The sequence below is a fragment of the Gadus chalcogrammus genome, chromosome 16, assembly GCF_026213295.1.
Source record: "Gadus chalcogrammus isolate NIFS_2021 chromosome 16, NIFS_Gcha_1.0, whole genome shotgun sequence".
Taxonomy (NCBI): domain Eukaryota; kingdom Metazoa; phylum Chordata; class Actinopteri; order Gadiformes; family Gadidae; genus Gadus; species Gadus chalcogrammus.
Genome location: NC_079427.1, coordinates 28,771,016 through 28,915,194, shown reverse-complemented (window position 1 = coordinate 28,915,194; position 144,179 = coordinate 28,771,016). Strand labels below are relative to the sequence as shown.

At 41.9% G+C, this 144,179-nt stretch overlaps 3 protein-coding genes and 2 long non-coding RNA genes across 16 annotated transcripts; 2 read left to right on the top strand and 3 right to left on the bottom strand.

The window, feature by feature from the left end:
- Positions 1 to 41,469: 41,469 nt before the first annotated feature.
- On the bottom strand, positions 41,470 to 46,876 carry LOC130406522 (uncharacterized). The gene is made up of 5 exons (XM_056612151.1): positions 43,127 to 46,876; positions 42,750 to 42,972; positions 42,524 to 42,650; positions 41,932 to 42,228; positions 41,470 to 41,775 (listed from the first exon to the last, which is right to left on the bottom strand). Exons 1-4 carry the CDS (start codon positions 43,266 to 43,268, stop codon positions 41,938 to 41,940), a joined length of 783 nt encoding a protein of 260 aa, XP_056468126.1. The 5' UTR covers positions 43,269 to 46,876; the 3' UTR covers positions 41,470 to 41,775; positions 41,932 to 41,937.
- Positions 46,877 to 60,675: 13,799 nt separating this feature from the next.
- On the bottom strand, positions 60,676 to 129,160 carry LOC130406517 (adapter molecule crk-like). 6 transcript variants are annotated; one of them, XM_056612143.1, is made up of 4 exons: positions 127,495 to 129,160; positions 125,781 to 127,379; positions 108,453 to 109,036; positions 92,503 to 98,768 (listed from the first exon to the last, which is right to left on the bottom strand). In XM_056612143.1, exons 2-4 carry the CDS (start codon positions 126,004 to 126,006, stop codon positions 98,619 to 98,621), a joined length of 960 nt encoding a protein of 319 aa, XP_056468118.1. In that variant the 5' UTR covers positions 126,007 to 127,379; positions 127,495 to 129,160; the 3' UTR covers positions 92,503 to 98,618. The 6 variants fall into 6 exon arrangements, with proteins under 6 accessions (XP_056468122.1, XP_056468118.1, XP_056468119.1 ...); XM_056612144.1 differs by having other exon boundaries at positions 125,781 to 127,241; XM_056612142.1 differs by having other exon boundaries at positions 125,781 to 127,595; positions 127,976 to 129,160.
- A 472-nt stretch (positions 129,161 to 129,632) lies between these two features.
- On the top strand, positions 129,633 to 131,032 carry LOC130406534 (uncharacterized). The gene is made up of 3 exons (XR_008904465.1): positions 129,633 to 129,877; positions 130,665 to 130,788; positions 130,885 to 131,032. It is a non-coding gene; the product is annotated as an uncharacterized LOC130406534 (long non-coding RNA).
- On the bottom strand, positions 130,383 to 135,364 carry LOC130406533 (uncharacterized). Of its 6 annotated transcripts, none has more exons than XR_008904464.1 (10): positions 134,473 to 135,364; positions 134,177 to 134,350; positions 133,874 to 134,004; positions 133,325 to 133,456; positions 132,496 to 132,681; positions 132,284 to 132,397; positions 131,983 to 132,083; positions 131,639 to 131,723; positions 130,908 to 130,968; positions 130,386 to 130,531 (listed from the first exon to the last, which is right to left on the bottom strand). It is a non-coding gene; the product is annotated as an uncharacterized LOC130406533 (long non-coding RNA). The 6 variants fall into 6 exon arrangements; XR_008904463.1 differs by having other exon boundaries at positions 134,177 to 134,557; positions 134,680 to 135,364; XR_008904462.1 differs by having other exon boundaries at positions 130,383 to 130,531; positions 132,496 to 132,702; positions 134,177 to 135,364.
- Positions 131,173 to 133,247, top strand: LOC130406525 (uncharacterized). Of its 2 annotated transcripts, none has more exons than XM_056612154.1 (5): positions 131,173 to 131,373; positions 131,464 to 132,403; positions 132,532 to 132,723; positions 132,821 to 132,992; positions 133,095 to 133,247. In XM_056612154.1, the coding sequence occupies exons 2-5, from the start codon at positions 132,212 to 132,214 to the stop codon at positions 133,199 to 133,201; spliced, it is 663 nt and encodes a 220-aa protein (XP_056468129.1). In that variant the 5' UTR covers positions 131,173 to 131,373; positions 131,464 to 132,211; the 3' UTR covers positions 133,202 to 133,247. The 2 variants fall into 2 exon arrangements, with proteins under 2 accessions (XP_056468129.1, XP_056468130.1); XM_056612155.1 differs by having other exon boundaries at positions 131,173 to 131,900; positions 132,000 to 132,403.
- Positions 135,365 to 144,179: the final 8,815 nt, after the last annotated feature.

The following is a 144,179-nucleotide window of genomic DNA, read 5'->3' as shown; positions in this document are numbered from 1 at the left end:
GGTCATTATTTGTTGATATTTTGCATAATAGTGAAACAGGATGAAATTAATAGCTAAAATATTCACTAAAAATTTATAAAACTACATTTTATCATTCTGATTGCTGCAGTACTTGCCAATGGTGGGCTTTTACCTACTACGGGTCATTATTTGTTGACATTTTGCATTATAGCAAATGAGGATGGAATTAATAGTTTTAAATATTCACAAAAAATCAATAAAACTACATTTTTTCATTCTGATTGCTGTAGTACTTGCCAATGGTGGGCTTTTACTTACAACGTGTCATTAATTGTTGACATTTTGCATTATAGCGAATGAGGATGCAATTAATAGTTTCAAATATTCACCAAAAATACATTTTCGCATTCTGATTGCTGTAGTACTTGCCGATGGTGGGCTTTTACTTACTACGGGTCATTATTTGTTCATATTTTACATAATAGTGAAACAGGATGCAATTAATAGTTTAAAATATTAATCAAAAATCAATACAACTAAATTTTCTCATTCTGATTGCTGTAGTACTTGCCAATGGTGGGCTTTTACTTACTACGGGTCATTATTTGTTCATATTTTACATAATAGTGAAACAGGATGCAATTAATAGTTTAAAATATTCATCAAAAATCAATACAACTAAATTTTCTCATTCTGATTGCTGTAGTACTTGCCAATGGTGGGCTTTTACTTACTACGGGTCATTATTTGTTCATATTTTACATAATAGTGAAACAGGATGCAATTAATAGTTTAAAATATTCACCAAAAATCAATACAACTACATTTTCTCATTCTGATTGCTTTAGTAATTGCAGATGGTGGGCTTTTATTTACTATGGGTCATTATTTGTTGACATCTTGCAAAATAGTGAAACACAATGCAATTAATAGTTTAAAATATTCACCAAAAATTAATAAAAGTACATTTTCTCATTCTGATTGCTGTAGTACTTGCCAATGGTTGGCTTTTACTTACTACGTGTCATTAATTGTTGACATTTTGCATTATAGCGAATGAGGATGCAATTAATAGTTTCAAATATTCACCAAAAATCTATGGAAATACATTTTCGCATTCTGATTGCTGTAGTACTTGCCGATGGTGGGCTTTTACTTACTACGGGTCATTATTTGTTGATATTTTACATAATAGTGAAACAGGATGCAATTAATAGTTTAAAATATTCACCAAAAATCAATAAAAGTAAATTTTCTCATTCTGATTGCTGTAGTACTTGCCAATGGTTGGCTTTTACTTACAACGTGTCATTAATTGTTGACATTTTGCATTATAGCGAATGAGGATGCAATTAATAGTTTCAAATATTCACCAAAAATACATTTTCGCATTCTGATTGCTGTAGTACTTGCCGATGGTGGGCTTTTACTTACTACGGGTCATTATTTGTTGATATTTTACATAATAGTGAAACAGGATGCAATTAATAGTTTAAAATATTCACCAAAAATCAATAAAACTACATTGTCTCATTCTGATTGCTGTAGTACTTGCCAATGGTGGGCTTTTACTTACTACGGGTCATTATTTGTTAATATTTTACATAATAGTGAAACAGGATGCAATTAATAGTTTAAAATATTAATCAAAAATCAATACAACTAAATTTTCTCATTCTGATTGCTGTAGTACTTGCCAATGGTGGGCTTTTACTTACTACGGGTCATTATTTGTTCATATTTTACATAATAGTGAAACAGGATGCAATTAATAGTTAAAAATATTCACCAAAAATCAATACAACTACATTTTCTCATTCTGATTGCTGTAGTACTTGCCAATGGTTGGCTTTTACTTACTACGTGTCATTAATTGTTGACATTTTGCATTATAGCGAATGAGGATGCAATTAATAGTTTCAAATATTCACCAAAAATCGATGGAAATACATTTTCGCATTCTGATTGCTGTAGTACTTGCCGATGGTGGGCTTTTACTTACTACGGGTCATTATTTGTTGATATTTTACATAATAGTGAAACAGGATGCAATTAATAGTTTAAAATATTCACCAAAAATCAATAAAAGTAAATTTTCTCATTCTGATTGCTGTATTACTTGCCAATGGTTGGCTTTTACTTACTACGTGTCATTAATTGTTGACATTTTGCATTATAGCGAATGAGGATGCAATTAATAGTTTCAAATATTCACCAAAAATACATTTTCGCATTCTGATTGCTGTAGTACTTGCCGAGGGTGGGCTTTTACTTACTACTGGTCATTATTTGTTGATATTTTACATAATAGTGAAACAGGATGCAATTAATAGTTTAAAATATTCACCAAAAATCAATAAAACTACATTGTCTCATTCTGATTGCTGCAGTACTTGCCAATGGTGGGCTTTTACCTACTACGGGTCATTATTTGTTCAAATTTTAGATAATAGTGAAACAGGATGCAATTTATAGTTTAAAATATTCATCAAAAATCAATAAAACTCAATTTTCTCATTCTGATTGCTGTAGTACTTGCCAATGGTGGGCTTTTACTTACTACGGGTCATTATTTGTTCATATATTATACATAATAGTGAAACAGGATGCAATTAATAGTTTAAAATATTCATCAAAAATCAATAAAACTAAATTCTCTCATTCTGATTGCTGTAGTACTTGCCAATGGTGGGCTTTTACTTACTACGGGTCATTATTTGTTAATATTTTACATAATAGTGAAACAGGATGCAATTAATAGTTTAAAATATTCATCAAAAAAATCAATAAAACGAAATTCTCTCATTCTGATTGCTGTAGTACTTGCCAATGGTGGGCTTTTACTTACTACGGGTCATTATTTGTTCATATTTTACGTAATAGTGAAACAGGATGCAATTAATAGTTTAAAATATTCACCAAAAATCAATAAAATTACATTTTCTCATTCTGATTGCTTTAGTAATTGCCAATGGTCGGCTTTTATTTACTACGGGTCATTATTTGTTGACATCTTGCATAATAGGAAACACAATGCAATTAATAGTTTAAAATATTCACCAAAAATCAATAAAAGTACATTTTCTCATTCTGATTGCTGTAGTACTTGCCAATGGTTGGCTTTTACTTACTACGGGTCATTATTTGTTGATATTTTGCATAATAGTGAAACAGGATGAAATTAATAGCTAAAATATTCACTAGAAATTTATAAAACTACATTTTATCATTCTGATTGCTGCAGTACTTGCCAATGCTGGGCTTTTACCTACTACGGGTCATTATTTGTTGACATTTTGCATTATAGCAAATGAGGATGGAATTAATAGTTTTAAATATTCACCAAAAATCAATAAAACTACATTTTTTCATTCTGATTGCTGTAGTACTTGCCAATGGTGGGCTTTTACTTACTACGGGTCATTATTTGTTAATATTTTACATAATAGTGAAACAGGATGCAATTAATAGTTTAAAATATTCATCAAAAATCAATACAACTAAATTTTTTCATTCTGATTGCTGTAGTACTTGCCAATGGTGGGCTTTTACTTACTACGGGTCATTATTTGTTCATATTTTACATAATAGTGAAACAGGATGCAATTAATAGTTTAAAATATTCACCAAAAATCAATACAACTACATTTTCTCATTCTGATTGCTTTAGTAATTGCAGATGGTGGGCTTTTATTTACTATGGGTCATTATTTGTTGACATCTTGCAAAATAGTGAAACACAATGCAATTAATAGTTTAAAATATTCACCAAAAATTAATAAAAGTACATTTTCTCATTCTGATTGCTGTAGTACTTGCCAATGGTTGGCTTTTACTTACTACGTGTCATTAATTGTTGACATTTTGCATTATAGCGAATGAGGATGCAATTAATAGTTTCAAATATTCACCAAAAATCTATGGAAATACATTTTCGCATTCTGATTGTTGTAGTACTTGCCGATGGTGGGCTTTTATTTACTATGGGTCATTATTTGTTGACATCTTGCAAAATAGTGAAACAGGATGCAATTAATAGTTTAAAATATTCATCAAAAATCAATAAAACTAAATTTTCTCATTCTGATTGCTGTAGTACTTGCAAATGGTGGGCTTTTACTTACTACGGGTCATTATTTGTTCATATTTTACATAATAGTGAAACAGGATGCAATTAATAGTTTAAAATATTCACCAAAAATCAATAAAACGACATTGTCTCATTCTGATTGCTGCAGTACTTGCCAATGGTGGGCTTTTACCTACTACGGGTCATTATTTGTTCAAATTTTAGATAATAGTGAAACAGGATGCAATTTATAGTTTAAAATATTCATCAAAAATCAATAAAACTACATTGTTTCATTCTGATTGCTGCAGTACTTGCCAGTGGTGGGCTTTTACCTACTACGGGTCATTATTTGTTCAAATTTTAGATAATAGTGAAACAGGATGCAAATTATAGTTTAAAATATTCATCAAAAATCAATAAAACTCAATTTTCTCATTCTGATTGCTGTAGTAATTGCCAATGGTGGGCTTTTACTTACTACGGGTCATTATTTGTTAATATTTTACATAATAGTGAAACAGGATGCAATTAATAGTTTCAAATATTCACCAAAAATCAATACAACTACATTTTCTCATTCTGATTGCTTTAGTAATTGCCAATGGTGGGCTTTTATTTACTATGGGTCATTACTTGCCTAGTAACGGGGACGCTGGCGAGTCTAACGCCGCTCTGTATGGCTTGTTTTTATTCAGTATTTCCAATATTTCTCACGATTGCATTGAACATTTTGCCGTTTTTTTTTTGGTCTTTAGTAGTTTAGCTAAGTTTACTTGTTATATATAGTCACTTTTCGCTATTGTCAGTGCGCCTTTTTTCTTTATTTTTACGTGTTTTATACGTGAGGTCGTACGTTGGTGGACGCTGTTGCCTTTTGAACGCTGTTGCTGCTGCTGCTCACCGGAACGTCATTCTGAACATTATTTTTTCGCGATTTTCTTTTTCTTTCTAGTCTTTTAACTTTTTAATCAGTTTTCTTTTGCTTACTTTCAACACCTTCTGTCTGAAACCTTTCTGGACCTCGGATCGGACTACAAAGTCAAGTTAAGTAACTGCGTCAGTTTTCTTGATTTATTTATTTATTTCTGAACGTTAAACGTCTGCGTGTTTTGTTTTGTGTTTTGTGCGTGGAGTCGTGCAGCTGTTGGTGGATGACACCTGCTGGCCGGCTAGACTGCTGTTAACCCCCGGCGCCGTCCAACTGGCTTCCCCGTCTCCAGCGTAGCTACAACCGGCTTGCTCCACTCCTCTGCCTCCGCCGTGCTCGCTCTGTGGCTTCACCATAATCGCCTGGATCTACCGCTGGCTTCTTCCGACTTCACAACCTGTGGATTTTAACCTGTTCCTCTGGATTGCGCTATGTTTGACTCTCACGTAACGAGCGCATCTCTGCCGCTCCGTTACTCGGTAACGGAGATGTTACGTCTACGGATCTTCTCAAGGACCCAACCACCTCAGCTTGCATCCCACCAGGACATTCTCAAACGACCAAAATACATCCACCGAGGCTCTGGACGGAATTTTCAGTACACTCACACCAGCAACAAAAACATCCGCTCCTTCTGGTCCACTGGGCCCTGCCCCCCTCCTCGCACAGCCCATACGGTCAGTCCCGTCAATCACAGTGTACTGTTCCCTCTGCTCAAAGCAACCTGCTACACTCCACTCACCTGTCTGAAACTCTGTCTGCTGAACACCAGATCCCTCAGTAATAAGGCCCTTTTGATAAATGACTTTATTGTTGACCAGAGCCTAGACATTCTCTGCCTCACTGAGACCTGGCAACAACCAAATGACTTCTCCCATCTAAATGAAGCTGTCCCACCAGGTTTTTCTTTTATTAGTAAACCCCGGGTTAATGGGAGGGGGGGTGGCCTCGCTCTCCTCCATCGTGATAACATCAAAGTCACCACTGTCACAGTCCCCCTTCATTCCTCCTTTGAATGTCTAGCTGTAAAACTCTCAGGCCCCAAACCCACTATCATTGTCACCATTTACAGACCGCCAAAACCCTCCGCCGTTTTCCTCAATGAATTCTCATCACTACTTACATCTGTATGTGCAATGTCCCCCACTGTTATCCTCCTTGGTGATTTCAACATCCACATTGACAACCCATCCTGTACTTTTGCTAATGACTTCACATCACTTCTGGACTGTCTTGGCATCACACAACATGTCAACCTCCCAACCCATAACAAAGGTCACATTCTGGATTTAATCTGCTGCACTGACATCACTCCCACTAACCTTGATGTCATTGATTTCCCCATCTCCGACCACAAAGCTGTACTTTTTGACATTCATACCCAACTACACAAAACCAAGGAACAACGGACCATCTCCTTCAGAAACATCAAACTTATCAACACCACAGACCTCTCCACCATGATCAGCTCCTACCCCAACCCTCCCCCAGCTTCCTCCCTGACTGACCTGGTGACTCACTACAATAACTGCCTCTCCTCCTCCCTCACCACCCTGGCCCCCCTGAAAACCCGTTCAGTCTCATTCACCCACACTGCTCCCTGGTTCACTCCTCATCTGCGCCAGCTCAAAGCCACTGGTCGTCGACTGGAGCGACTCTACAAAAAGACTCAACTCACTGTACACCGCCAAATGTATTCGGACCACCTCCATCACTACAAGAATGCCCTCACTACTGCCAAAACCTCATACTACTCCAACCTCATCAACACTGGTACAGGCAACAGCAGAGTCCTCTTCTCAACAGTCAGCCACTTACTTCAGCCTCCTAAATCTCTCCCTCCAGACATTTCCACCACCCAATGCACTGCGTTCCTTGACTTCTTCAGCTCTAAAATCAACACCATTCACCAACAACTGGCCTCATCTCGCACCCCCTCTGATGACCCACCCTGGATGATAACCTCTGGCCAACCTCTCATCAGCTCCCTCTCTGACTTCACCCTAGTAACAGAACAGACCGTTTCAGAACTCATCCGCAAAGCCAAAACCACCACCTGTCAGCTCGATCCTCTTCCCACCTCCCTTGTCAAAGCATGTCTTCCGTCCATCTCCCCCATGATCACCAACATAATTAACTCCTCCCTCACTACTGGTACTGTACCCCCCACTCTCAAGCTGGATGCCATCACTCCCATCCTGAAAAAACCTGGTGCTGACCCAACTGACCTTAACCATTACCGGCCCATCTCCAATCTCCCTTTCATCTCCAAAACACTTGAAAGGGTGGTTGCCGCACAACTACAGTCCCACCTCGACACTAACAATCTCCACGAACCGTTCCAATCTGGCTTCCGTCCAAAACACAGCACTGAAACAGCCCTAGTCAAAATCACCAACGACCTCCTCCTTGCAGCCGACTCTGGATTACTCACCATTCTCATCCTCCTCGATCTCAGCGCAGCATTCGACACCATCTCCCACCCTCTGCTCCTGGACCGCCTAGCTGGTATTGGGATCACTGGTGCTGCACTCTCCTGGTTTACATCCTACCTCACCGGCCGTCAACAATTTGTTCAACTAAGCAACCACAAGTCTGGGTGTTCAGGTGTCTCACTGGGTGTCCCCCAGGGGTCAGTCTTGGGTCCACTCCTCTTCACCACTTACCTCCTCCCGCTGGGCACACTCCTCCGTCACCATGGGGTTCATTTTCACTGCTACGCTGACGACACACAGGTCTACATCTCCACCAAACCCACCGCTGCCATCCCCCCCACTTCCCTCATCACGTGCCTGGAAGAGATCCGGAGCTGGTTGAGCAGGAACTTCCTGAAACTCAATGGAAACAAGACCGAGGCCCTGCTCATCGGATCCAAATCCACCCTCACTAAATCACAACACACCCCAGCTCCACTCATAATTATCGATGGATTCCCAGTACCCTTCTCCTCCAAAGTCAAGAGCCTCGGCGTCATCCTGGACAACACCCTCTCATTCGCACCCCATATTCACAACATCACCCGGACTGCATTCTTCCACCTCCGCAACATCGCCAGACTCCGCCCATCACTGACCCAATCCAGCACTGAAATCCTAGTTCACTCATTTGTCACATCACGCATAGACTACTGCAACGCCCTCCTCACCGGACTCCCCACCAAACTCATCAACAGACTGCAGATCATTCAGAACTCAGCCGCCCGGATCATCACCCGCACCAAATCATCTGACCACATCACCCCTGTCCTCATTCAACTTCACTGGCTCCCAGTACACTACCGCATCCAATACAAAACCCTACTCCTCACCTACAAAGCTCTCCACAACCTAGCCCCCAGTTATCTCTGCGACCTCCTCCAAGAATACACTCCCTCCCGCTCCCTCCGCTCAACCTCTGCTGGACTACTATGTATCCCCACATCACGACTCACTTCAATGGGTGCCCGGTCATTCAGCTGTTCAGCACCCAGGCTCTGGAACTCCCTCCCCCCACACATAAAACAGTCAGACACCATTACAACCTTCAAGTCACAACTCAAAACTCACCTGTTCAAACTCGCACACAACGTCTAACTGATCACTGTTTTGTTTGTTTTTTTGTTTTGTTTTGTCTTGTTTTTGTTTTATTTATTTATTATTGCTTATGTTTATTTATTTATTTATTTATTTATTTTTTCCACAATGTCTTGTTTTTTTAAAAATGTATGATGACTATATGCTCTGTAAGGTGACCTTGGGTGTTTTGAAAGGCGCCTCTAAATTAAATGTATTATTATTATTATTATTATTTGTTGACATCTTGCAAAATAGTGAAACACAATGCAATTAATAGTTTAAAATATTCACCAAAAATTAATAAAAGTACATTTTCTCATTCTGATTGCTGTAGTACTTGCCAATGGTTGGCTTTTACTTACTACGTGTCATTAATTGTTGACATTTTGCATTATAGCGAATGAGGATGGAATTAATAGTTTTAAATATTCACCAAAAATCAATAAAACTACATTTTCTCATTCTGATTGCTGCAGTACTTGCCAATGGTGGGCTTTTACTTACTACGGGTCTTTATTTGTTAATATTTTACATAATAGTGAAACAGGATGCAATTAATAGTTTAAAATATTCACCAAAAATTAATAAAAGTACATTTTCTCATTCTGATTGCTGTAGTACTTGCCAATGGTTGGCTTTTACTTACTACGTGTCATTAATTGTTGACATTTTGCATTATAGCGAATGAGGATGGAATTAATAGTTTTAAATATTCACCAAAAATCAATAAAACTACATTTTTTCATTCTGATTGCTGTAGTACTTGCCAATGGTGGGCTTTTACTTACTACGGGTCTTTATTTGTTAATATTTTACATAATAGTGAAACAGGATGCAATTAATAGTTTAAAATATTCATCAAAAATCAATAAAACTAAATTCTCTCATTCTGATTGCTGTAGTACTTGCCAATGGTGGGCTTTTACTTACTACGGGTCATTATTTGTTCATATTTTACGTAATAGTGAAACAGGATGCAATTAATAGTTTTAAATATTCACCAAAAATCAATAAAACTACATTTTCTCATTCTGATTGCTTTAGTAATTGCCAATGGTCGGCTTTTATTTACTACGGGTCATTATTTGTTGATATCTTGCATAATAGTGAAACACAATGCAATTAATAGTTTAAAATATTCACCAAAAATCAATAAAAGTACATTTTCTCATTCTGATTGCTGTAGTACTTGCCAATTGTTGGCTTTTACTTACTACCGGTCATTATTTGTTGATATTTTGCATAATAGTGAAACAGGATGAAATTAATAGCTAAAATATTCACTAAAAAATTATAAAACTACATTTTCTCATTCTGATTGCTGCAGTACTTGCCAATGGTGGGCTTTTACCTACTACGGGTCATTATTTGTTGACATTTTGCATTATAGCAAATGAGGATGGAATTAATAGTTTTAAATATTCACCAAAAATCAATAAAACTACATTTTTTCATTCTGATTGCTGTAGTACTTGCCAATGGTGGGCTTTTACTTACTACGGGTCATTATTTGTTAATATTTTACATAATAGTGAAACAGGATGCAATTAATAGTTTAAAATATTCATCAAAAATCAATAAAACTAAATTTTCTCATTCTGATTGCTGTAGTACTTGCCAATGGTGGGCTTTTACTTACTACGGGTCATTATTTGTTCATATTTTACATAATAGTGAAACAGGATGCAATTAATAGTTTAAAATATTCACCAAAAATCAATACAACTAAATTTTCTCATTCTGATTGCTTTAGTAATTGCCAATGGTGGGCTTTTATTTACTATGGGTCATTATTTGTTGACATCTTGCAAAATAGTGAAACACAATGCAATTAATAGTTTAAAATAATCACCAAAAATTAATAAAAGTACATTTTCTCATTCTGATTGATGTAGTACTTGCCAATGGTTGGCTTTTACTTACTACGTGTCATTAATTGTTGACATTTTACATTATAGCGAATGAGGATGCAATTAATAGTTTCAAATATTCACCAAAAATCTATGGAAATACATTTTCGCATTCTGATTGCTGTAGTACTTGCCGATGGTGGGCTTTTACTTACTACGGGTCATTATTTGTTGATATTTTACATAATAGTGAAACAGGATGCAATTAATAGTTTAAAATATTCACCAAAAATCAATAAAAGTACATTTTCTCATTCTGATTGCTGTAGTACTTGCCAATGGTTGGCTTTTACTTACTACGTGTCATTAATTGTTGACATTTTGCATTATAGCGAATGAGGATGCAATTAATAGTTTCAAATATTCACCAAAAATCTATGGAAATACATTTTCGCATACTGATTGCTTTAGTACTTGCCAATGGTGGGCTTTTACTTACTACGGGTCATTATTTGTTCATATTTTACGTAATAGTGAAACAGGATGCAATTAATAGTTTTAAATATTCACCAAAAATCAATAAAACTACATTTTCTCATTCTGATTGCTTTAGTAATTGCCAATGGTCGGCTTTTATTTACTACGGGTCATTATTTGTTGACATCTTGCATAATAGTGAAACACAATGCAATTAATAGTTTAAAATATTCACCAAAAATCAATAAAAGTACATTTTCTCATTCTGATTGCTGTAGTACTTGCCAATTGTTGGCTTTTACTTACTACCGGTCATTATTTGTTGATATTTTGCATAATAGTGAAACAGGATGAAATTAATAGCTAAAATATTCACTAAAAAATTATAAAACTACATTTTCTCATTCTGATTGCTGCAGTACTTGCCAATGGTGGGCTTTTACCTACTACGGGTCATTATTTGTTGACATTTTGCATTATAGCAAATGAGGATGGAATTAATAGTTTTAAATATTCACCAAAAATCAATAAAACTACATTTTTTCATTCTGATTGCTGTAGTACTTGCCAATGGTGGGCTTTTACTTACTACGGGTCATTATTTGTTAATATTTTACATAATAGTGAAACAGGATGCAATTAATAGTTTAAAATATTCATCAAAAATCAATAAAACTAAATTTTCTCATTCTGATTGCTGTAGTACTTGCCAATGGTGGGCTTTTACTTACTACGGGTCATTATTTGTTCATATTTTACATAATAGTGAAACAGGATGCAATTAATAGTTTAAAATATTCACCAAAAATCAATACAACTACATTTTCTCATTCTGATTGCTTTAGTAATTGCCAATGGTGGGCTTTTATTTACTATGGGTCATTATATGTTGCCATCTTGCAAAATAGTGAAACACAATGCAATTAATAGTTTAAAATATTCACCAAAAATTAATAAAAGTACATTTTCTCATTCTGATTGCTGTAGTACTTGCCAATGGTTGGCTTTTACTTACTACGTGTCATTAATTGTTGACATTTTGCATTATAGCGAATGAGGATGGAATTAATAGTTTCAAATATTCACCAAAAATCAATAAAACTACATTTTTTCATTCTGATTGCTGTAGTACTTGCCAATGGTGGGCTTTTACTTACAACGGGTCATTATTTGTTGATATTTTGCATAATAGTGAAACAGGATGAAATTAATAGCTAAAATATTCACTAAAAAATTATAAAACTACATTTTCTCATTCTGATTGCTGCAGTACTTGCCAATGGTGGGCTTTTACCTACTACGGGTCATTATTTGTTGACATTTTGCATTATAGCAAATGAGGATGGAATTAATAGTTTTAAATATTCACCAAAAATCAATAAAACTACATTTTTTCATTCTGATTGCTGTAGTACTTGCCAATGGTGGGCTTTTACTTACTACGGGTCATTATTTGTTAATATTTTACATAATAGTGAAACAGGATGCAATTAATAGTTTAAAATATTCATCAAAAATCAATAAAACTAAATTTTCTCATTCTGATTGCTGTAGTACTTGCCAATGGTGGGCTTTTACTTACTACGGGTCATTATTTGTTCATATTTTACATAATAGTGAAACAGGATGCAATTAATAGTTTAAAATATTCACCAAAAATCAATACAACTACATTTTCTCATTCTGATTGCTTTAGTAATTGCCAATGGTGGGCTTTTATTTACTATGGGTCATTATTTGTTGACATCTTGCAAAATAGTGAAACACAATGCAATTAATAGTTTAAAATAATCACCAAAAATTAATAAAAGTACATTTTCTCATTCTGATTGATGTAGTACTTGCCAATGGTTGGCTTTTACTTACTACGTGTCATTAATTGTTGACATTTTACATTATAGCGAATGAGGATGCAATTAATAGTTTCAAATATTCACCAAAAATCTATGGAAATACATTTTCGCATTCTGATTGCTGTAGTACTTGCCGATGGTGGGCTTTTACTTACTACGGGTCATTATTTGTTGATATTTTACATAATAGTGAAACAGGATGCAATTAATAGTTTAAAATATTCACCAAAAATCAATAAAAGTACATTTTCTCATTCTGATTGCTGTAGTACTTGCCAATGGTTGGCTTTTACTTACTACGTGTCATTAATTGTTGACATTTTGCATTATAGCGAATGAGGATGCAATTAATAGTTTCAAATATTCACCAAAAATCTATGGAAATACATTTTCGCATTCTGATTGCTGTAGTACTTGCCAATGGTGGGCTTTTACTTACTACGGGTCATTATTTGTTAAAATCTTACGTAATAGTGAAACAGGATGCAATTAATAGTTTAAAATATTCACCAAAAATCAATAAAACTACATTTTCTCATTCTGATTGCTTTAGTAATTGCCAATGGTCGGCTTTTATTTACTACGGGTCATTATTTGTTGACATCTTGCATAATAGTGAAACACAATGCAATTAATAGTTTAAAATATTCACCAAAAATCAATAAAAGTACATTTTCTCATTCTGATTGCTGTAGTACTTGCCAATGGTTGGCTTTTACTTACTATGGGTCATTATTTGTTGATATTTTGCATAATAGTGAAACAGGATGAAATTAATAGCTAAAATATTCACTAAAAATTTATAAAACTACATTTTCTCATTCTGATTGCTGCAGTACTTGCCAATGGTGGGCTTTTACCTACTACGGGTCATTATTTGTTGACATTTTGCATTATAGCAAATGAGGATGGAATTAATAGTTTTAAATATTCACCAAAAATCAATAAAACTACATTTTTTCATTCTGATTGCTGTAGTACTTGCCAATGGTGGGCTTTTACTTACTACGGGTCATTATTTGTTAATATTTTACATAATAGTGAAACAGGATGCAATTAATAGTTTAAAATATTCATCAAAAATCAATAAAACTAAATTTTCTCATTCTGATTGCTGTAGTACTTGCCAATGGTGGGCTTTTACTTACTACGGGTCATTATTTGTTCATATTTTACATAATAGTGAAACAGGATGCAATTAATAGTTTAAAATATTCACCAAAAATCAATACAACTACATTTTCTCATTCTGATTGCTTTAGTAATTGCCAATGGTGGGCTTTTATTTACTATGGGTCATTATTTGTTGACATCTTGCAAAATAGTGAAACACAATGCAATTAATAGTTTAAAATAATCACCAAAAATTAATAAAAGTACATTTTCTCATTCTGATTGATGTAGTACTTGCCAATGGTTGGCTTTTACTTACTACGTGTCATTAATTGTTGACATTTTACATTATAGCGAATGAGGATGCAATTAATAGTTTCAAATATTCACCAAAAATCTATGGAAATACATTTTCGCATTCTGATTGCTGTAGTACTTGCCGATGGTGGGCTTTTACTTACTACGGGTCATTATTTGTTGATATTTTACATAATAGTGAAACAGGATGCAATTAATAGTTTAAAATATTCACCAAAAATCAATAAAAGTACATTTTCTCATTCTGATTGCTGTAGTACTTGCCAATGGTTGGCTTTTACTTACTACGTGTCATTAATTGTTGACATTTTGCATTATAGCGAATGAGGATGCAATTAATAGTTTCAAATATTCACCAAAAATCTATGGAAATACATTTTCGCATTCTGATTGCTGTAGTACTTGCCAATGGTGGGCTTTTACTTACTACGGGTCATTATTTGTTAAAATCTTACGTAATAGTGAAACAGGATGCAATTAATACTTTAAAATATTCACCAAAAATCAATAAAAGTACATTTTCTCATTCTGATTGCTGCAGTACTTGCCAATGGTGGGCTTTTACTTACTACGTGTCATTAATTGTTGACATTTTGCATTATAGCAAATGAGGATGGAATTAATAGTTTTAAATATTCACCAAAAATCAATAAAACTACATTTTTTCATTCTGATTGCTGTAGTACTTGCCAATGGTTGGCTTTTTCTTACTACGGGTCATTATTTGTTAATATTTTACATAATAGTGAAACAGGATGCAATTAATAGTTTAAAATATTCATCAAAAATCAATACAAATAAATTTTCTCATTCTGATTGCTGTAGTACTTGCCAATGGTGGGCTTTTACTCACTACGCATGATTATTTGTTCATATTTTAAATAATAGTAAAACAGGATGCAATTAATAGTTTAAAATATTCACCAAAAATCAATACAACTACATTTTCTCATTCTGATTGCTTTAGTAATTACCAATGGTGGGGTTTTATTTACTATGGGTCATTATTTGTTGAAATCTTGCAAAATAGTGAAACACAATGCAATTAATAGTTTAAAATATTCACCAAAAATCAATAAAAGTACATTTTTTCATTCTGATTGCTGTAGTACTTGCCAATGGTTGGCTTTTACTTACTACATGTCATTAATTGTTGACATTTTGCATTATAGCGAATGAGGATGCAATTAATAGTTTCAAATATTCACCAAAAATCTATGGAAATACATTTTCGCATTCTGATTGCTGCAGTACTTGCCGATGGTGGGCTTTTACTTACTACGGGTCATTATTTGTTGATATTTTACATAATAGTGAAACAGGATGCAATTAATAGTTTAAAATATTCACCAAAAATCAATAAAACTAAATTCTCTCATTCTGATTGCTGTAGTACTTGCCAATGGTGGGCTTTTACTTACTACGGGTCATTATTTGTTCATATTTTACGTAATAGTAAAACAGGATGCAATTAATAGTTTAAAATATTCACCAAAAATCAATAAAACTACATTTTCTCATTCTGATTGCTTTAGTAATTGCCAATGGTCGGCTTTTATTTACTACGGGTCATTATTTGTTGACATCTTGCATAATAGTGAAACACAATGCAATTAATAGTTTTAAATATTCACCAAAAATCAATAAAACTACATTTTTTCATTCTGATTGCTGTAGTACTTGCCAATGGTGGGCTTTTACTTACTACGGGTCATTATTTGTTAATATTTTACATAATAGTGAAACAGGATGCAATTAATAGTTTAAAATATTCATCAAAAATCAATACAAATAAATTTTCTCATTCTGATTGCTGTAGTACTTGCCAATGGTGGGCTTTTACTTACTACGCATGATTATTTGTTCATATTTTACATAATAGTAAAACAGGATGCAATTAATAGTTTAAAATTTTCACCAAAAATCAATACAACTACATTTTCTCATTCTGATTGCTTTAGTAATTGCCAATGGTGGGGTTTTATTTACTATGGGTCATTATTTGTTGACATCTTGCAAAATAGTGAAACACAATGCAATTAATAGTTTAAAATATTCACCAAAAATCAATAAAAGTACATTTTCTCATTCTGATTGCTGTAGTACTTGCCAATGGTTGGCTTTTACTTACTACATGTCATTAATTGTTGACATTTTGCATTATAGCGAATGAGGATGCAATTAATAGTTTCAAATATTCACCAAAAATCTATGGAAATACATTTTCGCATTCTGATTGCTGTAGTACTTGCCGATGGTGGGCTTTTACTTACTACGGGTCATTATTTGTTGATATTTTACATAATAGTGAAACAGGTTGCAATTAATAGTTTAAAATATTCACCAAAAATCTATGGAAATACATTTTCTCATTCTGATTGCTGTAGTACTTGCCAATGGTTGGCTTTTACTTACTACGTGTCATTAATTGTTGACATTTTGCATTATAGCGAATGAGGATGCAATTAATAGTTTCAAATATTCACCAAAAATCGATGGAAATACATTTTCGCATTCTGATTGCTGTAGTACTTGCAGATGGTGGGCTTTTACTTACTACGGGTCATTATTTGTTGATATTTTACATAATAGTGAAACAGGATGCAATTAATACTTTAAAATATTCACCAAAAATCAATAAAAGTACATTTTCTCATTCTGATTGCTGTAGTACTTGCCAATGGTTGGCTTTTACTTACTACGTGTCATTAATTGTTGACATTTTGCATTATAGCGAATGAGGATGCAATTAATAGTTTCAAATATTCACCAAAAATCTATGGAAATACATTTTCGCATTCTGATTGCTGTAGTACTTGCCGATGGTGGGCTTTTACTTACTACGGGTCATTATTTGTTGATATTTTACATAATAGTGAAACAGGATGCAATTAATAGTTTAAAATATTCACCAAAAATCAATAAAACTACATATTCTCATTCTGATTGCTGTAGTACTTGCCAATGGTGGGCTTTTACTTACTACGGGTCATTATTTGTTCATATATTATACATAATAGTGAAACAGGATGCAATTAATAGTTTAAAATATCCACCAAAAAATCAATAAAACTACATTTTCTCATTCTGATTGCTGTAGTACTTGCCAAAGGTGGGCTTTTACTTACTACGGGTCAGTATTTGTTCATATTTTACGTAATAGTAAAACAGGATGCAATTAATAGTTTAAAATATTCACCAAAAATCAATAAAACTACATTTTCTCATTCTGATTGCTTTAGTAATTGCCAATGGTCGGCTTTTATTTACTACGGGTCATTATTTGTTGACATCTTGCATAATAGTGAAACACAATGCAATTAATAGTTTTAAATATTCACCAAAAATCAATAAAACTACATTTTTTCATTCTGATTGCTGTAGTACTTGCCAATGGTGGGCTTTTACTTACTACGGGTCATTATTTGTTAATATTTTACATAATAGTGAAACAGGATGCAATTAATAGTTTAAAATATTCATCAAAAATCAATACAAATACATTTTCTCATTCTGATTGCTGTAGTACTTGCCAATGGTGGGCTTTTACTTACTACGCATGATTATTTGTTCATATTTTACATAATAGTAAAACAGGATGCAATTAATAGTTTAAAATTTTCACCAAAAATCAATACAACTACATTTTCTCATTCTGATTGCTTTAGTAATTGCCAATGATGGGGTTTTATTTACTATGGGTCATTATTTGTTGACATCTTGCAAAATAGTGAAACACAATGCAATTAATAGTTTAAAATATTCACCAAAAATCAATAAAAGTACATTTTCTCATTCTGATTGCTGTAGTACTTGCCAATGGTTGGCTTTTACTTACTACATGTCATTAATTGTTGACATTTTGCATTATAGCGAATGAGGATGCAATTAATAGTTTCAAATATTCACCAAAAATCTATGGAAATACATTTTCGCATTCTGATTGCTGTAGTACTTGCCGATGGTGGGCTTTTACTTACTACGGGTCATTATTTGTTGATATTTTACATAATAGTGAAACAGGATGCAATTAATAGTTTAAAATATTCACCAAAAATCAATAAAAGTACATTTTCTCATTCTGATTGCTGTAGTACTTGCCGATGGTGGGCTTTTACTTACTACGGGTCATTATTTGTTGATATTTTACATAATAGTGAAACAGGATGCAATTAATAGTTTAAAATATTCACCAAAAATCAATAAAAGTACATTTTCTCATTCTGATTGCTGTAGTACTTGCCAATGGTTGGCTTTTACTTACTACGTGTCATTAATTGTTGACATTTTGCATTATAGCGAATGAGGATGCAATTAATAGTTTCAAATATTCACCAAAAATCTATGGAAATACATTTTCGCATTCTGATTGCTGTAGTACTTGCCAATGGTGGGCTTTTACTTACTACGGGTCATTATTTGTTAAAATCTTACGTAATAGTGAAACAGGATGCAATTAATAGTTTAAAATATTCACCAAAAATCAATAAAACTACATTTTCTCATTCTGATTGCTTTAGTAATTGCCAATGGTCGGCTTTTATTTACTACGGGTCATTATTTGTTGACATCTTGCATAATAGTGAAACACAATGCAATTAATAGTTTAAAATATTCACCAAAAATCAATAAAAGTACATTTTCTCATTCTGATTGCTGTAGTACTTGCCAATGGTTGGCTTTTACTTACTATGGGTCATTATTTGTTGATATTTTGCATAATAGTGAAACAGGATGAAATTAATAGCTAAAATATTCACTAAAAATTTATAAAACTACATTTTCTCATTCTGATTGCTGCAGTACTTGCCAATGGGGGGCTTTTACCTACTACGGGTCATTATTTGTTGACATTTTGCATTATAGCAAATGAGGATGGAATTAATAGTTTTAAATATTCACCAAAAATCAATAAAACTACATTTTTTCATTCTGATTGCTGTAGTACTTGCCAATGGTGGGCTTTTACTTACTACGGGTCATTATTTGTTAATATTTTACATAATAGTGAAACAGGATGCAATTAATAGTTTAAAATATTCATCAAAAATCAATAAAACTAAATTTTCTCATTCTGATTGCTGTAGTACTTGCCAATGGTGGGCTTTTACTTACTACGGGTCATTATTTGTTCATATTTTACATAATAGTGAAACAGGATGCAATTAATAGTTTAAAATATTCACCAAAAATCAATACAACTACATTTTCTCATTCTGATTGCTTTAGTAATTGCCAATGGTGGGCTTTTATTTACTATGGGTCATTATTTGTTGACATCTTGCAAAATAGTGAAACACAATGCAATTAATAGTTTAAAATAATCACCAAAAATTAATAAAAGTACATTTTCTCATTCTGATTGATGTAGTACTTGCCAATGGTTGGCTTTTACTTACTACGTGTCATTAATTGTTGACATTTTACATTATAGCGAATGAGGATGCAATTAATAGTTTCAAATATTCACCAAAAATCTATGGAAATACATTTTCGCATTCTGATTGCTGTAGTACTTGCCGATGGTGGGCTTTTACTTACTACGGGTCATTATTTGTTGATATTTTACATAATAGTGAAACAGGATGCAATTAATAGTTTAAAATATTCACCAAAAATCAATAAAAGTACATTTTCTCATTCTGATTGCTGTAGTACTTGCCAATGGTTGGCTTTTACTTACTACGTGTCATTAATTGTTGACATTTTGCATTATAGCGAATGAGGATGCAATTAATAGTTTCAAATATTCACCAAAAATCTATGGAAATACATTTTCGCATTCTGATTGCTGTAGTACTTGCCAATGGTGGGCTTTTACTTACTACGGGTCATTATTTGTTAAAATCTTACGTAATAGTGAAACAGGATGCAATTAATACTTTAAAATATTCACCAAAAATCAATAAAAGTACATTTTCTCATTCTGATTGCTGCAGTACTTGCCAATGGTGGGCTTTTACTTACTACGTGTCATTAATTGTTGACATTTTGCATTATAGCAAATGAGGATGGAATTAATAGTTTTAAATATTCACCAAAAATCAATAAAACTACATTTTTTCATTCTGATTGCTGTAGTACTTGCCAATGGTTGGCTTTTTCTTACTACGGGTCATTATTTGTTAATATTTTACATAATAGTGAAACAGGATGCAATTAATAGTTTAAAATATTCATCAAAAATCAATACAAATAAATTTTCTCATTCTGATTGCTGTAGTACTTGCCAATGGTGGGCTTTTACTCACTACGCATGATTATTTGTTCATATTTTAAATAATAGTAAAACAGGATGCAATTAATAGTTTAAAATATTCACCAAAAATCAATACAACTACATTTTCTCATTCTGATTGCTTTAGTAATTACCAATGGTGGGGTTTTATTTACTATGGGTCATTATTTGTTGAAATCTTGCAAAATAGTGAAACACAATGCAATTAATAGTTTAAAATATTCACCAAAAATCAATAAAAGTACATTTTTTCATTCTGATTGCTGTAGTACTTGCCAATGGTTGGCTTTTACTTACTACATGTCATTAATTGTTGACATTTTGCATTATAGCGAATGAGGATGCAATTAATAGTTTCAAATATTCACCAAAAATCTATGGAAATACATTTTCGCATTCTGATTGCTGCAGTACTTGCCGATGGTGGGCTTTTACTTACTACGGGTCATTATTTGTTGATATTTTACATAATAGTGAAACAGGATGCAATTAATAGTTTAAAATATTCACCAAAAATCAATAAAACTAAATTCTCTCATTCTGATTGCTGTAGTACTTGCCAATGGTGGGCTTTTACTTACTACGGGTCATTATTTGTTCATATTTTACGTAATAGTAAAACAGGATGCAATTAATAGTTTAAAATATTCACCAAAAATCAATAAAACTACATTTTCTCATTCTGATTGCTTTAGTAATTGCCAATGGTCGGCTTTTATTTACTACGGGTCATTATTTGTTGACATCTTGCATAATAGTGAAACACAATGCAATTAATAGTTTTAAATATTCACCAAAAATCAATAAAACTACATTTTTTCATTCTGATTGCTGTAGTACTTGCCAATGGTGGGCTTTTACTTACTACGGGTCATTATTTGTTAATATTTTACATAATAGTGAAACAGGATGCAATTAATAGTTTAAAATATTCATCAAAAATCAATACAAATAAATTTTCTCATTCTGATTGCTGTAGTACTTGCCAATGGTGGGCTTTTACTTACTACGCATGATTATTTGTTCATATTTTACATAATAGTAAAACAGGATGCAATTAATAGTTTAAAATTTTCACCAAAAATCAATACAACTACATTTTCTCATTCTGATTGCTTTAGTAATTGCCAATGGTGGGGTTTTATTTACTATGGGTCATTATTTGTTGACATCTTGCAAAATAGTGAAACACAATGCAATTAATAGTTTAAAATATTCACCAAAAATCAATAAAAGTACATTTTCTCATTCTGATTGCTGTAGTACTTGCCAATGGTTGGCTTTTACTTACTACATGTCATTAATTGTTGACATTTTGCATTATAGCGAATGAGGATGCAATTAATAGTTTCAAATATTCACCAAAAATCTATGGAAATACATTTTCGCATTCTGATTGCTGTAGTACTTGCCGATGGTGGGCTTTTACTTACTACGGGTCATTATTTGTTGATATTTTACATAATAGTGAAACAGGTTGCAATTAATAGTTTAAAATATTCACCAAAAATCTATGGAAATACATTTTCTCATTCTGATTGCTGTAGTACTTGCCAATGGTTGGCTTTTACTTACTACGTGTCATTAATTGTTGACATTTTGCATTATAGCGAATGAGGATGCAATTAATAGTTTCAAATATTCACCAAAAATCGATGGAAATACATTTTCGCATTCTGATTGCTGTAGTACTTGCAGATGGTGGGCTTTTACTTACTACGGGTCATTATTTGTTGATATTTTACATAATAGTGAAACAGGATGCAATTAATACTTTAAAATATTCACCAAAAATCAATAAAAGTACATTTTCTCATTCTGATTGCTGTAGTACTTGCCAATGGTTGGCTTTTACTTACTACGTGTCATTAATTGTTGACATTTTGCATTATAGCGAATGAGGATGCAATTAATAGTTTCAAATATTCACCAAAAATCTATGGAAATACATTTTCGCATTCTGATTGCTGTAGTACTTGCCGATGGTGGGCTTTTACTTACTACGGGTCATTATTTGTTGATATTTTACATAATAGTGAAACAGGATGCAATTAATAGTTTAAAATATTCACCAAAAATCAATAAAACTACATATTCTCATTCTGATTGCTGTAGTACTTGCCAATGGTGGGCTTTTACTTACTACGGGTCATTATTTGTTCATATATTATACATAATAGTGAAACAGGATGCAATTAATAGTTTAAAATATCCACCAAAAAATCAATAAAACTACATTTTCTCATTCTGATTGCTGTAGTACTTGCCAAAGGTGGGCTTTTACTTACTACGGGTCAGTATTTGTTCATATTTTACGTAATAGTAAAACAGGATGCAATTAATAGTTTAAAATATTCACCAAAAATCAATAAAACTACATTTTCTCATTCTGATTGCTTTAGTAATTGCCAATGGTCGGCTTTTATTTACTACGGGTCATTATTTGTTGACATCTTGCATAATAGTGAAACACAATGCAATTAATAGTTTTAAATATTCACCAAAAATCAATAAAACTACATTTTTTCATTCTGATTGCTGTAGTACTTGCCAATGGTGGGCTTTTACTTACTACGGGTCATTATTTGTTAATATTTTACATAATAGTGAAACAGGATGCAATTAATAGTTTAAAATATTCATCAAAAATCAATACAAATACATTTTCTCATTCTGATTGCTGTAGTACTTGCCAATGGTGGGCTTTTACTTACTACGCATGATTATTTGTTCATATTTTACATAATAGTAAAACAGGATGCAATTAATAGTTTAAAATTTTCACCAAAAATCAATACAACTACATTTTCTCATTCTGATTGCTTTAGTAATTGCCAATGATGGGGTTTTATTTACTATGGGTCATTATTTGTTGACATCTTGCAAAATAGTGAAACACAATGCAATTAATAGTTTAAAATATTCACCAAAAATCAATAAAAGTACATTTTCTCATTCTGATTGCTGTAGTACTTGCCAATGGTTGGCTTTTACTTACTACATGTCATTAATTGTTGACATTTTGCATTATAGCGAATGAGGATGCAATTAATAGTTTCAAATATTCACCAAAAATCTATGGAAATACATTTTCGCATTCTGATTGCTGTAGTACTTGCCGATGGTGGGCTTTTACTTACTACGGGTCATTATTTGTTGATATTTTACATAATAGTGAAACAGGATGCAATTAATAGTTTAAAATATTCACCAAAAATCAATAAAAGTACATTTTCTCATTCTGATTGCTGTAGTACTTGCCAATGGTTGGCTTTTACTTACTACGTGTCATTAATTGTTGACATTTTGCATTATAGCGAATGAGGATGCAATTAATAGTTTCAAATATTCACCAAAAATCTATGGAAATACATTTTCGCATTCTGATTGCTGTAGTACTTGCAGATGGTGGGCTTTTACTTACTACGGGTCATTATTTGTTGATATTTTACATAATAGTGAAACAGGATGCAATTAATACTTTAAAATATTCACCAAAAATCAATAAAAGTACATTTTCTCATTCTGATTGCTGTAGTACTTGCCAATGGTTGGCTTTTACTTACTACGTGTCATTATTTGTTCATATATTATACATAATAGTGAAACAGGATGCAATTAATAGTTTAAAATATCCACCAAAAAATCAATAAAACTACATTTTCTCATTCTGATTGCTGTAGTACTTGCCAAAGGTGGGCTTTTACTTACTACGGGTCAGTATTTGTTCATATTTTACGTAATAGTAAAACAGGATGCAATTAATAGTTTAAAATATTCACCAAAAATCAATAAAACTACATTTTCTCATTCTGATTGCTTTAGTAATTGCCAATGGTCGGCTTTTATTTACTACGGGTCATTATTTGTTGACATCTTGCATAATAGTGAAACACAATTATGCGTGCTTCGAATTGGAACAGTGCTCGGGCAACGACTGATGACGTTTCACGAGTCCACGAGCACACGAGCACGCACAAGTACACGAATTGAGAAACGGCCAAACTGCTCAGTGGCGCAGGGTAACACAGGAGCGATTTGCTTCCGTGTTATGGGGCCAAGACCATAGACATCTTATAGGCCATTTCTCAATTCCTAGCACGCGTACTACGGACTCGATGACTTGCAAGCACGTACTTGGCAAGTCTGTACTTCGGCCCAATCCCGTTTCTTTGCTCACTGTCTCAACCCCTCATTGCTACCCCTCATTGCTACCCCTCATTGCTACCCCTAACCGATCCCCTACCAAATGGGACAACCCTACCCTGTGACGTCATCATGGCCTCCCCGTGCCCCCTAGCAGATAACCAGACCCCTGGTAATGTTACAAGAGACAGACTGGCTGCCATTGTCTCGGGCAACGAGCAAGACCCATTGTAAAGATGTTTAACCTGAAATGGTATTTATATTTTGTAATTGGCATGTTTAAATAAAGTATTAAAAAAAAGTAATACTATTTGTCCCTCGTAATATACCTTTATTTTGAATGTCACTTAGCTACATGTTAAAGGTGGTATTAGGGTGCACTCACACTAGGCCATCTGGCCGTGGCCGTTGGCCGTTTTCACACCTAACCGTGCTCAAATGGCCCCATTGTTCTCTGGCCTGCACTCACACTAGGCCATCTGGCCGTGGCCGTTGGCCGTCGCAGCTGTGGCCTGGCCACAGTCTGGGGTGGTGGAAGAGGTGCCTGGGGTGGAGGAGCATGAGGGAGAGGTGGGGGGGGCTGGTGGCAGTGGACTCAAGTCCTGAAAGAAAACGAATAAGAAGGAATTAGGAATTATATGCCAGAACTGGGTGATATGGCCATATGTTATGTACAATATATAATAGCTATGTACACAATATAGTACTGCCAAAAAATAAATTAATTCACCATGTAATATTACTAATATAATATAATATATTAGTATATATAATAATACTTATATAATATTACTAATATAATATAATATATTAGTATATATAATATTACTTAAAGAATATTACTAATATAATATAATATATTAGTATAAAGCTTATTTTTAACCTGGAGTCACTAGAACATGGAAGATCTGGATATCATACGACATGATATCCAGCCCGGTCGTATGCAGCCCGGTCTGCAGAGCCCGATCACGGGCTCTGCAGCCCGGCCGAGAACGGGCGGCCCGCGAAAATCGGCCCCGGACTTTCGTGAAAGTCGGCCGCGGACTTTCGTGAAAGTCGGCCGCGATCTTCCGAGAGTCCGCGGCCGGGCTTCGAAGCCCGCGGCCGGGCTGCAGAGTATAATTAATAAAATAATTACTAGTTAATTACAGAGAAAACACTTACATTTGTGTTTTTCCAATCCTGTCGCATCTTTTCGCCCTCCATCTTGTCTAGGATATTTCTTGATTTTCCGTTTTCTCGCAAGGTATTGTGGGAACAAGTCAGAACTGAAGTGCTTTGAGTGTGCCCATCGAAAATCTAAATTTTGAGGGGATGTTAGCCCTCCCCCTACCCCTTAAGCTACTTTTAAACTGGTATTGGGACATGGCTCCACGGTGCGTGAACGCGCAACAGCGAGGGTTAGGGCTGAGATTTTGAAGCGAGCCAAGTAATGGGATTCAACCTAAGTTTCCTACTGGAGTCATCAAAACTTTGAACTTTGTTATTGTAAGAAATATTGTGTTGCAAAAACACTTTGTGTCTTACCCTTACCGTTACCCTAACCTTAACCCCAGTAACATTTCTTCATCATAAACTACAAGTTACGCAGAATGGCATACAAACATCCAGTCCAATATGAAAGAAAAAAGCTAGCTTCATTAAGGAATCAAACCCCTTATCCCCGCGTTAATGAGTTGTTCTCTGACCACTAACCCATCAGGTCTTAGTACATGCGATTCAAGAGTTAACCACTTGACAATCTTTAAACTTCGGTTGCCTAGAAATTGTAAAGACAGTGATATGTGTGTACATTGTGCGAGTATCCGTCACTCGCGTTGTGGGTGCAGTCCAAAATGAAAGAAAAAAACTTCACTAGGAAATCGAACCCCCAATCATCTTTAAACGTTGGTCGTTGGTAACTGTAAACAAAGAGATCGCATTTTGTTTAACTGCTAACTAACAAACGGGTTTATGCGTTCACTGAACAAAGATTATGGAAATAAAAGACCACTTTTCCATCAGAAAAATCATCAGAACCGTTATTACCAACCCATAGACACTAAAAGCCAAAACCTTTCTCACATGCACACCCATCGCGAGTGACGGCTACGCGCACACATGCACACCCATAGCGAGTGACGTAGGACGTAAAGTCCCGCCCAGGTCGAAGTGGCGTCGATTTAGAGAGTCCCATGCACAAGCATCTTTTGTGTAAACGTATCTCCGTGATACGTTGACTAGTTTAGACTTCTGCCCTCGTTTTTTTGCATCGTTTGTATATTGCTGTACAGCATAGGAACATTTTCTAATTACAGTAGGTCAGCATATCAAGTATTTGTAGCCTACTCCTTTTCTCCCCAGTTTAAATATGTGTTTCTTATACAGTAGGCCTACTTTAGTATAACAGCACTTGGACTAGTAAACAAATCACAACAACCAACATGAATTTGAGGTTTTATTCATGAAAATGTGTGAACTATTTACAAAAATAAAACGTGTAGGGAGCGGTTGCTAGAGTCTAAATAGTCCCAGCTCATCTTGAGCATCTTGTCTCCTGGAAGCCACGGTACTGCCCATCTTGTGCTGGGTAAATTGTTCTGATGGCCTGGGCCTCGTTTCCGAGTAGGGTCCAGCTGCAGCCCCGGAGAACAACACCCTGGCGTGACAGAACACCCAGGCATGACGGAAGTACTGTGGCTGGACGGAAGTTACCTTCGATTATTTTCTATAGACAAATAAACGTATTTATAGCTTGAAATAACGTAACAAAGAAATAAAAATATATTTCGACACGTTAGTAACCATTTTTATAGCTTAGAAAATGTATTTTAACGTTATTTAGACAAATACCTCAGGATTCTTTTTTGAATTTATTAGACCAAAAAATGTACATAATAAAACAATATTATGACATGTCAGTGACCATTTTTATAGCTTAGCTTATAGCTTATTTTTTAACGTTATTTAGACTAGTTCAGTGTGTAGACAATTATTGAATGGAATTGAGTGTATTATACACTTTACTCATTAAGTAATTTACAATTAGAATTAAGTAATTGTTTTAATATGTCTAATAGAATCAAATTAATTTTTTTGTCAAGTATATCATCATAATTTGATATAAAGATACATTGAAGAATAACCACACCAAAGTTTCCCCACAATTTATTCAACAAATAATATAGAATCTTAAAGATATAGGTTCTTCATGCTGCCATCAGCTCCAACTCACTGTCAAAAGAATCAAACAGTCAAATCAATATTAAGCCTATACAATATATTATTTGTATTCTGTCACTGGAAACGATATACACTTCTCTTTTTCGCTTCAGTCTGAAGACTGGTGGAAGTAGTCCAACCGCCATTTGTTTGGCCTCCTCAGTGAAGTGTGCAAACCTTCTGCCGTGCCTGAATAAATAAGGAGAAATGATTGTAAGAATTATACATATTTAGTTCATATTGGGGTTGAGGTGTATATTCATATCTGAAATAAAAAAAAAACACACCCATCCAGGTGGAAGTTCTCAAGCAGTACTGTGCACCACCATTTTCTGAGGACTGGCATGTCTTTCTAAAGTAAGGGGATAGTCCAAGAATTGACAATGATAACATATGTATACAAGTATGAATTTCTCGATGTTGTAAGTTTCAAAGTTCAAAGGTTTTTATTCGCCATTTGTGCATAAACCAGACAGTTCAAACACATTGGAATTCTTGTGCAGGGCTTCCCAAGTCAAGTACAGTATTAATACAAAGAGAGAGATCGAGAGAGAGAGAGAGAGAGAGAGAGAGAGAGAGAGAGCGAGAGAGAGAGAGAGAGAGAGAGAGAGAGAGAGAGAGAGAGAGAGAGAGAGAGAGAGAGAGAGAGAGAGAGAGAGAGGGCGCAGCACAATAAATAGTAATAATAAAAAATATAAAAAGTTTTAAAAATTGAGATAAGGACAAATTGCATGTTGTGCATTGCATTTCAGAGAGCACCACAGCAGATAGTGATTTAAAATTAAAAAATATAAATACATATTAAATTAAATTGAATTCAGCAGTGCAACCATACTGTATAACCACATGTAGCAGCGTTATTGCACGTAGGAAGTGGGGGTAGGGTGGTGAGTATACATTTAAATAAATAAATAAAATACAATATTGCACATTGTATTTTTTCAGATGTTCTCTGTTAATGCCATCAGTCGCACTGTTGCAGGGAAGAAGCTATTGAAGAATCTTGTTGTGTGTGTGATGACACTGTCCGCTCTACTGTGGCTGAGTCTGTATTTGCAATATTTGTTATTGAGTAGAGGGTGAGCTGGGTGGAGGGAGTCTCTAATGATTCTCACTGCCCTTTTCCGACAGCGCTGACTGTAAATAAAGTCCATGGAGGGAAGTGTGGTCCCAGTAATCCTTTCAGCAGTCTTTATGACCCTTTGGAGTGCCCTCCTCTCTGCCTGTGTGGTATTCCCGTACCAGACAGTGATACCTGAAGTGAGCATGCTCTCTACTAGTCCGCTGTAGGCCAGGGTGAGAGGATGCTGGTTTAGTCCCGATTTCCTGAGCAGTCTGATGAAATATAGCCGCTGCTGGGCTTTTTTCACTGTGGCAGCAGTGTTTAGAGACCAGCTCAGGTCAGACATCACCTGCAGTCCCAGGAATCTGTGGTTGGCCGCCCTCTCCACCTCAGTCCCTTGGATGGTAAGGGGCTGTAGGGGGGCAGGACGCCTCCTGAAATCTGCTATCACTCTCTTGTTTTGGCTACGTTGAGGATGAGGTCATTCTCCTCTCCATAGATGAGAATATCCTCTATCACACTCCTGTAGCCTGACTCGTCACCCCCCTTGATGAGGCCCAGGATGGTGGTGTCATCAGCGTATTTGATGACAATGGTGTTATCATGAGTGGAGGCACAATCATGCGTGTACAGGGTGAAGAGTTTGGGACTGAGGCAGCAGCCCTGTGGTGAACCTGTGCTGACTATAAGCTCAGCAGACACCCGCCTCCCAACTCTCACCACCTGTGGTCTTTCAATCAGGAAATCTAGGATCCAGTTACAGGTGGGAGTCGGGACACCGAGGTCTGTCAGTTTACCAATCAGCTTGCCCGGGCGGATGGTGTTGAAGGCAGAGCTATAGTCCAGGAAAAGCATTCTGACATATGTTTTGCTGTTGTCCAGGTGTTGCAAAGTGTGATGTAGGGCTATGGCCACCGCATCATCCACTGATCGGTTGGGGCGATAGGCAAACTGGGATGGGTCGACAGTGTCCGATACTGTGTCGTTTATGTGGGTAAGAACCAGCTTTTCTAGGCACTTCATGGGGGCTGAAGTTAGCGCCACCGGCCTTAAGTCATTCAGCGTGGATGAATCAGGCTTTTTTGGAACCGGTATGATTATGGATGATTTAAATACTCGGGGGACTACTGCCTGTGATAGGGACAGATTGAAAATGTCAGCATACTCACCCACTAGTTGTTCCCCACAGGCCTTCAAGACTCTTGGATGAACGCCATCTGGTCCCATAGCCTTATGGGGGTTCACCTGCTTCAGAGCCCTCAGAACCTGTGCGTGTGTAACCTGGAAGGCAGTGTCCATGGAGTCACAGGGGGCTTTTGAGGGAGTGTCTGTGTTCAGCCTGTCGAGGCGGTCTGGAAGGGTGGTATCTCGGGTGTCTGGGGTCGTCATGGTAGTCCTGTAATTCGTAGCTGCCTGGATTCCCTCATACATGCTGCGCGTGTTGTTGTTCAGGTAGAGGCTTTCAAGTTTTTTGGAGTGGGCCCTTTTTGCAGCTGTGATAGATCTCTCAAGGTCATACCGGGCTCTCTTATATTCCTCTTGATCTCCTGACTTGAAGGCCTCCCGTCTAATTCTGATGTTTTGTTTTATATCCCCATTAAACCAAGGTTACATATGTATACATATATATATATATCATATATAACATATGTCAAAAATCCAATCGTTATTTTAAACGTATCTTTTTTCTATTGTCAGCTCTTTTTTCATTTAATTTAATGTCTACTTACAACAGTGAAGTCAAATGGTGCATCCATGGCAAGGTACCAAGCGTACTGTGATGGAACAATGTAATTGGTGACACCATTCACACGCGTTGTTATATCTGTTCAGTACATTTTAAGTTTGCGACTGAGTATACCATAATCATGAAGATCCCACAGTTGTTCCCATATTCCTGTGGTGGAAGTCCCTGAACCATGAAGGTAAAACATAATATTAGAAACACATATAAAAACGATTTATTCCTTAAAAGTTAGACGAGAAAAAAGGCATGTACCTCGATATCATGTCCAGTTTTCTCCAACCAAGTTCCTGGAACAAGCTGCTCTGCGAGATCTCTGTAATGTAGTGGTTTACAAAGTACCTATTAAATTACTGCAGCCTTTACAAAGGGATTAGCTTTATGTGATTTTCAGCTATCTCACGTCACCATGTAAAATATTGATGTGGCCATTGTGTGTCATAAATGAACACATTTCACTGGCGTCCAATGGTATCTTAAGAGTGAATGATAACTTACGAGAACACTTTCCATATATTTCAGATCTGATGACATGTGATGAGCGCATGACTACTTGACTAAAAGTCAGGGAAATGTGACTCCCTTTAGAAATGTCTTAAACATAGGCTCGTCAGGGGAACATGACTGCCTTTTGAAATGTCTTAAACATAGGCTCGTCAGGGGAACGTGACTGCCTTTTGAAATGTCTTAAACATAGGCTCGTCAGGGGAACGTGACTGCCTTTTGAAATGTCTTAAACATAGGCTGAATCCAAATACTTAGTACATACTATTTCTGTTCAGTGTCTACTACTTGACGGTACTACACTTGACAGTGTAGTAGGGGCTGTTTCCCAATGTCAAGGAAGCATGCTCAACGGCCGCCCTTTTAAGGACGCTACGTCATAGAACGCCGACAAGCACTGTTCCAATGTTGAGGACACTCGAAAGCCGCGCCATTTTTGCGGCCTTTGTTTTTGAGAATTCCGCGATTTTTCAAGGATACATCGCTGCATCCTAGACGAGCCAAAACTACCCACAATCCTCTGCGTTCACTGGGCGGGTTCTTGAAAATGGCAGAGCAGTACACGTTCAAATGAAGTGAAGTTATATTAGTTTTTCAGAAAGATTTTGTGCCGTATTGCTTTTTATAGATTCATCATGTTAATGCAAATAATCAAGCCTAAAGACCTGTGCCACTTTTCAAACGTTTTTGCAACTTAATGATACGTTGCTATATTTTGCATGGACGTAGCTGGTGTTAAACACCACTGTCACCAATGTCAATTTACTCGCTCACAAGATTACATTATTTATGTATACCTATTTATGTTTGTGTTGAATCGTTTTTTTTAGGGTCAGCCCAGCAAACGGAGGCTTTTGTGCACCCTAGGGTGGCGCACAAACATTTGTTTACTGGTGGAAGGGATAGTGCCACTATCCAATGTTGTAAAATGAATGCACAACCGATCATTTGCAATGTTTGTAATTTTGAATGAACGTATATAATTATAATTTTATATGATATACTTATGTGTTCAAACCACTGGTAGATTGTAGGCATATATGAATGAATGAATCAGATCAGTTAAATAATATATCCAAATAAATACATGTTTATCATCTCTTTCTTTGTCTTTTCCCCCCTGCACAATATTAATCAAAACGTACTGTAAATGTGATGGATGAATTAAGTTCTCAGACAATTTCACTTAGTTTTATAAAAATTGAATGGATTTTCCTTTTAATAAAGACGATTCTATCAACCGCAACAAAGCTTTTGTGACTTCCCCAAAGAGGCTCCATGCGAAGGAGACATGACCGCATTCATAACAGACAAAAGTCAAATAAATATCGATCAGCTTGATTGCTGCCATGTTTTACTCATAAGCGCACATGTGTTTACAAGCGGACACGCAGTATTAAAAAGCGGAAGCGGAAGCGCTTCCACACTACCAAGTGGTTCCAAAGTCTAAACGTTACAAACGCTAGGAAGCACTCGAGCTAGCACTCTAGTCTCATCTCCATAGGACGCGACTAGCAAGGACGCGTCCTAGCAAGGCTGCAGCCTTCACTTTGGGAAACAGCCACGGTCTACAGCTACGCGTAGAACGCCTCCGAACGCTTCCGAACATCGCCAAAACTCCACCGGATGTTTGGAGATGACGTATCTCCCCTCAGATGCCGGCAAAATTACCTTGATAAGTTACCTGTTTTCCGTCTTGTCATCGTTGCTATTAAATTAAAAATGTCTCTTTTTTACTTACTTTACTATTTTACTCTTTGTAATGTCTATTTTTTTTGCCGCTTTCTACGACGTCTTTCTGGTGGTGTCGGGTCAGCCATCTCTTCTTCATTCGTTACCAGACTCCGGTTGCATTGTGGGTGGGATAGCGTAGCGAACTCCTCAGCCGTTTCTCAATTCGCGTACTTGTGCGCGCGTAAAATACGCGCGTTTTGAACATCAAAACGCGCGTAAAATACGGCGTTCCTCTAGTATGCTAATAATCTTCGCCCTTCTTTTCTCTCAGCCAATGCATTTGAAGTGTTTGCGCCCAATCGCTGACCAAGGCAAGCAGACCAAATCAGTTCAGCAAAGATCTGCTTTGAGAATTTCTCCTCTCATTTGGCGTTAGTTGTAGCGTCATTTAGATATATATATTAGTAAATGCAATTGCAACTGTGCGGTTCCTGTGGCCCATTTGATAGAGACGTTTGACCTGTAGGCAGGAGGATGTCGGATCGAATCCATTTATTACCATATTTCTGCTTTTGTCAGATGGTCACGCTTTTATGATCGCAATGCTTTTTCGTCGGCAAGCCAGACCTCCTGTGTTATAAGTTCCAAAGACAGTGCCTTTTTAGTCAGCCAGCCAGATCATCTTGGTGTCTTGTAACACGCTTTATAAGTTAATTATATTGAAATTATTATCGCCATCGAGCCTTTATTTTCGTGGAGTTATCGTTACATCCTCTCGTTCAATCGATATAAATACACAGTGGAAAGGAGTGAGAGGGAGCCACAGTTACAAAAGTGTCAAACAAGCTGTCCTCTAAATCACCATTTCCCTAGGCCTATATGTTATTTCATGCCGACAAATGGTTGAAATAAAGTAACGTTGTGACCCGGCGTATATTAGACTTGTTAAATGCAGAAATGCTTGCTGGCAGTGTCTATTCAGTTTCAACACTCCAATTCCAAAATTATGTTTTCATGTCGTCAAATGCTCGAAATAAAGTCAGGTTGTGACTCGACATCTACTTGACTTATACACCTCGACGCAGGTCGAGGAAATGTTTGCTGGTTGGCGTGCCACTGCTTGGATAGGGAAAAACCTACCTTTGCCATACGACTACTACATTGCTGTTACAACTGACTCGTTAGCCCCTAATCCCTAAGAAGTTAGAAAGCATTTATATTAAGATTGAATTATTAACTATAGTGATATGTCAATTAAATATGATTTGTGTTAAAACTCGGTACATTAATGAAGTGAAATAGCACCATAGACCACCATCTAGAGTTCTAAATTAAAGCACATTACTTTAACTTCTGCCACATTGCACTCTCTCCCTACAAGCTTTAAACTTGGTGTGACTCATTCCCATAGATAGGGGTACTGATTGATAGAGGTTTTGGTATAGGCCTACTATGTTATGTTTCCAAGCTGATATTCACTTTGAAAACTGGTTCTCTTTAGGTAGAGATTTATTTTTTTATGTTCTAGTTGGCAAGACCAGCAGCATGAGGAGGGGCAAGGCCAGCAGCATGACACCCTCACTCAATCCACTCTGAACTTCACCCTTAACATTGACGGCTCCACCATCACCCCCTCCACCAAAATCCGTAACCTTGGAGTTATCCTGGACCCCACTCTCTCCTTCCTCCCCTGTGTTAACCATATTACCAAAACTGCCTTTTTCCACCTCCGAAACATCGCCCGCCTCCGCCCCAACCTGTCAACTACCGCTGCTGTGACACTCATCCACGCTTTCATTTCATCCAGGCTTGACTACTGTAATGGTCTTCTCTACGGCACCACCAACAAAGTCCTCAAAAAACTTCAATATGTCCAGAACTCAGCTGTACGCCTCCTCACTGGTACCCGCTCCAGAGAACACATCACACCTGTCCTCCGTGAACTCCATTGGCTTCCAATTAAACACAGAATCAACTACAAAATCTTACTCATCACCTACAAGGCCCTCAACAGCCTAGCCCCCCCCTACCTTGCCGACCTCCTCCATCACCACGCCCCCTCCCGATTCCTCAGGTCCATCTCTGCCAACCTGCTACAAGTTCCACGGACTGAGCGACGGACTTGGGGTGATCGGGCCTTCTCAGTTGCTGCCCCCACCCTTTGGAATTCACTCCCCTCCCACATCAAAGTCTCTCCAACCCTCTCTTCTTTCAAATCTGCCCTCAAAACACACCTTTTCACACTAGCCTTCCCCACCTAACTACCACCTTATTCTTCATGTTTAACCTCTGTTTTTCTTTTATTCCTAGTCTGTCTTACATAGTTTTGATAGGGCAATATGTAAAGTGTCTTAGAGTACCATATTAAGCGCTATATCAATTTAATTTATTATTATTTATTATTAACATTTAAGTAAGATGTACCTTGGGGTCTCTTATCCATCAAAGGGGCTCGCAAAGGACGCATACGCTTCCACCTGTGGCTCCAGCCCTACAGGAAATGACTCAGCAAGTGCTCCATCTCGTTGCACCTGCACCCAGCGGCTCGCTTGCAAGATTTTGGCCTGAAGTTCTTCCCAGACCTACACCCTAGCCATCCAACATGCATATCTGAGAATCAGGCTTCTCTTTAATAATGACAAAAAGTTATTAGAGAAATACACATTAACTTTTTGTTATCTCATAAGCGGCGTGGTGCCGGCTCCTTTTGACCTTTTGACCCCAGACTTCAAAAACGTGGCCACAGGCCAGCTGTGTCTACACACCTTAAGCCACAAATGTACACCTCCATCCCACAAAAAATGGGGACTAGAAACTAACCTCTGTCATATGTACATTTACTGTACTGTTGGAGGTCATGCCCCTTTTCCGGCCTTTTCGAGATAGCTAGGGATGCTAAAATGTTTACACACATTTCCCGGGGCCCCGAGAACGACATATCCGAGATTTGGAGTTCTAGCCCTTAGAGAAAAAAAGTTTTCCCAAATGGACTGTAATTTGGACTAAGCCCCTCAGAAGTGTTACCTGCAAGACCTAATGGTTCAGAATGTGGTGGAAAAACAGTTTTTGAGATAGGAAGGTCCTACCGCCCTGAAATTTGAATACCTTATTCTAAGGCCTAACTGGGACCCCCGCACCGAAACTTGGCCCGGTCGGACCCCGAGTGCAGGAAGGGGGGGCCTGGACTTTCATAATCCTCGCTCGGTGACTGTAAAGGATGTTTGGTCGGATGTTATGACGAAGAATCATAATGTGAATGGGAATATTCTATAAATGTCTTGATATCATCTTTCGTCTCAACACTTCTGCTGCAGCCGCTTAAAGTCTCACTCCGGGAACCTTAAAATATGAATCAATCCATTAGAAGTATGAAAATATCTTCCCGGTTGCGTAACGGGGCAAACAAGGTGTCCTTTGACATCTACGTTTCGAGGCGATTGCAACAGTGCCACACATGATCATATTTGAATATGTTTCGGGGTAGTAATTAGCTGTCGATTTTGGAGGCCTTTATCAATAATGACCAGCTATAGATTTGCTTCCCGATGGAGATTTCTGACAAATTACATGTTATTTAGCATCTACACGTTAAGCTGAGTCCAATGAGATCAAGCTCGCCCTCTTGCTACGCCGAGATCATGTCCTAGACCTAGGTGTACCATGTAAAATACATGTTACCATTTTCTAGAGTGTCATGCTTGGTGTCATTGGACTCAGCTCAACATGTAGATGCAAAATAACATGTCATTTGTCACAAATTTCTATCGGGAAGCAAATCAATAGCTGCTCATTATTGATTAAGGCCTCCAATTTCGACAGCTAATTACTACCATTAAACATGTTCGAATATGCTCATGTGTGGCACCGTTGCAATCGCCTGGAAGCGTAGATGTTGAAGGACACCTTGTTCGCTCTCTTACACCACCGGGAAGATATTTACATGCTTCTGATTGACTAATGAATTGATTCAGCTATTCCCCCAGAAGTCTGGGGTCAAAAGGTCAAAAGGTCAAAAGGAGCCGGCACCACGCCGCTTATGAGACAAAAGTTAATGTGTATTTCTCTCATACATTTTTGTCATTATTAAAGAGAGGCCTGATTCTCAGATATGCAGGTTGGATGGCTACGGTGTAGGTCTGGGAAATCTTCAGGCCAAAATCTTGCAAGCGAGCCGCTGGGTGCAGGTGCAACGAGATGGAGCACTTGCTGAGTCATTTCCTGTAGGGCTGGAGCCACAGGTTGAAACGTATGCGTCCTTTGAGACCCCCTTTGATATATAAGAGACCTCAAAGTAAAGCTTACTTAAATGTTGTCGACCCAGTCACCTATTGCATCACTTCCTTTAGGTCTTCGGCCTCCTAATTGATCAGACATTATAGTATAATTGAATGCCCTCTTTCATATATATGATACCTCCGCCACTGGGACGTGGCAACAATTCTCCAAATCCATATGGGGAGGGGGGGGTGATGCTTGTGGACAGTAGGGTTGTACACTAGACATAAATAGGAAGAAAACTCAGGAGAAGGAATGACCTCTCATAAATATTTATTTGATCAATTGTTTCAAATAACCCTGCCTCGTTAAATCAATGAGCTTGGTGTTTTGCTTTCAAAAATAGGTTATAGAAGAAGTCTAAACTGCAGAAAATAAAAACATCCAAGCTGCCTTTTAAGGATACCTTGGAATATCTGTCTATTTTTTAACCATCGGACCCTAGTTTACGACAAAAACAACACAATTTACGGCAGCTCATTTTCCGCGTGGTTTTTAGAGCCATGTAAGGATTAGAGGGGCTGGTCGATAGCAACCACCATAGCCACCATGACGGTCAAGTGACTGGATGCAGCCCCGTTGAAAAAAATAGAATACCACCCTCAGGAGATTAATGATATTTAAATGATTATGACCATGAAGTCTTTATTTGCATGGGTTTACATTTCGTTCTGTGTAGCATGGAAAAATCAGAGAAACACTCCCATTCGGACTGCATTGGTTTACATTTCTTTCTTTGGAGCACAGTTATTTTTATTTATTTTCAGTTTTTGAGGAGGTGCTTCAAAGATGCTAATTTTTCTGCAATAATCCAAAATCAAATGGAAAAACCCGTTGGCTCTTTGTCAAGGGAACCCAGGGCGACGCTCACTTCCGGGTTGGCCAACCTACGTCATCCCTCCACCACTATACTGTAATAACACATGTTGAAGTTGAATGATAATGAATGAATTTATTCTTTATTCTGCCTTAGTATTTATTTATTTATTTAGCAGCAAAATGCAGTGTGTGTGTGTGTGTGTGTGTGTGTGTGCGTGCGCGTGTGCGTGTGCGCGCGTGCGCGTGCGTGTGCGTGTGCGTGTGTGTGTGTATAACACGCTTTTTTATGTTGAAATGTGACGTAATCCAGTGTTCACGAAAACGTACAGTCTACGTATGCTTTTGGCGACTGGGTTGGCTCTCAGATATACGTGTTTCTAACAAGATGATATCATTAAAAGTTACATAGGAAGTAACGGTTTAATAACACAAATGCAGGAAACACGTGAGCTGCTAGTTTAGCGAAAGCAGCGTCCCTAACAACCTGACGTCGTTGAAACCGGTTGAAACATGTGAGCGAGCCGAATCCGATACAATCTTCCTAATAACTATAAAACTAAAGATCAGACACAATCACTGACTGAAGATTATCCAAGTAAAAAGTATATTTCTCGCTAGAAATGTTATTAGAAACACGTTTAACGGTGAATCGGTCCTAAAATATAGCATTTCCCATTCAGATAATAAAGATTAATAAAGATCATACACATTCACTGACTGAAGATTATTCAAGGAAAAAGTACATTTCTCGCTAGAAATGTCATTAGAAACCAGTGTTGTATAGTAGCGAAGTAGAAATACTTCGTTACTGTACTTAAGTAGTTTTTTTGGATATTTGTACTTTACTTTACTACTTATATTTCTCTGTACTTTTACTTTTACTTCGCTACATTTTGCGAAGAAAACTGATACTTTCACTCCGCTACATTTCCCTTGAAACCTTCGTTACTCGTTACAAAATCAACTCGGCTTTAGAAAAAAAAAAAAGAATCATGAGAGATATGAGAATAACGTCGGGGACTGTGGTAGAACACAGACTGCGAGCCTGTTTGGCGAATCAGCTGTCCCAGCGCACGTTCGCAAAGCCCCCTTGCTTAGTTACTGTTGCTACGTCGATCAAAACTCCTATGACTGTCAACACACAAATGCATGGCTAGGACGAGGGCAAGGGCTATTCAAATTCTACTATTTGCATCAGGCTGGTTTGTACACGCAGCATTACAACACTATCTTATACACTTCAATACGCTGTATATGTGCCATTTTTGCTACAAAGTTAATTTAAATACCCTTTTTGGGCAGGGACTTAAGTTTTCCGAAAATCCGCGATCCTGGATGACACCAAAATCAATATTAAGTAACGTGTACCAGCGCTTTCGGGATAATAGGCCGGGCTACGATATCTGTCAGTGTCAGTGTTTTTTTTTTGGAGTCACTCCGCGACAGCATCCAGATCATGGCAAAATGGACTGCAATATGCAGTGGAAGGATGTTTTCAAAAAAGATCAACAACGAAGGGGAAACAACAATAATCGAAGCAAAATCATACAGGTCTCAATCAAAAAATTAGAAACTTCACGACCTCAAAATAAATACCACCAGCACAACATTTTAAACTAGTAAGGTTCTTTCACCGCTTTTTTATTAACAGCAGTTACTTGTACTTTTACTTTCAGTACTTAAGTACATTTAATATCAGAAAAGTACTTTTGATACTTAAGTACAGTAAAGATCAGATACTTTAATACTTTTACTTAAAGCCCATGGTGCAGGTTAACCGGAAGTTTTGATTAATGGGTACATAAAGCACTCAAAATATGTATATAAAGTTAGAAATGTCTCCAAAATGGTGTTAAAGTCCAGTTTTTGGTTAGTAACGGTTATTTTTTACGCAATTTGGCGATGACGTCACGTAAGGTAGACGCATACTAGAACTAGCATTGTGGCGGACGAGGAAGAGGTAGCAAGACCCACTCTCAACATTTATGATGGCCCACAGCCATATAATTTCGAACCGGTTAGGCGTATGAGGGGAAATGAGGAAATACCGAGAGCCGATGGCCGTCAAAGACAAATAAATGCATGGTCAGAGGAGAATGAGTGGAGAGTTGGTGAAGTGTCCTGGTGAGTTGCTACCATTTAGAAACGTAGCAAGGAGCGCTGGAGCTAGTAGTCTATGAACAGCAGTGCATACAATAACTTATTTTTTCAGTGAATAGCATTGAATGAAAGTCAACGTTTTCTTTATATCTAGTGACAGTGATTATGTCATTGGCTCAGATAAGTACCCTAAACTTAGTCAGAAGATCCAGAAATAGAAGGCATAATAGCTTGACAGTCCCACCTGTGAACCCCTAGTGTTTATTCTAAGCTTTTACCTTTCTCCGGTGAAAATGTTGTTTGCAAACGTAGCCGACGCCGAGTAGGCTGGTTATGTCTTCAGTGTGTCACTTCTCCGTGCTGTCTCGCGATTGGCATTGTGATTATAATGCAGCGCCGCTAAGAGAAGCCTACAAAATAACACATTTGAGAAAACCTTTGAAACTTGGTGTATGACAAAATACTACAATAGGCACGTTAAAGGTACTATTATTACTATAAAAGGCATAATAATTGGCAGTGTTATTCCATTGGATAGCACTGACCTGCTATACATCCCAAGGTATGAAAACCCTGTGTGCTTGGGCGCGAAGTGCAAGATGAGGGAGTGGTAAGCCTCAAGGGAGAAGGTCTGGTGCTGTGGAGACAGCTGACGAACATCTTTCAGCAAGGCAGCCCTCATCATTATGTTCTCCAACTTGACTGCTGCCAATGAGCCTGAAAAGACCAAGACAGGTAGGCAGGGAGGCAGACAGACACACAGACAGACGGAAAACGTACAAATAGACAGGAAGATGGATACAGACAGAATTCCTTTTTGAAATGGAAACACATGAAATTGTCCTGCATATGAATTATAGCAAACATAAACAGTAAACAGAATGTTATGAGATTGCCAGGGAATGAAAAAATAATTTCATCACGAAGGTCACATGTCAAAGCATCCAGACAATTACTCAAAGACAGCAAATAAAACAAAACTATGTAGAGCTTGCATAATACCAGTACTGTACCTGGGTGATCTTCGTCTAGAGAGCCATGGGCACAACTGGAGAAGGCAGGGGTGTCATGGTCATGGATGTCCTGGATGTGGTTCACTAAACTTCTCCATTTGGCCTCCATGACCGCTGGGTTGCCATCTGGGGTTGAGGCTGCAGTCCAATAGAGGTGATTCACTATAGCTGGCCTCCACAACTGTAGTTGGTCACACTCTTTGGATGCTGCATCCAATGCCTTCCCCAGACCTGTTTTAGAACAAATGGTATTAATTGATATGCACTAACAAAAACTGCTTCAAGGTTCCAACAATGGATACATATTTTTTGGAAAAGAGCCACACGTCAAAATAATGCTGTGTCCCTTCAGGGATCAGCTCCTCTCTCACCCATTTGGCAACCTAAGGAGAAAAAAACCACAAACATCCAGCTTCAGTGCAATTCAGATATTTACCTGGCGATGTCGGTCCGTGATCAGCGTTGCCAAATGCAGGTCGTTTCCCCTCAGCAGGCCAACACTGCGCTTGAGCCCTTCAAGCTCACACCATGAGCTGTTGGGGACCTCTGAGCTCTGCAACATGACATAACAGTGTAAGTGTAGAATGCTGGTGGTGTTGAAGGAGGCGTTAATGAACCGAAGCTTTGCTGGTCCAGGCATTATGATACACTACTCTAGTTAGGCAATACACAATAAAGCTCTATGCATGGTTGTACTAGTGGAAAGATGTTATATTAAGATACAATCCTTTTACCAAATTGCAGAGTTCATTTCTTTGTCTAATAACATCAGGTTTACCTGAACAAGCTGAACATCCACCACCTTGTTCACTCTGTCCTCTATCAGAGAGTATGACCCATACTTTGCGCAGTGCCCAGGATAATCTGACCTGGAATTAATTACAATTTATGTTTCAAGTTTTTAAAACCATGGTCTGTAAAGACAATCCACCATGTCAACTGCAAATGCCAACTAAAGCCACCCTACATGATAACAAATAACAAAATCAAAACGTGGAACTGGTCTAGCTCTCACACTGGTTTACCTGCAGTCACCAGCAAGAACTTCCGCCATCCATTGCCCGTAGGTCACTAAAATTCTTGGCTTGATCATTCTGCCAGGCCTGAACGATTACTGGGATGGTGTAGCGGCGCTGATGGCGAAAGAAACTGCTCGCACTGATGCACTGCAGGCCAAACAGGGTCAACATTCTTAGTGTCTGTGTGGCCAAACATCCAGTAAAATGAATGGCCCCACTTAACAGGAGGTTGCAGGTTGGCATGTTCCTGTGGAGCATTGGCTGGTTTTGCCAGAAACGGTGGTAGCCACATGATGCACAGACCTAGATATGTAATAAAATAAAATAAAACATTGTAATCAACAGTATATCAGGATTCAATATAGAGTAAGTACTGTACATTACTGGTCAAAGGTTTCATATTTTCAATGAAACACACATGACCAATACAGTATAACACTCAAATATGATGGCATCACAAACCAGCAGACTTAAGCCAGCCTGGTACATACATTGTAAATTAACTGGCAAGACAGTCAGAGCTATCAGATTGTAATTAGATATTCAGATTTTCTAATCAGATGGCCACGTAAACAAAACTGCATAAACAAAACTGTACCTGCTTGATCTTAACAAAAGTTCCTTCCTGCTGCACGATGCTCCTATCCGACCTCTCACAACAGGCCGGACAGATGGCAAAAAGGCCCATCAGCTCCTCTTGGCAAACAATGAATTTGTCAATGCAACTACAACAACAAAAAATGAGGGGGAGGGGGGCGGTGTCATTCAAACTAACAAAGCATTGAGCATTCAATATGGTCTATGTTGGTTTTAGATTATCTCACTTGTGGTGGGGGTCACACGTGTAAGGTGGCTCCTCATCAAACAATTCCTCCTCATCCATCGGCTCTTCGGGCACCCACGACAAGTCACTGATGACAGTGGCATTATCATCATCATCGTCGTCAACTGTCTGTTCAGGACTAGCGAGGGGAGTGGAGGTTTGTGGGCTGATTGAAGTCTGTGTGCCCACGCTAACCATCTTGGGCTTCAGGTTAACCTGCACAGCTGTGGCAGAGGCAGTAAACATACCCAAACATATGACAATCATGGCAAATCTAAGCGGCTATGTTTTGGTGTAGGCTATGTATTCATTTCATCAATGTGTATGGAAATGTCCTACTTGCAATGTTTTAGACCCCTTAAAATACCAAAGATTTACCGTGAGACCATCGGGGGGGCTTCAAATAACATTGTGTCCCAGCGTCAGAAGTGGAGGAGGGCAAGGGCTGATCCCCAGTATCGACACTCTCCACAGTGTCTACACTGTGCACGGTCTCCTGCTGTGAGGCGTCTGTCAACATCTTGCGAAAACAAATATAAAAAAGTATATTAGTATAAAGTATAGTATATATAAGTATATAAAAAAGAAATGCAAGGGTGTAGTGGTGAAATAAGAGGTAGGTAAACTATGAATACTTAGATCAGTGATTCGCAACCAATGGTAGTACATTTACTGTATTGGGAGGTAGCTAAACTCTGAAGTGAGAAGTGGATAAACTCTGTTTCTCAAATTTCAGAGGTGGGTAAACTGCGTTTACTTGCGTTTAGCGTCCACTACAGCCCTGACGACACGGTCACGGTCAAATACAGTATATGTGAAAGAGAACCGTAGCAGTCTAGCACTAACACAAAACGCAAACACACTGTTGTGAAAGCCGCTTGATGATGACGATCACTGATCAAAACACTAGCCATGAAGCTTTCATGACGATATGGACATTTACTTCAGGGCAATTTTGTTTTGGCTCATATTCGTGAATCAAGAAATATGCTATTCTAATGTCAGACTGATCATGCTTGTAGAGGAGGCTGTGTCAAAGGGAACACGGTATGCAAAATACACAGAGCTAGCTAACGCGCAGCTTGTAATTAGCAGCTATAGCATGATGCTTATCGTGGCAATCTCTCGCTTGCGGCAGACGGTGTCTCTCGACCTCGGGACAGGGCAGGCAGAGTGGTTTGCATGCACAGACGGCACGGCGGTAGGAATTAACTTCGCCCTCCTCTTACTCCTTAAACCAAGTGAGACCATCTTGGCATCCCCTGAGTGGTAATCCTCCTCCTTGAAATGCGCGCTGCATATTCTGGTAATTCGCGGTAACAGAGCTAGCTGAAAAATCTGCCCGCCTAAACTTGACAAATTGCACCCAGCTTCGGAGAATCCCTTTGTCCTTGGGGAAGCAATGTACCCTATGTCCACTTTTGCTGGAGTTGTTGCACCCGCCACAAAAACAGTAGAAAACCATGTTATCTACTTATATATCTACTCTCTCTCTATCTATCAGCTATCTATGTTATGCTATGCTATGCTATCCCTCACTATCTATCTATGTTATGTTATGCTATGCTATCCCTCACTATCTATCGATGTTATGCTATCCCTCACTATCTATCGATGTTATGCTATTCTATCTATCTATCTATCTATCTATCTATCTATCTATATATCTATCTATCTATATCTAGGCTATCTCTATTTATGTATTTACTTATATAATCTGACACTGTCACTCTCTCACTAGCGGCTTCGGCTGTCGTCCAAAAGCGCGGAGTACCTTATGTGACGTCATGCAATGCATTGTGGGAGAAATAAGAATCATCGCTAACCTGTGGCTAATAACCACTAATATATCACCTACTTTTCCTAATATTTATATTTTGTGATACCCTACAACATCAAATACAATGGATAATTGTTTAAATGTTTATTACCAACTAGAAAATTGCCAGAATAGAAGAAAATAGAAACCTGCACCATGCCCTTTAAGTACTATTCTAAAAGGTGACTTTTACTTAAGTAATTTTCCAGTAAGGTATCTGTACTTTTACTTAAGTATGGCTTTTGAGTACTTTATACACCACTGTTAGAAACACGTTTAATGGTGAATCTGTCCTAAAATATTGCATTTCCCATTCAGTTAATGCTGGGTTTTGCGTATCATATGCACGCGAAATGGACGTATCCGCCCTCCACAGTAGTTAATGCTGGGTTTTGCGTATCATATGCACGCGAAATGGTCATTTGGCGTATGTACTGCACGCATTTTGAAAGTGTCAAACCGTGCGATCTGTACGCATATTGGTGAGACTGGGTTGCTATGGGAATGAGTCACACCAAGTTTAAAGCTTGTAGGGAGAGAGTGCAATGTGGCAGAAGTTAAAGTAATGTGCTTTAATTTAGAACTCTAGATGGTGGTCTATGGTGCTATTTCACTTCATTAATGTACCGAGTTTTAACACAAATCATATTTAATTGACATATCACTATAGTTAATAATTAAATCTTAGTATAAATGCTTTCTAACTTCTTAGGGGTTAGGGGCTAACGAGTCAGTTGTAACAGCAATTTAGTAGTCGTATGGCAAAGGTAGGTTTTTCCCTATCCAAGCAGTGGCACGCCAACCAGCAACAGTTTCCTCGACCTGCGTCGAGGTGTATAAGTCAAGTAGATGTCGAGTCACAACCTGACTTTATTTCGAGCATTTGACGACATGAAAACATAATTTTGGAATTGGAGTGTTGAAACTGAATAGACACTGCCAGCAAGCATTTCTGCATTTAACAAGTCTAATATACGCCGGGTCACAAAGTTACTTTATTTCAACCATTTGTCGGCATGAAAACATATAGGCCTAGGGAAATGGTGATTTAGAGGACAGCTTGTTTGACACTTTTATAACTGTAGCTCCCTCTCACTCCTTTCCACTGTGTATTTATATCGATTGAACGAGAGGATGTAACGATAACTCCACGAAAATAAAGGCTCGATGGCTATAATAATTTAAATATAATTAACTTATAAAGCGTGTTACAAGACACCAAGATGATCTGGCTGGCTGACTAAAAAGGCACTGTCTTTGGAACTTATAACAGAGCAGGTCTGGCTTGCCGACGAAAAAGCATTGCGATCATAAAAGCGTGAACATCTGACAAAAGCAGAAATATGGTAATAAATGGATTCGATCCGACAACCTCCTGCCTACAGGTCAAGCGTCTCTATCAAATGGGCCACGGGAACCACACAATTGCAATTGCATTTACTAATATATATATCTAAATGACGCTACAACTAACGCCAAATGAGAGGAGAAATTCTCAAAGCAGATCTGTGCTGAACTGATTTGGTCTGCTTGTCTTGGTCAGCGATTGGGCGCAAACACTTCAAATGCATTGGCTGAGAGAAAAGAAGGGCGGAGATTATTAGCATACTAGAGGAACGCCGTATTTTACGCACGTTTTGATGTTCAAAACGCGCGTATTTTACGCGCACTCTTGAAAGGCTTAATTGCGGCGTAAAAAGCGGCGCTTTTTTGCGCATGACGGCGTAAAATACGCAGTTTTTCTACATTTTACGGCGTATTTTACGGCGTAATGAAGGTGATTCGCGTCTAAATGATGCCGCTTTCTGGCGGGGATGGCTTGCCATACTCGTGGACTCGTGAAACGTCATCAGTCGTTGCCCGAGCACTGTTCCAATTCGAAGCACGCATCAAGCGAGTACTGTCGTAAAACTACTGTCGGAAGTGTTCTTGATGCGTGCTCGATCTCGCAGTTTCACCGAGCATGCATCGGAGGTGGCTCGTGTGTACTTGCAACCGCTATAAATCCCAGGATGCATTTCGCACTCGCAGCAGTACGATGGCGGACAATATGGAGAAGACGCACAACTGTAGCTTAAGTTACTCTTAAAGGGACTCTGACCTTTGTTGCATTTGAGAATTACAGCACATTCAAATCATCCCGCCTTCCTCCAATGCCCCACCCCCAAGCGTTACGCCCGAGTACAAAACTAAGCGTGAGTACTGTAACGACCTCGCCGGTGACATAATGATGTCGAGTCATTAGTAGTTGAAGGTAGTTTTAATGAACCAAAACCAGGTCACTGAAACCCGTAACATTGTAACCAACGGCAGAAAACCGACACAAAACAAACCCCGGTTACCCCGGCAACCCCCAACACGGTCTCACTCGCGTGCAGGCCCCCACCCTCCTGTTCTTCCAAGGCCCTCCCCCAGCTGACCTAATGATTCGCCCCCACGCTGATTGACAAGAAGAACATTACAATACATACACATAGAACAACTGGCATAGCGGACAACGAAATATAATGTAACACATAACACACAAACTATTTAACTGTCCCAGGGTCGCTACAGTACAAAAGTTCTAGACTCCCATGGGTTATGTTTAGACTCCCATGGGTTATGTTTAGACTCCCAGGGGTCATAATATCTACCAGGGGTCTAGTAAACAAGAAATTTAGCAGGTGGCTCACTGTAATTTTATGGGCTTCGTGCGATACCGTTTTGAGGCCCCATGTTGAAGGACAGTGGTCCCACTGAGTATAAGAAAGGTGTATGAGCATTACAAACAGAGTAGCGGGACAACGTCGCGTCTGAGTCCGAAATGGGTCCCGTAATCGGACTGAGTGGTGCGGTTGGGTGCCAACGTTCTGGAGGTCTTCCTGTAGCTCCAGAGTAGCGGGACAACGTCGGGTCTGAGTCCGAAATGGGTCCCGTAATCGGACTGAGTGGTGCGGTTGGGTGCCAACGGTCTGGAGGTCTTCCTGTAGCTCCAGAGTAGCGGGACAACGTCGCGTCTGAGTCCGAAATGGGTCCCGTAATCGGACTGAGTGGTGCGGTTGGGTGCCAACGGTCTGGAGGTCTTCCTGTAGCTCCAGAGTAGCGGGACAACGTCGCGTCTGAGTCCGAAATGGGTCCCGTAATCGGACTGAGTGGTGCGGTTGGGTGCCAACGGTCTGGAGGTCTTCCCGGAGCTCCAGAGTAGCGGGACAACTTCGCGTCTGAGTCCGAAACGGGTCCCCTAATCGGACTGAGTGGTGCGGTTGGTTGCCAACGGTCTGGAAGTCCTGAGAATCATCCAGGGGAGCGGGACCACTTGGCTTCTGAGGCCGAATCGGGTCCCCTTGTCGGACTGAATGGTGCAGTTGGTGGCCAACAGTCTGGAGGTCTTCCTGAGGCTCCAGAGGAGGGTAACTCTGTGAGTCTGAGTCCGAGATGAGTCCCCTAATCGGACTGAATGGTGCAGTTTCAGTACGCCGTGGACCACTTTGGTCTGCCATCGTCAGTCGCTACGGTCGCTACTCGCTACTGTCTGCCGTGGAATCAAAACAAACCCTCTAGTTGAGGACGCGCCTTGATGACGCGGGCCCGAATGCGCCACAAGAAGCAGACAGAAAACCTTATATATCCATGCAGCAAACAGACAGGTCTGTCGGCCAATAAGGTCATTCGGTCCGAAGAATTTTATTGGTTGAAGTTTTCACTAAATATTATGAGAGTAAAATAATTGTTTGTTTTTACTCCTGGTGGGTCTGTCTTGCATATTAGAGTGTTATTACCTTATTAATACCAATTTAACCTCATCCAAAAAAAGTGTAAAAATGCAACAAAGGTAAGAGTCCCTTTAACTTGTATATATATTTATATAATATAATAATAATAATAATAATATAAGATAATATATAAATATTTATACGGGGGACCGAAATCCAGCGATCTGATTGGTTCCCAGCGTATACATAACTGCTATGACGCCCGATCATTTTGTGAAAGTTTGCATATCACTCCGCGCCTGGAAGTAGAAACAGTTACTAAGTAAAACATATGTTGGATGATGGAGAGCGTGTAAATGTTGTTACTCCGGGAGTGAGCAAGGCGATGGAGGGACTAACGAAAGCTTAGGCACACGGCGAGTGAACTGCTCCATAGGATAAATTGCCGGCGAACCGCTCCATCGGAGCCTTCTCTCGGAGGGACGCTAAAGTGTGTCGCATAGCGACCGTCGATGCATAGAAACTCCTCTTAACATGAACGCTCGCGATCACTGCACTCACGACGTTCGAGGATTGTAACTGTCCACTGACACTGTGCTGAAACGGGCTATGTAGGAGGGGGAGACGCAGGAATTGTAATGTTTCTTCATTAATCAGAACGTGACTTAAGGAACATGGCTTTATTGTTGTAACCCCGTGTGCTAGTAACTCAAGCGTGGCTTATCGTCGTCTTATTCTAATAACGCATATATCTATTAAGTATACAATTGGTTACAGGTGCCGCCACCTAGTGGTTGGTGGCAGTCTTTATCTTAAAGGTTGGGTATGGGATTTGCGAAACGCCAGCAGATTTTGAAAATAAACAACTCAAATGGTCCTACCCCCTCTCCTTCAACGCTGACTCTGACTCCACCCATTCCCAGTACATGGACGCGCAATCATGCACGAGTGAACACAGATGCGCGAGAGCGAGCCATTAGCTAGTTAGCTAGCTCCAGTAGCTACCGCAGGATAACAACAAACAAGCTTGCTCTGGGTCACGAGCTTTGAGTACGTGCACGAAGGGGTCGCGCGGGGATTGCAGTGCGACCGTTTGATTGACGTACTTACTGTCCAATGCAACTCGGTGGCTCTGGAAATCATTGGCTGGAGTTTTTCGAGCCCTGCCCGTTCCACAGATGATTGACTTGTTTAATTTTCATGACAGTACTTCTAACTCAGTGGCTGTAAGTGGGTTATGATAAGGATTTCAAGTAATTTTGCAAAAATGGCCAAAAAAGCGAATTCCATACCCAACCTTGTCTCCTTTGCATCCCCTTTTCTTTAGATGTACGCTACCATACTCATGAACTAGATTATTCCTATAGCAACTTAATCTTAACAATCTGCATCAGCATTCGTTTGCAGTACAAACATGAACATAACATAAACACCACATAAGGACAAGCATGTCCATGTTTCAATTCAATTCTTCAATTCAATTAGTTATTTTTTTTTTAAAGGGTACAGGTAAGTCCATTACAGTGGCGGCTGGTGAATTATGTTTTAGGGGGGGCTGAAAGTTTGTAAACCAAACCCCTGTAGGGGGGTCTGGGGGCATCCTCCCCCGAAAGATTTTTTTTGTGATTTTCACATACAAATGAAGCATTCTGGTGCATTCTGACAAAATAATAAAGACAAAATAGAACATTTCCTTACAAAGACGAATGGAGCCGGGGAACTGAGTTTTAATTTAATTTATTTGCCTTGTAGAATTCAGCAAGATTAAAAGTGCAAATATTTCAATAATAATTGGGAATTATACACAAGTTAACAATCTCTCTCTGTCTCTATCTGTATGTGTGTTTGTGAGAGAGGGAGAGTGAGAGTGAGGGAGAGAATGTGATTCTACAAGGGTTGAGTGTGTTACGGCCAATCTATTGTGTTGGTAACTTCACTCTATCTACAGTCAAGTATGCATTTAGACAAATATGATAAAATATCAATATAATATGTGCAACCTTTTATGTGTGGTTGTTCAAGACACACTGAAGGCATGATGCCACCATAGGTTTGCAGAGAACTATATACAATATGCACACTGAAGGCATGATGCCACCATAGGTTTGCAGAGAACTACATACAATATGCACACTGAAGGCATGATGCCACCATAGGTTTGCTGAGAACTACATACAATATGCACACTGAAGGCATGATGCCACCATAGGTTTGCAGAGAACTATATACAATACACACACTGAAGGCATGATGCCGCTATAGGTTTGCAGAGAACTATATACAATATACACTTGAAAGGGGGGGGGTGGAGGCGTGGGGTTGTGAGGGCCGCTGTAACCCAGTGTCCATTCTCACGGGAAGGGGGGGTGGGGGGGTTGTGAGGGCCGCTGTAACCAAGTGTCCATCCTCTTAATGTCTTAATTCTTTTCAAAGTTGAGAAACATCTCTCAGCTTCAGCTGTTGTCATAGGAGTAGTTATGAGAATGTTCAACAAACTCACAGTCTAAGAGAATGTCTCCTGGAGGTTGTAGCTCATGATAACCTGGTACAGTGCCAGTGCACCACAGCCAGCCTTGATTCAGGATTCTCATAGATCAGAGACAGTTCCGTCTTGAGCTTTGCCTTGTTGGGCGTGGGATATGCCTTCACAGTGGCATTCAGAGCATCAGCAGGAAAAGAATGGCAGTACCTTACAAACATAGTTCCTTGTACTAAGGTAGCACTCACAAGGTGGCCAGTGAACCTCGCTTTGTTGTGAGATGTCAAAAAGATGTCAGCATACCTACTTAAAATGGGCAGGAATGCATAATGTTAGTGTTAAACACTGTTTTTTATCTATTGTGTTGGTAACTTCACTCATAAATCTATCTACAGTCAAGTATGCATTTAGACAAATACGATAAAATATCAATATAATATGGGCAACCTTTTATGTGTGGTTGTTCAAGACACACTGAAGGAATGATGAGTATACCCACTTAAAATGGGCAGGGATGCATAATGTTAGTGTTAAACACTGTTTTTTAAGCTATCCATTGTGCCTCGCCTAACCAGGATGTCCAGCACAGAGTAAAGCAAGCTAGATTACACCACTGGCAATATATTATAAAAAAGAACATATATTATAAAAAAGAACACAAATACAGTCTCCTTTCATGCATATATATTCTCATAACAAAGCTTTGCTTTGAGAAGGATCAAATGATATAAATGTTATCTTACCTAATGGTCTGCAGACTGCTTGTGAAGCTCTCGAGGGCACTTTTGATGAAGACTGCTGCATCAATGTCCTTCTTCTGGAGCCTCTGGTACAGAATGTCGACGTGCAACCTCTTTTTTATTAATTTTGGTTTTGGAGGTCCTGATTGTTTTAATGCCAATTTATCTGAATTGGATCGTCGACTTAAAGGAACTTCTTTCAGAGACACAACGGAATTGCACACATTAGCAGCCATGTTGAAATTAGCAAGTGACTTCAAATCGAAGATATCCCTTCGCGCTCTTTGCTCAGTGACGTATGACGCAAGCACGTTAGGGCGAGTCCCAAATCCCCATTGAAAATGCATTGAAGGCTCATTTTCCGAAGTTTTAACATGACTGTCAACGGAGAATCCTTGGGCGATTTTCCACGTCGATGAATTCGCCCAGAGAGGCGGGACCATTTGAAACGCGACATGAATATGACGATTCTGATTGGACAATGACAGATAATATGTCTAGAACACTGAAAACTACTTTTGCTGTGATAGAATTTGTTATAAAAAAAAATCCTCTTTCTCCCAGTTGGTAGTGCGTCGCCCATATACACCATCCGCCCCTGGTCCATTATCTTTAAAGGTTCAGTCTGTCTGGCAGTTTGACACTGCGTGTGAACCTTCTCAACACAGGCAAACCATTCTACTCAGCTGGTCCGCTGCTCTCTGTTGCAGGCGGTGCTTCAGCTGATGCGGTGTCGGCTGAATCTTCCATAGCTGTTTCATTTGGTTATTCTTGCAGTCTCTCTTGTGTTTTCAGTAGACTCCTTCGATTCCTTCTCAGGGTTTGGCCATCCTCTGTTCTGAAGTTGTAGGACCTTGGACTCACTTCCTCCAGAACAGTCGCTCTCTTTGTCCAGGTGTTGGAATCTTGGATTCTCACTGCATCATGTCTTGCCAGTGGCCCCAGGCTTCTTGTGCACTTGTCGTAGTTTGCTATTTGTCTCCTTTGTAGAAGGCTTTGTTGCAGTTTCACTCTGTTCTGCTTTCGTTCTGCAGTGTATGGAATCGTGGTGCGTAGCCTACGTCCCATAAGAACTTCAGCAGGGGACATGCCATGTTCCAGTGGTGATGCTTGATAACTCAATAAAGCTAAATATTAGGGCTGTCAAGCGATTACAATATTTCATCGCGATTAATCCCATTATTGTCATAGTTAACTCACGATTAATCGCAAATCTTTATTCTATGCTAAATATCCCTTGATTTCTTTGTCCCATTAATTGTTCTAATTGTAATGCTCTTATCAACATGGAGAAGTGCATCGGCTTGCCTTGTGCAAATGTATTTTTATTGACAACAACATTGGCATATACTAATAAAAACAGGAAGATACAAAAAAAAGCCAATAGTGCAATTAAACGATGAACATACAAACATACTGCCTTGAACATAGCAGTCAGGCTACTGCTTCTTTGTCTTGAGCCAAAGGAAAAAAAAAAAAAAAAGTTTTTTTTTTTAAATATGAATTTGCCTTAATCGCGCGATTTTTTTTTTAAATCAATTTTAACGCCGTTAAAATTGGAATTGCGTTAACGCCCTTAATAACGCGTTTAACTGACCGCCCTAATAAATGTGGATCTGAATTACTGTCTTGTGCTTTCTTGAGCAACTGTTTGACTATGTGAACTCCTTTCTCTGCCTTACCGTTTGATTGGGCATACAGAGGGCTTGAAGTCACATGTTTAAAGTCATATTCTTCTGCAAAACACTGGAATTCTTTACAACTATATGATGGACCATTGTCACTGTAGACAATCTGGGGAATTCCATGTCTCGCAAAGATGGACTTCATGTGCTTGATTACACAGGTCGCAGACATGCTGAAAAGTAGTGCTATCTCGGGGTAGTTTGACAGATAATCTATTACCAGAAGGAAATTCTTTCCATCTAAGTGAAATAGCTCTGTCCCGACTTTTTGCCATGGTTCATCAGGCAAGTCTGTGATTTTCATGGGCTCTTTTGGCTGTTTCGATTGATGTTTTAGACAGGTGTGTTACAGCTTGAGACCATCCTGTCTATGTCTGCATTGATTCCTGGCCAATAGATGGCTGTGCGGGCTCTCCTCTTGCATTTTTCCATACCCAGGTGCCCCTTGTGTAGTCTCTTCAGCATCTCTGGTCTCAATGAGTCATGACTGAGGAATGATAATAATAATAATAATAAATACAATTTATATAGCGCTTAATATGGTACTCTAAGACGCTTAGATGATGATGATTCTGTTCTTCCTAAGAAGCAGCCCATTGACAACACTCAGGTCGCCTCTGATGTTGTAGTACTGTTGACACTCCCCTCTTGGCCAACCTTCATTCAGGAGCTTGATGACTCTCTGTAAACCTGCATCTTTCTGTGTTTCTGCAGTGATCTGCTTGGATTTCCTATCAGACACAGGCAGTGACTGTGTGATTAGGTTGACATGGAGAGTGACGTCCATTTCTGTGAGACACTCACCCTGTTCTTCACTCCGTATTGTTGCTCTAGACAGAGCATCAGCTAGCACTATGTTTGCCAGGTGTGTACATCAAGTCAAAATCATAGCGTTGTAACTTCATCATCAGTCTTTGAATGTTTGGCGACATCTCGCTGAGGTTTTTCTTTATGATGGATATCAACGGCTTGTGGTCTGTCTCAGCCACGAACTTTGGAAGGCCGTAAACTTATCCGTGAAACTTCTGGAATCCACACACCAGTCCTAGGCACTCTTTTTCTATTTGTGCATAGCGGCATTCTGTGACGGTCATCGTTCTTGATGCATAAGTGACTGCTTATGCTTCCAATCTTCTCCTGTAGTCTGTAGTAATACAGCTCCGATGCCATCCTTGGAAGAGTCAGTGGATATTTTTATCTTTTTGGAGGGATCAAAGAATGTCAACACGGGCTCCGTTGTCAAAGTGGTTTTCAGACGTTCCCACTCCTCTTCATGATCAGCAGTCCACTTAAACTCACACTTGTCATGCAACAACTCTCTAAGATGCACAGTCTTAGTTGATAAATTAGGAATGAATTTTCCAATGACATTGATCATCCCTAACGCTCTTAACACACCTTTTTTATCTTCAGGTCTTGGCATTTCCACTATTGCTTTTACCTTGCTTATGTCTGGCTCCACACCAGCTTCTGACAACTTGTCCCCCAGAAAGGTGATTGCCTTCACGCAAAACTCACACTTTGCTCTGTTCAGCTTCAGTCCATACTCCTGGATTCTTTGAAGTACTCTGATGAGCCTTTCATTGTGCTGGTCAAGTGTAGCTCCCCAGAGAACAATGTCGTCTACGTACACACGTACGCCTTCCACGCCTTCTATCATGTGCTCCATGGCCCGGTGGTACACTTCCGGAGCAGAGCATATTCCGAAAGGCAACCTTTGGAAACTGTAATGGCCATACGGTGCCTTGAATGTGCAGAATGTACTTTGTACTATCCTCATGCAGTTTCAACTGCCAAAACCCTTGAGAGGCGTCCAGCTTGCTAAAGTACTGTGCACCGGCCATCTCACTTGTAATTTCATCTCTGGTTGGGATTTGATAATGTTCTCTCCTAATGTTGTTGTTCAGATCTTTTGGATCCATGCAAATGCGTAAATCTCCATTCGGTTTTCTGACACACACCATCGAATTCACCTTCTGTGGGCTCCTCCACTTTCTTTTTGACCGCAAGTGATGTCATACGATCAAGTTCTTCTTTTAGCTTTTCACACAGAGGTGCTGGTACGCGCCTAGAAGCATGAACGACCGGTTGTGCATCATCCTTCAGTTGAATTTTGTAGGTGAATGGTAAGACCCCAAACCCGTGGAAGATGTCTGAATACTGATCCACAATTAACTCTGCATTATGTTGTGCACTGATGTTGTTTATACTGTAGGAGCCATTCCATTGAAAGAACTACAGGCGTCGCACTTTCGTTTTTCTTTCTGTTCGATGACGCAATCACTGCGTGTCCCGTGCCTATATATAGTAATTGAACGCAGGTGCGCGGTCACAGGACACGCCGACAGAAATCGTTTTCAACCGCTCGGTCCCATACCGCATCTATACACACAATATGAAAAGATAGGAACGTTTTCGAGGCAAATAAGCGACGCCGTTTTATTTTGAACCGAAGGAATAGTGTAGGTGCATGCATCGTCTTTAAGTTGTTCATTTGTTACTTTGAATGGCACGCACGCACCCACCGCAACCAGCCGATCTCCAAACAAACTGTAACAGTAAGTGATGCCGCAGCGCGTTGAAATCCGTCCCAAGGCGTCCGTAAGGCTTCAATAATTTGCATGCTTGAAAGCCGTGACATATACAGTACACTCTTTTAACTACATTAAAAGAGTGGCCTACATTTTCACATGCTTTGTCACCTAGTAGTGAGTCATGTCCATCTGGAATAACAACAAACATGAGCTGATGTTCCTTTTCTTTAATTTTCACTTTGAGTTTGCACATGCCTTTTGTGTTGATTTGCTGTCCATTATAGGCTTTTCGCTTATTGACTGAATTGGGATGAATGTGTGGTTTTACCTTCATGACTCTGATGTCACGTTCACTCATTAAGTTGGCTTTGGCCCCCCCGTGTCCAGCTTGAGAGGAATGACCGCTCCATTTATTTATAATGGCACAATCTACTTGTCCTGCTCAACACTGTTCACGTTTGGCATTAGTTGTTCAGTCTCTTTATGTCTGAAATCATCCTGGTTGAGCATGCCTACAAAGAATGAATCCTCAAGAGCCATTGTTCTACTGGCTACTACTGTAGCCAGTAGTAGTCAGTACTGGATGCACACGTTCACCTCCGCTCTGTTTCCCTTTGGCAAAGCATTGCTTGGCATAGTGGTTTTTCCCTTTACATTGGTTACAGACTTTTCCATATGCTGGGCATTGTTTAGGTGCATGTTGGGAGCCACATCGTTGGGTTAAAATATCTCCCCATCAAGGCCAACAGCAGAGTAGCCTACGAAAAGATTAGACTGCAATAATATGAATGCTAAAGATATTAAAGGGGACATATTATGAAAACAGCACTTTTCCTGGGATTTGGGGCGTTGTAGTGGGTAGATGGTACTCCCACACGCATACAAACTTTGAAATAAATCTGTACATGATTTTTTGAGTGAGATACGCATTTCTGGAAGCAGCCCGCCTCCAGCTACCAAACAAGCGAGTCAGTTTCGGCGCCCCCTGCTACGTAGGAAGGGGGCACATTTGAATATTACCTCCCACTTCCCCACTCCCCTCCAATCAGAGTATCGCTAAGATTGTGTGGACCAGTGGACGAACAGCTCCGGCGGGGGGAACTCGGCGCTAGCCCTGCAGCTAAGCTCCGGGAGTCCAATCCCTTTCTCTGGCACCGAGCTCATGCCGCCGGAGCTGCCGCCGAAGGGAAGTCTGGAGGAGGAGACACATGGAGTAGAAAGGGATTGTACTCCCGGAGCTGAGCTGCCGGACTGCCGCCGAGCTACCCCAGCCGGAGCTGCTAGTCCGCTGGAGCTGCCACCTAGCTTCGGCGGCAGTTCAGCTCCCGGAGTACACCGTCCGAGCTGCCGGGCTGCAGCCGGACGGCTTCGACGGTGGCCGGCAGCTCCGGCGAGGGGAGCTCGGAGGCAGTCCGGCAGCTCAGCTCCTGGAGTACAATCCTTTTCTTCTCAATGTCGCGGTTCATGGACTTCAGAGAGTCAATGCCAAAGTTCCTTCCCCCCAGTTCTTCTCAACCATGGCCGAGATATCCCGCACTACGAGTCTTTACTTGTGGAAGTCTTTACTTGTGGAAGAGTCTTTATTATTCATAATATCATCCAAGGCGCACATAGCTTTTGGCCGTGATATTAGATAGATATATAAATACCCGTACATAATATTATTATTATGTTATATAATATAATATAGATAAAGAGCTCCAGGAGTCAGCAAACGGCAACAACCCCTTCTCCTCCGTGCTGTGGTTCAGTCTGACAGCTCATTGGTCAATGGGCAGTAGCTCATTTGCATCAATGCTACAGACACCAGAAACAACGCATTCTGAAGGGACTGAAACAGAGGGGAATAGCGGTAGACAATATTTTTTTTTCCTAAAAGCTATTTCCAGAAAACAGCTTCAAAAACATGTTTTCTGGAACTCAAATACTATGTTTACTTGTTGGGAAAACACCATAATATGTCTCCTTTAAATCACAATTGATTAGGCCTAGGACGACATATGCTAGGGCTGTGCAATTAATCGAATTTGATCACGATTTCGATTCTTGGGTCAAACAATCTCCAAATTAATAAAATCGAGTTGAAACGATTCTTTTTTTTTTTTTTACGCCGCAATGAAGCCTTTCAAGAGCGCACGTAAAAAAAGCTGTTTTGAGCATCAAACCGCGCGTAAAATACGCGCATTTGTGCACATCACAACGCGCGTAAAATACGGCGTCTCTCTAGTATGCTAAGAATCGCCGCCCTTCTTTTCTCTCAGCCAATGCATTTGAAGTGTTTGCGCTGAACAAGACAAGCAGACCAAATAAGTTCAGCACGGATCTGCTTGTGACGATTTCTCCTCTCATTTGTTATTAGTTGTAGCGTCATATAGATATATATCAGTGAATCTGAAATAAACCGTGCGGTCAGCGTGGCCCAATCGATAGAGACGCTTGCTCTGTTGGCAAGAGGTTGACGGATCGAGTCCATCTATTGTCAGATTTGTGCTTTTGTCAGATGGTCACCTTTTATGATCACAATGTTTTTTAGTCAGCAAGCCAGACCTCCTGTGTTATAAGTTCCAAATTCAGTGCCTTTTTAGTCAGCCAGCCAGATCATCTCGGTGTCTTGTTACACGCTTTATAAGTTAATTATATTTAAATTATTATAGCAATGGAGCCTTTATTTTCGTGGAGTTATCGTTACATCCTCCCTTGTTCAATCGATATAAATACACAGTGGAAGGGAGTGAGAGGGAGCCATAGAAAGAGACACTGATAAACTGGGGAGCCAAGTAGCCTAACTGATAGGCTAACAACAATGTTCATAGGCTTGTAACTGTATGACACGGTGCTTAAATGGGCTCTGTAGGAGGGGGAGACGCAGGAATGTTGTTGGATTAAACTATTTGTGCATGACAGCAAAAACATATCCAAGGCCAACAGCAGAGTAGCCTACGAAATCTAATATGAATGCTTCAAATATTAAAACACGATTGATTAGGCCTAGGCCGACATATGCTAGCCTGGTCCTACCAGACCATCGTACTTCATTTCATTTGTACAGAAGGTCTGGAACTGCTTAATTGACAAACGTTCACTCACTTGGAGGCGGGTGTCTGTAGAAGTTTTAAAATGATTGGATCTGCCCAGTGCCACTCTGGATCTGCCATAACCAATCTCATAGCGTTTGGTCGTGACGTATGTCATGCGACGGGTCTGGTTCCTTCACCACTAACGGAGCCAGCTGGAAAAACAAACTTTTCCCAAACCCGGTGGGGGGAAGCGCCACAACATCATGGCCACCAACAAAACTCTGCAAAGCTTGTTCTTTAATTGATCGATTTTCGGCAGCGATCCCACAACAGACCGAATAGCTTCTCTCGTATCCTTCTCAATTGTCTTCCTCTGACTACTACTGAAACTGGCGCGCGACCTAGACGTTATCGTTCTCAGCCACTCCCTCTGTTCGCTGATTGGACCGCCAGAAATGTGGTTTCCATGGAACGCATTCATATTAAGCAGACCCAGAACTAGTACTGAAGTGAAATGAAAATTGAGCAGAAGTAGGTAGGTGGGCGGTGCCAGCTATACCTATGTTATATCAGTCCTAATCCTGAACGCACCGTGCGTACATTTTTCACGGCATTTTCCCCCAGACAGACGGACGGACAGACTTTATTGACCCCAAACTAACTTTCATAATCCAGCAGGTTACACAATACAAATACCTCTTACACAAATACAGACTGCCTTTACAGTAATACAGCGACCACCTCAGCAAAAGGTAAAATGTAAAAAGAAGATACAAGCTAAATTTAAAATACAGATGCTGTAGCCTACATAAAAATACAGATGCCACATGAAATAGGAAAGTAGGATACAATGTATAAATATGCAAAACTAGGATATAACTAGGCTATAATGAGAATACTTGGTTACAGCTGTGCAATATCCTCCTAAATTAAATTATTTATATGGAACAATTTTTGTCTATGGAATGATCCTGTCACTTTACTGCCACACATTGTGTGTGTCAGTAAAGTGATAGAATATAGGAGGTAGGAGATGGCGTATATACAATTTTACATAATTTTTTATAATTTTTTGATTAATCACAATTCGTTTGATTCGTCACAAGCAGAACTGTGCTGAACTTATTTGGTCGGAGATTATTAGCATACTAGAGAGACGCTGTATTTTACGCGCGTTGTGAGGTGCACAAACAAAGTTGTTCAGAACGCGTGCTGATTCGCGTAAAATAATGTTGAATTAAGTCGCCCTGGGCTTGCCATACAAAACAGCATTTTTTACGCGCTCTTGAAAGGCGTAAAAAGCGGCGCATGACGGCGTACAATACGCCGTTTTTCTACATTTTACGGTGTAATACGTGAAGGTGATACGTGACTAAATGAGGGCGTTTTCTGTCGGGGATGGCTTGCCATACCGAAGTGCCTTCAGAACGCGTGCCGAGTGGCGTTCACGCGTTCTGATACGCGTTGTTCAGAACGCGTGCTGATACTCGTAAAATAACGTCGAATTAAGTCGCCCTGGGCTTGCCATAGCCGGCTGCCAGCTGCCGGGCGGTGGTGCTTCGCGGCGGTGGTGCCTCGCAGCAACCGGCGGCGGGCAGCATGTCACAATTCATGTTCTTCAGGGAGTCAAAGCCTAAGTTTCTTTCCCCCAATTCCTTCTCAACCATGCCTGAGATAACCCAAACTACAGTCTCGTTGTGGAAATACAAGAGACGTCAAAGAACCAACGTGTTATGCGCCATAACACCAACAGCAAACACTTACGTTACAGTGTGTGTAATCACACACACACACACACACACACACACACACACACACACACACACACACACACACACACACACACACACACACACACACACACACACACACACACACACACACACACACACACACACACACACACACACGTCTCATTGGTGGGCCAAATTCTCTGGGCGGGCAAGGCAGAAAAGGGGAGGAGCTTAGATCCTTTATGGTGACATATGGGACCACATTCCAAATCAGCTCACTTGAGCCTGTTTTTTTCAAAGGTGAGCAGAACACCTAGTGTTCGGTTTACACCGAACGCCAGCCACTGGGAGACCCTAGGCAGGCTAGGGGAACTCATATTTATGATAGAAACCTCATAAAGTGAGATTTCCATGGCATGGGACCTTTAATAAAATAAGCTATAGTGACAATGTTTTCACCATGATTCGATTTATTTGCCATCATGTATTGTATTAACATATTACATGCTACACAAAATAAAATGTCATTTTAATTGTTTTGAAAGAATATAGTGTTAAAATAAAATGGCACATTTAGATATTAACACAATTTTGTCAGCTTCATCCACCTCCCCTCCATCACATGAAAGGAAATTAATGATTGCAGGATTACTACCACACTTGAAATGATGTTTGTAAGCACTTGGCATGTAAATAGTGAATTACCCCCGAGCGTCCTGATGTGCGGTGGCTACACTGATAAAATGTATCATTCATTCAAACAAAAATTAATAGTTTCCAAAAACTGGATACATTGTTGGCTTCCAATGGTCTACTTGTATCTACCAGCTGGGACGTTAAATGGTTCAACAGGAGGAACTGGAAGGCTTCTTAAAATGAGAATCTATCCAAATTTTTCCAACCATCAACGCTGAAATTGATCATTAAGTAAATAACAGTATATTAACCCCATGTAGAAAATACAAAACTAAAGGTTTTCAAGTGCGTTCAGTTTAAAATTCTATTTTACCTTCATCTGCAAATTTACGGGCAACTTTATTTTTCCCAGAAGTCACGTTTCCCTTTATGCAATAGCGCTATCTACTGGTATGATCCCTGCACGTGTCGAAAGATCAACCTTAAGCATAAAACCTTGTTTATTTCAACAAAAGGTAACAAAATCCAACCCCTGGATAATGAGAGGGATTTAAAATGACAATTGTCATTTGTCGAAAGTTACCCCAAAACAATCATCTACCATTATATCTAAATGACACCTTACCATTAATTATCTGAAGACAAAAGACCTGCCAAATTTCAGTAATCGTTTTAAATTAATGTTTTGTTTGCTTATCACAAGCAGATGAGTTTTAATATGTAATGGAGCATTATAACAGAGAAATTAGGCTAGGATGGAGGCACTGAAGTCACTAAAGGCGACAATGTGGTTCCAGATGGCATGAGAACAAATGGGAATAAAAACTTCCACTGTACATTGACTTAAGTGAAATAACAAAGTAGTGGACCACCTACAGTCAATTCAACAGCTACTCAAATGCACAGGAGAGATATACAGTCTTGATATTGGGGTACGAATGGGGCCTCAATTTATCCGCAGAGCGCAAGCTTCCACTCTTCCCTTGACCCCATGCAAAGTAGTGGACCCCTCCAACAGTGTGCCTTCTCTGAACACTTGGCCCGAGTGCTCAGACCTCAAGAAAAAACCTGATAGAATAGTCCCTTGTTTTCCATGTAATGGAAATCCCATACTATTCCATTTCAAGTGTCTTCATCCAACCAAGCAAAAAAAAAAGACGACACATGGATCAGTGCTGGGGTTCTCTAGTCTGTGAATATGTGCCTTACAAAGCAAAAGACAAAACCAGTATAGATAAGACAGCTTTCATGCCCAGGGGGAGAGAGGAGTGGGTGGGTCCGTTTACTCAGTGAGGTCAAAGGCCTGTGCATCATCTCCCAGTAAATAAGAACCAACACTAGCGCCAGCCGGGCTCCTGCTGCAATGGCTATTGTAGGCAAAGCCTCATATATTATTTCTGTGTAAATACTAGTTGTGTGGCTTGGCCTCAAAGTCCTGCAGCAATCAAAAGGATATGGAGAGGATGGCCCAAATTCAAACTCTTCTGGAAGAAAGGAAGACATCATTTGCGGTGGCGAGGTGTTTTTAAGGAGAGGGGTCATTTGGCCGGGGCGAAGACAAGGTGGTATATATATTTTTTAAAGAGTATGAGGGTTCAACTGATGGAGAGTTAGTCACAGTCTTAATAGTTTACCAAGTTCCACAATTCTTGGATCCATTATGTAGTGGGGTGGTGGCATAGGGGTTTTGGTTTACAAGGTGGTGAATAGGATTGAAGACTGACTCTGTGATACTAGTGTCCAGGGGAGAGACAGCTACGGGTGGAGGGGGGGGTTCTTGTTTAGGGGGAGGGAAGGGGGCTGGGGGAGTTCTCAGCTGAGTTCCTCCTCTTGGTTGAGCTGGTCCAGCAGTTTGACGTGTGTGAAGGGGAAGTGGCCTCGCTTGCCTTTACACTCGCCCTCCCATTGGCCGTTGACATTGATCTTGGTCACCGTTACCTTGTCGCCAACCTGCGAAGAAGAGAAAGAGGTCTGTGGTCTACAGTCATACTGAATCCCAATGGAAATCCAATTTTGGGCTCCCAACTCCATTAGATGTTTTAATAAACTGCAATATACTAAACACAGAGCTGGGGTGTCTTATTTTAACTAGGGATGTGAATAACTCGATTACTCGAATAATCGGTGGGTGCATACGCGTCGATTACACCGGGGACGCGTCCCCACCAGATTTCGTCAAGAATCATTTTGTACCCACCACTTGTAAAAAAATAAATAAAATCGAGTTGAATAATTAGGGATTATTACACACAGGTCTTCTCAATGCCGTGGAACGCTCCGTTCACTTGCATGGGCTCTTCACAACATCCGGCGGTGAATCCGTTGCTAAGTATAATTGACCGCTATCAATGAAAATAAAGGACTTTTTGCCTCTAATGACGTCTTTGGTATCACTCCTCAAGTAGTCCGGTAACTTTTCAACCCCAGCGTCTTCGGTTGCTAAAGCCTTGATTCCACCGGAGGCGTACGCGCCGCGGGACGGCTGCGCCGCGGTCACCGCTGCTGATCGCTTCCACTCTAATCAATGAGACCATTTCCACCGGGCGCGCCGCGGAGCGTTTCAGCAGCGTCCCAGGAGCGGCACGCCGCGGCGCTATCTTTCCGTCCAATTCTATTTTTTCCGCGAGCCGCTGCTAAACCGCGTCAATTTCGACAGAGCAGGTCGAGCCGGGCAGGAAGTGAAAAGTAAAAGCCATAGAGCATCCGGTCAATTTTCAAAATAAAACACAATACTCAGCTCATGTAACTTCACATCAACATTATTACGTCATGACCGGTGGCACCAGGTTAGCAGTCAATCAATCAAAGGGTCTCAGAGAGTCGGCAACATGGACGACGAGAGACTCATTGTCGAAGTTCAGCAACATGAAGTCATTTATGTACCAAATCATCCTTTTTATAAGGAAAATGTCAGAAAGGACAAAGCGTGGCATTTAATTGCAATAGTTTTGTGACTGGAAGGTGAGTACATTAGGTTTAGGATTATCGCGTGATCTCGCGTGAATACGGCTGGCTCGCAAGGCAGCGCTACGCTGCCGTTACGCGCCCGGTAGGAATGGACGCAGGGCAGAGGACGCGGCCGTTCCGCGGCGCGTACGTGTCCGGTGGAATCCCGGTGTAAGCGACGTCAACGTCTTTGGCGGACTATTTCTCTCCTGATCAACACTACGAATGCTGGGTAACAAATAAATTGTAAAAAGACACACCATGTGAAGTAATTTTTTCGTTTTGGCAAGTAGCCGTGTAATAAGCGGGGTAATGTATAGAACGTCGCCGATCATTATCGAAAATAAGCCCCTTCAGGGCGAAGCAAGACACCTTCGCTTTGCGTCGGTGTCCTGTTCACCCTGTCGGGGCTTATTTTCCCGATAATGACCGGCGTTCTATACATTATCTCTTACTTATTACACGGCTCTTCTCAATGCTGTAGACTGCTCCACTCACTTGCATGGGCCTTCCTAACGTTCAGCTGTCAATTATTTTTGTTTAATACACTTCTCAATGCAGTGAAATGCTCACGTCCAGCATATTTGACCGCTGTCAAGGAAAGTGTTTATTTTTGCCTCTTATTCACATCATCTGTATCACCCCGCAGTCTGGTAACTTCTCAACCCCAGCGTATTCGGTTGCTATGCGACGTCAACGACTTTGGCGAACTATTTATCTGCTGATCAACGCTACGAATGATAACAAATACATTGGAAAAATATTTTTTAGATTTGCCAAGTAGCCATTACAAATAATACCAATACTCTATGGCTGGGATGATGAGGCATCAGACAATCAAGTCATTTTAGCCTGAATACATAGGTAAAAAGCACCAGAGCAGGTTGCTAGTTCCAGTGACAGTATCAGAACGATAACCTGTTGAACTTAATGGATGTGGTAGGCTACACCACGGGATGCATCTGCAGACCACTGTCACATAAATAAAGGTAAGACGCGATATTTATTGATTAAGATTTGCTGGTGCTGTGGCGAGGTCTTTTGTGTTTTTTGCACTCAAGTGGTCGGCTGTTTTAACTTGCAATTGATAGTCGTGGAGTCAGTCTCTTGTTGACACAAAGTGACTTTTGGTCATTCTTGCTTTGCTTGAATTCTGGAATAATTGTGGGGGGGGAGTGCATGCGTTTTGGTCAGAATGCCTGATGTAGGCTAGTTTTGATGGAATGCGTGTTGTGAATTGAGAACAGCCAGCTCATGATGTGATACAGCGTTCAGCTGTGCAACAAATATTTTTTTCTTTTTCAATCTTGACGACTTTTGTAGTGCTGTGTGTAGCCACACGTTTGGCCCTTCTGAACTTAAACATGCAGTTAATTTCCTTTCCTAGCTCCTCTTGTTTATGTTGTTAGCTTAGCAATTTCATGTCACGTTTTCAACATTGGATACATCGAGCAGAACATAGTGGGTCATATGTCCGTTTTATTCCTTTTTCTTATTCCATTTTATTCCTTAGTAATAAGCTAAATGGGTATGCCGTCTTTCAGAACCTTTCATTACCGGCACTCAAGAGAGAGAAAAAGAGTGCGTCCTCATTGTACCCAGCACTTCTGAAAATGTACTTCCGAATGCGTCTCTGTCCCCAGCACATTTCAAACCAAACTGACGCCCATGGGTGGGTGGCATGAACGAATAATCGATTATTCGATGTGTGCCAACATTCACTAAGGCAGCCATGGATCGTCTGCAAGAAATCACAGTATCTTAAACGCAAAAAAACAACTACCTGCTAAGTAGTTCCAGTCAAATTTTCTGTTCAGCCATCAAAACGAGCTGGTAAATTGTGAAAAATGCATTAAACTGTAATCCGAAAACGCGGTTATATGCTAGACCCTATAGTATCATTGGTACAAAGGCTGAATCGCGACGGTCTATACTTTCAACATAAAATGTACATATTTATAATTCAAAATTCGTCCCAGCCTTTATACCACAGATGTGTTCTTTTTGGAAAAAGTCTGGTGAGTCAGGATCGCTTTAACTCACTTTATTTTGTAAAGGTTTGGACTAGTCTCTATGAAGCAAAAGGAGAGGAATTGTATGATGCATGCGTGGAGATACACTTAGTAGGGCACCTGATAGATGCGTTACCTGGAACGTTCTAGCCCCATGGGCTATGTGTCGTGACTTATCTATTGGGCAGGCGTGGACTCAGTTATGTGCTCTGATTGGCTAAGCATGGTGCTGAACTCCCGCCTCCTGGATAACCGTACGTGTCTCTATGCTGCTCTCTTGTGGCTATGTGTTTGTATTGCAACTTTGTTTGTGGCCCTGAACGTCTGAGTTTGTCGAACACCTGGGCCGCTCGTCTCTCTAGAATTGGTACATGAATGAATGGCTTCTTGCATGGGCCGGACGCCTCCCTAGGCTCAGGATCCCTCCGTAGGTGGGAAAGAAGCCTCTCTAGTCGCCAAGGACATATGTGGCCTGTTGGTATGAATGTGTGAATTATGTTACAGTTCAACATTTTTGAGCAAACACCCCCCTGATCCTATGCATCGTTTTTCATTGATTTTGCAGTGGTCACTAATAGCAATCAATGCCCTCTGAGTTGGTAGACTCAGAGGGGGGGGGGGGGGGGGGGGGGGGGGGGGGGGGAAAGAGAGCGAGCGAGAGCGAGAGAGACATGATTCTTGCACCATTTTTAAAGTCAAATTTAAGACTTTTTAAGACCAACACATACATAAATTAAAGGGACTCTTACCTTTGTTGCATTTTTACACTTTTTTTGGATAAGGTTAAATTGGTATTAATAAGGTAATAACACTCTAATATGCAAGACAGACCCACCAGGAGTAAAAACAAACATTTATTTTACTCTCATAATATTTAGTGAAAACTTCAACCAATAAAATTCTTCGGACCGAATTACCTTATTGGCCGACAGACCTGTCTGTTTGCTGCATGGATTTATAAGGTTTTCCGTCTGCTTCTTGTGGCGCATTCGGGCCCGCGTCATCAAGGCGCGTCCTCAACTAGAGGGTTTGTTTTGATTCCACGGCAGACAGTAGCGAGTAGCGACCGTAGCGACTGACGATGGCAGACCAAAGTGGTCCACGGCGTACTGAAACTGCACCATTCAGTCCGATTAGGGGACTCATCTCGGACTCAGACTCACAGAGTTACCCTCCTCTGGAGCCTCAGGAAGACCTCCAGACTGTTGGCCACCAACTGCACCATTCAGTCCGACAAGGGGACCCGATTCGGCCTCAGAAGCCAAGTGGTCCCGCTCCCCTGGATGATTCTCAGGACCTCCAGACCGTTGGCAACCAACCGCACCACTCAGTCCGATTAGGGGACCCATTTCGGACTCAGACGCGATGTTGTCCCGCTACTCTGGAGCTACAGGAAGACCTCCAGAACGTTGGCACCCAACCGCACCACTCAGTCCGATTACGGGACCCATTTCGGACTCAGACGCGATGTTGTCCCGCTACTCTGGAGCTACAGGAAGACCTCCAGAACGTTGGCACCCAACCGCACCACTCAGTCCGATTACGGGACCCATTTCGGATTCAGACGCGACGTTGTCCCGCTACTCTGGAGCTACAGGAAGACCTCCAGAACGTTGGCACCCAACCGCACCACTCAGTCCGATTACGGGACCCATTTCGGACTCAGACGCGTCTTCTTCGGACTTGTTGTTTACTAGACCCCTGGTAGATATTATGACCCCTGGGAGACTAAACATAACCCATGGGAGTCTAAACATAACCCATGGGAGTCTAGAACTTTTGTACTGTAGCGACCCTGGGACAGTTAAATAGTTTGTGTGTTATGTGTTACATTATATTTTGTTGTCCGCTATGCCAGTTGTTCTATGTGTATGTATTGTAATGTTCTTCTTGTCAATCAGCGTGGGGGCGAATCATTAGGTCAGCTGGGGGAGGGCCTTGGAAGAACAGGAGGGTGGGGGCCTGCACGCGAGTGAGACCGTGTTGGGGGTTGCCGGGGTAACCGGGGTTTGTTTTGTGTCGGTTTTCTGCCGTTGGTTACAATGTTACGGGTTTCAGTGACCTGGTTTTGGTTCATTAAAACTACCTTCAACTACTAATGACTCGACATCATTATGTCACCGGCGAGGTCGTTACAGTACTCGTAAAGTAAAAAATAACGCTTAGTTTTGTAATAACGCTTAGGGGGTGGGGCATTGGAGGAAGGCGGGATGATTTGAATGTGCTGTAATTCTCAAATGCAACAAAGGTCAGAGTCCCTTTATGACCCAAAAAATGTCTGAATTTTTTTTTGATAGAAAAGGTGTGTATAATTTAGTCACTTATACACATCAACCGTAGCTGTAGTACTAGCAGTACTCTTGCAAAGTTATCTCGGAAGCGCACGGACACGACGATACGCGAACACATTAACCCACCCGTGTCACCCATAGTCACCCATGACCCGTCGCTTAGCAACCGGACACGCTGGGGTTGATATGTTACCGGACTACTGTAACTACTACGGAGTGATAACAAAGACATGAATCAGGCAATAAATCCACCGTCCTTGACAGCGGTCAAGTTTGGAGTGCGGAGTGGACCAAATGCGAACTACTGCAGCTTTCCTAAGTTAAACCCCAAACTAATCGGAATAAGTGTATGCATGTCGATTATAGCAGACTACACCACCTCTTCTGTAGCCGAATAGAACTATATTACGAACAGATAATTGTATTCCGATTGAGGCGTATTATATGATCCTTTTCTATTCCGATTGAGCTGTTCTTCCACATCTATGCGGATCAGATGTGTCCATGTAAACACGGCTGACAGTGATCACACACACACACACACACACACACACACACGCACACACGCTTTGAAGCCGAATTTCCTTATTCGAATATAAGGCGAATATAAAAAAATAAATCAAAATTCAAACGAATATTAGGCAGCCCTTAAAGGGACTCTGACCTTTGTTGCATTTGAGAATTACAGCACATTCAAATCATCCCGCCTTCCTCCAATGCCCCACCCCCTAAGCGTTATTTTTTAGAGTACAAAACTAAGCGAGTACTGTAACGACCTCGCCGGTGACATAATGATGTCGAGTCATTAGTAGTTGAAGGTAGTTTTAATGAACCAAAACCAGGTCACTGAAACCCGTAACATTGTAACCAACGGCAGAAAACCGACACAAAACAAACCCCGGTTACCCCGGCAACCCCCAACACGGTCTCACTCGCGTGCAGGCCCCCACCCTCCTGTTCTTCCAAGGCCCTCCCCCAGCTGACCTAATGATTCGCCCCCACGCTGATTGACAAGAAGAACATTACAATACATACACATAGAACAACTGGCATAGCGGACAACGAAATATAATGTAACACATAACACACAAACTATTTAACTGTCCCAGGGTCGCTACAGTACAAAAGTTCTAGACTCCCATGGGTTATGTTTAGACACCCATGGGTTATGTTTAGACTCCCAGGGGTCATAATATCTACCAGGGGTCTAGTAAACAACAAGTCCGAAGAAGACGCGTCTGAGTCCGAAATGGGTCCCGTAATCGGACTGAGTGGTGAGGTTGGGTGCCAACGTTCTGGAGGTCTTCCTGTAGCTCCAGAGTAGCGGGACAACGTCGCGTCTGAATCCGAAATGGGTCCCGTAATCGGACTGAGTGGTGCGGTTGGGTGCCAACGTTCTGGAGGTCTTCCTGTAGCTCCAGAGTAGCGGGACAACGTCGCGTCTGAGTCCGAAATGGGTCCCGTAATCGGACTGAGTGGTGCGGTTGGTTGCCAACGGTCTGGAGGTCCTGAGAATCATCCAGGGGAGCGGGACCACTTGGCTTCTGAGGCCGAATCGGGTCCCCTTGTCGGACTGAATGGTGCAGTTGGTGGCCAACAGTCTGGAGGTCTTCCTGAGGCTCCAGAGGAGGGTAACTCTGTGAGTCTGAGTCCGAGATGAGTCCCCTAATCGGACTGAATGGTGCAGTTTCAGTACGCCGTGGACCACTTTGGTCTGCCATCGTCAGTCGCTACGGTCGCTACTCGCTACTGTCTAGTTGAGGACGCGCCTTGATGACGCGGGCCCGAATGCGCCACAAGAAGCAGACGGAAAACCTTATATATCCATGCAGCAAACAGACAGGTCTGTCGGCCAATAAGGTCATTCGGTCCGAAGAATTTTATTGGTTGAAGTTTTCACTAAATATTATGAGAGTAAAATAAATGTTTGTTTTTACTCCTGGTGGGTCTGTCTTGCATATTAGAGTGTTATTACCTTATTAATACCAATTTAACCTTATCCAAAAAAAGTGTAAAAATGCAACAAAGGTAAGAGTCCCTTTAATATTCGAACCCGTTATGGCAGGCCAAGAGGGAGAGCGTCAGAGAACCCGACGCAGTCTACTCATAATATTGTAATGACCACGGAAGAGGCATTGAATGAAGTATTGATTAGACAGCGATTTATTAGATACCTAATAAACCGTCGGAACACGCAGGACCGGTAACCATAGCAACGCCGGTAAACAAACCCTGCGAAGCCCAATCCAGGTCTTACAGAAGGAATTTAATGGTCAAAAGATTATTAATAAATATTCGAATATATTCGAATATTTAATTAATAAACAAACAAACTTCGAATATGATTTTTGGGAAAAAGTCAAAGCCCGTCACACAATTTAATTAATTTACTGTTTGGAATACTTACATTAAAATGATCCAGCATGAACTGTGATCCATAGTACTAGGGGTGCAACGGATCATCATTGATCCGTGATCCGTTCGGATCATCTATTTCGGTTCGGTGCACGCATGATCCGCGGATTGATTTATGAAAGAAAAAAATTGTGCGCAAATTGAGCTACTTAACACGCTCTGGGTAAAAGTCTGCAACAGTTCCCTTTTCAATAAGCAAACAGTCCTATGGCTCGTTGTGATTTATTGTCCTCAGCGTACAACATGAAGAACAGTGGGCATGGAAAATAAAAGTAGGCTAGACTTCGGTGACTACTGTAACGATAACTGCTGCCTCCAGTGCTACGTCTGTTTCCATATACTCGCGCTGCCACACAAACCTGTCGCCTAGGTTACCACACAGATGTAACACGTAGCTGACATAGCGATAGCGATTGCTAACACAAAGAAAAACCTGCAACACAGCGTGGTCATGGCGAGCGGAGGAACAGAAGAACTAGAACGCCCCACATTTAAATCCCCTGTTTGGGAGCATTTTGGCTTCCCTGTCAAATTAATTCAGAAGGAAAGAGGTTGGTGGATAAAACCGTGTCGGTTTGTAGGCACTGTGGCACAAGAAAGCCATACAACAGTGGAAACACATCGAGCATGGCCACTCATTTAAAGCGACATCACCCCGGTGTGAAACCGAAAGCGGCTCAACAACCGCTAATCACCGCGGCATTCAAGCAGCACCTTCCTCCGCAATCAGACCGCGCTAAAGCGATCACAAACGCTATCGGTCTGTTTATAGGTGCTGACATGAGGCCATATTCCGTTGTGCAAAACAAGGGATTCAAACACATGCTGAACGTGCTCGAGCCACGTTACGACATCCCGTCGCGCACCCACTTCAGCGACAATATTGTGCCAGGTCTGTATGAGCAGGAGAAGAAAAAGGTGGTGGATGAGCTAGCTGTAGCACCCTCTGTTGCACTCACAACAGACGGGTGGACGTCGAGGGGAACGGTGAGCTATGTGACAATAACCGCTCACTTCATCACAGCAGACTGGGAGATGAGAAGTCCGGTGCTGCAGACACGCCCCCTCTACGAAAGTCACACAGGCAGTCACCTTGCGCAGGTACTGACACAAGCAGTGGAGGAATGGAAGATAAAGAGGCCCACTACTAATATCCCAGTCACAACTGATAATGCCAAAAATCAAATAAATGCAGTGAATGAGGCAGGACTGGGCCCACAGATAGGGTGCTTTGCACATGTAGTAAATTTGGCATCACAGAAGGGAATCTCAGTCAATAGGATGGACCGCCTCCTTGGGAGGATCAGGAAGGTGGTTTCCTACTTCCACAGAAGCACAACAGCTGCTCATGTGCTTAAGACAAGGCAAGAAATGCTAAAGCTGCCTACTCATAAGCTCATACATGATGTCCCAACAAGGTGGAACTCCACTTATGATATGTTAGAGCGTTATCTGGAGCAGCAGGCAGCTATATACTCTGCATTGACCGACAAGACCCTAAAGAAAAATGTCAAAGACATCATAACCCTCTCTGATGATGATGTGAGAGTGGCAGAGGAGGTCCTCCAGGTGCTTAAACCCCTTAAAACTGTTACATCTCTGCTGAGCACTGAAACGTCACCATCTGTGTCAATGATCCTTCCGCTGAAAACAAGGATTCTACAATCCATGGCTCCAAGTGTGGAAGACAGCACCATCACTCAAGATGTCAAGACTGCCATTAGAGAGGACCTGAAGCCCAGATACACTTCACCCCCTACTCTACAGGACTACCTCCACAGATCTACTGCCCTGGATCCGAGGTTTAAGTCCCTGTCTCACATAGACCCTGACCTACGCCAGAGGACATACAGTGACCTCACCACTGAGATGGTGAGCAGTCTGGCCACTGAAGACTGTGATGAGGTAAAGGAAAAAAACATTATTTTAAAATGATCAATTTAAATCTTCATAAATTTTTTATTTTCAGTAATAATGGCATTCATTTAATGTTATTGCCGCATTTTTCATGTTTATGAAACATGAAAATAAATAATAGGTTTAATTAATGACCTATTCTTTTCTGCAGGGTCAAGCGTCAGAGCCAACAGGAGCAAACTTGGACACATCTCCTCCACAAAAGAAGTCGGCATTGGCAGAGCTTTTTGGAGAGACCTTTGCCTGCAGCAAAGACATGGACAGCAAGACTCCTGCTGACATCATCAAAGAGGAGGTGGCATTCTACCTGGCAGCAAGCGGCATTGCAGTGGATGGTGATCCACTGACATGGTGGAAAAGCAATGAGCGTAAATACCCTCATATTGCTAAGATGGCAAGATGCTATCTCGCTGTGCCAGGCTCTTCAGTTCCTTCCGAGAGAGTGTTCTCAACAGCAGGGGACATAGTGTCTGCAAAGAGGTCCACACTCTCCCCAGACCATGTAGACACCCTTGTCTTTTTGAAAAAGAATTTAAAATTATAAGCTCATGTATGCTTTGTTTTCTTTCTTTAATTCTTCTTTGATGATAATGTTCTTGTTTCAAGGAAGATGATGTGCCTTCTTATGTTGCACTTTAATTTGTTTTTTATTGATGGTCATTGGTCCATGTTTCAAGGAAGATGATGTGCCTTCTTATGTTGCACTTTAATTTGTTTTTTATTAATGGTCATTGGTAGGGCCCGACCGATTATCGGCCGCACCGATATATCGGGCCGATATATCGGGCCGATATTTAACATTTTGGGGATATCGGTATCGGCCATACTTTCCATAAATTCCCACCGATAAGTTCATATAATTTCCACAACCAATTTTGCAGCCGTTTCGTTCTGAACGCGCCTTCCGCTCTTGCCACTTGGAATTCATGAGCCTTGCCAAGTTGCCCCGCCCGTCACAGCATCTGATTTGTTTGGCACACGGAATACAACCAATCAACACGCAAGGCTGCAAGCGGGGCGGGGTGCCTTCACGCTCCCTGTGACTCGTGAGCGGTTTTTAGACGGCCAAGTGGGGCTAAGGACGGTGCTGCGAATACAACTTAAAGCAGAGAAAACACATTTCCTTCGAGGTAAGCATATACGAAGCAATATCCCCTGCAATATGTCACAAACACACCAACGTTGCAGAAGCACGGCACCACAAGGTGTTTATTAATTTGTGAAACCGATCCATTTGATCTGTGTAATAACGACACAAACCTTAGCTCACGCAAGGACAACCAGAATGACAGCGAATACTCCTCACTGAAAAGGTTGTCCATAGAGCAGTCTCAACATGGTGTATAGTCCTACTACAGTTATTGTTAAAACCCCACATGGAAACGTGAACGTGTCTGTAGTTCTACACGAAAGGTGGACTGAAAGCCATGGTCAATGAAGACCAAATAAAACGTGTTTGTGTTTGTTCCCGAGACGAACCATTTAGAGCCTGCTAGCTACTTGATAGCCTGTTAGCTACTTTATAGCCTGCCTGAGTAAGAGCCAGCATAGAGCACGGTAGAACCAACGGTGATTGGTCGCAATGTCCCTCAAATTAAATAAATAGAATTAAGTTTTGGCCAGTCGCTGCGTTTCAAACTGGTGTAACATCTTGTTACGGGTATACAGACAGGCTAGCAGTAGCTAGCAGCAAGTAGCTACAGAGATACGACAGCATCTGGTAGTTCATTTTGGCTTGCGCAAACTAACTTGGTGTTAGGGAAACAACTTCATGAACACTACAGTACGCGACTCAGGCCCTAAAGGCACATTGTACGTTCAGTCTATTAGTTTCTTTATTGTGCGTTCCCAGGCCCTTTGACCATTTAATCACGCCTGGTGTGATCTCAAAGTGCTGGCATTTGATGTGCGCTAGGTACAATGATCCAAATACTTCTTTGTAATTCGCCTTTATTTGTGACGTGAAAACCTTATACCTAAATGCTTTCGTTTCACCTCGCCACCCAGAGGCAGACAAGCAGCCCAGCACAGCCACTAGACGTAAAATAAATGAATCAGGAGGTGGTTATACGTGCTGTAGTTTGCTTTTTTTTTTTTTTTACTTTAAGTAAACTACTAGTGCCGTATATTTACAGAAATATACAGGCTTATCTATATGATTTTGACTATTTTTATATAGAGACATACTATAAATTATTTACAATTTATATGTACAATTATTTGTTTGTTTTTTTACAATGATTTAGTTTGTATCAAATATTTATTTTCTAAATATGTCTGTATTAGATTGCATATACTGTATTAGATTGCATTAAAAGAACATTTAATTTATATGTTCTTTTACTTAATTGGCAATATTAGGCTTGGGCATTAAACCAGCCTATGGTTCACTGCAAAGTAGTTCTACAGTGATGTTTTACTCATTTCTCATAGCAGGGAGTGATTTTATTTTTTATTGATGATTATTTATTTATTGATTTATTTATTTTTCCCAGTTTTATTCTATGTTAAGTTATTCTAAGTTAAGTTTGGCTTTATTTTACAAATGCTGCTGGCAGCTCCCTGTACTTAAAATGTTTACTATTAAAAACACTTAATGGAAGTTCGAGTCAGTGTGTGCCGTTTTTAATTAATTTGAGATTTTTTTTTTTTATATTTATCGGTTGCACATATCGGTTATCGGCCTCCCATTTTCATAAATATCGGTATCGGTATCGGCCCTGAAAAAACCATATCGGTCGGGCCCTAGTCATTGGTCCATGTTTAAAGGAAGGAGATATGCCTTTTTATGTTGCACTTTAAGTTGTTTTTCATTGATTATGTTGAAAAGAAGATGTTAATTGTACACTTTAAGTTGAATTTATATATTTCAATTGAATAATTTAAAAGTGTTAATAAACAAAAAGACAAAACATGTTTATTTGTCTTGTCTATTTTTTTTTTTGCTGATCCGAAAAATGATCCGATCCGTGACCTCTGATCCGAGGAACGATCCGAACCGTGAGTTTTTTGATCCGTTGCACCACTACATAGTACCGCGATAAGACATGGCTGTCGGTGTCGTCCGTGGGCCAGTAAACAGTACGTACTGTTTATCGTTTACGCTGCGTGACAGCTCTCTTTTTATGAAAGATACAATCCCGTATTTGGCAAGATAGGCCGTTTTGTTTTCACCGCAGGTGAACGACTTCGCAAACTCAGAATCTGGGAACATAGCAGCCAAGACGTTACTAATGTCCTCCTTCGATTTGAAGGAATTATGTCTGCTCACCGTGTGGAGAACCCACAATACCTCCGCCTTCTGGGTTTCTGGTGGCGACACAAAGCCGGTTAACGCCGTCTGATGTGAAGTACTAGCCACGGATGCTGAACTTTTCAGTCCACTTCTTTCAAATAATACAGGCATCGGTGTAGTCCCGCTAGCTGCCACGGAGTATCGGATATATTTCTGCGACCTCATGTGGGACTCAAGAGCTTTTGCTCCCATGGTCCCTAGCATGAATGCCTTTCGGGATAAACGACACCTTGCCTCGTAGTCACCTGCCTTCTCCAACCACCCCCGAAACGTATCCTCCTCAAACTATTTCTCATTGAATTTGCACTGTCCCATCCTGAAAGTAGCGCAAGTTGGCCTAATGATGTCAACCGTCACTAGCTAAAAGTAGTGCCAGCAAGTTAGCCTACAGACGCAGCTGCAGGCTGCAGATGCAACCGCCCCCCCGATGACAGATGTCAACGTTAACGTAACGTAAAACTCCTGAAAATGCCGTAATTAAAAGACGCACTAGGTGATTTGTTGTGCGCGACAATTTCCCCTAGTCTTAAAAAACCCTCTGCAAAATGTAATACCTAGAGCAAATTTACAGTAAATTTAAGACAATTTATGGCCCTAATTTTACGCAAAAAAAATTAAGACTTTTTAAGGACCCGCGGGAACCATGGAGAGAGAGAGAGAGAGAGAGCGAGAGCGAGAGAGAGAGAGAGACCGAAAAAGAAGAGTTGAGGAAGAAATGGTTGGATTAAACATTCATTCACCGTGACCGCGGCACGAGCACTCCCGCGACTCCCGGCCACTAGTCTCCCGTCGTGCCCCGTCAGCGGCACCACGGGCACCGCGGCCCGGGCAACGCGAAAACAGATCGCGGGTAGAGGCCTAACTAGGCCTATTTATTTTGTATTTGAAATGCAACAGTCTTTTCGTGGAGACTACGCTCAGAGCAGCTGGGACTGAACAACAGCAAGAGGAAGGAGGAAAACAAAATTTGTTATTTTTTTCTTGCTATCGGCCATGTTTCATTGTGTTGTGTTGGTTATCGAACTGTTAACCCCCGAACTTGGGTTATGTTCATCATCTTACTATGGAGATCATGACGATTGCTGATGTAACGGGAGTCCGGGCGTGTGCAGGACCGAACCCCCCTGTATGAACACTGTTCCACTGCGCATAGACAGTAAAAAAGTAGCTGAGACGGTAGAGGGATTACAAACCAATAAATGAAAATGGGCTATTTATTTCAGGTAGCCTACTTTTCACAAATTTTTGAAAATCCATGAAAGTTTAAAATCAAAAATGAAAAAAAAAAAAAAATCACGCTACCAGCGCCCCGCTAGGTTGTGCGAACACCCCCAGGGGGCGGTATCGCCCCCGTTGAGAAACCATGCTCTAGGGCAGGGTTCCCCAATTAGTTTTTCCAGAGGGCCAAATTTGGTCATGCATGCCATGCCAAGGGCCGAAATGTCGTTTCATTTTTCTAATTCGCCATATTTATGTGCAAATTTAGCTTTAATTATAATTACTGTTTTAGCGATAATGCAGTAGGGCTAGATCAATTAGGTTTAAATAGCATCAAGGAATAGTGCATCAATGAGAATGCAAGGAATGAGGAGGAGGAGGAGACGTAGCTTGCTTCAGACTATATTATGTTCATCATTATTATCTTGTTTATTTAAATACTCTAATGTCTTTCAGTTTCTATAAAAACACAGTAAAATAAAAACACCTTTAGTTCTATGAAGCATAGTAAATAAATAACTACAGGCTAAAAAACATATACAGTTATATAGCAAGCCTATATAAATAAATCAAACAGCTGCAATCATAATACACAAAATATATACTGATACTCAGGCGCAGTAGTGTAGAGTTTGTTTATTTTGCCTGAGTATCTGAGTATATATTTTGTGTATGACTTTTTTCTGTATTATGAATGCAGCTCTGTTTGATTTATTTATATAAATAAAGGAAACAAAGTAACATGCACTTACATTGTCACAAACTTAATACCCTGAGTATTAAAGGAGCATTTCACCGGTGGAGGCATGAATATGTATTGAAATTGGGTCCTATATGTAGTCGAACAATGAAATAAAATTCTAATTTGGTGCCGTCTTGACCGAGAAAAGGCAGAAAGTGACTTTTTGGCGCTTGTGGATTGAAGACAACAACTCCCACCATGCACCACGATGCACAGCTTCGCTGGCCACTCCCGCTGATCATCTCCGCCTATCGGACACCTCGCTGTTCCATCTACTAGGCTGATACCGCAAGACTGCTTGAAAATCAATTCACACAACATTTCTAGTGAAGAGTATTAGTTGGTGAACTCAGTGAATTACCGTATTTTCCGCACTATAAGGCGCACTTTGTAAAGACTATAAGGCGCACTCCGTAAAGACGGACTCATTTCGAAACCGCATCGAGCTGTAGAAACGCTGTAGTAAATATTCAAGGCAATGTTCTCCACAGAAAAAAGTGGAGTGCATCAAGCCTGCTTCAAGCGCTGTATACAAACATTCAGTCACGCGGAGATTCAACCTTTTAAATTGAGCAGAAATAATTTTTAATGTACAGTTAGTAATTACATTTATCAAGGGGCTTTATTTAAAGCTACAAAAAGAATACAAATAAAATAATACATAAAAGGTTCAACGCAACTCTGACGTCCCCCAGCTGGTGGGGAGCCACTGCCATCAAGCGTTTCAGACGTCCACACAAATCCTAACACGAAACCGCATAGGTCCGGATAGATTTGAAACCACCTCCGAGGGTGGTTTCAGAAATGTGCGGTTTCGGGCACCGGATTCGCCGGCCCAACGCACCAACGCCCGGAGTTCAAAAAATTGAACTTTCAACGCTCCAACGCGTGATGCTTAGCCACGATAGCCAATCAGCGTGGAGCTTGACCCGACGTCATTGGCAGAGAGTAGTGACGCTTGCACAGAAGCATACGGCCGACATCTTTCTTTATTCTGGGTGGAAATAGTAACATAGTTACGCCATTAAATGCGTTTATGCAAACATTTTTAGCGAGAAATTTGCATTTTACTTTCATAATGTTCGCTCGTTGAATGTGAAGGATGTTTGGTTTGATAGTTATGACGAAGAGGGAACGCTCCATTCACTTGCATGGACAGCGTCTCTGGTTGCTTAGCAACCTCAACGTCTTGGCGGACTATCTGCTGATCAACACTACGAATGCTGGAAACACACCAGACACACCATGTGAAGTTATTCAACCCGATTATTGTTATTTATATCCGAGATTATTTAATCTAACCCGATCTAAATTCCATCATGCACTCAAACACGGCGGCGTTTGGGTTATACCTCGGACTCCTAAATCCAGCGCAGCCACAGGCGCGTTGGCGCATTGAACCATTTTTGTGACACACAATGATCAAGCGTGAAATTAGGAACGTTACACACGTTTGGTGTGGCCGTAGCATTATGCGGTTTCACAAAAAAATCTGCTTCGTGTGGACGGGGCCAAGAAGGCGAACACACGTCACCAAGACGGGGAGACAGCGCCAGGCGACTTACGCCACTATCTGCCAATGGATCGTGGATGCCTGGGCTGATATAACAGTCTCAACTGTGGTCCAAGCTTTCACGAAGGCAGGAATAATCACTGAACTGCCAGGCAACAGCAGCGACACTGACTTGGATAATGACGAGAGGGATCCGGGCATGTTGGATGCCGTACTCGCCCAACTGTTCAATTCGGACACATAAGAATTCGAGGGATTCGTGGACGGGGAATGGACTGAAAAAGTGAGCTTATTGTTAAGAGATATTGATATTGATCAGATATTGATGAGATATTGTTAATATGCACATTAACGTTTGAACATCGTTACCATGGGAGTGACCGGAGTTGTCAGAACGCTTAATAAAGTTTGACTTTATCTGACTGTTTTGTTGACATTCCCTTTAGCACAGCTCGGTCTAGTCGATGCATAACGCGACCCAATTCAAACGTTTGACTGCAGTATCTTCTATTCTATGCGCCTTATAATCCGGTGCGCCCTATATATGAAAACAGTTCTAAAATAGGCCATTCATTAAAGGTGCGCCTTATAATCCGGTGTGCCCTATAGTGCGGAAAATACGGTAGTCCTCGTTTGTATTTCTTTCGAAATGGTGAACTTTTGCATGGTGCCATCTTCTATGTCAGATCCAGTACCCTCCGCCAATGTACTTCAGTTTTATCAACAGCCTCTGTTATCTTAGCTTCAGACGCTGTGGATGTTAGTTTCTGCTGGTGAAGTCCCACCCACTGGCACTGCTCTAATAGGTCTGTAGTGTCAGTGGGTCCCACCCCCTAGAGGGGGGTGGGACTGGTGGTTGTAGTCTTACGAGAATCATCCCCTCTTACACTTCCTATTTTCTTGTACGCAAAAATCGTCATATTGCGTCATTGTAAACAGGAAGTGTTAGAGATCGATACGGATCTCTGCAGTCTCTCCAGAAAATAAGGGAATGATGCTCGACCATTCAAAAATATGACTGTGTTTCTAACGATACAAAGCTTAAGTGAAATGGGTGAAGTTGCCCTTTAACTGCTCTTAAAGCGAGAGGCACTATAAAAAAAATAAAAAAAAGCGTTATGTATGTATATTTTGAAAGCGATATGTAGTTGAGACAATATCGCCATACCGGTATATAATCTATTATTTTGATGTTGCCTTGCGAGCGCTATTTTATAAAGCCGACCGCTGCTCTCTGAGCCTACAAACCATGTTCAGCGGCTTAATCCTGCCCCTTAAATGTACGTAGCGTTCTCCCACCCACGGACGTTTCGCATCACAAAAAACTTTGGAAAAAAACATGGCGGACACGGTGGTAGAGAGTACTGAACCCGTAAAGGGACATGGGGTAAAAATAATGTTTTTAACGTTTCTCGTGAGCACGAGAAAGTATCTGGTGCGCACGAAAAAGTATCTTGTTCGCATGAGAAAGTATCTGGTGCGCATATCACTGTGTGTAGGTGTGTGTGTACGGTGTGTGTGTGTGTGTGTGTGTGTGGTCAGCGTGTGAGTGCAGTGGACGAGCGAGCGGCAGCGTGCATGTCAGTTTAGTGAAGTAATGATCGAGTCCGGTTGTGTGTAAAAGAATAAAGCACCCGGCAAGAATCAGTGGCCGCTTCATTCCGACCATATTCCGTCCTATAAGCAGACCCACTGCCGGTCAAAGTGAAGGGTGTGTTGCCCCTGAGAGATCATCGGCCCTGGAGGGAACGTGTAACGTCAACGGTCAGGTGGATGGTGTGGGCTGAGGGCAAAATAAAGCAGGGCACCAAACTTTTTTCTTGGATAACATGTGAATGCGCTGGGTCAGCGCGGGCCGGGCATTAGGCTCTCGCGGGCCGGATCTGGCCCGGGGGCTGCTTAGTGGGGTTCACTGCTCTAGGGTCTAGCATATAACCGCGTTGTCTGATTACAGTTTAATTCATTTTTCACAATTTACTAGCTCTCGTTTTGAATAATAGTAGTATTGGTAGTAGTAGAAGTAATGGTAGTAGTAGTGTTAGGAGTAGTATTAGTAGTAGTAGGCAGTAGAAATGTTGAATAGCTTTAATCAAGTGGGAGATTTGAACCGAGTTCAAAATGTTAAAATCGAATTGGAATAAAGCCGTGTGTGTTAGGGATGGGAAGATTCACCGGTTCGCACCGATGCATCGTCATAAAAGCTCACGATGCGCTGGCCCGGAGTAAAAATGGGTGCATCGGATACAATGTGGGATGAACCGCGATGCATCGTACCTAAAAATTTTGCATCGGTATAATCCGGTACAATTGTATATTTCTAGATTCCCCCTCTCTAACTGTTTCCTAAACGCGCTCTCATCTCCACTGCTGTCAGTGGCAGATTCTCGTGAAGTGTCGCGGCCAAGTATCGCGCGAGTTGAAGGAGTGTTCGGGAGAGTTACAATGGCTGATGAGGAGTTATACGTCCCTAAAGCTTGCAATAAGTCCAAGGTTTGGCAAAACTTTGGCTTTGCAAAGAAAGAAAGAACATGAACCACGACATGAAGGAGAAAGGGATTGTTGGCGGCGAATGTCTCCCGCTTGAGCCCCGCTGAGGGACCACCGCCGGAGGCGGAGGTGCATAAGCGCTGCCCGGCAAAGATCCCTTTCTCCTCCTTGTCGTGGTTCATGTTCTTGAGGGAGTCAAAGCCAAAGTTCCTTCCCCCCAATTCATTCTCAACCTTGGCTGAGATAACCCCCAATACGAGTCTCGTTGTAGAAATACCAGAGACGAGAATCCGACGTGTTATGAGCCATCACACCAACAGCAGAACGGTTATCCAAATAACAAGGAAGTGTACAACACTTGCGTTACAGTCCTGGAGCTCTATATCTAAATAATATCATATAATACATAAGATATCTATATCATATAACATATTGTGTGCGCCTCCAGACGATATTATGAATCACAAACGACTTTGTCGGGTTCTGCGACGTCTCTGGTTCTTCCACTTTCACATCAACCTGAAGTCGACTGAACCGCGCGCTGCCTGCTGCCGGCTGCCCGCTGCCGGCTGCCCGCTGCCGGGCGATGGTGCCTCGCGGCAACCGGCGGCATGTCGCAGTTCATGTACTTCAGCGAGTCAAACCAAAGTTCCTTTCCCCCAATTCCTTCTCAACCATGGCTTAGATAACCCCCACGACAGTCTCGTTGTGGAAATACAAGACACGTCAAAGAACCGACAAGAAACACTTGCGTTACAGTGTGTGTATTCACACACACACATGTGGCGCTCGCACGGTCGAGTCTCATTGGCGGGCCAATGTCTCTGGGCGGGCCAGGCAGAGTAAGGGGAGGAGCTGAGATTCCTGATGACGTCATGAGCACAGACATTCCAAATCAGCGCGCTTCAGGCTCCGTTTTTTCAAAGGCGAGCAGAACAGCTGGTGCTAGTTTTACACCAAACGCAAGTTTTAGCCACTGGGGGACCATAGGCAGGCTAGGGAACTCATATTAATGTTAGAAAACCTCCCAAAGTGAGATTTTCATGTCATGGGACCTTTAAGAAAAACCTGAAAATAGGACAAATTTGTTCAATTTAGTGTGTGAGGCAGTTGATCCACATGTTTAGGATGAAGCAAACTGTGTTGTGACTGTCAGGTATAGTGAAAAAATGTTACATTCAGAACACACTTATGCACATACACATACACATTACACATGCATGTTTTCTTTTGTCAGAAACCTTGTTACTGATTTGTTGTCTGACAAACAAAAATGTTACATTCAGAACACACTTACACACATAAATGTGCGTGTGCGTGTGCGTGCGCGCGTGCAGTGGACGTCTAATGTCGTCTTTGGTATCACTCCGCAAATAGTCCGGTAACTTGTCAACTCCAGCGTCTTCGGCATGTATCTGCCACGGATAGGGCGTGCAACTCCCCGACCTGCTTCGCAGTGATAATGGCGAGCAGAAAAGCCACCTTCATGGACAGCCACTTCAACCCTATCTGGGTCAGAGGCTCAAAAGGAGGTGATGACATGGCCTCCAGCACCAGGTCCCAAGCTGGACTCCTCAGAATCCTAGGGGGACGCAGCCTCAGTGCCCCCTCTAAGGAAGAGGGTCACCAACCTGTGGCACCCCACTGTGGCTCCGTCAACCATCTCATGCTGGGAAGAAATAGCAGCCACATAGACCCTCTAGGTGTAATGAGAGTGACCACGATCCAGGAGGGACTGCAGAAACTCCAGAACAGTGGCCACGGAGCAACGTACTGGGTCTACTGCTTTAACCCTACACCAGACAGAGAACAACTTCCATCTTTTGGCATACTGTGGCATACTGCAGCGGCCAAGCCCAGAGCTGGAGGCGACGGGGATCTGGTGCCAAATCTGACGCCCCAGAAGTAGCCTGTAGCCCCGCAGAAACACCCTCTGGAGTATGGGAAGAATCAGGGGCAGTGGTGGGAAGGCATACATGGGACTCTGTGGCCAGTCGTGAGCTAAGGCATCCTGTCACCTCCGTCCAGGAGAACCAGAGGGGGCAATGTGCGGATTCCTCTGAAGCAAAGAGGTCCACTTCCGCTCTGCCAAAGAGACCCCACATCGTCTCCACCACCTCCGGATGAAGCCGCCACTCCCCCGGCGGGGGCTTCTGCCGCGCTAGAAAATCTGCCACCTGGTTCCGTTCCCCCGGTATGAAGACCGCCCGTGTGCTGGCCAGGCGGGGATATGCCCAGGTCAACAGGTTCCAAGATACCCGGAGTAGCCGTGAAGACCGGTTTCCTCCTTGGTGGTTGATCTGGGCAACAGCTGACCTGTTGTCTGATCGAACTAGCACATGCTTGCCTCTCAACTGAGGCAGAAAAAGATTGAGTGCTAGCTGTACCGCTCTGAGCTCTAGCACATTGATGTGTGCGTGGTTCTGGGCTGGCCACTGCCCCTGGGCAGTCCTGCCCTGCCAAATCGCGCCCCATCCCGAGAGGCAGGCGTCTGTCGTGACCAGCTCCCGACGGGATGGAATGGTGCCCATGGGTATACCAACAGATATATACGACCTCTTTCTCCATGGGGACAGAGAGAAGAGGCATTGCCGAGACACCCTGACCTTTCGGTGCCTGTGCCACTTGGGGTCCAAGCGGAGGCTGTTCAGCCACATCTGCATAGGGTGCAGAGACAGCAAGCCAAGAGGCACCACAGCTGAGGCAGCTGTTAGCTTGCCCAAGAGCTGAAGGAAAAAAATGAATGGCACCATCCTGCCATACCCGAAGAGGGGGAGGCAGAGGAGGATGTCGGTTACACGCCGAGGTGACAGATAGGCCCTCATAGCGTCCGAGTCCAGGACCATCCCTAGGTATGTGACCTGTTGGGATGGGTCGACTCTCTTCAATGTTTACCGTCAGGCCAAGTCGGACCACGTGCAAGAGTAGCCGAGCCGTGTCCCGGGCCGCCCGAGACTGGGACGTGCACAGATCAGCCAGTTGTCCAAATACGGCAGGACCTTCATGCCCTGCTTCTGCAGGGGTGCGAGAGCTGCCGCCACCACCCTGCTGAATACCCTCGGGGAGAGGGAGAGACCAAAGGGAAGTAGCCTGAATTGAAAATGACGGCTGCGAAAGGCGAACCGAAGGAGGTGCTGATGGCGCGGTGCAATTGGGACGTGGAAGTATGCGTCCTTCAGGTCCACCGTGGTGAACCACTCTCCCCTTGTGACCACCCGCAGCGTGTCTGATGCGCATGTGGAATGGTAAGACCTTCAGGAACCTGTTGAGTCCCCTCAGGTTGAGAATTGGGCGGAATCTGCCATCTTTCTTCTTTATTAGAAAGAACCTTGAGCAGAACCCTCTGGGGTGCAGCAGAGCATCCACTGGCTCGATTGCCCCCTTGGCCAGGAGGGTGGACAACTCCTGGTCCAGAGCTAAGGCCTTTGCCGGGTCGTTGACAACAGTCATTTTGACCCGGCTGAAGGCTAGGGGCCGACGTCGGAACTGCAATTCGTACCCTTGGGTCAAGGTGGAAACCACCCAAGGGTCTGAAGTACAGGCAGCCCAGTAACTGAGCTGCTGATGGGAAAAACAACCGACGACCAGCCCCGTGGGCCTAGCGCCTGCCCCCCAGGCCTCCTGAGGCTGGGGGGGTGACGGTAGGCTGTAGCGCATTCTGCATGGCAGCCAAGGTCCGGGCATCCGATGTGAGTGGGATAGGGCCCTAGTGTCCCTCCAGAAAGCATGAAGCTCCTTCAAGTACTCCTCTGAAAGAGGGACGGAGAATGTGGCCGGGGCAGGGTTGCGCCTGAAGAAGGCGCTGGCCTGGGCTGACTCTGTCTACGCCGCATCGAGCTGTAGGTGAGCCAGAGCCATCCGCAGGAGGGCCGCCATGGAGGTGTCTGCTGCCCCCTGCAGAGAGCTTTTTGCAGAGGAGCACGAGGCCTCGTCCAGTATGTGGGAGGCATCGCCCTCTGTCATGACCTCATTAAAGAGGTTAGCCGAATCCGCCAGAGAGAGGGCATCGTCAAATTGGGACGAGGGAGGGCCAGGCAGTAGCCCAGCCAGCCCCTGACCAGTCCCAGGCTGAAGGGCCAGGAGGAGGGACCGCATTTGCTCCATGTCGGCCGCCAATCCTTCCACCTTTGAAGCCAGCCCGCCCCTTGCCTTCTTTTTGGGGGGGGCACCCATAGCCGCAGCCCCATCATGCCGATGCCGCCCAGAACGACCGGGCTGATTGGGAGGGAGGCCCATTAAGGCAGAGGGGTCGTTGCCCGATTCTCCATCTCTGCCAGCCTAGCCACTCTGAGCGCCCAAGGCAGGAGGCTGCAGTTCATGCAGGCGCTGTCCGACAGAGGCAAGGAGGGCAACTGTCGTGGCCATCCTCCGGCTCTAGAGGAGCCGCACAGGCGACACATAGGTGGGCCATTATGGAGGCAGCAACCAGCAGCGTAACTGGAAGCCGAAGCGAGAACACTTCCCTCGCCAGTGGGAAACTAATTAGCCTGAGCGTGATCGCTGCTACTAATTGTCAATCAAAAAAGGGCCAAATGCGGCGTTACCGGGAGCGGGAGCGAGAACACTGCCTTCACCAGAAAATTAAATCAACGGATATTAATTAGCTTCAGCGTAAGCGCTGCTTCTAAAAAAGGGGGAAGCCAAACTAAAACGCTACTGGGAGCGGGAGCGAGGAAGGAAAATAAATTGATGGTTAGAACAGAGCAAAGAGACAAACAAATGTTTGGAGCGGGAGTGAGCACCAACAAACGTCGGCTACAACTCTTCTTATAGTTCTTTATAAATATATATATATTAGAGGTGTAACGGGACACAAAAGTCACAGTTCGGTACGTACCTCGGTCACGGTACGGTACGGTTCATAGTTAAGGGGAAAATTTAAAAAAACTGCTCGATTGTCAACAACGGAGAATGGCCGTAGATCAGCAGCAATGAAAACACCAATATACTTGGATATGGCATTTGCATGTCTGAATTCCCAGACAGGGGTGGTTGAAATAGTGTTGTGAGCTGGGTTTGCACAGCTCTTTTTTTTTTCCCACAGCAACAGTGATAGTCACACCCGGATGGTGCCTTTTCAAATGCATGTGCTAGGCATGTGCATTTATGGCATATGAGAAGTAATCGAATATTCGAAAATCGCTCAATCAAGAACCCCCCACGCACGCACGAACAGGGCTCCAGAGTGCGCCTAATTTGGGCGCACATGCGCCTAGAATTCGGGGTAGTGCGACCAAATATTTTATTTGGGCGCACCGGTGCGACTGAAAATGTATCTGGTATAATTATTATTATTTATTTTTTTACAGAGCAGTCTATTCATAATATTGTAATAACCACGGAAGAGGCAGTGAATAATAAACCGTTGGAACACGCAAGACCGGTAACAATAGCAACGCCGGTAAACAAACCCGCGAAGCCCAATCCAGGGGCCTGTACTACGAAGCTCGATTAGAGGGTTAGCGAGGTACGTTGAGCTGAAAGCCTGGGTTAGCTGTACCATGAAAGTCTATCTCTTTAAGCGTCACTTTATCACCATGGTGACTTACGCTCGCAACCAAACCTGGTCGGGAGCATGGGTCGGGAGCAGCTTTTCAGCGAGTCTACCCGGAGATCGGCTACTTATATCGGCATGCGCAGCTTCCTAGCCCCTCCTCCGATAATGGCGTCACCATTTGTGGGCGTTCCTATGGACCTCGGCGCACTTCTCGTACAGGCGTCTCTCCGGAGACAGAGGGTTTTTCGGGACAGAACCGATCCCTTGGCATTGTCTGACGATATTCTTTATGAGAGATACAGATTCAGCATTTATTTAAGGCATTTATTTAATGGTCAAGATATTATTAATCAATGGCGTAAATATCGACGGTGCAACCGGTGCAGCTGCCCGGGTTGCCCCCGGGCAGCTGCACCGGTATAAAAATGTGATATATAAAAATGTATATTATACTATTATAATTTTTATTCTACACATTTTAATTTTCTTAATTATAATTATATTATTCATTTTTACTGAATTTGTTTTTTATTGCTGAAAAAAACAAAAACAAAACTCGGTGTTGCCGGTGTGCAACACCGAGTAAACGGTGTTGGCCTCAACACCGGTAACACTGGTAATACCGAATACCGCGGCAACCCTAATACACGCACACACAATGCCACAGGGATAGGCTTTTATGATTTGCATGAAATCAATCTGTTTATTTCAACAACTGTGCCATCAACATTCAACATCAAAATTATTTCAACGTGGGCTTAGGCAGATAGACCTACATGTGCCTAAAACGGATCGCTATTTATTTTTTTATTTTACTGAACACAGCCTGCATGACGGTGAGCTAGACACGTGAAAAATATATCCTCACACGGTGTGTCTTTTTCAGGGCTTGAAAACTCAATTGTTCCGCTCCGAACGGACCCGGTATATTTAACGTTTTCGTTCTTGCGTTCCGCCACCAACATATCGTTCCTGAACCGGTTCGGAACGTAAAATAACGTTTGTTCTTAACGTTCCGGCAGTGTTATTGGGCCTAGTCTTTTTTTGTGGTCGATATAGGGTGACCAGATGTCCATAGGCGTAATTTACGGGGGGGTTAGAGGGGTTATAACTAGAGATGTTCCGATACCATTTTTTCCCTCCCGATACCGATTCCGATACTTATGCTGTGGGTATCGGCCGATACCGAGTACCGATACCAGTATGTTACAAAAATGACTGTGATATGATTATCATTGTGGTAAGGCCTGGGTCAGGTTAAACCCTTTGTAAATGAATGAATGAATAAGGCAAATTAAAGCCATTTATTTTTAAATAGAACAGTATAAAAAACAGTAGTGCAACAGCAACTTAAATAATAGTTATTTTAAAAAAATAATAAAGTGTAGCCACAATATCTTCAAAGGAGCATTTCACCGGTGCAGACATGAATATGTATTGAAATTGGGTCCTATATGTAGTCGAATAATAAAATAAAATTCTAATTTGGTGCCGTCTTGACCGAGAAAAGGCAGAAAGTGACTTTTTGGCGCTTGTGGATTGAAGACAACAACTCCCACCATGCACAGCTTCGCTGGCGGCCACTCCCGCTGATCATCTCCGCCTATCGGACACCTCCTTGTTCCATCTACTAATGGAACAAATCAGCGTGGAGCTTGAACCGACGTCACTAGAGTAGTGACGCTTGCACAGAAGCATACGGCCGTCATCTTTCCTTATTCTGGGTGGAAATAGTAACATAGTTACGCCATTAAATGCGTTTATGTAAACATTTTTAGCGAGAAATGTGCATTTTAATTTCATAATGTTTGCTCGTTGAATTTGAAGGATGTTTTTTTTGATAGTTATGACGAAGAGGGAACGCTCCATTCACTTGCATGGACAGCGTCTCTGGTTGCTAAGCAACCTCAACGTCTTGGCGGACTATATTATTGTTATTTATATCCGAGATTATTTAATCTAACCCGATCTAAACTCTATCATGCACCCAAACATGGCGGCGTTTGGGTTTCCTACCTCGGACTCCTAAATCCAGCGCAGCCACAGGCGCCTTGGCGCGTTGAACTAATTTTTGTGTCACACAATGATCAAGCGACAAGTTAGGCACGTTACACGCGTTTGGTGTGGCCGTAGCCCGTGTCCACCAAAAGCGTTTTTTTTATGCGGTTTCACCCAAAAAAATCGGCTTCGTGTGGACGGGGCCAAGAAGGCGAATACACGTCACCAAGACGGGGAGACTTACGCCACTATCTGCCAATGGATCGTGGATGCCTGGGCTGATATAACAGTCTCCACTGTGGTCCAAGCTTTCACGAAGGCAGGAATAATCACTGAACTGCCAGGCAACAACAGCGACAATGACTCGGATAATGACGAGAGGAATCCGGGCATGTTGGATGCCGTAGCCTACTCGCCCAACTGTTCAATTCGCACACACAAGAATTCGAGGAATTCGTAGACGGGGAATGAACTGAAAAGGTGAGCTTATTGTTAAGAGATATTGATCAGATATTGTTAATATGCACATTAACGTTTGAACATCGTTACCATGGGAGTGACCGGAGTTGTCAGAACGCTTAATAAAGTTTGACTTTATCTGACTGTTTTGTTGACATTCTCTATAGCACAGCTCGGTCTTGTCTATGCTATGCGCCTAATAATCCGGTGCGCCCTATATATGAAAACAGTTCTAAAATAGGCCATTCATTAAAGGTGCGCCTTATAATCCGGTGTGCCTTATAGTACGGAAAATACGGTAGTCCTCGTTTGTATTTCTTTCGAAATGGTGAACTTTTGCATGGAGCCATCTTCTATGTCAGATCCAGTACCCTCCGCCAATGTACTTCAGTTTTATCAACAGCCTCTGTTATCTTAGCTTCAGACGCTGTGGATGTTAGTTTCTGCTGGTGAAGTCCCACCCACTGGCACTGCTCTAATAGGTCTGTAGCGTCAGTGGGTCCCACCCCCTCGTCGTGCTCTTTAGCGTGACGCGTCTTCAAGTGTTTTATTAAGTTGCTAGTGTTGAAATTAGCAACACTCGTGCCACCCCTGGAAATCTTTTCACGGCATACGTTGCATGTCGCAGTCTTGCTGGTGGGAGCATCCAGCGTGAAATATTGCCACACCGCCGACATGATAACGCTAGCTCCTTGATTGACAGGTGATCAATTCTTCTTCGCCCCTCTAAAACAGCAGGCTGCAGATGGCAGCACAGCGCAACTGTTTTAAGAGCCGCGAAGAAGAACTGTGTCAGCGCTAACGGAGCTAACCAGTAAATAGCTTTCTATTTTAATAAATTACGTGGTATCGGAGGTGCCTGGACTCCAGTACTCGCCGATACCGATACCAGCATTTTCGGCAGTATCGGAGACATTTCCGATACTGGTATCGGAATCGGAACAACTCTAGTTATAACCCCCTCAATAATCAGATCCAGCAAATATAACCCCCTCAATATCATCACACATAATTCAGATGAACAAAAAAATTAAATATTCTGAATTAATACCTTGTTTGTTTTCTTTATTAATTTAATTTGACAGCAAGATAGTATCATGTTTTGATAATCTGTAATGTACCCCCCCCCCAGCCCACCGACTACTTGGTAATACCCGAACTATTTCGCAAGGTCGCTGGGATGAATAGTAAGAGAAGACTAATGCTAACTATGAATGGATATGAAAAGGACACTGAAAGGCAGCCAGGGCCAGTCAAAGGAGCCAAAAGCCAAAAGGAGTAAAAATCCTGACGATAAGGAGGTAAATACCCGTATTGTTAATTTAGGTGTTAACATCCACTCTATATTTTTTCACTACCTGGATAGTTTACGCCTCCATTTAAAGTGGAGAGGGACCTTCACTTTCCCCATACAAACCCTCAGAATAAAGAGGTATCAGTGGAGAAACAAAATCATTTTCGATTGAGAGCATAATTTCACATTCAAACAGTATCGTTGGTGTGCTATGTGCAGTAAAACCAGACGATCTGAATAATTCCTGATTCATGCCAGATATTTATTTCCCGCTTTGTAAGAGCTAGCTAGCTAACTATGTGAACTTTATATGATTAGCATAGGCTACGTTGTAATGGCATCGATAGACGTCCTCAAACTAAGATTCTAGAACCCACTGCCTCAAACGTACTCGGTTACGGGTGGGTAAAATGCAATGTGAGTACAGAGACCAAATTGCTGTTTGCTCCCATACAGTCACATACAGTTTTTTGGGGGAATGCATTAATTTACTTAGAGATGTCATCCATTGACAGCTAGCTCCTGTGGGCTAGTTCAGAGGTTACACCACTCCTTTTGAGCGTGCACTCATGTACTGTACACACACATACACACAACGGTTAATGACGGTGCATGTGAGAGGGCTTGCTCGTAGGAAACATTGAAACAGCATTATTGTTATTATTATTATTATTATTATTATTATTATTAATAATAATAATAATAATAATAATAATAATAATAATAATAATAATAATAATAATAATAATAATAATAATGGTATTATTATTATTATTATTTTATACAAAAATGTGTAGCAGTCTAAATGTGCTAGTAAGTGGGCAAAAGGAGTTTAAAATGCTTTACAACTTTTTGGTGAGGGAACACATTCTCCAAAACTGATATCGATACCACCTCTCAACCCATTTAATATTTTTTTATATATCAGGAGAAGAGGGAAAGAGAGGGAAATGGCCAAGGAGGCGACAGAGGGTCAGGTGACCAGAAAGAGAGAGAAGAAGAAGACAGAGGAGGCAACAGAGCAATTGAAGGAGAGAGAGGAGGCGACAGAGGGACAGGTGACCAGAAAGAGAGAGAAGGCGACAGAGCAATTGAAGGAGAGCGAGGAGGCGACAGAGGGTCAGGTGACCAGAGAGAGAGAGAAGAAGGAGACAGAGGAGGTGACAGAGCAATTGAAAGAGAGCGAGGAGGCGACAGAGGGTCAGGTGACCAGAGAGAGAGAGAAGAAGGAGACAGAGGAGGTGACAGAGCAATTGAAGGAGAGCGAGGAGGAGACAGAGGGTCAGATGACCAGAGAGAGAGAGAAGAAGAAGGAGACATAGGAGGCGACAAAGGGTCAGATGGCCAAAGTGAGGGAGAGAGAGCACAGAGACAGGCAGCGCAGGAGGCACAGATGACCAGGTAAGAGACCTCAAACAAAATTGTGCATGCCATACACTGTCAGAACACTGACGTTCTGTGAACTGCATACTACTCTGTAGTATTCCATAAGAGTTTAAGGACTGAAACCACTTGATTCTCTACTATAGCACTTGGGGGGTTGTCAAATAGGCATTGTTATAATAATAATATTAATAATAATTCATTTAATTTGTAACATACTCTTAATTCTGAGGAATCCCAGAATCCCAGTTATGGGTTTTAAGTGTAAATAAAACTGTAGATGCCCTTTCAAAAAGTGCTAACTTATCTTGACATTGCTCATTGTGCCTAGTATTGAGTTTTGAATGAGAGATCTTGTGTAAAGTAAGTAATTTGGTTTCTGTGGTTTCCTCACAGAGGGTCACATGATGAGGGCAGCAGTCAGGCAAATGAGCAGGTGCGAACACAAGGGAACATAATTTAGCTTTGAAGAGCATTATTGATCAATACATTCATTTAATAGGATTGTTATTTCAGAGAGTGACAAGTTTTCATGTCATATGTTACAGGATATTGAGCCCCAGGGATTTGATGTTTCAGACATCCTCACCTGCACAAAGCCTGCACAACCTGACCTTAATCTTATAGTAGTGCAGAAGCGAGATAACTGTGTGTTGTCTTTTCAAGAGAAATGGTTCAAAACTTTTCCTTGGTTACATTACAGTGCCACTTTACAAGGAGTCATATGTTTTCACTGTGCCAAGGTTTTTTTGAATCAGCCAACATATGCAAGCAAGTGTGACCCTGCCTTTGTGAGTGTAGGCTTTAGAAATTGGAAAAAAGCTATCCAGAAGTTCTCACAACATGCAAAAAGTCAGTTGCATATCCATGCCGTGAACATCTATGCACAAAAAGGTAACACTATAGCTTCACAGCTTTCTTCAGCTGTTGCCAGACAACAGGAGGAAGCAAGGTATGGATTGATGAAGATTGTAGGCTCAATCAAATACTTAGCTAGGCAAGGTTTACCGCTACGAGGTCATGTGGAAGAGAAGGGTAATCTATCCCAACATCTGAAAGAAAAGGCAGAGGATGACACTGCTTTTCAGAAGTGGTTAGAGACACGCAAGCAGGATTACACAAGTCCTCTCATTCAAAACGAGGTACTAGGCATAATGAGCAAAGACATTATAAGAGGAATAGCTGACACTATTAGATGCCTCCCAGTCACACAGTTTGCCTTGATTGTTGATGGGACACAAGACATATCAGGTCAAGAACAAGAATCTGTATGTCTTCGTTATGTGGATCATGACTTAAATCCTCATGAGGAATTCATTGGGATGTATTCAGTGCATGAGACCACAGGAGAATCTCTTGCAAATGTAGTATTAGATGTTATCTGCAGACTAAATTTGCCATTGTCAGCTCTGCGTGGGCAGACATATGATGGCGCAGCAAATATGTCTGGCAAATATTCTGGAACACAGGCTCACATTAGGAAGAAACAACCACTTGCTTTGTATGTGCACTGTGGAGCACACTGTGTTAATTTGATAGCACAGAAGGCATGCACAGCTTCTATAGTTGTGCGAGATGCCCTTGACTGGGTTCATCAATTAGGAGTTTTGTGTGGACAGTCTGGCAAATTCAAACATATGTTTCATACGATAGCGATATCTGACCACGGAACCTCAAGTGCCCTGAAACCACTTTGTGCAACTAGGTGGACCGTCAGACACGGTGCCATCCATTCTGTTTTAACACAGTATGACTCAATCCTCACTGCCTTAGAGGAAATGGCAGGGACTAACTCTCCCACTGCAACCACTGCAAATGGTCTATTTCAGCAGTTTATGAGAGGCAGCACTGTAGTTGGTCTTGTGATGGCACAAGCAGTTATTGGAGAGCTAGAGTGTCTCAACAGGTCTCTTCAGAAAAGGACAGACTGTTTCTGGTATGCGGGCTGCTGTTTGTAAGGTTCAGTCTACTCTCAATGGCAAGAGGAGTGATGAGGCCTTCCAACACCTTTTTGAGAGGGCATCTACAGTTGTGAATTCTGTAGACTTAGAACCCATAACAATGCCAAGAGTTCGACAACCACCCAAGTGCTATGGAGAATCAAGTGGATTCAGTCCTAAAACTCCTATAGAATATTACAGAGTTGAGTTTTATAAGGTACTTGACACCATTCACACACAGTTCACTGAACGTTTCCAGCAGGGTGGTCTTCTTACCCTCCAAAAGCTGGAGAACACCTTGCTTTCTGGAAATATTGATCCGGTGGTTCATGACTACCCAGAAATTAATGCCCAGCTGCTGGAAATCCAGCTACCGATGTTCAAACACAATTACATGTACCGTTCATGTGGAGAGGCTACACACATTATCAGAGAGTTGCCAGCAGAGGTGCGAGGATTATTTACCGAAGTCGAAACTCTGATGAGATTACTCCTTGTGGTACGAGTCTCGTCCTCTGAGGCAGAGAGGAGCTTTAGTGCTCTTCGACGATTAAAAACTTGGTTACGCACAAGTATGTCACAGCAGAGGCTGAACCATGTTGCAGTGTGCAACATCCATCAGGACAAATTGGACCTCTTAACTAAGAAGTCAATTTGTGCAGTTCATTTCTTTTATACCAAGACGCAAACAGGTGTTTGGTGCTTTTATGTGAAATGCTTTTATACTTCTTTATGTATTTTCTTTTGTTTAGATGTTGATAGTTTGAGCTGGTGATGCCCGACAATATGTTTATTGAATTGTGCATTTGTATTGAATTGTGTGAATTCGCTGGATGTAGGTGTCAATAATACAGTGATGCAATTGATTAATCTTTAAGTTCTTGCGTGTTTTTTTCATAAGATAGACACACACAAAATCAATTAAGTGGAAGCTGCCACTGCTGACTAATGCTTAAACACTGAATTTTACTACTGTGTCATTATGACATAAATAATCAAAAAGAAGCCAAAATCAGTCAAGGTATCGCAATGTATTTCTAATACAGGAACGGCAAATTGGCATGTTACCTTTTACACAAGAAGATGATTGATTAAATAAATAAATAAATATGCCGCGAGTTTAACCCCCCCAATGGTAGACCCAAAGTTACGCCCTTGCAGATGTCCCACTTTGTGCGGGACAGTCCGCATTTCCATTACTTTGTACACGTCCCGCAAATTGAGACATTGTCCCGCATTGTTATTGACACTCGATTTTTTAAAATGCGTGTTTTAAATTCTGGCATTTATCAAATAGCTGTGTGTAGACAGCAGTGAGGGCTGTCATCAGGGAGCGGGTGGGCTGTTTGATCATGTCAATGAAACTTGGAAGCGGACGCAGGTTAAGGGCACGCCCACCAACAAGAAACAATGCATCCTAGGCGATCGCCTTTATCAAACATGTTTCCAAATAGAAGGGACAAGGGGGGGAACGGGGGATTATCTGTTATGTGGACTGAAACCCCCACTGAAGGTCGCAGCCCCCCCCCCCCCTCGGAGGTGTTGCCTAGAGCGTAATTTCACGTCGAACCGGGCCTGCCCACATTGTCCCACACAAACGTAGTCTATGTCCCACTTCTGTTGAATTGGGATCTGGTCACCCTAGGTCGATACCTTACAATAGACCTAGTTATTGGTATTTGCCCATAATTTACACAGTAGTCTAAATGCGCAAAAATCATAAATCACAGGCAGCATCCAAAAATAGTCGCGATATCCATCTCACATACCAGGCAGACTGCTGCTGACTGTAGCCTATATTCTATGATAAATATAATTTTGTATGAAAATCATTTCTGAATAAGTGGGCTAGAAACTCCTTACCTGGTTGTAAGTTGTATCCACCATATGCCATGGAGATGTTCAGATATATAGGCTCGCTCAATCATTTCTAACCCCGCCATAAGCGAATATGTTGTATTTTCTATGTTGCTGACAAATACCCAAGTCTCTCCAACAACTTCTAATTTAACTCTACCTCTACATTCGAAGATAGTGCAACTGTTGCTTCCAAATCGCCTCTGGCCAGGGTGGTGGTGGGAATTTGTGACAACTGAGCTTAGCGGGCGGCGAAGTGAACGCCGCAACCGGAAATATATATATTTTTTCATGAAATAGGCTATGCTTTTGTGCTATATAGAGAACGAAAAAAAACTGTTATTAACCGGTTTTGGGGATTTCAGAATAACGTTTCTGTTCCGGAACAGTTGAAGACCATTTGGTTTTCGTTTCCGTTCCTCGTAAAATTCTGTTCGTTTTCGGTTTTCGTTCCTTGAACCGGTTCGGAGCCCTGGTCTTTTTACAATTTATTTGTTACCAGCATTCGTAGTGTTGATCAGCAGATAAATAGTCCGCCAAAGACGTTGACGTCGCTTAGCAACCGAGGACGCTATTCACCACCGGAAGTTGTGAAGGCCCATGCAAGTCAAGAGCATTGAGAAGAGCCGTGTAATAAATAAGATAGTCACATTTATTATTCGATATTCTACGCGACTCCGACTATTCGACGATCGTTGCCCATCCCTAGCGTGTGCATGTTAAAGTGCTGTACGTAGACAGGGAGAGCCCCCTCCATAGCCGGAGAGCATCCAATATTTTATAACTATCCGTCGAAGCCATGGACCTATTGGTCGACGCGAGACGGCAAGGGCTGTGAGTGGTCCATTTCCGGAATCACTTCTCCGGTTTGACTTTGCACCTTAATTACTTTGTACATTGTTTACTTTGCACCTTAAGGATCAATAAAACACCAACTGAGATTTGAATAGCTTTGGAAGTTTATTTACAACACTGCTTACATGGTTTGTAGTCAACATATAAGATATTAACGCTACAACGACACATTTACGTACCGCGGTACACCTCTGTAACCGCTCCGAAGTGCCCATACCGTGACGGTTCGGTAGAAATACGTGTACCATTACACCCCTAATACAGTGTTTCCCATACATAGACCATTGTGTGGCGCGGCGCCACAGAATCAACATCGAGCGCCACGAATTCATTCTGTCTTCTTTTTTTTATAACGAGATTTGGAAACATAAAAATCGTTCCGTTCATTCATCTCCGCATAGCACTCGTTCTCCCTGTCATTCTTGTTCACACACACACACACAAACACGCACAGACACACACAAACACACACACAGACGGAGACAGAGCGACGATACGCCAACACATGAAACCACCGATGTCACCCGTCGCTTAGCAACCGGACACGCTGGGGTTGATAAGTTACCGGACTACTGTAACTACTACGGAGTGAAAATAACAGACGTGAATCAGGCAATAAATCCACTTTCCTTGACAGCGGTAAAGTTCAGTGTGCATTAAAGTACAGACGGAGTGGACCAATTGTGAACTACTGCAGCTGCTCTAAGTTAAACCCCAAACTAATCGGAATAAGTGTTTATAGCGGACTACATCACCTCTTCTATTCCGCATAGAATTATATTCCGAACAGATAATTGTATTCCGATTGAGGCGTATATATATATGATACTTTTCTATTCCGATTGAGCTGTTCTTCCACATCTATGCGGATCTGATGTGTCCTCATGTAAACGCGGAGTTACATGCACACTCACTGACAGCTGATTCGCCCGCTCCTCCTGTCCACGCGCAATGCTTGAGGTCAATGGAAAAATACATTTGGCACAGAGAAGACGGTCGGCGACATTTGCAGTTTACCAAAGGTTAGTAGGATATACTGTGGTCCAACACACCTGCCCAAATTTTTTGGTAACACAGAAAAGGTAATATTAGCTTCATGAACTCAACGTTATTTATATTGAACATCCCGCACCCGTCATCAGACAACGTCGTTGGTAACGCAGCGAACGCTAAGATGAAATGCGGTCATAGTTTAGATAGGCCTAAACCCATATCAAAAAGAATAGAAAACAATTATTACATTCTATTCTTAATATTATTTTATTCTGACTCTGAATGTTTGTTGCTTTAATCCAGATGAGCATTGAAACGTTTTTTTCTGCGCCAAAAAAGGCCTCGTCCAGACGAGACGGAGCAGCTTGAGGAGGTAGTTAGCTTAGTCTGAAATTAAGTTGAACAGTCAAATGGCTGTGGCTAGTAAATGTTTATTAAATATATAATACATTTATTTCGAATGTTCCTTGGCATCGAACAGTGCTGAACAACCCAGTGCTTCTCAGGGGCCGGGCTGTTCATGAGAGATACAGGAGGATGGAGGCCAGGAGGACAGCAGACAAAATGTTGCTGAAACAACAGGTGAGGTGGAAACAGATTAGTGTAGATTTTAACTTTAAAAAATAAGAGTAGGGAAAGTAATTTCGATCCTTCTGTTCCTGGTAGAGGTGGCAAGGAGGAGAGCTGGAGGACACAGGGGCACTGGATTCAATCCAGAATGGTTAACCATGCCCCAGTTTAAACCATGGCTATACCAAAACCAGCATGGTACTCAGCATATTGATTTATTTATTAATCTATTTTTCTTTTTACACAATCGTACATGTTTAATTTAGCAAATTATATTAATGTTATTTTATATTATTTAAGGCAGGGGTTTTCAAAGTGTGAGAGTGAGCCCCCCTCAGAGAAAAAAAATCAGCTTTTTATACATTCAATATTTTATACATGTCTGATCATAATTATAAAACATTTGAAAAATACTTTTGAAACACATTTTTTAACATATTTCTGAAACATTACAACATCTTTGTGCGTTTTTAAACACATTTCTTAACACAATTTAACAACTTTATCTAAGCATGTTTTAGCTTTTTTAAATACATTTGAACATCTTAATCTGTGTAAACTGCCAGTTTACACAGATTCATTCAGGGTCCCCGACTCTGAATTTTCTGAGTCTAATCAGATCTGCCTTTTCAGTCCAGAGATTCGACTATTCGGCGGGGTTCGTTTGCCGGCGTTGCTATGGTGACCTAAATTATTATAAGCAACTGAAAACTATGCCGGTTTGAAACTAAAACTGTGATTCTGAAAAAAGTATAAATGCTATCAAAATTCAGTTTAGATAGTATTGAAGATACAAGTGTGTAGATTTGTTAAATGGTTTGCACGAAGAAAAACGGTTGCAAATTGATTTAGTTATGTTACTTCTACAGTTGAAGTACGATTGATGATTTGAATCATCGACTTTCAGGTTTTTTTTCGGGTTTATTTTTTTCTCACGTCGCGCCCCCCCTGAAGAACTCTAGCGCCCCCCAGTTTGAAAACCACTGATTTAAGGGATGTTCTGCAGACTTTGTAGGCAGCACTGCACCTGCACCCAAGAAAGGTGCAAATAAGAGGGTATTTGTGGAGGTTGCTGCGGTCACATACCGCAAAGACTACATAGAAAGGCATCTCAAAACAGAGCACCACCGGGAGAGCATCAGATGTCAGGCATCGCTTTCTTCGGGTACTTTCCAAATGGGAAAATTAATAATTTCCAATTTCATGTAGTAGGCATATGTATAAAAATGATTTACTTATTTTTTTTTTTAATTAACAGGTGTATCGGTAATGGACTAATTTGACCCAATAATTGTGTTGGAGCATGAGGCCATAATTGGTGGTTTCAAGTGCCTTTATTGCCTTGTAAAAAATGAAATAGCCCACCAAACCAACTACCCCAAGCTTCTGAGCCTGGCAGAGCTTTTAGGGTGTGATATAAAAAAAATTAAAGGTAACACATACATTTAAATAATCTCAACAATTCAGTCTTTGCATTAATGACTATACATTTTTGAACAAATTATACAGTGATCTTGTTCTTCTCCCAATTTCAAGATTGACAAGAGGAATAATTATAGGTCTCATCGTATAATTGATGAGATGCTGGAGATCCTAGCAGAGGTCCTGGAGGAACCTATTCTCATGGACATCAGGTCATCACAGGCGATTAGCCTGGAGATAGATGAGAGCACTGATGTCTCTGTGTCAAGGCAACTGGATTTGCACATCAGGTAATACATTACCATTCTCAGTTAGAATCACATACGTCATGATCCCAGCAAAATAATTGTGAATTCTAAATACTGTTTTCTACAGGTACTTGGATAAAGAGGGACAGGTGTACAATCAGTTCCTGGATCTGGTATCCGTCATGGACGGCAAAGCGGACACCATTGTTTCCGCTGTCAAAACAGACCTTCTCAAAAAGGGCATCCCGACTGAGAAGCTATATGGACTCGGGACTGATGGGGCAGCTGTCATGACAGGTAATTATTTTATGCAATATGATTTTGTTTAGTGTATTATATTTTGTCTGTTGAATTCAAGTTTAACACTTTGAATGGTGTTGCAAAGCAGCTTAAAGACAGCTTTCCCAAACTTTTGGCTGTGGCTTGTGCTGCCCACAAACTGGCCCTTGCTCGCAAGGATGCTTCAAATATGCAGCGTTTCCACTGCAGGGTGCGGAACGGATCGGATCGCAAAGGTGCGGTAGGGAGGGGGCGGTATAGCCCAGCTCCGAGGTCACGTTTCCACTGCCGACAGTACCCTTGGTGGTAGGCCGGATGTCGATCGCCGCGGCAGCTACGTAAACATAGTAAACAACGTCTTCCTCCCCAAGAATGCAGACGAACGTCTCCACCTCCTTGTTCGGCCAAGCAAGCTTTTTACGCGACATGTTAATTGTTAAGAATAATACCTCGAGGCTACTGTTTGTTCGTCTTTATCCCCGCGTCGACCGGAAGTGACGATTCTGTCGACCAATCAACGGAGGGGGGGTGTAGCTAGAATTCCAGGGTACCCTTTCAGGCGTCTGGTCTCGTTTTGGGTACCGCAACGGAGGAGTCCCCAAAATGGGGTCGGAACGGGTACGGCAAAGTCCGGGTCACGCCCACTTTTGGCGGTGGAAACGCGATCCGACCCGCACCTTTGCGATCCGATCCGTTCCGTACCCTGCAGTGGAAACGCGGCAATAGTGTCCCATACATGGCTACATTTAGGGACCACTTGCAGGATCTGTACTTGTTTTTTTTAGAAATAGTGCCAATCAGACTGCCACTCTCAAGGCTGCATCCCTTATCCTGGGTGTCACTGACCTGAAGGTTAAGGTAACTGCCGTCTTATACCATCTATTATGTTTTTTAATCAGTGTTAATTGTAATAATTGTTGGAACATTCACAGGAAGTGAAGGCGCGCGATGGCTTTCACAGCATAAAGCCATACAGATGCTACAGAGGAACCTGACTGCTGTCCCTGGGGCCTTGCCGGAGGAGGCAGAGATAAGGAAGTGTCCCACAGCCAAGGGGCTTTACACTTTCTGTGGGACTTACAGATTTGTGGCCTCTGTATATCTACAGGCAGATGTTTTGCCCCACCTAGCCCGTCTCATTTTTTACACATCAAAGAGCAGGTAACTGTGATAACTAGGCCTGATACAGTTCAGTTGTGATACAAGATATACTTTTAAGGTTCCAGTCACCATCCAGACCCTCCTGGATATAAGAGAGGCTGGGCAGACTCCGGTCCCAGGATCCTTCCTGTCTCGCTTGCACGAGGACCTAGAGGATCCTGACAAGCTTGGAGCCTTTGAAATCAAGCATGAGGCTGAGAGGGGCAGGAGGGGGGAAGATGTCCAGGACCAGTCGAGGGAGGCACAGTGGTGCAGATTCGAGCGACAGGTAAATTATAATGTTTAAAACCCTTAAACTATACTAATATACTAAACACACTCTCTAGCTTGGTCCTTAATGCCCGTTTCAAAGGTGAGTGTAGGTTCCTCCTAAAATGTGCTGATCTGTTCATTGTAGGTCATCGAAACCTACATTACTGGCCTGGAGACAGAGCTGAAAAGGAGGTTCCAGGAGCTGGACATCCTAGGAGCCTTCCATGTCCTTAGACATCAGTCGGCTGCCCTCCCTGACAATATGTCCATTGCACAGCTGCAGACTGGCAAAACAATTCTGTCCAGACCAAGAGAAGGTGCTCCTCCAAGAGTGGTTTTCTATCAAAAACCATATCATTACAGGGTCATTACAGGTAAGTGAAAATCTCTCACTCTCTCTCTCTCTCTCTTTCTTTCTCTTTCTCTTATGTGCTACATCTTTCATTCAAGAACAAGAGCCAGGAGGAGCTCCTGACTCTGCTGGCGAGTGAGTATGATGAGTGGTTAGACCTCTACCCCTGCCTCAGTCTCCTTGCCAGCATTGCCCTGATTGTCCCAGTCTCTTCTGTGAATTGCGAGCGGGATTTCTCCGCTGTGAATAGGGTAAGCACATAGAAATTCACTATTCCTTAGTACATTTCTTGAAGTAATGGGCATTTTAATACTTTATTGATAATACATTTTATTAGATTTTATCCCCAGATAAAAACAGACCTCAGGAACAGGCTTCAAGGGGAACACCTGGCAGCCTGCTTAAGAATTTCCATAAATGGGCCAGAACCGAATGAGGTCCCTTATGATCGGGCCCTTGAGTTCTTTTTCGGGAACCCACGTAGAATCAGGTGTTCTGATGGGGCATGCAAGCTTTGCACATAAGGGCTAATGCAGTTTCATTATTTTAGTTAGTTGTCTTGTTGTAATTAGTAGTATATTGTTACTATTTATTTTATTTTTCTAAAAGAGTTAAATATTGGTTCAGGTAGGTCTTGAGTTTATTTGTACTTGAAATAAAGACCTCCAACTTTAGTTGTCTGATGAAATTCATTCCTTGAATGTCACAGAATCAAAAGTTCAGGTAAAAACTAAACTTGTGCGCTGACGCCGCCGCATCATCGCGTCGCGAATTTCGTCGTTTACGTTAATTTTTCATCGATTAAAATAAATACAGTGTGCAATTAAACATTTTACCACACGGGGGCAATATTTGAAAAGAATGCGGGTCCATGTATTTCAAAAGTAATCATGAAGCGGACGAGGCCACGGCGAAGTCTGGTGTGGGATTTAAAAAATTATTAGTTCACTGCCGACATTGCAAAGCTGTGTTTAAGTACAACACAGCCACGACTCAAATGATGTACCACTTGAACAACACGCATCCGACCCTGGTTAGTGGCGGTGCATCGTGCTCTCAGTCTCAACCTAGAATCGACTCGATGTTAGCACGGACACGGAGGAGCTGCGATTCACAACGAACCAGAGACTGCTGGACCGCGTTAACAGCCGAGAGCTACATCACCTTCCACTACATCAGTGATACCTGGCAAATGAACTCAGCGGTCCTGCTCACAGAAAGCCTGCCAGGCCGGCATACAGCTGACTAAAATGAATGACGCTGTAGAGCAATGGGGACTTGAAGACCGAGTTATTGCATGTGTTCATGACAACGCGGCCAATATTGTTGCCGCCAACAGTGCCACCAGAGTGAACTGGATTTCCGTTGCCTGCTTTGCACACACTCCAGTTGGCCATAAATGACGGATTTGCCATCTATCTATATCGGGTTATATCAGAGGCTAGTAAACTTGTTAGCCACTTCCATCACAGCACCGCAGCAACCAATGCACTGCAACAGAAACAGCAGCAAATGGGCCTCGCAACTCATCGGCTTATTCAGTCCTGTAAAGCACGGTGGAACTCCGTGTGCGAGATGTTTGATCTGCTGGTGGAGCAGTGATGGGCTGTTGCTGCTGTGCTTTCGGACCGAACCGTGACTAAGCTTCAAGATGCCAGGATCCTGGAGTTGAAGGATGAGCACTGGCAGATGATGGAGGACACACAGCCTGTGCCGTCAGCACTTAAATGTGCCACCACGGTTATGTCTGCAGAGAAAGGCGTCTCCATCTCGAACACATCCCATTACCTTCGGCCTCATCAATATCCACCTCATGCGCAGTGAAGAAGACGGGCCCAGACTCAGCGAATTCAAAGCAAAAGTGCGGCCCTCCCTCATCAAGCGAATGAATGTAAGCTAAACTTTTTTTATCTTTGTTTAAATGATTAAATGATTTGCATAATAAAAATAATTGCCTTTTTAGATATTTTCTAATTGATTCCATCATATATTTACAGGTTCAGTCAGAGTTTCTGTCTTCCGCCCCCATGATCTCATCAATGCATGATCCTCGCCACAAGCACCTGGGGTCTCATTTATAACCATTGCGTACGCACAAAACGGGGCTGAAATTGGCGTACGTGACTTTCCACGCCAAGGTTGTGATCTATAAAAAAACAACTTGACGGGAAAATGTGCGCAGCCCTAAGCAAACTCTGACCCATGCGTACGCATGGTTTGGAGGAAAAGGAGAATTGGCGACACAGATGGTGTTGTGGTGAACTGAAGTCAGACAGAAGAATTGTAGAGTGAGAAGAACGATTATGTTTTATCATCGCCCTTCATAAATTTAATTTCAACCGGTATCATGCGTTAAATCTATGTAATCAGAATGATTTAAGTCAACTGCGTTATTTCTCAGTTATAACTCCCGTCACTCCATACTCTCCACTGACGGCGCGACTGCATGAAATAAAGCATCTGTCCAACATGTGTCAATAACATAATATTTTCATGTGACACTGTAAACACATAATCAAATGTCAATTAAATCCCAAGAGTGGAAAACCAAGCCACACTCCTCATCACAATCGTTGTCCGTTACTCTTGATGCTTTCATGACAAATCAGGCATTAAAAAGGGGTTATGTTCAAGAAAATTTTACGTGGGTGATTACAAACTGAATATCCAAGGTGTTCTCGTCAGTCTTATTACCGTAACCCTATAAATACAGAGGTGAGCGCCGTGGTAATGCTGCACCATATGGCACTTCTGGCGGACCATGCAAATGGCAGGATTCGGAGGGAAAGGGTCTTTACGGACCATAACGATTTATTGGTACATAAAAATATGTACCCTTATGTCAGACCACTTCTTTTTTAATTCTGGGACTGTGCGCTCCGTGCTACTGACAGAGTTCACTGCTGCAGCCACTCACTCTGCTTTTTGTTGTTGGCGATCCCAATCCCGTGACCGCCGAACAAAACTACTTTTCGGGCCTCCATCTCACCCACAAGTGTCTCCACTTCAACCTCCGTGAAATTTCACTTTTTTGCTTTTCTCAGTACTTCTGCCATTGTTTCCGACAAGTCATAATACTTGCATCTGAGTCTGTTTTATATGCAGAGCGCATTCATGAAGTCATTTGCATTGACCATTTATGGTTAAAAAGGGGCGTGTACAGGGCGGAACGTGAAGCTGATTCAGCTGCGCACACTTGTACGCACTCTGTGATTTATAAAGCAAAGATGGCGTACGGTGTGCGTACGCAGGGTTTTATAAATCCGAATATTTTTTTTGGCGCACGCAAAACTTGGCTTTTGGGCGTACGTACACTTTTAGTAACGATCCCACGCACAGTTTTATAAATGAGACCCCAGGGCTTTCTTAACTCAACACAAAATACGGCTGCTAATGCGAAACTGGTTGAAGTGGGAGAGGCAGCGGAGATCAGTGGGGCGGCTATCCCAGAGGCTGGGGGAGACGAGGAGCCTCCGTTGTCTGACACGGATGAGGAGAACGCAAACACTAGAGTCGCGGCCTCTCAGTCCCAGGTCTCTGCAATGGCACAACTTCTTGGTGAGCACTATCGGCCTACCACTAAAGGCGAGGTTGGCATCGAAGCAGAAATAAAGAACTTTCTGAGGGAGGCCCCCCCATCCCTGGATTGCACCCCTACAGGCTGGTGGAAAGTTAATGAAACACGGTTCCCCCGCCTTGCCAAGTTAGTACGGAGGTATGTGTGCATCACGGCAACTTCGGTCCCCTCAGAGCGGGTGTTTTCGGTGGCTGGACTGACGGTCACCAGGCTGCGGTCGCGTCCGACCCCAGAGCATGTCAACATGCTCATCTTTCTGAACAAAAATCCGTAGACTGGTGCTGAAGTTGTGTGAGCTACTGGTTCTATTTTCAGAAGCTTTGGGTCTAAGCCTAATTCATTGTTCTCTGCCTTTTTTTTATATTTTGCGTTACATTTGGCCAAACCTGTCCGAAATTAAGTATAACATATTTTTGGTTAAGTTATAACATGATTGTTTTTTTTTATATTATTGTTATTATTTTGGGAAGAAACTAGGGTTGTGTTTATTTTTAGTTATGTTTATGAGCACCGGTTTCGCGCTGCAGGCTCCATTGCTTAGAGCAGAGTAGCGCATAACTATTGAACGGATCTGGTTTAACTGAGTTGTTCATCTAATAATAAAGATCCCAATGAGGAAAACACGCTGTTTTTGCATTTTCATTGCATTTTGAATATAGCATATAAATACTTGAGTGCGTTGTATCAGCACGGCTGTGATTGTGCCGAAGATAATCACAGCCGTGCTGATATTCACTACAACAGCACGACCTCGAGTGTGATATTGCTTTTATACAACAGTTCTACAAGCACCATTAATTAGTTAACATTTGTTTGTTTGTTTAATGATTTATTTGGCACCGCCAACACAAATGGATCCACGACTGGGACCGAACTGTTGCCAAGCAACACACACACTAGCTAGCGGAACATAAACAGCGGAGTGATACATGTATAGTTAAAAGTCCCGGTGCTGTTATACTTGGTTAGAACTACATTTTAATGTAAAATATTAACGATTAATCGACTAATTGATCGTTAATTCTCCTGACGATCGACTAAGACAACTTAATCAAATGCCCATCCCTAGTGGTCATACAGCGCAGTTCGGTCCTGCACACACCCGGACTCCCGTTACATCGGCTATCATCATGATCTCTATAGTAACGCTGATAAACATAACCGAAGTTCAATAACCAGAACAACACAATCAAACATGGTCAATAGCAAGAAAAAAATAATACATTTTGTTTCATAGCCCGTTTTCCTCCTTCCTCTTGCTGTTGTTCAGTTCCAGCTGTTCTGAGCGTAGTCTCCACGAAAAGACTCAAATACAAAATATATAGGCCTAATTAGGCCTCTGCGTGCGATCTGTTTTCGCGGTGCCCGTGTTGCCTGGGCCGCGGTGCCCGTGGTTCCCGGGCCATTCATTAATTCGTTCACGTGGCGGCCGGGAGTCGCGGGAGTGCCCGCGCCGCGGTCACAGTGAATGAATGCTCAATCCAACAATTTCTTCCTCTCTCTCTTTCTAAAACCGACTCAGAGGACATTCATTGCTATTAGTGACCACCGCAAAATCAATGAAAAATGATGCATTGACACCTTTAAGCGCCAGAGGATCAGGGTAAGGTCAGGGGGGCGTTTGCTCAAAAAAGGTTGAGGACCACTGACCCAAAAGGAGACATCCTACACAGCTTAGGGCTTTTCTGAAACAACAGACAAGACAAGAAAATGCTGGCTGATAATTAACTGCCCAAAGATCGTCTTGCCGAGTCATTCAAGCAGCCTACTTATTTTCTCTGGTATTGGCTTATGCCAAAGACTTGCTCAAGCAGGTGAAGGAGGTGTGGGCCCCCATGCCATTCATTTGCCCCAAAATAAAAGCATTAAAACAACTTCCATCAACTCTGAGAAGAATGCCCCTAAATTGAAGAAACATTGGTTGGTGGGGCGACCTATCCTAAATAAACATTGAATTCAATTCAAATACGGTGGGCTCCAGTGAATGGTTAACCCAGCCTCAGAGGTGCTGGTCCTACCCTGGGCCAGGCACTCCCCTCCCCACTCCTCCTCAGAGCGCGGTCGGTTCAGCTTTAGCTCTCAGGCTTCAGAGATTTCTAGAGAAAATGGCCCTGTACCCAAACAAACTATTTCCTTCCCCACAAACACCCACTCCAATGTTGTTCAGGAGGGGGGAGGCCCCAAACAGAGAGGGGTGTTATCTTCAGACTAAATCTAAGATTCCTAATCTTTCATTTCAGCTACTGTCTATCAAATAGGAGGATACCAGCTCCACCATTTCAACAATTTTCCATGGCAGCGAAGTCAAAGGGGAAATGGCTTTCCAAGGGTAAAAGGAGGAATGTTTTGTTAGAGAGATCTTGCTTTCATATCAAATGCTAATTCATAGTTACCTCCAAAGCCAGGGCAGTTTTGTCATAGGCGTTGGGTACTCTCTTCTGTATGGCTCTGGCTAGCACAGGTCCATTCTGGAGGTTTGGAAGAGGGGTAGGCTGGGCATACTGACTTGGGTCCCCCAGAAGGGGAGCCCCGGTCTGTGCCATAGACCCATCAGAGTTACCTAGCGGTGGCGGACATCCCGTTGTGCCTGGTCCAACCAAAGCACTGGGAGATGACGGTCTGTACTTTTCAACGTAGGGCACGGGTATCATCCCGGCGCGGCATTCAGAATTCTCGGCGTTCCACCACTGCTCCTCCGGTTTCTCAAGGACACGCAGGATATCGCCCCTCCGGAACGGGAGATCCTCCTCATCGTTCCCGGAAAAGTCGAACAGGGCGCGGACAAACTCGTCTTCAAGTCGCGGGGGGGGCCCTCCTCCATGGCCAGTTTTGGTGCTAATAAAGGAGGTGTGTTTGGACTTATTGATGGGGTCTATCAAGGTAGTAGTATCCAAATAATGGATCTTATAGAACTCCAGCAGAGCAGGGAGAGCCTCAAACTCCTGGTCGCCAATACGGAACCTCGGAGGGGCCAAACCTGGGAAGGGAGATGGAAAAGAAACAGGGTCAAAATAAATGGAGATATGTGGAACAAATTAAGCAGACCAAACGCCCTCAGGGATTGTGAGGAACATTTAGACAGGTGCAGTGGGTGGATGCTTTTATGCGACTTCTGATTCAACGTTGGTGTTTATCTTTATTTTTTCATTACGGATGTGATCTAATGCCAACATGGACTATCCCTACACGTAAATTACACATAGATCCTAGCAGGGGTGGACTGGCCATCTGGCATATCGGGCATCGTCCCGGTGGGCCGTTGACCCAATATGGGCCGGTCCGGTCCGTTATGTTTTCTTTTTTTTCGACACGTGGGCGGGACCTCCGGCCCATGCCATGAGGTCCCGCTGACCCTGGGCGGACGCTGGGACCTGTCATGGTATGGGCCGGAGTCGCTGGACGGAGCTGAAAATGGAAAACCGTAAGAAACGCCCGGGTGCCGCTGAAAAAATGCGACGTAAGAAGCTGAAGTCTCTGGAGGTGGAAGCTGCTAAATGTTCTAAATTGACAGACCTATTTGGTGCCGGGGTCACCACCCAAGTAGGTGCTGCTGCGCCAGGAGACGAGCGAGTGGAGGCGTATAAGGTAAGTAACGTTAGCCTGGGGCTAGCTAGGTTACATTTTGAGACATGTCCAAAACTAAATAGAAAACATTTTTACATTGAATGTGATGGATGATGTGACCTAATTAACTGCATACTTGTGACAACATATTAGCCCAGAGTTGAAGGGCTGTGAGTAGGGCTGGGTATCGAATTTCGATCCGATTATGGCACCGACCGAAATGCTCTGATCCTATCGAATATCAAAACATTAATAGTTTTCCGGTACCGTATTTCGGTACTCAATTAAATGAATCCCAGCCTGTCAGCCAATAGTAATATCCTTTTCAACTGTTACTGGGTAAATGCTACGTCTGTGAGCCAATAATCATGTGGTATTAGTGGTTCAGAATCTTAAGTCGCTGGTGATTGGCTGTCACATTTTCGGAGCGCGAGACATTCGCCAAACTGGTTGGCTTGAGGGCGTGCCTTAACGCATGTTTACTTGACCGTCACTATCAAACTTTGTCAGCTGTAGCATAACGTCACTCTTGACGTTGTCATAATGCCTAAAAGGTCCAAAGTGTGGCTCCACTTCGCTCAGGTGGACACCAATAGAGCCAGATGCTCTATTTGCCAAAAAGTCGTGCTGGCGAAAGACGGCAACACATCAAATCTTGCGAAACATTTAATAATGCACCAGATTAACCTCCGGTCGGACAGCTGGTCCGTGTTTGACTGTAAAGCTAAGAAAGCTAAGAAGGACGACGGGACTTCAGTCACCAGACCTCCTCCTTCTTCCACATCGAATTCTCTATCGACTAGTGACCGGGATTCAGCTGGGAGTTTGGCCAACAACATTACGGGTAAGGTTTATTACCTGTTGATTACTTTGTTACTTTTGGTTTGAGCCATATTTTTGCTTGTGAGTGAAAATGATTAGCCGGCTGATCACAGGCATGAAAACGGGTCAGGGGTGAAAAAGGTGAGAAGGATATTATCCCTCTAGGGGGGTCCGGGGTATCCATGCAACTAACGATTATTTTAATAATCGATTAATCGATTAATCGGATAGAAAAAAATAAAAATAAAATTGGAATTGCCGCATCTTTATTCAAAAACTGAATTATTACTTCAAATTCACAGTGCAGACTGAAATGTAAAAACACCAGGTTATTGCTCCAACGTCCCGGGACTATTAAAAGTAATATTAAATAATAAAAAGATTAAAAAAACATAACTGGGATAACACAAAAAAGAAACATACAATGTATGATATACTTTTATATGTATATAAGGGATGTAAGGGATGGTTAACCGGTCAAACCTATTGATACCATTTTCGAGACTCCTTGAAATAGAACTTGTAATATTGCTTTAATTGCTGATAAGATGATGATAGTTCAAGATAGGACATTAAACAGGTCATAATTAATATCTTTACTATCTATTTTATATTACTGGGAAAACAAGTCTTCACCAAAATCTCAATTTTTTTTTTTTTTTTTTTCTGCTGCATTTGAACGCATCAATCGTATTTCTGAGCCGACCTGAACACATCACATTTGACACTGTTTGTGACCATTGGTTAGTTGTTTTTTATAAGCTAACTATCTCTATATCCTGCCGATTTTAACATGGATTTAAAAACTGCATTACTATTTTTAACTGACGGGACTTTCTACACCGTCCGGTTGTGTGATTACTACCGCTGCTTTGAATGACTGTTGATGCACGCGGTGCCGACTCCGAGCCCGTCTGCACAACGTCTGCAGCAGCAGCAGCTGACAGAATTTTCGGTTGGACCACTAGACGGATACTGAGTTGAAGGAGTTTTTTTTTAACCTAAAGACAGTGAAGGTACAACACTTTTATGTAGGCCTACAGTCCAGTTTTAAGATATGACAAATACAAGCTGTGGTCGCTCACACTGAAGCTCGCTGTGGGCGTGCATGAACCGTGAACCAACCTGTCGGCGGCTGGCTGTAAACAGTGCTGCGCCTATGAGTAACTTATTAATCGCGCGACACAACGACATTTAGTAATCGATTTTTTTCGGTTTTATCGATTCTTTGTTGCAGCCCTAGTTAAAATGGTATTTTCAATCACTCGTATTACTGCAATACCTTACTGCGTCCGTATCTCTGCCTATGTACACAAATATATTGTATTCGTGTGCAGCACTTTGGTCAACTACTGTTGTTTTAAATGTGCTATATAAATAAACTTGACTTGACTTGACTATGGCCTATAGCCTACTTATTTTGGAGCGCCTGGTCCTCTGCCAATGCTACCACGACAACAGCTTTCCGGGTCCATGTTTTCCTCCAACGGCCGAGCGAAATAATAAAACGCTTGAAGTGTGGGCGTGGCGTCAGATCCGAGATCCGAGTCGGTTCGCAGAGAATACTCGAACGCAGCCTAAGTACAGCACTTTACGGAGGACTATAAACTGGCCGGCCTCTGAACCTACCCCCCCCCCCCCCCATAAATATTTTTTCATCGAATCTACACGATTCACGGAGGTCACCTATTTTGGTTTCAAAACGGCGAATTTCGCCGAAAGGTGAGTGATTTTCATGCCTGTGATCAACTGCAACTATCAGCTGATCGCGCGCATGTAAACAGAGAGGCGTGGCGGGAGTTGCGTCACCATGACAACAGCTGTTGATCAAAATAATTTCAGTGTGGAACGTGGATGCAAAACATTCCGAAAACGATATGAAAATGATAGTGTGGAGTCCACAATATCATTTATCACGATCTCCGTCCACACTGTGTACGGAGATCGTTTTCATTGCGAATGTGCGTTTTTATATTTACCCGGGTTAGTGTGGACAGGGCCTAAGTTTGCCTTGTTTTACAGGCAGCTGCTTTCTAGGTTAACATTACGTCAGCGTTTATTTTACATGGACACTTCTGATCCGAATAGATTTCTAATCTGAAAAGATGTAATCCGAATGTACTGTAGGTATATGGCATTTACAAAAGTGGTAAGCGTACGTCCGTATGTCTCTCGCTCACAACCGTTATGTTGGTCTGGACTTATTCCGCATGGAACTCTATTCAGATCTGAGAATTGTATTCCGATTGAGGCGTATATATGATAATTTTTTGTGTCCATGTCCATGTAAACGCGGCTACTGTGAGCATAGCAACGCTAACCCATTAAAGCAGTAGAAGTCATCATGTCCATCTTTTCCCTTTACGTTAGCCTCTGCCCCGCCTCTTACCATACCTGAGGTAAGGAAGACTTTGCCAGGTAGTGCTAGTGTCAATCCCTTCACACTGGCAGAAAGGGGGGAAAATGACGAAGGATCAGCGAGAGGAGTGTCATAGGGTAGTCACCAAGTTCATTGTTAAAGGTTTGCTGCCCTTTTCAACAGTGGATACCCCATGGTGGAGGTGAGCAAGCTGTAGTTGGCTTAAAAGATACACTTTAGGTTGGATAATGTTGTTGTCACTGTTATTGTCAGTATAAATAAGAAAGTATGTCACTGGTAATGCTTTATGTTCTAATGTCATCAATTGTAGGGAGATAATAGCAGCCCTGAACCCTAAATATCAGTCCCCCACCAGAGACATGGTTTTGAATACTTTCGTGCCTGCATGGTATGCTGTGGAGAAGGAGAATGTGAAGAGGGAGTTGGAGGCTGTCAGGGATGTGGCTGTGACTGCTGATGGATGGACCAGTGTTGCGCAAGATCACTACCTCACTGTTTCTGTCCACTATATAATAGAGGGGGCTATGAAGGAGAAAATACTGCACACGCAGGCAGTGTATGTATTACAGACAGGGGTAGCAATAGCAGAAGAGATAGGGGACATTTTGGAAGAATTTGGGGTAAAGGAGAAAGTTGTGGCCATCACTGTGGATAATGCTGCAAACATGGATGTGGCAGTGAGAAGGATGAGTGGGAGAAAGATTGGCTGCTTTGTAGGGATGGGCCGATAGTCGATTCTATCGACTATCGACGATAGATGGAATCCATCGTCGATCGTGTCAAGTAGCCGATAAAAAGGCGATAATATTATATTTTAATAATTTATTTATTTTTTTATTATTATTTTTTTAAAGCGCTGTGGTAGCTATTTTTTCAACTTAAAAAGCCCCGCAAATTGTAATTGAAATTAACTGGCACCGGTGGAAAACATACTATGTAGCGCTGACCTGCCGTATTCACTCACTGCTGCGAGAGGAGAGGGGAGGGGCTCGAAACCTACCAGTCTGCTCGCACGGCGAAATGACATCACACCCCGCTGCACCATTTCCGGGTTACAGCTGTGGTACATGAGCTGTGTTCGACTTCGAAATCGTTCCCTATTCACTCACTCACTATTCCCTATAGTGTTCATGATATAGTGCACTACATAGGGAACGTACAAATGAGAATTCGGACACTACGCTGAACATTTCTAAACGTAATTTGCGTCAGTAAATGCGCCGGGTATTTGTGTGACGCAGACAGATGCGCCCAGATTGTGTAAACTAACCGGGCACTCTAGAGGAAAGCTGGAGGTTGTTTTGATGTTGAATGTTACATTTCCTTGAACAAGGTTTTTCTGATTAATTTTGAATGTTTCATTTTCTTGTTAAATCCCAAATAAATTGTTGATATTTCTAAACGAAAGCCGGAGACTCCATCATTAAATGTAGTCGTTTTCGCCGCTTGCGGTTATTGAGCTTCGTCTTCTCCTCCGGAAAAACACGACTGCATTGCATTGTGGTATATGGGAGTAACACGTAGGGAACATCATATGTACACTCACATTTGGGTATTTTAAGTGCATATAGGCCATGAAATTAACCAGTGAGAATTCGAACAACACTACAAAATAGCGAGCACCCTATATAGTGCACTATATCCGTGATAGGGAACGATTTCGAACACAGCTACGAGCTGTGTGTTATCAGCGTGTGTCATGATGACAGCGCCGCCGGCGCCGACGCATCGAAACTTAATCAGCGGAGGCTCACGGCTCACGCTGGTCCAAGGGGAAGACCATCGTATTTGTTTTTAAGAAAAAAATCGAAAGATAAAAACGCGATTTTTTTCAAAGCGATAAATTTTTATAAATAATTAATATTATAAAATATTATAAAGATGACCCCCCGATAGTATCGACTATCGGCGATCGCTAGGGGGCGCTATCGGACGATGGAAGCTTGTAGACGATTGCCCAACCCTACTGCTTTGCCCACACACTTAACATCGCCGCCCAAAAGATATACACTATACCCTCAGTTGCAAGGTGGGCAGGAAGAGTCAAAGCATTGTTGGTGTGGTTGAAAAGGTGTACCCTGTCTAAACCTGTTATGAAGGAGAAGCAGAAAATACTCGGTAATGCACACTAAACTTGGTTCAAATAGTCATGGTTAAAATATTTTATTATTAAATCATTATTCATAATGGACCATTGGTTTCACACTTTGTGTCCTCTCTGTATCTTTAGGCCTGCCAGAGCACTCAGTCATTCTGGACGTTAAGACCAGATGGAACAGCCTATATTTAATGATGGAGCGTTTTCTGGAAATGTTCCCTGCCATCCAGGCAGCCTGCATGGACCCTCGCCTGAAGAAATCCATGGAGGAGAGGTTTGGAATTGGCTTATTTTCACCATCAGTTCTGCAGCTTAACATTTTTTTCCCTAAAATTGAATCCTGCTAGTAAAACCTATGTGCATATTTTTCAGACTTGAAAGAATTTCAGGTGACGACTTCAGGAAAGCAGAGGAGTTCGTAAAATTTATGAAAATCATGTACCAGTCAACTGTTTGCATCTCTTCCGGAAACAACGCCACACTAGGTCAAATTATTCCAATCATAAAAAAACTTCAAGATCACTTCAGGGTCACAGCAGACGACTCTTTCTTCTCTAATGCCATAAAGGAAAAAGTCTGGGATCACCTTTCGAAAAGATACCAAGTGAGCATCAGTATTTTATTGATTGGTTGATTATTTTCATTCGGTATACAGAAACCTCTACGTATACTGTGGTGCGCCGCAGCAGTGGCAGCCTTTTCAGTAGCTCATCTGTTACATGTCCCTTGAATTTCCCTCCATGTTCTTCTCTCACAGGGTGAGGGCATTCAGGAGTTTTTGGAGGAGGGCCCTAGGTTCAAGGGAAAGGTAGAGGATGCTGTGTGGTACAGACTGGAGGAGGAGTTAATCGATCGAGCCTCACACCAGGTGTTTAAAACTATCTGTATCATTAAATCTCATTATATTTAGCAGGGGTTGACATTAAGGTTTCAAAAGCACTTGCCCATCGGGCAAGTAGAGGTCAGGTTCAACTTGCCCGAATGTGATGTTCACTTGCCCAAATTATAATCAGAATCGTGAAAAGGCCTCTTTTTGCCAGGCACGCGGCCTGTTTTTGGGGGGGCTCAGAAAAATCATCCTAGCTCAGACTGAAGCTGAATGTTAGCTTCCACACATGTTGTGTTTAAAAAATAACAAACTTCCCTTTGTTTACTTATTTATCGAGCGGTCACATCGTGCCATGAAGTGATTTCAGTCCACCGTTGCAACCTATTAAAGCTATCGCCAAGTTATATGTAGACCTGCATGATTTCATCTCATCTCATCTCATTTTCGTCCGCTTATCCGGGGTCGGGTCGCGGGGGGAGCAGGGAGCCCCAGACTTCCCTTTCCCGGTCCACATTGACCAGCTCTGACGGGGGGATCCCGAGGCGTTCCCAGGCCAGTGTTGAGATATAATCTCTCCACCTAGTCCTGAGTCTTCCCCGAGGTCTCCTCCCCACTGGACGTGCCTGAAACACCTCCCAAGGAAGGCACCCAGTGGGCATCCTTACCAGATGCCCGAACCACCTCAGCTGACTCCTTTCTAAGTAAAGGAGCAGCGGCTCTAATCCGAGTTCCTCACGGATGGCTGAGCTTCTTATCCTATCCCTAAGGGAGACGCCAGCCACCCTTCTGAGAAAACTCATCTCGGCCGCTTGTACCCACGATGATTTCATGCAAATGTACTTAACTAAATGTCAGAGGTAGTAGCAAAGATATGTCTTTTTTAACTTTCACGTTTCTTGTAGCTCTAACTGAATAATCACAATCGCGTTTCTAGTAGTAGTGTTGTCAGTCACGGATTTTCTAACTTTGACACTATACCTGGAAAAATATCGATAATCTATACCATTTTCGATATCAGGGGAAAAGTTTTTTTCAGGAAAGAACATACCCAAAGTAAATAGAGTATATCTCCACAACTGCAAGGGCGATAATGTCATCTTTGTGCCAAAAGAAAGATTGTTGTGCAAGTGAAATATTCAATGGGGATGATACTTGGTTGAAGTGAATAAAGCCATGGAACACAGCATAAGTGGAAGATAACATTTCCACCTGAAATAATTATCAGTTGGTCGTTGGGAGCGATGTCTTACTATGAGACACAAATAAAGGTAGATATCTTACAATTTTGACACACACCTCTATTTAAATTTCAGGGCAAATATATTCGAATGCACCAAGCCAAACACTCGCAAATAAACATATGGCCACTAGATTGCGCTGAAGAATATGTTTTCTGATTGAAGGCAATTTACCTATTTCCTAAGAAACCTTCTCTTATTCATTGAAAATACCATGTTTAGTTGCAAAATTTTGCCCAGACACTGGGTTATCTGTTTATGTTGGTTTTATTCGACCAGAATCAACTTTGTGGACAAAAATCACAAAGGTAATACTTCATTTTTGGCTGTTAAAAGAAAAGGGAGAGAGAGAGAGAGAGAGAGAGAGAGAGAGAGAGAGATTTCTCGTTAGTGTTGGCGCCACTAACGCATGCCGTGGGCACAAAGCAAATGAAATGTATCCATTTCTGTGTGGCGTGTTCCGTGCCGTGTGCAGGCACGCCAGAATTCAAAAAGTTAACAGATGGCGGTTAAAGCAAAGCGCAGCGAAGAATTGAAATACTTTAAAGAAATAGGAGATCATAAGGTGAAATGTAAAATACCGAGCTACCAGAAAGTACTATGCGGCAACATATGCTCCTGAAACACAACAGTGAGTTCGGGTAAGCAGACCCGCAGCAACCAAGTGTGTCGGCTATTTTCACCGCCGCAAGACGCAGCTTTAATCCCGGCCGTGTAGAGAAGATCACAACGCTGAGTATTTCCATAGTCCATTTGCTGCAGTTTTATTTGCAGCTTTAAATTATTTGCAATGGTTAGGCTACTTGTTTCGGGTTTTTTTAAACCGTTACAGGCCTTGGTTCGACGTGATTTAAATTGTGAGACTTATTTATTTTTGTAAGGAAAATGTTTTGAACGTTTGCAAAAATAAATAATGAATACTCTGATAACTCTGACTGTTTTGATGGAGAATAAGCATTACATGTTTGGTTGGTAATATTGCCGTTCATCATCAGTCCTATTCCTGCTGCAGATGCGTTGCATTCTAAAAATAGATTTGATTAAACGAGTACTCGATTGATCCTCGAGGAATTCCTTCGATCACTCGAGTTTGGAATTTACTACTCGTGCGCATCCCTAATGTGGGCGCATCGGTCTGCGTCACACAAATACCCGGCGCATTTACTGACGCAAATGACGTTTAGAAATGTTCAGCGTAGTGTCCGAATTCTCGTTTGTTCGTTCCCTAAATAGTCATGTCATGAATACTATATATGGAATAGTCAGGGTTTTTTCTAAACAAGGGAACAGGGGCGCTGCGCCCCGATACTCCCGGCGTGCGCCATCCTACCGAAATGCCGACTGAACCTGTCAGACTTGGATCTGTACTTGCATGCTGCTGTACAACATACACTATTTCTCAAAACGATCTTTTCTCCGCGAAAATATCCCAACACCACCACCTGACAATGTGTCTGATCCTCAAATAACTTATAATTAGTCCAAAAATATTCCGATCCGAATTGGAGTTTCCCAGACCGAGTCGACATGCTAACGTTAAAGTTATTAGCAGCTAGCTAGCTAGCTACTATGTATTTGAATGGGTTTTTGGTCTAGGCGCTAAGATGCTAAGCAAGTATACAAGACCATTCCAGTTCTCTCTGCACAAAGCGGTTTCAATGAACGACAGAAATAAACAAATGCTGAGTGTTGATCAAGAGTTTTGCGAGAGCAAAACGAACAGTCGAACAGTCGAACAGGGTTCCCTGTTACCAGGGAACCCGTAGCAGGGAACTAAATGGCAGCTGCACGGCCGAATTAGCCCAATAAAAGTGTAGTAACCCAGAGTAGTTCATCCAAACGAGCCGTCTTTACCGAACGGTGAATTGCATTGGCTTCTACGAGCAGTCGGCTTTCAGCCGCGAGCTTAGGGACCGTCTGCAAAGTGCAAAACTGAAAACGACAACAATAGTAACATTTCTATAGCGTCGCCATTATTGACTCTAGAGCCCCAAAACTTGTTCCATAGAGGCATGGCACAGGAGGTCTACCATGACTAACGCTACCCTGAACCACCTCCTCAGGATCAGTATTGAGGGGCCTGCAATTGATCAATTTGATTTTGACAAGGCAGTGAGCCGTTGGGGTAGTCTCAGGAACAGACGGCTGCTGTTGTGATTTGTCCTACTTAATAAAAGTTTAGCCAATATTTTTGAAATTTGTCGTGTTTATTTACAGGGTAAAGTTGTACAAGTCTACCAAAAGTTGATAGTATTTTAGTTTTTCAGGATGACCACAAGAGCTAGAATTTCTCTCTAAGATAGCCTCAGAATGTACCATTTAATCATTATTTTTTCAAAGGCTTCGCGCCGTGGAAGGGGGAGACCCCCCTTCCACACCATCCCCCGCCTCGGTCGCGTTGCTCACTCGGCTTTGCGCAGGGGTCTGCTCCCTTCTACTTTTTTTTTCTAGAAAAACCCCTGATAGTGATTGAGTGAGTTAATAGGGAACGATTTTGAACACAGCTACGGTGTGCGCAACTGTCCATGTGCGGCCGCAGCATGTTCCACACATGCGGTCCTCTACTTAATATATATATTTTTTTTTTTTCGTTTATGTACATACTTGAATCCTATTCCTACTACCTTGCTGCTTTGATAATTGAATTTCCCACGAAAATGTTCTCACGGGATTGATAAAAGTGTATCCATCCATCTATTGGCTGATCTATTCAGTTTCTATGCTGTGCGCTGTGAGTGACGTCATAAACAAGCAACACGCCGTGCGGAGCCTACAGTGATTGCAAAATGGAGCGAGCAAAAGGATCTGCTATCTGGAGCTATTTCACTTTACCTAAGCCAGCAAGCTCCACGGCTACATGCAACATATGCAAAGTAAATGTCCCGAGGGGTGGTACTAAACCTTCTAGCTTTAATACCACAAACCTTATAAAGCACCTCCAAAAATTCAAGTCTCATGATCCCAGTCTTTTCCCCTCAATGAAACTTACAGTTTGTAATTTCGCGCTGTTTTTCTATATCGGTATCGGATCGGTATCGGCCGATACTAAACCTCAGATATCGGTATCGGTATCGGAGGTGAAAAAAGCGGATCGGTGCATCCCTAATGGATTTTGGACTTCAAGTGGTCATCGCACGTATCTTTGCGTTTCCAATCGATAGTATGTTGACATTCTACAAAACACCTGAGTGATAGAAGTGTTTTGGATATTGTTTGGCTCTGAATTTGGCGTTAGAACCGAATTACGGGCGCTTCAACTTCTTCTTCGGGTTCTTGTTAGGAGCGGGACCTATTGTTTGCGTGGTGGACCGGGGATTTTTTTTTAACATTGTTGTGCGAGTGACTGCTAAACATTCAGTGAGGTTAATGTCACCTGTGTTGTTTCCCTTTTCCCTCGAAACTGAATTTCACCAAAATAATGGCGAATTCCGCTGCATATTGTAAATGTGACGTCTGATGTGCCTTGTCCCTGTTGCATGTTATATGTGCTGAAGGACAGGAACCTGCTGGAAATCAGTTATTTTACTAAGACAGGCCCGTTTTAAATTGTAACTTTGTTACTTTTAATACTTTCCTGCTTAATAAAATAATAAAAAATAAAAATAATTATCAGTTGATTCCGTTTTTATTGTCCAATTCCGTGATTCCGTCCGCGTTTTCGTTATCGCGAATTTCATAGGGCCCTAGATTCATTAAGATTAATTAATCACAGAACCTGTAATTAATTAGATTAAAAAAAATTATCGCTTGACAGCCCTAGTTATTATTGTTAAGATGATTTAGCTAAGCTAGCTAACAGCTGCTAACGTCAGCAGTCTCTTGTTACCATAGCAACAGTAAATTTGCTAATGAGCTGTAAATAGAGATGCAGAATCAAGCTGTATTGTAGATACAGATGGGATACTTTGAATTTTAGCACAAAATACAAGTAAACCTATAGGAAATAATTAGTTTAATTTGCAATATTTGCCATTGAATTTAAATCTTTCAATTAATTTATTGTTTACTGAGGTGATAACTATTTCGTAGGTATCATTTGTGTGTAACTTTAATTTCCGTGTACCTTTACTGTAGTTTTCAAATGGCTGCATTGGAAAACACTACTGTCATAATGAAAACATGACAAAGCCATTAGTGTTGTTACGCTCATGAACGTTTCGTTCAATATGAACTAATCTTTTATCTTGTACATTATGCTGTGGTTTTCAGTTTTTTCCCCATCCAATGATAAATGCTTTCCCTATGTCATGCCCAGACAGGTTCAGGGCAAGTCCAGCTGGTAAATTAAGGGAGAGCCAGACCAATGCAGGCAGCCCAAAGATTGCACCACCTGTAGAGAGTGAGGAGTGTGTCAGCACAAAGTCAGGATCACCTGAGAGAGAAGCTGTAGAGAGTGAGGAGTGTGCCAGTCAAATAACGGATTTCTTTTCACAATCTAATCAAAAAGATCTCCAGTCATTTTTTAATTTCCATTCTCAACAAAAAAGTAACAATCCAGTGGTGCAGAAAGTGTTTTGTAGCAGAGACGGCACCACCAGTAGAAAGTGGCCGACGTACTGTCTAGAGCGTCAAATGATGTATTGTTTCATCTGCATGGCATTCGGTAAGAGAATTGATATGGTACGGCCACACCAAATGCGTTACTCGCGTTGGATAACGCGTGTAACGCGCCTAACTTGACACTTGATCATTGTCACAAAAATGGTGCAACTCGCCTAACGCGCCTGTGGCTGCGCTGGATTTAGAAGTCCGAGGTATGAAACGCAAACGCTGCCGTGTTTGGGTGCATGATAGATTTTTAGATCGGATTAGATTAAATAATCTCGGATATAAATAACAATAATCTGGTTAAATAACTTCACATATAGTGTCTGGTGTGTTTCCAGCATTCGTAGTGTTGGATCAGCAGAGATATAGTCCGCCAAGACGTTGAGGTTGCTTAGCAACCAGAGACGCTGTCCATGCAAGTGAATGGAGCGTTCCCTCTTCGTCATAACTATCAAACCAAACATCCTTCACATTCACCGAGCGAACATTATGAAAGTAAAATCCACATTTCTCGCTAAAAATGTTTACATAAATGCATTTAATGGCGTAACTATGTTACTATTTCCACCCAGAATAAATAAAGATGTCCGCCATATGCTTCTGTGCAAGCGTCACTACTCTCTGCCAGTGACGTCGGGTCAAGCTCCACGCTGATTGGCTATCGCGGCAAAGCATCACGCGTTGGAAGTTACATTTTTTGAACTCCGGGCGTTGGTGCGTTGGGCGCGTTACTGCGTGCGTAATTACATGCGTCTGCCGTGTCTAACGCCCCTAATGCGACGCTTCAACACGTTTAAACGCGTCTACGCCAATGGTTCCCTATGCAAAAATGCAGATTTTCGACGCCCCAAACGCGAATAACGCGTTTGGTGTGGCCGTACCTAGCAGTCTGTTCATCAGTGAATTGTCAGATTGGAGGCAGGGGTTAATCTAAACCGGGAAAGAGGGGCGCTGCGCCTCCTTGTTTCAACCCAGCGCCTCCTTGTCGAAAATTTTAAATTACTTAAAAAAATAAATAATAATAATTACTTAAAATCTCCGGGAATGGAGAGCGAGCGAGCAAGACCGCGCACAGGAGACAGACGTGCTCCTAACCGCGTTCGCATCTGTGTAGCGAGCGCGCAGCACAACAGAGAGGGATCTAGAAACTGTGCATGAGGCAGTGTGCACGTGAGCCTCAGGCGCCTCCTGATTGGCCTGGATCGGTAAGTCAACCAATCAGTTTGCAGTGTAGGCGGGCTTTTATCTCTTCTCCCGAACCAAATTTATCAGTTCAGTGAATCTGAGAGTGTCTGAGAAGAAAGAAAATATAGCGTATATACGTGTTTTTTTTTCTATATACATTACTGTATGTAATGTTCTGCATCTATGGTAACTTAGCCATTTTGAGTAATTTGGCCTTACTATACGAGTCAACATACTGGTCCTTCACAAGCCTCAGAATGATCACATTTCTACCTCAAAATTTCAAAAGCTCCGCACTGCGGAGCTTTTGAAATTTTCCCCCTTGTGAATTTTTTCTAGAAAAACCCCTGGGAGGCATATACACCAGCGCACAGAGAAGCATGAGAGAAGCAGCGCACACAGAAACTGTGCTGAAGCTTCCCTCTTGAATACTGCCAGTGCTGATATCGGCAGTGTGATTGGCGGGATTCAGATATCGGCGCACAGAGAGCAGGTAAGAAAGAGAAGGCAGGTTTTGGAGCGCATCATAGATGTCATCAAGATTCTTGGGAAGAGGGGGCTTGCATACAGGAGGTCAGAAAATGAGGCAGCATATACCCTGGAAGACCAAACAGTTGATCATGGTAATTTCTTGGAGCTCATACTTCTACTGGGGAAGTATGATTTCTGTTTAAAAGAGCACCTGGACAGCTGCATTGAGAACAGCAAAAAGTTGCATTTGTCTGGTGGCACAAGAGGCAGAGGCTCCTTGTAACTTTACTCTCCAAAACCACAGTCAACTCAGTGATAGATGCAATTCACCATCTGATTCAGGAAAACATCTCCAGTGATATCAAGAAAGCAGGAATGTTTTCAGTTCAACTGGACACAACGCATCACCTCTCAGGATCAATGCTCTATAATTATGAGGTATGTTACTGATGTTGTTCAGGAGAGGCTTGTTGCAGTGCTGAAGTGCAGTTCATCCACTGGACAGGCCTTTGTCGACAAGCTGCCAGTAGTTCTGGACAAAATGGGCTTCAGCAAGACCATGTGCATTGGAAATGCGACTGATGGGGCATCAAACATGCAAGGCAAATACAAAGGATTCTCCTCACTGTTGTCTGCACAATCTCCAAACCAGGTGCATGTGCTACACACATGTACTAAATCTGGTGCTTGCAAACACAACCCAGATTGTTATTGAGAGTGGGTCCCTGTTTACGCTCCTCAATGGCATTGCGTTATTCATTAGGGATGGGCATGATTAATCGAATTGATCGTTAAGAATTTCGTCTATTACGTACATTTTTAATCGATTTAACTAATGCAGTGCGCAATTAAACATTTTACCACACAGGGGCAATATTTTAATTTGCGGCTCCTCCCCCGCAATAAACATCTCGCTTTGAACGGTGAGCTCTTTATGCCTAGCAGCTATAAAAAGCTATAAAAACTACAAAATGACTATTAATGGAGGCTATGTGGAAAATGCGCCGACTTTGGCTCAGCCTGGCTCCGCCCTCTTCCGCTACGTAGCTAAGATGGCTGCAGTTGAGTACGAAAATTGTACATCGCCACACACTTCCGATTCAGATCGGGCGAAAATAAGTGTACTGAAAACGGTCAAATCGCGAAGTGTGTGGAGATGTACACTTTTCGTAGCAGCCACCTTTGCGGATCCAGGCTGAGCCAAAGTCGGCGCATTTTCCACATAGCCTGCATTAATAGTCATTTTGTAGTTTTTATAGCTTTTTATAGCTGTAAGGCGTAAAGAGTTCACCGTTCAAAGCGGGATGTTTATTGCGGGGGAGGAGCCGCAAATTTAAATATTGCCCCCTTGTGGTAAAATGTTTAATTGCACACTGCATTAGTTTAATCGATGAAAAATTTACGTAATCAGCGAAATTCTTAACGATCAATTAGTCGATCGTCGATTAATCATGCCCATCCCTAATGGCCACAGAGAAAGACATTCTCAGGGCCTTGGACTCTGACTCTGTGATAGACAGACTTGCAGAGAAGACTGAGCTGCTTAAAAAGCTGCTCCACTGATAAGGCGAGAAATATTTAATATTATCACACATCACACATTATGGATGTAGTATTCATTATTTGTCATTTTAATGATGCTTTCAGAAGTTTTATTGTGCTTATGTGTTGATCCTTAATGGCGTGATCATGTACACTAAATGATCAATTATTCTCCATTACAGGTTGTTCTGATATATTTGAGGAGTCGTTCTACCTCTGTTCTATATGTTGACTTGTTCTCTCATTTGAGACCACTGTTAGAATTAGGTAAGTTTATCATGTATTTTTGAATGTTAGATAAATTCATACTTCATAATTATAATAATTTAAAAAAAGTACTAAAAGAAACGCACATCCAAAACGTTTTCAACTCTAGGTGCAGGACAGAGGAAAACATTTTCTTTATTTTTCATAATTAATAATGTGTCCATGTCCCTCTCAGGTTGACCACTTGACATGTGAGAGCCTGAGGAGTTGTTCCCCCTCCGTCCATGTTCGAGGACTTGTTCTCACTCTGCCTCCACTCTCTGCATTCACTGCACCAAAGTTTGGCTGTTGAGTCTCCTCTAGTATGGTGAGTTTATCATTTTTTATGTTTTATGAAATCATACTTAATTTGTGATGATTAGAGACGTAATAATGTATCCATGTCCCTCTCAGGTTGACCACTTGACATGCGAGAGCCTGAGGAGTTGTTCCCCCTCCGTCCATGTTCGAGGACTTGCTCGCTCTCCACTCTCTGCCGCCACTCTCTGACATGACATAACTTCTGTTGTGATTCGACACTATAATTAATAAAGAATGATTGATTGATTGATTGCTATAGCTGTCAATTTTAATCCTTAAGTTCATAGTTACGTGCTTTATTTGTTAACTGCTATCAAGGAATATGACTCTCCTTTGTAGTATGCATGAGAGGAGATGCTGCGAGATTTTTAGGCTATAATAAAGAAGTTGTTCCAGATGGAGCGGGTCATTACACATCCAGTCGGACACTGGTTTTCAATGGATGAATTCAGCCGGCCCCGGATATTATGCTCTTACCTGGATTGCCGGATAGTCTTTGATTGTTGCTGATGCTGTTGATGATGTAATGCGAGACTTTGGAGTTCTCCGACACGGAGAGCACGTAGTCCCCGGGGCTGGTGATGGAGTCCCGGACCAGGAACACGCCGTGCCTCTGGCCCTGCAGCAGCGACACCGCCTCCTGTCGGCTCAGACGACCCCAGTACCAGGTACCGCGGTCCTCCGCGTCGAAGTGACCGGCCATGCTCCTCACTCGAGAGCCGAGGCTTCACGGGCCTTCCCCGTGCCCACCAGCAAGGCTTCAACTCATACAGAACTTTAGCGCCTGGAAGCCGTCTGTAGAGCAGGCGACATCCGCGACCAGCCCACGGTCATCAGTCACCAATACACCGGTGGGGTCGTATCCGGTTGAACCTTCCGCGTTTCAGTGTCAACCCCAGAGCACCGGTCTGGTGCTGTGTTTTTGCAACTCAATAGGGTGTATGCACTAAGCTGTGTGACGTACTTCCTGTTTCAAATAATACAGCTCGGTTGCTTCCGGTCTGTGTGTTTATTGCGCTAGCCTGCTGACTTTGATACTGTAAACATGGATAAAGACCGCAAACATCTAAAAACTGGACCTTTTCAGAGGCAGGAGACAACCTATACAGAGCACAGATGTGTCCCGAACTGTACAGCGTCAGCAAAATTCAACGGGGTATTAAGTTTTCATGGCTTTCCGAGCCAAACTGACGTGAGGAGTCGATGGATTGTCAACATACGCCGGGATGCATATGTCATCACCACTCACTCCAAGGTCTGTAGCAGACACTTTAGTCCCGACAAGTTGATTGAGCCAACTACTCCTCAGGGTCGAAGGAGACTTGCAAAAGGTGCCGTAGCGACCCTTTTTGAGTGGAACCAGTATACAGTCGAAACCCCAAGGGGCGGCGTGTGGGAGAGAGTTGATCGGTTCGTCGAAACTGCCCCTCCGGAAGATGAAGTTGATCTCCTATTCAACGATCAAGACTACTGCTCTCTCTGAACCGACTGCCATGGATATGTCCGCATCAGCTGCTGAAAGCGTCTCAAATGAAGTACAGGAGCTGAGAAAGGAGCTACAGGAGTTACGTCTCCAGCGAGAGTTTGGACTGCAGCGGTTTGCTGGCTCCGACGCAGACATCCGTGAATGTGAATGTGAATGATTAATAGGACACAAGTAGTGGCATGTTGAGAGATGGTGTAATTGGAGTTGGGGATGTCCATGTCTTATCAGAATTTATATATATGAATGTGACCACACCAATAGTACAAAAACAAACAACATTTATAATACAGATTTGTGTAAAGACTTACAGAGACGTGTTTCCAGTTCAAGTCTACAAAAGTTTATTTTTAAATGGTTGAAAAAAGTCGTGTTATTATTCTATGAGATGAAAATAGGAGCACTGAAGCGCCAGCGCCAGAATGTGACCGTCTCCAACTCCACCAATGCTGGTCCTAGAACAAAATACTATTAATAAACAATTGTAAAAATGTATGAATTGAGCAGGTAACACCCTACTTATCTACACACAAGTACACGGCAAACCACCAAACCGCGCCTCCCAAAGATACGGCCCGGACAAGAACACTACTCTAAAAAGAGAGCACAGAGAACACATTAGGGCATTAGATATCCACACACATCAGGTTGTCTTACAGGAAGTTGGTGCAGTTATTGAACTGCACCCAAAGAGGAAACTAAACAAACCTGTCAGCTGAGTGCCAGGGATTAGTTACGACGCCATCCGGTAGAGCAACCGTTGCGTAGTGGCACAAGTCACAATACAGGTAAAAGGGAGGTGACTGATGCTGAAACAGATATATGGGAGAAATACAGGTCACCCTGCTACATAATATATATATATATATTATAAATACGATAAAATCTTAATCTTAGTTACTGTTGACATTATTTTGGTAACAATGTATACTTTTGATGTACAATTCTAATTGAAATTTTTTATGCGATGTCTTTTGTGAATAGATTTGCCAGCTACAACCATCTGATAGCTTTTTTGGTCTTTGATTGAGCCTTCTCTACAAGATGGTCCGTGTTTCCAGACCAAATCAGCTGCCCAGAAAAAAGAAGTGGTCGCACCTGCACGTGCATCAACAGTACTTTATAAGTAGTTACAGATGTAATTATACGTGATGCCATTGCATTTGTATTTGTTGTTTTTGAGCTATACTTTTTTTCTTTTCCTCTCAGAGACAGCTGCTCCAGCCCATAGATTAACTCTTTCTTTTTTCATCCCTTGGCTGATGAATCACAAAGCTTGATCTAAGAGAAAAAGGTAAATCATTAGAAATATAACCTCAGCATCATGGGTGTCAAAAACAACTTGTTTCTTATGAAGGTAAGTACTTCAACTGTGCTAGAAAAAGCCTAACACCCTGAATGCTTACTGTTATATTCTCTCCCTCTTAAAATAAAGATGTGTTTTTTTTTAAAGCGGACTCCTATAATCACAATTATTCCAATGTACCTGTACTTCTGCTGTGCAAACGACAATAAATATCTTGTTTATTGAAAAGTTGTAGCCTTGTACTCATTACCTTGACTATATTAAATTGTGTGTGAAAAACAGGGAGACATGAAAAACATTCAAGTTGGTGGCCCTTGAGGACTACACTTAGCTACTGCTTAACCAAACAAACACCACTGAACAGGGATGAACACAGCTTCCTGCCTAGACTCAAACTGTGGTGCCTCGCTCTTCCCCATCGACCTGTAGCACAAGGCTCTCACGCTGACCTGCACTGTCAGCTTGTCTTTATTGGACACTGAATGAAATAACACATACAAATTCATTAAGCTTCAATTGTACTGGGTTACTCGCATCATCAAATCTATAACATGTTACTACATGGAAAGAAACGTTAGGTAGCTAAGTAATGTTACTTTTATATACACAAAACCGTGGCTGTACTTAAACTATTATTACTCAACACAACAGGCAAACATCAAGGCTGATATAAAACACTCGTTAAGAAATCTTGTTGGCGTTTGCTGTTCCTGCATCGTAATACACGTTCGACAGTGACAGTTAACTGACAGATTAGACTTTGACAGTAGCTAGCGTCTGTTAGACGTCGTTTTCTTACCTTCGTAACTGTGAATGTAGGTCGAAGCAACAGCCTAAACCCCTTCTCCAATTTGCTTGTCTGAGTTTTTGTTTCCCGACATAAACGATGCAAATCTGTGATATTTATTGTCGGCAGCTCCTGTAAACACCGGGTGTAGAACGTTGCCATCTTGGAACCGGAAGCTGGTGAGCTGTATTACGGCGAATCAGGAAGTGTTTGTGCAAGTAGCCTATTTAAGCTACAATCGAGCGACTGATGACAACCAGAGCCCGTCTACGAAGAGCCTGGGCACTCCCTATACGCCCCATTGTACCGATCTTCGTTGTAGTTCCAGTAGACATCCACTGGGGGTGATCGCGGACGAGTCCAGAATGAATGGGAGTCAATGGGGCTAGACGGCTAAATATGCCTCTTTCACCTGCTTGTCGTTGAAATATCGCAAATTTTATTGTAGATTCCGCAAGTTCAATATAGATTATAGTTCAAAAGTCAAATGAATGAGCACTTATGTCCTTTCGATTTCTTACAGTTTGGGCCGTTGTTGGCCGTATACGCTAGCATTCTGCTAATGAATGCTGATTGGTCAGGGACGGACTTGCGACTGATTACGACCAGAGACCCTCTTGACGGCATCTGAAGCTGAAGCGCATCGGAAACATTATCTTAAGGCGGACTTTCCGTCGAAGTTAATTTTTGCGTACTGTATTTATATTTTTCTGCAGGCCCTTTTGTTTTTTATATAGTTATGTATGGCGAAAGTACATGGGTATAGATGGAATGTCTTCCATTTCTCGTGTTCAATGTTCAATGTGTTGTATACATGGTACGGTATGACCACCTTAAATTATACAGTCAATGTCCCGCTCAATATCATTTCATCTGTCATTGTCCATTTTTCGAAAATAAAGATAGTTAAATAAAATGCCTAGAAAATGTGCAATGATAAACTGCTCCAACAGTGGAAAGGGATTGTCCTTCTTTTCGTTTCCCAAGGAAAGAAAAAGGTAACGTTCTTGCTTGCTCCTGTATGAATGGTCCTAGGCTTCCTGAGGCTGCACCTGGTAGGGAAAGTTGCGCTGGAGCCCGGGTAAAATCGCACATGGCTTATTCAAGTTGCACGCTAGACATTCTCTTAAGTGTCGAGACTCAAGCACTTAAATTACATTAAACGATTGTCCCATACAAATCGTTTGTTAACGATTTAACAACTTCAAAATCTGCTATTACTGCAGTTATTTTTTTTGTAGGCATTGGGCTAATGACCTTGCACAGAGGGAAAACCATCTACACCACTTTGATTGATTGATTTCTATGCATTCAGTGATCTTTACAGATGGGTTTGTTTTAAGCCATTGAATATAATTGCTCTGCCCTGCAACACATTATAAGCTACACATGTTTGTTAATGAGAAGTATGGTCTAGGACACGTTGAAACAGTAACAGTTGTATAACAGTAATTATACAAACATACCAACATTGCAGGCTAGTTTATTCAAACATCACACAAGAACACAATAAGAACAGTAACATAGTAAATAATAAAAAATAAAAAAAAGAGAACTGAACACTGAACATAGGCAGGGAAAAAAGGACAGAGGAACAACAATATAATAAAAGAGGAAGAAGACTTGTCCGTTGCCACAGCATCAAGATCCAACTGTAGAGATCAAGAAAGGAAGAGGCATGAGGAGGAGTACAACAGAACACTGCTCTCTAGGAAATTGTTTACTGATGTAAACTAAGTTGATGCAGTCTTACAATTATGATTCTAATCCAGGTTTCTATTTCAGGAGAATGAAATGGCTCATAAACATGAGGCGAAGTGACCTCAGACACTCCATGTCACACGAGGAGTTAATGCAGGGGGGCTACGTTGTCTGTGAACTGCATTTTGAGGAATGCTTCCTTAAAAAAGTGAGTTGTGCATATTGGAAGAAATGAGAATTTAAATTAAATATAGTAAAAATTTATAGATTTACTGATACATTGTGCTGTGTGTGCTTCGGATAGCACAATGGAAAGGTGGCACTCACCAGAGATGCCATCCCCACACTGGTGGATTGCGACAACCCGCCACCACTTGCCTCCCCACCTCTTAAAAGGCGAAAAAAAAAAGAAGGTAACATAACTGAGACCAAGACCAACATACAAATAATTAAGACAGTCCCCTGAAATAACATTTACATACATTACATTGAATGAAATAACTTTAACTGATCCTTTGATATTGACTGATTCAATCCTCAAAAGCTAAGCAGAGTCAATCTGAGGAAGAAGACAGGTATATAGGGAGGGACAGAGAAAAGCACAGAGGAGACAGCAGAAATTATACCGGAAAGGACAGAGGAGACTCTAGAGACAACAGTTGAAATGGAGGAAAGGACAGAGGAGAGGACAGAGGAGAGCGCAGAAGGGACAGTAGAGTCAAATGGAGGCACCAAAGAACAGGCTGAGGCTCAGGTGACAATTCTGCACAGCAGTCTCCAAAAGAAGGACCAGGTGATGTTCTGAGCTTCTTCAATTTCAAAATTCTGACTAGCATTATTAAGTAGCAGACACACATAAAGGATGCCTTTTTTGTTATTTCAGAGAATAAAACAACTAGAGGCACGCCTTGCAAGGCTGCAAAGGCTAAGACGCAGGAAAAGGAAGCCAGCTGGCATGCCAAAAAAATCCAAGTAATGTCAATGAAAGACAAACAAAATATGCCTTTAGAATTATCAAGACTTGATTTAAGGGAATGCATATTGCATTTTAACACCACCTTGTTCTTTCGTAGTCCCCATGAAATTATGGAGGAGATGCTCCAGAGGTGTCCTGAGGGCTGCCGGAACTTCATTAGGGCACAACTGTCAGAGGCAGGGAAAAAGGACAGAGGGAGAAGGTTCAACAGACACATGAAGGATCTAGGGCTGCAGCTGTTACACAGCAGCCCAAAGGCCTACCGACAAATGAAGGCCATATTCTCGCTTCCTTCTGGAAGGACACTTCGGCGTTACGTTAGCGCACGTGTGGGATATTTCTCTGTAAATACGAATTTATTAAATAAGACTACTCAACTTCGACCAGTTTCACAATTTTAAGATTGAACAAAATCTGATTATTAACCTTTTATTTCCTGACAGCCTGGCTTCCTACAGGGAATCATCTCCCAAATGGGAGTCATCGCCGCCACCATGACCCCTGTGGAGAGGATGTGTACACTCGTCCTGGACGAGATGTCAATCAAAAAACAATTTGATTACGATCGCAAGAACGATGCCATTTATTGTGTATCTGCATCTGGGGCTGCAGCAAAACAAGCGATGGTCGTCATGGCTAGGGGCATTATGGGGAAATGGAAGCAGGCAAGCCATACCTTAGAAAAACATTTGTTATGATATTGCCGTGTATATTCAAACACATTTACCTAAGGCATTTCTTTCAACAGACGGTTGGTTACTTCTTTTCCCCATCTTCAATGCCAGCAGATGATATTGCTACCGTCATTAAGGATGCCATTCGCCACCTACATCATATAGGGCTGACAGTATGTAGTGCGAAGAGTTGTATTATTATTTATTTTTTAAATAGCAGCATTTAAAAAATAGCAGCAATGAACAAATGAAAATTAACTCCAACCTTGCATTGACAACAATGTATTAACCAATTTCAAAGGTGCAGGCAGTAATATGTGACCAGGGAAGCCCTAATGTGAAGGCTGTGCGGAACCTTGGGGCTAGCCTGGACCCTCTGGGAGGTGAGGAATCCCACTGTATCCTGGTGGGGGTTCAGAGGGTTCCTGTGATTTTTGATGTCCCTCACCTTCTGAAATCAATCAGGAACAACCTGTTCAAACATGCCCTACAGGTAAGCCCAGTAAACAAAGCAATCACAATTGCAAGGACTCGTACTGAACATACAAGATATCACAATGATTCACATATGTATGTATTTACATCCTTAGACACAAGGAAAAACGGTCCTTTGGAAGCACATCAGCCAATTCTATGAACTGGACAAGCTCCACACTATTCGCATGGCCCCGAAGCTTACTGATAAGCACATTCTGCTGCCAGCATTTTCCAAGATGCGTGTCAGTTTGGCTGCACAGGTGTTCAGCCACACTGTCTCTGCTGGTAAATTTTTTCATCTTCTGAAAAACTTTTCTTCAATTACTAACAGCAGATTGTAATGTGACACTGACCACCTATTCAATGGTCGTATCTGTTGTGATCCAGGCATTTCTGCGATGGTAACATTGCAGAGACTGCCAGCAGAGGCAAAAGATACAGCTGACTGTGTAGCCAAATTAAATCACCTTTTTGATGTGCTAAATTCCAGGTAATTATGTAAAAAAAAAATAGCACCTTAACTTTACAAACATACAACTTACTAACTACACCCCATTAACTACGACCTACCTACCTTGACCCCACTAACTACGACTATCTACAACTATACTACTTACAGATCAGTCAAGGATTCTAACCCCTGGCGACGACCCCTAGGCTCCGGAAACCAGGAGAAGGAGAACTTCCTGAGGGAATGCATCAGCTGGGTGGCAAGCTGGCAGTTCAGGTCAGTCAGCCATTTCTTTCTCCTGAAGAAAGAAAAGACAAACAATCTAACTGCACCAAATCAACATCTAGGCTAAGGAACACACTAACAACCCCCCCCCCCCCCCCCCCAGATCTCAGCGTAAGCCACCTCCTTCCCAGCACGGAATGTGCCTCTCAATAAAAAGTGTCCTTCTTGTCCACAAGAGGTGCACAGATACAGGAATGAAGTATCTGTGCACCTCAAAATTGAACCAGGACTGCATTGAGGTAGGTCAACACACAATTACTTTGCAAATAAAAAAGTTACCTGTTGAAAACTAGGATTTTGACCACCTGCTTTTTTTTTTTTTTTAAGAACCTATTCTCCTTGATTCGGGGCAAAGGGGGGCACAAATACAACCCCAGTGCGAGGGAATTTACCGCTGCACTCAGGGGTTTGAGTGTAGCCAACATTTTACCTGCTCTTTCTGCATCGACTGCATCAAACTGCGAGCTGGATGACGGGACAACCCTCCTAGCCAGTATGTCAGAGGACGCAATCCCCTCCACCTCAACAGCTCCAATGACCTCAATGGCCCTCCCTACCACCCTGACAACAGAGATGGAGGATGAAGAACCAGTGGTATCGGACATTGTGGAAGATCAGGTCAACTCAACAAGACAAAATACTGCATTGACACACCGCTACAGTCATGAATCACATGGAAGACATTCACATATGATCATGCTCATATTCAATGTAACACTGTATATTCTCTTACTTGTAGACTGTTGGCGATTGCATCCAGGAGGAGGGCCTGTTCTACGTTGCTGGCTGGCTTGTCCGGGTCCTACAAAAGGAGGAAATTGTTCAGGCCTGTCCACACTGTGAGGTGCTGTTGTTGGGTGCCAGACATCAGGACCACAGCTACGCCACAAGTGAGGACCACCCCTTCCTGGAGGCAAAAAAATACACGGAAACGGCAAACCTAATGAGGCCTTCGGAAGGGTTTTTCGCTGCCATCCAGCTTTTGGAGGGGGAATTTGGACGGAACATCGACGCTTTCTGGCCTCTCACCCAGATCACCAAAAAAATGGAGAGGGCTCTGGGCAGTCTGGGGGTGTTCAAAAGCCTCTTCAGCTCACACCCTGAGCATGCAATTCTATTGGAGACAATAGCAATAAAAAAATGTGTGATGTGCAGGCTCGGGGGGGAAATCCGTGAGAGGAACAGGAGGCTGAGCAAACAGCAAACGGCCAAAGCAGCTCAGAGAAAGCTGTCCACCTTCACGGCCTGAATGGAGCTGGAGGATCGTTGCTGTGTCTGGCTGTGGAGGGAGCTAGATGGAGCGGTCTTCAAATTATTCCTGTGGAGAATATAATAATAAAAAGATTAAAAAAATTGAAAACAATTAAAAATTAAATATATATCTTTTAGTAAAGTAAATAAATACGTTTTGGAATACGCTATAAATATAAATCATCATTTGAGGTTTTTCTTTTACTACATGCAACGATTGTTGTTTATAAATTTGTTTATAAATGTATCCTTTAACATTGCTCTACATTGTTCCACAAAAGAAAATCAAACTTCAATTAATGTGCCCCTGCATTTTAACTGAATCAAGTAGGTATACGCTTTGACCAGAGAAAAATCAATAACTTAATGATCGTGCGCTCCGTCTTCTTTTCAGCCATCATTATTTCTTTTCTACAGGATAATTCGCATGGGAGAAGACGACAGGTGGAGACATACAACAACTTCATTTTTGTGGTGTTTATCGCCCAAATTTGCCCTCGAGAAGAACAACCAGTAGTTCGACCTATAGGTTAGCAGCTACTACTACTGGTGCAGCAAGAGGCAAGAGGCCTACTGTATTTAGGTGATGATATTTAGCTGGCTCAGCTAACCTCTAATTTTTCGAGCCATTTACAAAATGGTTATATAAATAACTTTATATTAAGTTTAAATGAAATATTTCATATTAGACATTCTCTGTGACAACTAACTTGAAAAACTGAAATGGCGGATAAGGGGAAACAAAAAGACCCTACTCACCGGATGTGACGTGTAAATATACCATGGCGGTGACTAGCCATGGTGCTGACTAGCCGCCATGTTAGTGAGGTCCAACCGATACACACATCTGTTTAATTCCTTAATTTAATGTAAGAATAATGTTAGTATGTAAAAAATGATGACACTTAAAATATATACTCTTACGAGTAAATATTTTAAATTATATTTTAAGTTATCATCATTTTTTTTTTTTTTAAGTCGTCAATGACGTCCACGGTCATTTATTGAATATACATGTCTTTTTTGAAGAATGGTCCTGGCCACTAGATGCCAGTCGCATACTATTCAGTAGCAGCCAATGCATTATGACATTATGGCTTGACCTTGGTAGTACACAGAGACGGTTCAACCAATGCATTATATCAGACATTAAACCTTGGTACGCCACAGAGACGCTTCTTATTATACATCCATGACAGCGACCAGTGGAAGGATATGGCGTGTCAAAGTGCTTTCAAGGGGATGACAATGGTGGCGCACAACATGTGAATTGCTATTGACCCAGACAGGAGCGTCGCTAGCAATTGAAAACATTCGGGGCTGTAGCCCAGAAGTTAGTCATTTTAAAAGGGGGTTCGGGGGTTTGTCCCCAGGGAAAATTTGAAAATCGGGCTGATGAAATATGCAATTGTAACGTAGTTTGAGAAGGAAAGGAAAGACCAATCGTCATGTCTGACTCACGTCGGGACAGGCCTACTGAGTAGGTTAATGTTTACGTTAAGGATAGGAAAGTGCACCACGTACACCAGCAGCCAAAAAGAGACATTAGAAAAGCCTGTAGCCAAATAAACACTGTCATGCTCCTACCCAATGAATTCAACCGGGTTGAATTCACTGCGGGTCTCCTGAATCTGTGCAAGCAGCAGTAAACAGCAATATCGACCTGATGCGCTATGCATAGAGAATACAAATTGCAACTAATTATTCTAAATCTGCCCATAAATGTACGTCAGGATTTTGCGGTTTTCACTGGCTACATGAACATGATTCTTATTGGGAAACCTTCACATCGTGGGCAGTTAATACAAAGGAAACAACCTTCGTGGAGAGTTTAGGATTGGCCAGGGCTGATGTCAGCCATGGTGGTAGAGACCAAGTTAAATTACAATACACTATGTGTGAAGTGGACATGTCTCCAAGACAGTTAAAGGAATCGATTCAACAAAGAAGTCTGTTGAATGGCCTCAGTATCAGACTTATAGGCTACAGTTTAATGCAAACTATCTTAACACCTTAGAGAGAGGATGGGAGGTATCGTCTAGGACGGTCCAAATATTCATCAGTGGTGGGCCGTCAGGGCCAGCAGGGCCTTCTCTGCTGGCCCTGTCAAAATCTAAATAATGTATATAAATTCTTTTTTTCTAAATTACATGAATTTGTGTCTGAAAACCGTAATTTTTTGTAAGGCTGAGCTCAGCTGAATAACGCATCACAGCTAGGTTACATGGACCGGCGGGGCCAGCACTAAAAGTACCCTTTCGCTGAAGCTGCCACCTCCGATTGGATAATAAATTTGACTGACGTGTGTAATACACATCAAATGTTGATGTGTAGTAATAGAACAACCCCGGGGCCCAGCAATATGCCGGCGCTGGCCCCCGGTGATGTCATCAGCGAATTTTGAATCGTTGGCGGTACAGAGTTGATAGTGAACTACTATGTCCACCGCCTTCACAGCACCTAGCGATCCTGTTTCTGATCTCCTTCGTTTGCCTTTTTCAAGGCGATCGTTTGAAGAGAAGACCGATTTAATTTCAAGAGGAAGACCTACACTGAAGCCTGATGGGCCGGTAAAGGTTTTGTGCGGCACTTTACAGAGTGCAACTACAGCCGCTTATGGCAAGCCATCCCCGACAGAAAACTCCATCATTTAGTCACGTATCACCTGCATTACGCCGTAAAAAACGCCGTAAAATGTAGAAAAACTGCGTATTTTGCAGGAATGTTGTCGGATTAAACTATTTGTGCATGGCAGCAAAAAAATATCTCCCCATCAAGGCCAACAGCAGGGTAGCATACGAAAATAATAGACTAATATGAATGCTTCAAATGTTAAAACATGATTGATTAGGCCTAGGCCGACATATGCTACATCAGTCCTAATCCTGAACGCACCGTGCGTACATTTTTCACGGCATTTTCCCCCAGACAGACAGACAGACCCTTTATTGACCCCAAACTAACTTTCATAATCCAGCAGGTTACACAATACAAATAACTCTTACACAAATACAGACAGCCTATACATACAGCGACCACCTCAGCAAAAGGCTAAAATGTAAAAAGAAGATATAAGCTCAATTTAAAATACATAAAAATACAGATGCCACATGAAATATGAACATAGGATACAATGTATTAATATGCAAAAATAGGATAGGCTATAATGAGAATATGGTTACAGCTATGACTATCCTCCTAAATTAAATTATGGAAAGATTTTTGTCTATGGAATGATCTTGTCACTTTACTGCCACACATTGTGTGTGTCAGTAAAGTGATAGAATATAGGAGGTATATTGTGTATATACAATTCTACATATTTTTAAATAATTTTTTGATAAATTAGTAGGCTACCTATTTTCGTTTCAGTTACAACGGTGTGGTCACCGTGGCCCGATCGATAGAGACGCTTGCTCTGTAGGCAGGAGGTTGTCGGATAGAATCCATCTATTGTCATATTTCTGCTTTTGTCAGATGGTCACCTTTTATGATCGCAATGCTTTTAAGTCAGCAAGCCAGACCTCCTGTGTCACAAGTTCCAAATTCGGTGCCAAATCAGTTCAGCACAGATCATATCTCCTTTTCTTTTCCTTCCTTCCAAGTTTGCCTAGCTTACGTAGTTTGTCGTAGGCTAGGTTAAGATTTAGGGTGATAGGCCGGAAATATTCCAAAAATTAACTAAATTCCTCTTCCATTCCGTTTGTTTTTTTCTTGGTTAATACGTTTATCTCATTGTTGATTTTAACTGGTTTAGTCCAAGATAATTGAAAGGGAATACTAGTGCAGTGGGTAGAGCTCCCAGCCTCCCACCCATTACATGGAAACTTCGCAATTTATTTTTAATCCATCATGCACGTTGCTATATTGTGATTTATTTGTTGTTGTTTGTTGTTGTTGTTGTTGTTGTTATTTGTTGTGGATATAAAACCACTGACTATGCTGTGTTAGTAAACAAGACGGCAGAAACCTGTGTGTACTTTAACAGTGTTTACTCAGTTACACAAGTGTCAAACAAGCTGTCCTCTAAATCACCATTTCCCTAGGCCTATATGTTTTCATGTCGACAAATGGTTGAAATAAAGTAACGTTGTGACCCGGCATATATTAGACTTGTTAAATGCAGAAATGCTTGCTGGCAGTGTCTATTCAGTTACAACACTCCAATTCCAAAATTATGTTTTCATGTCGTCATGTCGTACTTGACTTGTTCGCCTCGACGCAGGTCGAGGAAATGTTTGCTGGTTGGCGTGCCACTGCTTGGATAGGGAAAAACCTAGTACGTAGTACGACTACTACATTCTTGTGACAACTGACTAGTTAGCCCCTAACCCCTAAGAAGTTAGAAAGCATTTATAATAAGATTTAATTATTAACTATAGTGATATGTCAATTAAATATGATTTGTGTTAAATCTCTGTACATTAATGAAGTGAAATAGCACCATAGACCACCATCTAGAGTTCTAAATCAACGCATATTACTTTAACTTCTGCCACATTGCACTTTCTCTCCCTACAAGCTTTAAACTTGGTGTGACTCATTCCCATAGATAGGGGTACTGATAGATAGAGGTTTTGGTATAGGCCTACTATGTTATGTTTCCAAGCTGATATTCACCTTGAAAACTTGTTCTCTTTAGGTAGAGATTTATTTTTTTATGTTCTAGTTGTTTTCTCTTGAACTGTACAAAAAATATTAATTCAGAATCTTTCATTTGATTCCATTTTTATTTAGATGGTCCTTGTGGTTAAGGAGATTTTCAACATATACTGTGGCATGCAGAGTTGAGCAAGAAAGCTAGAAATTGGCCCGAAATTGCTTGTCACAAGCAAGTCTTTCTCCTATCACACGGAGTCTATAAAGGATATCAGGCCACGGATTACTAGCATTCCATGTTCTCCCCTGGGGCCACTGAGAGTGTCAAACTGTGCCTGAATGTGCTCCATCCCTGCCTCTTCCAAAGGATAGTCTATATGAGGCACAGTTACCCTCTCTTGCCAGTCTACTAGCCATGCAACTTCTTCATCAGTTGCAGCAGCAGCAGGGGCAGCAGGAGTGGGAGCGGCAGCACCAGCAGCATGAGGGGGTGCAAGGCCAGCAGCATGAGGGGGTGCAAGGCCAGCAGCATGAGGAGGGGCAAGGCCAGCAGCATGAGGGGGTGCAAGGTCAGCAGCATGAGGAGGGGCAAGGCCAGCAGCATGAGGAGGGGCAAGGCCAGCAGCATGAGGAGGGGCAAGGCCAGCAGCAGTTCCTCCAAAAATGTACTGCATGGCAGATGAACTTCTTCCCTGCTGCTGGAGACACCCTTGAACCAAGATCTGCAATGGACTCATGTGACCTTCTGTCCTTAGCCCATGGTGATTCCACTGATTGACAAAGTCGGCTAAATCTCTGTTCAGCCTTGGAAGATACACATAATGGAGAGCCCAGAGATGCATATCACTGTCAGGGTGAATTATGCCCTCACTCTCCAAAAAGTGAAATAGGTTGTGGTACACATTTGTGAGTCCACGCCAGAGATCCCCCCAGAGCCTCTCTATGCGTTGGTTTCCGACGCTCCTCCCTTGAATGGCGCTGCCTCGTCTAAAACCTCGGAAGAGGTTCATCATGAGGCACACAGAACTGTTTTCTCCTCCTTTGTCAGTCCTGACCCTGGAGGGCACGCCATAGCGATCCACAGCATTGACAAAGCTTTCCCACACTGTGCTGCTGCGGTTGTTGGAGGAGTCATGGAGGAAAACAACCAGGCGACTGTAGCCATCTATCCCTCCATGGATGACCATCCTCCACCTACAAAAACATACTTAATATAAATGACAACGCAGCCACTGACATAAAATATTGCAAGTGCAAATATCTGATGTAATAACTGAGTTTAGAAATGGTAAATACCTTATCAACTTGTGGATGCCATCAATGTGCCACAAAGAGTTAGGACCTTGTACTTGGTAAGTCCGTCTCTCTGGTCTCTGCAGTGAAGATCTAACTGCAGCTTCCCCAGGGTTTGTACGCAGCATACTTTCTCGCACCCTTCTTCGTTGTACACGGAGTCCCCTTGCACGCAGCGCCGCTCGTACATACTCAGGACCCACCAAGTCATTGCCAGAAACCAGCTCTGTGACTAGGTCATCCAGATCCGATTCGGGCATACTTGAAAATGTCTGGCGCAGGTTTAACACTGTTATTAGAAGGAAAAAAATATGTTTAGCACATTATCAATCAATATTGATTGTTTTATAGTGTGTATGTCTGTGTGTGTGTGTGTGTATATATATGATATATCTACAAATTATAATGCAGTGATGGAAAGCTCTATCACACAATGACAGAGTAAAACAAATACAGAAAATTGAACATGATTTAGCCACTTGCCTCAAACGTTGTTGAACAGTACGTTCAGACACATTAAGAACACCAGCCATCTGAGGTACGTTGAAGCCACAAGACCTCAGAAACAATAGCTGTTGCCGAGTGATGGAAAAACTAGGTGCTCCTCTCCTTCCTCCCCGAACCAACTGGGCGTGGTAACCAGAACCAACTGTAAAAACAGGAAAAGTAGTCTTATCCCTTTTTGGGAGAATATTTTATAATACGTGTATCTCCACGATTTCTTAAGCACATAGGCATACAATAATCAAACTAACAATCATTGCTCGTTGCTCATCGTTGCTCATTGCTTAAAGACACAGGACGCAGGATATTTTTGAGGTCACATTGTGTTTTGGTCTTGGATTTACCCATGTGTCATTTAACATATCCTAGGTCATTATCAGGAGATGCAAAAATAGGTAAACTGTTCACGGTTCATGTGTTACAATCATGTAAGACAAATTATATTATTATACCTTGCTCTCCTTGATTACCAGCCATTCTGACTTCTTCTAACAATTCTGTTAGGTCGCTGAGAATTAGGTCAGCATCTTGGACATTGATCAAAGTTCCCCTTGCCCACTGCAGGCTCCTCTGCATTATCTCCAACCTTGGAAAATAAACCAAAGGTTAGGTAGACCTTGACCACCAGCCAGATTATTTTTGTAGCTTTAAATACAGCCCCTTTGTAAATTTACATTAAAAAGTATTTCTGCTAAATCTAAAAGGTTTAACAACTGCTATCTCTCCTCGACTAAATGTTTGCATTGAGTCGAGGAGAGATTGCGCGGTAGAGAGACGGTGGAGAACCAGCACCTTTAATATGTAGGCCTACTACAACGTTTCTACAGCTCGATGCGTTTTGCAATGAGTCCATATTTAAGGAGATATTACTGAAACGCATCAAAGGAAAACAGAGGGGGAAATATATTTTTCAGGGCCTAAAAGGCGGACAGATGTCCCCAAAAGAGAGCAATGTGGATCGGACAATAGGCTACCTGGAATACACTGTCTGCAATGACCCCCCTAAATAACTTAAACTACTTCTTACTACGCAGAACGTCATCACTCTAATTTCCTTAAGTCGACAGTAAGTTCTCCGAACCTCAGGGGTCAAATAGGAAGATGGCAGACAACAATATGAAAGAAAAAATACCTGCGTAATGCTGATTGATATACGCCTACATGAGGCACGTCATCAGGAGACGTCGAATGCAGTCGTTGAGAATATTCCTGCAACCCAAGAGGAACGTTCTCCGAGCCATAATTATCTGTTGTGGGTAGCCTATGTCTCCAGCGGTAGTCCTTCACAGAACTGTTGTGGGAAATACCCCAAAATTGCTACTCTATATAATTGGCCGAGCAGGTAACGCCCCTGTGGTACATTAAGATAACGATAGTTATGTTATTATAACTCTAGTTCTATGATTGTAGGCGTAGCCGTCTAGGCTTCGCCTTATGGGCTTGTCCCGAAAATTTCAAACTATGCACCAATCAGCGTGGGCACCGCCCACATTTCCCACGGTATCGTGTCTATAAAACGCGGTGTATACCGTCGCTCATCCTCCACGTTTTTCTTTCAGCATTTGGAGGGTACTGCAGGTGGGAAACTAGACGGCTACGCCTACAATCATAGAACTAGAGTTATGATAACATAACTATCGTTCTATTTCATGTAGGCTACGCCGTCTAGGCTTCGCCTTATGGGCTAAGGTGAAGCTGCGAGCGGAGCCCAATCAATGTACTCCTGCTGGACCCCAGTCAAAACGACTTAAGTCACCAGAGCACATTAAGACTCAAAAAGCCAAGGATGTGTAAAACACAACAGCTTAATAAAAAACGAATTCCTCCTAGATCAAGCAAGGCAATGATCAAGTGAGAAAAAAGTGAGTCTGTAAAGACTCCGGCTCTAATCCGTGCTTCATGGAACCCATGAAAAGGAAAAGAAAAACCAGAGCAACACGGTTTCCATTAGGTCCGCTACCACCGGGGGCGGAGCTACGGAATCCGGCTCTCCAATAAGGGGTCTCTCTCGGCCGTTTCTTATTTGAATGAAACGGCGGGAGTACTGGCAAACAAAACCACCTGACAATTGGCGGGCCAATAGAAAAAAACCCTAGCCTGTTTTTCATTTGAAAAACTGTGGGAGAGTAAGACTGGTAGTCAAGTCCAACTCGCCAGCCGGCGAGAGGAAATCCAACCACGCCGCTTTAAAGAACATGTCTATATTCTTAAGCCGTAAAAGGGGTCCCGGACTCCAGCACAGAGTTACCGAGTGAACCCCTGGACATGTCTAACATGTAAAAACGAACAAAGGGGCCGGGGGGAGACCAAGACGCAGCCGCGCAGGTGTCTTCCACCGAAACGCCCTTGAGTAGAGCCGTTGGAGTGAGCTTTAACGCCAAACGGTGGCGCCAAGCCCTGCCGAGAGTAGGCTAAGCAAACACCCTCACATATCCAGCGAGAAAAACCGCTGCTTAGAGAGAGCGCGGCCCCTGCTAGTGTCGCTATAACACACAAACAACTGCTGTGTGGAGCGGAACGCGGCCGAGCGATTCATGTACATAGCCAATGCCCGAACCGGGCACAGGAGATGCAACTCCGCCTCACTAGAATGAGGCGGGGTGTGAAAAGCCTTAAGCACAATATCCCTCGACCGAAAATAACTATTAATGTTCTCTGGGAGGAACGCAGGATTAGGTCTATGCAACGCAAATGAGCTGTCCTCGTTTAGCAACAAGCAACTCGGGCTGGCAGACAGAGCGGTTAGCTCACTGGCCCGCTTGGCAGAAACCAAGGCCAACAAGAGTGCCGTCTTAAAGGACAGGGCATCCAAAGGGGCCTGAGAAAGAGGCTCGAAAGGATCCCTGGACAATCCGCGCAACACGGTGGGGAGATCCCAGCGTGGTGTAAGCACGCGTGAAAACAGGCCTAACCCGTCTAGCCCCACGCAAGAATCTCTTGACCAGTGGATGGCTGAAGATCGGTCCACCATCACAGCCTGCATGGCCAGCCGAAACTGCTGGCCATACAATGTCGGGGTTTAACCGCCACTCGTATCGGCGGGGATCGCCGTGAGACATGAGGTCCGCCCCAAAGTTCTGGGCGCCCGC

Coding starts and splice junctions, on each gene's coding strand:
- LOC130406525 (XM_056612154.1), top strand. CDS start 132,212: ATGGAAGCAGGCAAGCCATACCTTAGAAAAACATTTGTTATGATATTG. Junction 132,724..132,820: donor TGTTCAAACATGCCCTACAG/GTAAGCCCAGTA, acceptor TTACATCCTTAG/ACACAAGGAAAAACGGTCCT. Junction 132,993..133,094: donor CAGCCACACTGTCTCTGCTG/GTAAATTTTTTC, acceptor GTTGTGATCCAG/GCATTTCTGCGATGGTAACA.
- LOC130406522 (XM_056612151.1), bottom strand. CDS start 43,268: ATGTTGACAGACGCCTCACAGCAGGAGACCGTGCACAGTGTAGACACT. Junction 42,973..43,126: donor GCCCCCCCGATGGTCTCACG/GTAAATCTTTGG, acceptor CCTCTGCCACAG/CTGTGCAGGTTAACCTGAAG. Junction 42,229..42,523: donor CTTTTGTTAAGATCAAGCAG/GTACAGTTTTGT, acceptor TTACATATCTAG/GTCTGTGCATCATGTGGCTA.
- LOC130406517 (XM_056612143.1), bottom strand. CDS start 126,006: ATGGCCGGTCACTTCGACGCGGAGGACCGCGGTACCTGGTACTGGGGT. Junction 109,037..125,780: donor AAGACTATCCGGCAATCCAG/GTAAGAGCATAA, acceptor CTCCCTTCCCAG/GTTTGGCCCCTCCGAGGTTC. Junction 98,769..108,452: donor AAACTGCCCTGGCTTTGGAG/GTAACTATGAAT, acceptor CTGTTGTTTCAG/CAACATTTTGTCTGCTGTCC.